The following is a 134,542-nucleotide window of genomic DNA, read 5'->3' on the forward strand; positions in this document are numbered from 1 at the left end:
GACCAAGGAGAATAGTGTGTTTGTCTCTCCACCAGAAGGACTACCACCCCTTTGCTTGGCCCTTAGTGCTACTTTTCCTGCAAGCCATTATCTCAAGGGAACATCTGGTTTTCTTCCCACTTTGCAGTTCAGTTCAATATGACTAAGAGCTGTTTCTGTGGATGCGAACTGAAACATGCCCCAAAGAAGCCCACAACTTCCTGTGTTATACTGATAACATAGGATTGATTACATATAATTAGGAAGTCAAGACACACCAAAAGAAATGTGTCAAGGAATATCTTTTGTCTTTCACACAAGCATCCATTAATTCACTGTGAAAATATTTAGCAGTTCTCTTCCTTACCATCCCCTCCAAACACTGTTATTTCTTTAAGATATACATACAAGAATAAACATATATATATATATATATATATATATATATATATATATTTAACATACCATATGCCTTTGTACTCTAACATCAAATAATGTAACACATCCAAACTCTACCAAAAGAAGGTGGAAAGCAGTCAGCATCTCACTGACTTGCAGGCAGCATTCAGAAGAAGAATGTGGATATTGTTTTCCCCAGCCCTTTGAAATGTTACCAACCGAAATGGTCCAAACTTTATTTTACATTAAATTAAGCTCAAGAGCAGAATGTAAATCACATGCTCACCAAGTCTTCTTCCGACAAGCCTTTGTTACCATGGAAACAATTTTTTTCCACAAGCATCAATCAATGAGCTAGTGGAAAACAAAAGATTACAGTGCACCAATTACACTTCAGCCAAATTAGAGAGGAGAAAGCTGATAGAAAAGAAGATAGGAAGAACAAAATGTAACAGGAACTTTGTAGAGGAAAGGAAAGCTTCATAAACAACCTACAACATTAATTTTAAAACCTAGAATTTTGGAGATACACACACACATATGGAAGCAGTTAAACATATTTGGTAAGAACATAAAAATATATCAAAGACTGAACAAAATAGCACTGCTGAAAATGCCCTGTAGCTTCCTACCTACATCCCAAAATGACACTTATTGGTTCAATTTATTTTTAAAGGAAATTATTTTGGGGAAATTCCTAAATCTCCTTATTTAAGCTTTGCCATTTATAAGATAATTATACTTCTATGCCTGAAAGAGAGCCCTGTGTTGAATATTAAAATGGGTGAGATGCTTTATGCTGATGCCTTGGAATGACTGTCAGTCTTTGAGGAGCTGCAGTGTGACAAACAAGTTAAGACCAAGCTTAATGTAAGACTATGAGCCTTTAAAAAGGAAAATACATCCTGCCTGTCAAGACAGCCTGACTGGGTATTCAGCAAAACAGTCCAGACAGTGACCCTGAGCAGCACACAGTGGGGGTCATGATTACATGCCCCTTTGCTTGGAGTCATAGCTTCAGGCCAACAATAGACATGGTTCACACTCCATTGTTCAATAGCATTTGAAACATTCTATGGGGGAAAAAATCTGTGTTAACACACAGCTGGAACATTCCGCTATTCTTTCAGGAAATTAATAATATCAACTTTTTATATCCTCCTTTCCTCAATAATGCAACTTGGTACATTTTATCCCCAGAATAACTATGTTCTCCAGGATAGGCTAAGATATGATGAATAGATTGTTTTTTTTGCATGTTGATTCCAGATTTTTCCTGATCAAAATTGACCACAATATCTGCAAAAATAAGTTGGTAATTCTTATGAATACCTTTATTATATTTGTTCTTTTCTGTTCTAACAAGCTTTCCAGCAAGAGCATTTGGTATCAATTCAACATTTATAACTGGAGTGGTCTAATAGGATGCTGCTGGGTGTAATAGACTTCTATATGCCTTCTTTGGAGTACGCCAGTGTTCCTGCCATTAATGAAGCTTTGAAGATTACTACAATATATAGTAATATATATTGTCTTTCTAGCTAGCTATCTGCCTGCCTGCCTATCTACACACACACACATACACACACACTTGGAAAACTGGCATATTAGTAAACAACTTTCCAGCCTTTAGCCCTGTCGTTGTTTCCAGGAATGCATTTGAGCTCTAGAAGTATTTTAGAAAGTAGAAGTGGTGGGTAATTATAGTCTAGGTGTTTGTTTTGAAGTGGCCCAGAAACATGGGGGAACAGAAGCAAAGTACATTGGAATGTTAGAAACTTCCTTCTTAGTTAGTACTGGAGGTGGAGCATGACCTCAGGAACTAGGAAGGGTGGTAGGTGCTTTACACATGTAGTAGGTTGTCTGATTGGTTTTGTCATGGTCTGGGGGTGGGGGGTACATCGTTTGGAAGTTTATATGTGCAAAGATATATCTGCCAATATTTCAGAAGCAGAAACAGGAATATGGCTAGTTTGAAAGTTAAGCAAGCATCGAGCCTGTTTAGTAGTTGGATGGGAGATTATCAAGGAACAATAGGATGGAGGGTAGATTGAAAAGTCAGAGAACATGGCAGAAGAACTCAGCAATGGCAAACCACTTCCATACAGTAACCAGGAAAACTGCATGATCGAGTTTATGTACCTTAAACTATGATTTATACAACAAAAAACAATATTTAGAATTTATTTGACTCCATTACATTGGCATAGAAAAGGATTGTCTTAAGACAACAACCTGTTGTCTTTGTAATAAGGACAATGCTTCTTTAAAACACATGTTTTTACAATGCCCTAGACTTACTAAGTTTGGGGAGAAAGCAGTAGACCATACAAATCAGACTGTGTGACAAAAGCTAAAATTTTCAGAGGATAATATTCTTTTGAATTATATACCTATTGCATTGAACTTGACAACTGGACAGTGTAAATGGATTTTCTGTGCCCTTACTCTGGCTAAAAGAAAGACTGTATGGCCCCATTTACTCAATGGATTGAGGACCTGACTGCACTTGCCACTTATGAGTGGATTGCCTATAAATGTAGACTTTGAATAGAGAAGTATAGTTAAATATGGGACTCATTTATACAAATTACAGTAGGTTAAAAAATGATAGTCATACAAATGTATTAGAAATATATACGTCTTTGAATAATATTTCTGTTAGATAAGTAAATAGAGAATTGTAACTGGTTACTGCTGTAATGTAATATACTATGTTCTTTTTTTCTTTTTTTATTGCACTTTTTCCACTTTTTTGTAAAGCACTGTTTATGTATTTTTCTTCTTCATGACAATGTATGTGTCTCCAACTATATTATCGTGTTTTGTTTTGTTTTCTTTTGTAATGAATGAATGAATGAATGAATGAATGAATGAATGAATGATTGGGTTTGTGTAATCCACAAGAAGTTTAGCTCAGCCCCAGGATGTTTTACTTTTTATTACCATTCATTCCATGTCCCTGCATAATATATATAGGCCTGAACTAAAAACATCAGAATTTCTTTAGGTATATTTCATTTGGCTTACACCTGGATAAAGAAACTTTTACAGCTCAATTATTGGAATGTAAATTGAGGTTTACATTCCAGTTCTGATGAGGTCACCATGGAAGCAAATTAAAAACAATGCTTCTAAAATAAAGAAAGGCATGAATTGCATAAAGGTTTTCCCTGCATGTAGAAGTAAATAAAGGCTCTGCTGGAAAAAAAAATCTGCTCTTCTGCAGGCTTACTCAAAAGTCAGTCTTAATAGAATTGGTGCAGCATATTCCTAGATATTTGTATAAAATTAAAGTTCCTTTCAGAGAACTACACAATGAACTTGTCACACATATAACTCAGCAATGGGTTCCTCTACCCCCTTTATTTATTTTTTATTTATTTCCTATCCTGCCTTTATTATTTTTATTAATAACTCAAGGCAGCAGACATACCTAATACTCCTTCCTCCTCCTATTTTCCCCACAACAACATCCCCGTGAGGTGAGTTGGGCTGAGGCAGAGTGACTGGCCCAAGGTTACCCTGTTAATGTTTTCTACTACAGATTAAGGTTACTATGGTAACTAATCATTTTGGCCAGGTGAAGAGGTTGAATTCAACTGTCCCCCTTTCGAATGTTAATTTTTGCACCTGGGGGGAACAACTTGCCTGGACTTGTTTTAGTTTCTGTTTCCCTTCTGTGTAGGCATGTAGCTGCTCTCACTGAGAGCCTGCAAGAATGCAGAAGCTTTTAAATATGTTTTGCTTTCTGCAAATAAAATTATTTTTATAGAAATGCCTGGTGTGTGACTTTTCTGATCTCTCCTGGGCCAAAGGCTTTCCCAGCAATCTGCCAACACACCCAGCCGGCTTTCATGCCTAAGGCGGGTCTAGAACTCTCAGTCTCCCGGTTTCTAGCCCATTGCCTTCTACTAAACTATCTATGGAAGCACTTCTTTTATTCCTTACAACCCTCTGGAATGTTGGAAAGGAGGCCAGTAGGATAACACTAAAAAGTGAAAAGAACAGGTCCACATTTGGTGGGGCAGAAGAATCCAACAAAAAAAGAGATCAAGTATGAAAATGGGTAGGATTCAGAGAGGGTGGAGGAGAAAAAAAAACCCCCACAACATCACAATGGGCAAAGCAGTTGGGAATGGCTCAGAATGCTGCTAACTGCTTCATTCATTCAAATATGAGTCCACTGAGAACCAAAACAGCAAATGAATTTCTCAGCGCAATTATATATTTTGAAGCTGAAACCTTACTTTTGTTTTGCATTTAGGCTTTGAAAGGTTGTTGTTGTTGTTGTTCCCCCTGGGAAATGAGTGAACTCCTGTTAGTTGTTAGGCCCGCTAACCGTGGCCATCATCATAAAGTATTTCTCTAAAGATAAAGTATTTCTAATAGGTGGAATGGATTCAAAGCAATCTTTCATAACACACTTTCTGTGTATTTGATACACTGCTAGAGAAATGAGGTTATTGGGTGAATGTAATGAATTTGAACAAAATAAGTGCTGAGAAATTGAGTTTTGTTATACCATCTGGGAAATCTCTTTCGCTCGGTAGTTATAAAGGCCCCAGATTTCTAGTATTCCTCAAAAGCTACTGTTCTGGTTTTGTTTTCTTTTTAAAAGTGAAGAATATTTTAAAATATTGGCCCCAAACCATATTTTTCATTTCACTTCTTTAAAAGTTTGGATCTAAGGCTTTTGCTAGAGTTGCACTCCAGAAGTGGGCATTACCCAAATTCAGGGCCAGTTAGAGTGATTTATAACAGATTTTATTTACTCAGAATAGTAAGGATTTAAATGGCACAATCCATTTCAAAATCATCATCTTGTTCTATTGATTCAATGCATTGCAAATGCAGTTACCTTGAATACTATTCAGTAAGAGAAAAAAAGTCTTCTTTTATTAATGTAAAATGCCAGGGTAAGGAGGGACAGAGGTGAGTATTAATTTTAGTGACTGACAGTTCTGAATTTATTTATGTATTTATGTATTTATTTATTGCTCACATTAAGACAACTCACACAAGATGACTCTGGGCGGCGTACAACCATTAATAAAAACCGCAAATAAATACAGAACAATCATAAAAAGATAAAAGTTATTATTAAAAAAGAATATTATAAAAAAATTAAAATATACCAACCCCGCGGAGAGAGGAAGAATGTCAATCCTAGTAGAGCCATCTAAGAATGTCTCCCATTCAATTTATAGTGACTGTGAGATCAGAGCACCAAACATTCTTTGAATTCAGTGTCTTTGGAGGAGTAGGGGCACTGAAAGTGATTTATACAGCCTGCAGAGGAGGCCAGCGATCTGGCACATTCCACGGCCCACAAATGAGAATCAGATCAGGGATGTCCGGGGGTTGGGAAGGGGAAGGGTATCACAATAGTCAAGAGGACAGCAGCAGCCATGTGTCTGAAGCCTCATCCGTTGTTTACAAATGACACAGATGTAAAAATGGTTGAGAATTAATCATATGGTCTTAGCCACCATCTTGACTTTTTGGTTCCCCCACCCCCCAACATCACTGCTCAGATGGCTCCAGATTCAAACTGCATAATTTCGGAATGCCTGTGTCCCACCGTCTCCTGCTGCTCAGTTAGCCCTGCCCCGACCTACTCCAGACTTGGTGGATGTTGCTTAATTTAGACACCATCTCTAGCTATGCCTCATTGTTGGGATAGGATAGGATAGGATAGGATAGGATAGGATAGGATTAATTTTTTCTCCTGCTGTCAAAACCTGCCCTCCCTGTCCCAAAAATCAGGGTCATCACAATAGAGCATCACCCTTTCTCTTGTACAAAACCCTTTTAATCTGTGAAATATGCCACACATATTCTTCACTAGAGGACCTCTTTTTGCTGTATATTTCATAATATTTTTCCTCAAAACAACCAAAAAAAAATATGTGGGGGTTTAAAATATTTGTGAAGAGAATGCAGCTTGAGAAACCTTGCATAGATTTCTATGAAATTGCTCATATTTCATCCCTTAATAATACTTTAGATTTCCTGTAAACATTATCCCATTATAGTAGGAAAAATATGGGTACTTAAAAAGAGATTTATACAGCCTCGTGTGGCGCAGAGAGGTAGGCAGCAGTATTGCAACTGAAACTCTCCCCACAACCTGAGTTCAATCCCAGTGGAAGCTGGATTCTCGGGTAGCTGACTCAGGTCGACTCAGCCTTCCATCCTTCTGAGGTCAGTAAAATGAGTACCCAGCTTGCTGGGGAAGGTGGCGACTGGGGAAGGCAATGGCAAACCACCCCGATAGAATCTGACAAGAAAACATCATGAAATTGGCATCCCCCCAAAGGGTCAGCCATGACTTCGTGCTTGCACAGGGGACCTTTCACCTTTCACCAAAAAGAGATTTAGCTTAATACCTGTTTTGGCAAAAATTGACACATTTTTTTCATTTGTGATTCATTTTTGCAATTTATTCATTTATTTATTTATTATTTATTTGTTTTCTATCTCACCTATCCTTCAGCAAAGGATCGTTACCTTGTCGTGGTGCTGGAGCTTGAGCACCTCAATGATGCCATGAGCTAAACCGTGAAGGGCCACCCAAGACGGGAAGGTCATGACAGAGAGGTCAGACTAAATGCGATCCCTGGGGAAGGTAATGGCAACCCACCCCAGTATTCTTGCCGTGAAAACTAAATGGATCAGTACAACCAGAGATATGTCGGTATACCATCGGAAGATGAGACCCCCAGGTCGGAAGATGGTCAAAATGCTACTGGGGAGGAACAGAGGATGAGCTCAACTAGCCCCAGACGTGATGACGCAGCTAGCTCAAAGCCGAAAGGACGGCTAGCGGCCGACGGTGCTGGTGGTGAACGGCGAATCCGATGTTCTAAGGATCAACACACCATCGGAACCTGGAATGTAAGATCTATGAGCCAGGGCAAATTGGATGTGGTTATTGGTGAGATGTCAAGATTAAAGATAGACATTCTGGGCGTCAGTGAACTGAAATGGACTGGAATGGGCCACTTCACATCAAATGACCACCAGATCTACTACTGCGGACAAGAGGACCACAGAAGAAATGGAGTAGCCTTCATAATTAATAGTAAAGTGGCTAAAGCAGTGCTTGGATACAACCCAAAAAATGATAGAATGATCTCAATTCGAATTCAGGGCAAGCCATCTAACATCACAGTGATCCAAATATACGCCCCAACCACAAATGCTGAAGAAGCTGAAGTAGAGCAGTTCTATGAGGATCTGCAGCACCTACTGGACAACACGCCTAAAAGAGATGTTATTTTCATCACAGGAGACTGGAATGCTAAGGTGGGCAGTCAAATGACACCTCGAATTACAGGTAAGTATGGCCTGGGAGAACAAAACGAAGCAGGACACAGGCTGATAGAATTTTGCCAAGACAATTCACTCTGCATAACAAACACTCTCTTCCAACAACCTAAGAGACGGCTTTATACATGGACTTCACCAGATGGACAACACCGAAATCAGATTGATTACATCCTTTGCAGCCAAAGGTGGCGGACATCTATACAGTCGGTAAAAACAAGACCTGGAGCTGACTGTAGTTCAGATCACGAACTTCTTCTTGCACAATTTAGGATCAGACTAGAGATTAGGGAAGACCCACAGATCAGCTAGATATGAGCTCACTAATATTCCTAAGGAATATGCAGTGGAGGTGAAGAACAGATTTAAGGGACTGGACTTAGTAGATAGGGTCCCAGAAGAACTCTGGACAGAAGTTGGCAGCATTGTTCAGGAGGCGGCAACAAAATACATCCCAAAGAAAGAGAAAACCAAGAAGGCAAAATGGCTGTCTGCTGAGACACTAGAAGTAGCCCAAGAAAGAAGGAAAGCAAAAGGCAACAGTGATAGGGGGAGATATGCCCAATTAAATGCAAAATTCCAGAGGTTAGCCAGAAGAGATAAGGAATTATTTTTAAACAAGCAATGCGCGGAAGTGGAAGAAGACAATAGAATAGGAAGGACAAGAGACCTCTTCCAGAAAATTAGAAACATTGGAGGTAAATTCCAGGCAAAAATGGGTATGATCAAAAACAAAGATGGCAAGGACCTAACAGAAGAAGAAGAGATCAAGAAAAGGTGGCAAGAATATACAGAAGACCTGTATAGGAAGGATAACAATATCGGGGATAGCTTTGACAGTGTGGTCGGTGAGCTAGAGCCAGACATCCTGAAGAGTGAGGTTGAGTGGGCCTTAAGAAGCATTGCTAATAACAAGGCAACAGGAGACGACGGCATCCCAGCTGAACTGTTCAAAATCTTGCAAGATGATGCTGTCAAGGTAATGCATGCTATATGCCAGCAAATTTGGAAAACACAAGAATGGCCATCAGACTGGAAAAAATCAACTTATATCCCCATACCAAAAAAGGGAAACACTAAAGAATGTTCAAACTATCGAACAGTGGCACTCATTTCACATGCCAGTAAGGTAATGCTCAAGATCCTGCAAGGTAGACTTCAGCAGTTCATGGAGCGAGAATTGCCAGACGTACAAGCTGGGTTTAGAAAAGGCAGAGGAACTAGAGACCAAATTGCCAATATCCGCTGGATAATGGAAAAAGCCAGGGAGTTTCAGAAAAAACATCAATTTCTGTTTTATTGACTATTCTAAAGCCTTTGACTGTGTGGACCATAACAAATTGTGCCAAGTTCTTAGTGGTATGGGGATACCAAGTCATCTTGTATGCCTCCTGAAGAATCTGTATAACGACCAAGTAGCAACAGTAAGAACAGACCACAGAACAACAGACTGGTTTAAGATTGGGAAAGGAGTACGGCAGGGCTGTATACTCTCACCCTACCTATTCAACTTGTATGCAGAACACATCATGCGACAAGCTGGGCTTGAGGAATCCAAGGCTGGAGTTAAAATTGCTGGAAGAAACATTAACAATCTCAGATATGCAGATGATACCACTTTGATGGCTAAAAGTGAAGAGGAACTGAGGAGCCTTATGATGAAGGTGAAAGAAGAAAGTGCAAAAGCTGGTTTGCAGCTAAACCTCAAAAAAACCAAGATTATGGCAACCAGCTTGATTGATAACTGGCAAATAGAGGGAGAAAATGTAGAAGCAGTGAAAGACTTTGTATTCCTAGGTGCAAAGATTACTGCAGATGCTGACTGCAGTCAGGAAATCAGAAGACGCTTAATCCTTGGAAGAAGAGCAATGACAAATCTCGATAAAATAGTTAAGAGCAGAGACATCACACTGACAACAAAGGCCCGCATAGTTAAAGCAATGGTGTTCCCTGTAGTAACATATGGCTGCGAGAGCTGGACCATAAGGAAGGCTGAGCGAAGGAAGATCGATGCTTTTGAACTGTGGTGTTGGAGGAAAATTCTGAGAGTGCCTTGGACTGCAAGAAGATCCAACCAGTCCATCCTCCAGGAAATAAAGCCAGACTGCTCACTTGAGGGAATGATATTAAAGGCAAAACTGAAATACTTTGGCCACATAATGAGAAGACAGGACACCCTGGAGAAGATGCTGATGCTAGGGAGAGTGGAAGGCAAAAGGAAGAGGGGCCGACCAAGGGCAAGATGGATGGATGATATTCTAGAGGTGACGGACTCGTCCCTGGGGGAGCTGGGGGTGTTGACGACCGACAGGAAGCTCTGGCGTGGGCTGGTCCATGAAGTCACGAAGAGTCGGAAGCGACTAAACGAATAAACAACAACATCTCACCTATCTGTAGGTTGAGTCATGGCAACTGGATTGCTTTATTTTTGGCTGAAATGTTTCGCTGCTTGTCCAAGCAGCTTCTTCAATCTGGGCAAAGGTTGGTAAGGGGACCCCATATATGTCTTCCAAGGTAGCTGTGTTGTCCCTACATCTGAATGGCTTGTTAACTGGGCTGTGGAAGTGGGGATTGTCTTTGGGATGTCTTACTCCTAAAATCCCTCATTCATCACCAAGTGGATCGTTAGGTGTGGCCTTCCTGGTGAACTTGTGAAGTGGTCTTAATTTTCCTGGGGACTAACACCTAATACTCCTTCCTCCTCCTCTTTTCCCCACAACAACAACCCTGTGAGGTGAGTTGGGCTGAGAAAGAGTGACTGGCCCAAGGTCACCCAACTGGTTTTCATGCCTAAGGCAGGACTAGAACTCTCAATCTCCTGGTTTCTAGCCTGTCGCCTTAAACACCAGACCAAACTGGCTCTCTTCATTCTGTTATGATAAAAAGAAACAAAATCACTGAAGCCATTTATGCTTTTCCCCTAGTAAATAATAGGAGGGCAAAAATTCTGATCCTGGAAACAAATCAGATCATGTATTTCTGGAAGGAAATAGAGTGGATTGGGTCACTTGCAGAACCCTTGGAAAAGATCAGTTTGGTCTCTGCATGATCTTACAATACGCATAATTTAAGGCCATGAGGTTTGACATCATTTGAAGAACCCATTAGCATATTTAAATAAATAGTGCAGCTTTGAGCACATTTAAGGTTTTTGTGGGGAGTGGGGTCCAATCGGAGGAGGAGGATGTATAATGGGTGTAGTCATGTTGTATTGATAGGCAGGACTGAGTTTCATTTTTTTTTTCATTTTTCTTGACAAGAAATAAGATTGGGTAGTTTATTTTACCATGTTAAGCCTGCTTTGCAACATAGCAATCATTTTGTGTGTTTTCTGTGTCAAAATAGCAATTAGGTAAAGGTAAAGGTTTCCCTTGACATTAAGTCCAGTCGTGTCCGACTCTAGGGGGCGGTGCTCATCTCCGTTTCTAAGCCTTGGAGCCAGCGTTGTCATAGACACTTCCGGGTCACGTGGCCAGCATGACGACTCGGAACGCCGTTACCTTCCTGCCGAAGCGGTACCTATTGATCTACTCACATTTGCATGTTTTCGAACTGCTAGGTTGACAGGAGCTGGGACTAGCAACGGGAGCTCACCCCGTCACACGGATTTGAACCACCGACCTTCTGATCAGCAAGCTCAGCAGCTCAGCGGTTTAACCCGCAGCGCCACCGCGTCCCTTTTTAAAATAGCAATTGTTCTGGTAAAATTCCTTAGTGTCACTGGATCACAAACGAGGGAGAGACTTGGCCCAGGGGCTACAGATCCTCTATCCCAGGTGGTGATGATTAGAAAAAAAGGCAGAATAACCACAATAAGAAAAAAGATAATGCACTTCACCCAACTATTTCATATTAAGGTGTGATTTTGCTTTCGGATACTATATAGCAAACTATGTCTCCATATGAGCATTATATAGCTGGCCATCCTTTCCGTTCAGTATATACCCACAGGTCATACACCAATATATATTCACAATTTGTGGCCATTAGACACAGTGTCAACACGCCTCAGTGGCTATTATTTCACATTTCCCATATGTTTCCTGTCATCATTGGGAATGTAAAATGGCAACCTGTAGCTATTCACTACCCAGAGAGAAGCTCAGAGCAGAAATTAGAGATTAGGTATGTTCGCTGCCTTGAGTTTTTTATAAAAATAACAAAGGCAGGACAAAAAATCTAAAAAATGAAATCCCTGCAGATCCTCTCATCAGTTGACCAGTAAAAGCAAGATCCATGGCATCAAAGCTATCATCCCCATTTCCCCCTAAATATAGTGGAATCATATTACATCACTAAATTTACCAGTAATCTAAGGTTTGTTGCTCTTTCACATAGCAAGAAAAACAAAAATAAATATAACAATACCGATGGCCTATGCCTCATTATAAACATTCAGAAATTAAATCTGAATTAGTAGCTTGCTTTATCCTATTGATTTGCTACACTAAAAACAAAGGAATCCAGAGAAAGTTGGAAAAGTCAGGCAGTTTTTCCCTTAACATTGGCTTTCACACTAATGGGATTTTATGGACTTTTATGTTACAGTAGAGTTGAACTGCTTGCAATCCTTGTTTGTTCATGCTGAACTTCTCTTGAACAAGACAGCTTATTCATATTACAGCTATAAAATAGCTTTTTATGATATTGATCCAATGTTAACTAAGACAAGAGCAGCCTTATAGAAGCTTTTTTTATATACCAAGAATAAAAAAGTTAATTGAATCCATCCTATACCTGCCAGTGCTTGTTTCAGTGGGTGGGGTGCTTAGGCATTCCTTCTTTCTGACAAGAAGTCCTCAACAGCTGTGACTTGTAAACATTTTTTTCTCCCAGCAGAATTTCCTCTGTGGCTTCAACCCTCACACAAATAACTGTTTTGCTGGCATATTATGAGATAAATGTTTTTTTTTTTCCTTTAGACAGAGAGAAGGCCATGAGATGTCATGTTGATCTGCTGAGATATGGTTCAGTACCCCAAATTTGTTCTTTTTAAAATGAAATAGTCTTTGCTTCAAAACTATGATTGATTTCTGCTAGCTTGTGTTAAAAAGTATTTTAGTACATCACTTATTTCATTCCAAGCAACTTCTTATGAATAAATCTTTTTGAAAACATAGGTGAGATGAAAATTTTTTTAGAAAATTCAACAATTTCTTATAATTTGTTCTAATCAATGTATTTTATGAATGTGTCTCTCCCACCTACTCTAGTTTTTTTTTTCCATTTGTCACCTTATATTAAGTTTATACATGCAAGGTTTCTGCCTGCACAAAATTTCCCCAAAACATCCTGAAATGTCACAGAAATCCGTAGAGCTGTTCTGTAATAGATGTTTTTCCCTCACTAAATCAATTCAGGGGCTAATTGGGGTGGAAGGTGACTATCTCTAGTGGTTATAAATACATTTGCATTGCTATCAATCTTTTTACACAGCCAACATTTAACCAGGCGGAAGGAGAAAGGACCCTCAAGTTTAACTACATAGGCAATGCTGCCATCAAGTGGCAAAATTATTAGTTGGAACCACCGTGAAATCTGTTCAGGGGACAAGGAAGAAAGGAAGTCAGATCTTACTTAGAATGCTGCTGGAATGGACTGAAGCATTTAAGCTGTAGCACTGCTTGTGGTTCACTCTGGTACCCTCCAGATTTGACTATTAGAACATATTTTTGTTAAGGCGGCTTTGAAAAACTGTCAAGCCCCTCCACTCCTGTTGCCAGTTCTTGATCAGGGCATGGGCTGTTGGTCCTCTTTGGGATTGCTATATAAAAAATATCCATACGTAACTTTTAATGACTTGAAAGCATCAGGCGCTCAGGTATTAAGAAGTCTGCTGCCTGACTGTATCTAAACCTTTCATGTCCTGTTTAAGACTGAGGGGCAGCTGAATCCTGACCCACCAAGCCTCCCACACGTTTTTCTTTCTGCAAAATAGCCCATGTGATCAGGCAGCCTTAGAAATTGAAGGTAAGAGATAGGCAGTTGCTCCATCTCCAAAGGCTCTAATTAGGCAGATAGTAACTAGAAAGTAAGATTTTTAACTGTAGCAATGGATGAAATAAAAGATTGCTATTGCATCAAATCTAATGTCTGCCCAGTGTCAGAATAATTTTTTCATATCCACAGGTTTTTCAGCATGCCAGATAGCTCATTCAAACTAGGTGGGCTCTTACCATTTCAATTGATTTTATTGTTTCATTTGTTTGATAGCACTGTTGCTACTTGCATTTTTAAAAAAATTATATTGGAGTATTGGTCTGTGATTGTAGAGCTGCCCTGATAATTCATGTAAATTTAAGGGTGGTGTCATGAGCACTGATGGTGAGCAGGAGGGGGCCCCTATCCAGGGGGGAAAACGCATGCGTAGTAGTGAGGAGTTGAGCAGCCATTCAAAGAGACACAGAACAGACCTGCCTTGACTTTTGAGGTTTATCTGTGTGGGTTTTCCCACGCTTCTTCGGTTTGTTAGGATTTTCTGTCTAATGTAGCAGTAATAAACACTAGAGACCTATTCCTCGTCTCAGCATGGTTCCTGACTGTTAGGACAGGTGGCATCCTAAAATCAGCATGCACCATTTTGCGATCTCAAAGCCACATGCACATCCTCAAAGTCTGGGCTTTAATCTCTTTTTCAATATATTTTCTTTTATCCCACCTTTATTATTTTTATAAATAACTCAAGGCGGCGAACATACCTAATACTCCTTCCTCCTCCTATTTTCCCCATAACAACAACTCTGTGAGGTGAGGGGCTGAGAGAGAGAGAGACCAGCCCAAGGTCACCCAGCTGGCTTTCATGCCTAAGGCAGGACTATGTACACACTGCCTACGTAGTTAATCCGAGGGTTCTTTCTCCTTCTTCCTGGTTAAATGTTGGTTGCGTAAAAAGACTGATAGCAATGCAAATGTATTTATAACCACTAGAGACAGTCATCTTCCACCCCAATTAGCCTGGATTCATTTGAAGAATTGCCACAGAATTATGTTTAAAGTGATGGGACAAATCATTACAAACATGGGATTATAATCACATTCATTGTATTTAATTTTAATTACATCTATGTTTTAATTATTTTTTTTTCCTTTTGGGCCTACCCTGGGCAATAGCCATTCTCACTTGTATTTAATGAGATCTATCCAGTGATGTCCAGGTGAATTTCCATTCATATAATGGGGGCCTTTCCTTCCAATCTCCCAGCATCACCTCCAGTCAAGATGGCTTAAGTCTATAATTTTGTAAGCCACCCAGTCACCATATGTGAGTTGGGTGGCCATATAAATTTGTTTAATAAATAAATAAAGTTCCACAGTGCAGGATAAAGAGTAGCTGTCTTAAGTTACAAGAAAACAGATTCTGATTGAGTACAGTAATAGGCTTTCCTAACAAAACCGAACCAAACTGAACAGTACAACAGTGCAATTTATCAAGCTAGTGAAGGAATTGGGTAGAGTCCTGTTCTTCAGCTGTGTTCAAGCAAAGGCTAGGCTACCATTTTTCAAATATGCTTTCATTTGGATATCTGCAACAATAAGGGTTTAACTTGGATGAATGGTCCTTGCCAACTTTATGATTCTACTTTAAGCTCTTTGTATTATTGTTCATTAAGTAATAATTCGCTAAGTGAATATATTAGAAAAACAGAAAAGTAGATTCATGAACCATTCAGGCTTTGTTACACTTAATTTTGCCCTTCAGGTCCAATGTGTGACTTATTTAATAAATGACTCCACTCATGGGAATAGTCTTGTTAGTTTTAAGTATCAAATTTATTATACACTTGCACCTCTGGATTACTTGAAAAGATTCGTTCCATCATTCTAAATAAAAGTTTTGCATGTGTCATTCAAAATAAAAGTGAAGAGTTTCTGAAGAACACACAGTTTTAAAGAGGCACACACAATAGATGGCATACAAACATGTGAAAGATGTACCATATGAAAAAAGTATTGGCTTATTAGAACCAAGCAACACTATCAAAAGATAAAGCTGGTACAAATTTGAATGCTTTCTCAGAGGCAAAAGGCACAAATGCCTCCCACCGCATACCAAATTGTTACAAAGCCTAGGCTGTTTATTTAAAATATTTCTATCTGATGTAGTCAGTTTATAACATCAGTAAGAACTCAGAAATAAAAACATAAAAACAGCAAAGAATTGCTAACGCAGCAACTGGAATATTAAAAGAGCAGTTTGATTTTTAAAAAACTATACATTGAACACCCTCTAAAAAGGAAGGTCTTCTTCACTGGAAGTCTGTTAGCAGCAAAATGAGATGGATTGGAAGAATCCTGCTCCTAGACCAGTATTCCTCAAACTTGGCAAATTCTTCCCCATGCTGGCTGGGGAATTCTGGGAATTGAAGTCCACACATCTTAAAGTTGCTGAGGTTGAGAAACACTGTCCTAGATGAGGGAGGGAGGGAGGTGTAACAGTTAAGAAGCAACACTAGGAGCCCGGAGACCCAGATTAAGCCCTGAGCATATTTATTCTTAAGTAAATATGCTTCCAACAACTCTTTCTAGGTAGAGTTAACTCTTCCTCTCACTCCATTCTATTGTTTTCCTTCCTTGCCATTTTTCCTTGCCATTTTTCCTGAAAGCAAGTGGAGGGATACAGATCTGCGCATGTATCTAGTACATCTATGTGAGATAAAATGGTCTGTTAAATACCGTAAGTGCAAATGGATTTATTTAAAAACCATAAATTTTAATTAAATATTACTGATTATTTTGTTTGGAGGTACTAGCAGGGGAGTGCAGCTATTGTATACCCTTGACCGAAGATCAGTACACTCCTTCTATCTGGGATGGTCGTCCTCTTCCACTGAGCATGCAGCTTCGGGAGGGATGCACATGGAGCGGTGAGGGAGGAAGGGGACACCCGCCAAGCCAGCCAGATCAGCCGAATCAACCCTGGTGATCAATGGGGTGACAGATGTCACAGCCAGATCGCCTTCACATGTAATGTAATGTAATCAAATTTAATCAAATTACATGTAATCAAATTTTTCAATGAGTATCGCTCTTTATTTGTTACTTTCATGATATGTTAATGCCTTCTGTATTTTATTGCTTTTATAATGCCAATAAAGGTTTGATTGATACTGATTATTTGGGGGCATATTCCTTCTATTTTGTGCATGTATACACACACACCTTCAGCAAAGGATCATTACCTTGTCATGGTGCTGGAGCTTGAGCACCTCAATGATGCCATGAGCTAAACCGTGAAGGGCCACCCAAGATGGGAAAGTCATGACAGAGAGGTCAGACTAAATGCAATCCCTGGGGATAGTAATGGCAACCCACCCCAGTATTCTTGCCGTGAAAACTGAATGGATCAGTACAATCAGAGATATGTCGGTATACCATCGGAAGATGAGACTCCCAAGTTGGAAGATGGTCAAAATGCTACTGGGGAGGAACAGGGGATGAGTTCAACTAGCCCCAGACGTGATGACGCAGCTAGCTCAAAGCCGAAAGGATGGCTAGTGACTGACGGTGCTGGTGGTGAACGGAGAATCCAATGTTCTAAGGAGCAACACAATATTGGAACCTGGAATGTAAGATCTATGAGCCAGGGCAAATTGGATGTGGTTATTGGTGAGATGTCAAGATTAAAGATAGACATTTTGGGCGTCAGTGAACTGAAATGGACTGGAATGGGCCACTTCACATCAAATGACCACCAGATCTACTACTGTGGACAAGAGGAACACAGAAGAAATGGAGTAGCCTTCATAATTAATAGTAAAGTGGCTAAAGCAGTGCTTGGATACAATCCAAAAAACGATAGAATGATCTCAATTCGAATTCAGGGCAAGCCATCTAACATCAGTGATCCAAATATATGCCCCAACCACAGATGCTGAAGAAGCTGAAGTAGAGCAGTTCTATGAGGATCTGCAGCACCGACTGGACAATACGCCTAAAAGAGACGTTGTTCTCATCACAGGAGACTGGAATGCTAAGGTGGGCAGTCAAATGACACCTGGAATTACAGGTAAGCATGGCCTGGGAGAACAAAATGAAGCAGGACATAGGCTGATAGAATTTTGCCAAGACAACTCACTCTGCATAACAAACACTCTCTTCCAACAACCTAAGAGACGGCTTTATACATGGACTTCACCAGATGGACAACACCGAAACAGATTGATTACATCCTTTGCAGCCAAAGGTGGCGGACATCTATACAGTCGGTAAAAACAAGACCTGGAGCTGACTGTAGTTCAGATCACGAACTTCTTATTGCACAATTTAGGATCAGACTAAAGAGATTAGGGAAGACCCACGGACCAGCTAGAAATGAGCTCACTAATATTCCTAAGGAATATGCAGTGGAAGTGCAAAATAGATTTAAGGGACTGGACTTAGTAGATAGGGTCCCGGAAGAACTATGGACAGAAGTTTGCAACATTGTTCAAGAGGTGGCAACAAAATACATCCCAAAGAAAGAGAAAACCAAGAAGGCAAAATGGCTGTCTGCTGAGACACTAGAAGTCGCCCAAGAAAGAAGGAAAGCAAAAGGCAACAGTGATAGGGGGAGATATGCTCAATTAAATGCAAAATTCCAGAGGTTAGCCAGAAGAGATAAGGAATTATTTATAAACAAGCAATGTGCGGAAGTGGAAGAAGACAATAGAATAGGAAGGACAAGAGACCTCTTCCAGAAAAGTAGAAACATTGGAGGTAAATTCCAGGCAAAAATGGGTATGATCAAAAACAAAGATGGCAAGGACCTAACAGAAGAAGAAGAGATCAAGAAAAGGTGGCAAGAATATACAGAAGACCTGTATAGGAAGGATAACAATATCAGGGATAGCTTTGACGGTGTGGTCAGGGAGCTAGAGCCAGACATCCTGAAGGGTGAGGTTGAATGGGCCTTAAGAAGCATTGGTAACAACAAGGCAGGAGACGACGGTATCCCAGCTGAACTGTTCAAAACCTTGCAGGATGATGCTGTCAAGGTAATGCATGCTATATGCCAGCAAATTTGTAAAACACAAGAATGGCCATCAGATTGGAAAAAATCAACTTATATCCCCATCCCAAAAAAGGGGAACACTAAAGAATGTTCAAACTATCGAACAGTGGCACTCATTTCACATGCCAGTAAGGTAATGCTCAAGATCCTGCAAGGTAGACTTCAGCAATTCATGCAGCGAGAATTGTCAGATGTACAAGCTGGGTTTAGAAAAGGCAGAGGAACTCGGGACCAAATTGCCAATATCTGCTGGATAATGGAAAAAGCCAGGGAGTTTCAGAAAAAACATCAATTTCTGTTTTATTGACTAATCTAAAGCCTTTGATTGCGTGGACCATAACAAATTGTGGCAAGTTCTTAGTGGTATGGGGATACCAAGTCATCTTGTCTGTCTCCTGAGGAATCTGTATAACGACCAAATAGCAACAGTTAAGAACAGACCGCAGAACAATGGACTGGTTTAAGATTGGGAAAGGAGTATGGCAGGGTTGTATGCTCTCACCCTACCTGTTCAATTTGTACACGGAACACATCATGTGACGTGCTGGGCTTGAGGAATCCAAGGCTGGAGTTAAAATTGCTGGAAGAAACATTAACAATCTCAGATATGCAGATGATACCACTTTGATGGCCGAAAGCGAAGAGGAACTGAGGAGCCTTATGATGAAGGTGAAAGAAGGAAGTGCAAAAGCTGGCTTGCAGCTAAACCTCAAAATAACCAAGATTATGGTCACCAGCTTGATTGATAGCTGGCAAATAGAGGGAGAAACGTAGAAGCAGTAAAAGACTTTGTATTCCTAGGTGCAAAGATTACTGCAGATGCTGACTGCAGTCAGGAAATCAGAAGATGATTAATCCTTGGGAGAAGAGCAATGACAAATCTCAATAAAATAGTTAAGAGCAGAGACATCACACTGACAACAAAGGTCCGCATAGTTAAAACAATGGTATTCCCAGTAGTAACATATGGCTGCGAGAGCAGGACCATAAGGAAGGCTGAGAGAAGGAAGATCGATGCTTTGGAACTGTGGTGTTGGAGGAAAATTCTGAGAGTGCCTTGGACTGCAAGAAGATCCAACCAGTCCATCCTCCAGGAAATAAAGCCAGACTGCTCACTTGAGGGAATGATATTAAAGGCAAAACTGAAATACTTTGGCCACATAATGAGAAGACAGGACACCCTGGAGAAGATGCTGATGCTAGGGAGAGTGGAGGGCAAAAGGAAGAAGGGCCGACCAAGGGCAAGGTGGATGGATGGTATTCTAGAGGTGACGGACTCGTCCCTGGGGGAGCTGGGGGTGTTGACGACCGACAGGAAGCTCTGGTGTGGGCTGGTCCATGAGGTCACGAAGAGTCGGAAGCGACTAAACGAATAAACAACAAAAATATACAAATGGAACAATGGGACAATATGTGGATGAAAGGATTGAAATTTACATTGTGTTATCATCTTAAAGAGATTTTTTATAAAATGATGTATGGTTGATATTTGTCACCAGATAAATTATCTAAAATCTATAAAGGTACTTCGAATGTATGTTGGAAATATGAAATATGGATAGATGATGTTCTAGAGGTGACGGACGCGTCCCTGGGGGAGCTGGGGGTGTTTATGACCGACAGGAAGCTCTGGCATGGGCTGGTCCATGAAGTCACGAAGAGTCGGAAGCAACTGAACGAATAAACAACAAACAAAAATGTGTGCAGAGAGGGCAAAAGCCAGGAATCTTGTCAAAAAGATCCCTTGGAGAAGTAGATGAGGAGGAACCAAGTTGGATCCAAGGAGAAATGCCACCTGCAGACAAAGGGGGCCAGGTGCTGATCACACAGAAACCTCACCCCCCCCCCCCCAACAGCAACTACCAGACTTGTGAATCCACAAAGCAAGGTCTTTGGAGGATAAAGGGGTTCTGAAGTGCACCCACTCTGAGTCATCCTGGATGCAGACTTGGCAGCTTCCACCCTTCTAGCTAGTGCCTGGCAGCCTAGCTGAAAAGGATGTGGTAAGTGGGGATGAGTGTATTTGAGACAGCGAGCGCAAATGTACGTTGTAAAGTTTTACTGCCACTTTGAATTCATTGGTTCTATGTTCAATTGAAAATGATTTGCGTGTGCTCCTAATTATTTCCTGGTTGTATGTCTTGTCTGCTCTAACTGCACCTATCTGGAAAACCCAGGTCAGGAGCAAGTGCAGCTGAGAGATCCACCTGCCTTGACAGGCTGTGTGTCCGTGAGCGACCATATGCAGTCTGTGCAACATAGGCATAATATATGAAGGATGTTACTGTGTTATTATTTATGATTGTAAACTACCATGAGTTATATTGATTCAGTACTATACAGGTGATCCTCATTTAATGACCATTCATCCAGCAACCATTTAAACTTGTGATCAGTCCTCAATGTTGCAACCAGCACAGTGCTCCTGCAGTCACATGATCGCAATCTGGGAGCTCTGAAACCAGCCTGGATCTACAAATGTCACAGCGACCCATGGTCCCATGATCGCAAGTTGCAACCTTCCCTGACAGCATCCCCAAGCAAAGTCAATGGGGTAGCGGCAGGAAGTCGTGATCACGTGACATCCTTGCTTAACAATGGTAACCGGGGATGGCTGTCACTAACCAGCGTGGTCACGTCGCACTTTGCTTATCAGTGGAAATTCTGGTCCCAATTACTGTCGTTTATAGAGAATTGCCTGTACAAGTAGAATAAATAAGTACAAGCAAATAAATAATTTCACTTTGTTTCATTCACCATAGAAAATACATGCAAAGCTAAAAAAATAACACATTGATCTGTAGAGGAGTATAACACATATGCATTTAATCAAATAAATTCTGTAAAAAGTATGGAATTTGCCCAAATACAGTTTGTCTTTATAAAATTGAATACTTCAATGTTAATGATCCGACAAAAATAACTTTTGCTACAAACTGTATCTTGCGTGATTCTTTCTACAATCAGTTTTTTTCTGTCTCAAATATGCTTTGAGAACATCTAGCAGGTAAGAGGAGGAGGAAGAGTATTAATATTTACTTGTAAATAAAACAAATATTATTTTTAGTAAGAGTTAAGCACAGGTATTAAGAGTTTTTTGAGCAATTCCACCCCCGGTTGGAATATTCCCTCAGAAATTTTGAATTTGTGCCCCAGTGAGGAAGTAAACAACACATGAATATTGTTTCAAGCTCATCCACTTAAAACGGTATCTTGAGCTTCATACATTTTACACACCACTAATCTAAAGTGCGCTGGTGATACTTTATCTCCACACCTCACCACCACTCCCTCCCTCCCTGGATTCTTTGTTCCCAAGCCCCTTCCATCCCAGTGCTTGCAAAAAGATGGTCTACAATTCTCCTAGATCAAGGGTATGACAGATTACTTTGATTCTTGCAGATCTACTGTCCCTCTGGCCCACTCCCTACCATTTTTTTCTCATTTCCAGAATTTCAAACCAGTTTAGGATGGTATTTTTAACACTAGATTCATACCTTCCCACACATTTCTACTTCCCAATTATTCCAGACATTAGAAAGTATATAACATTAGGAAGCATATAATAAAGTTGAATTGTATGGTATCTGACATAGTGTTTAAATGAAAACACCAATAAACGAAACTGATTGCAAGCATCCACTTTCTTATCACTTAGATTCATTAGTTCAGTGCTACCAAGAATGAAAAACACAGCTTAAAAAAAACTACCTTTATTTTTTCTTCTTCATCCATTACATATTTTTAAACAGGGATGTGTTTTATTATTCATACATTCAGGCAATGTTGATTTTATTAGTTTAGACAGGGGGAAAAGCATATAAATGCAGACATCGTTGATTTAACCTGAACACAACTGTGTAACTTTCTACTGACCAAGTCATGTGTTGTGAGGACATTTTCCTTAGCATTAAAATAGTGTACTTAAAATATTGCTAAACAGCAATGTCTAGATTCCAGTCTTTGCAGTAAACAAACAAGCTTTACATTGATTTAATCTTCATTGTAACTGGATTAATATACACAGTGTTATGTGTAAGGAATTCAGATCATATAAACACTGTACAGGGCAAAGAAATCCTTGAAAATGAAACTGCTAGGTGTATGATAAGAAAGATATCGCATGTATTTACAAATATAATAGAGAAAAGAAATTTGGTCAAATACTGCAAAGAAGGTGTTCTCAAGGATGGCCAAGTTAATCATCTACCTTCTTTCAAATAATAATAATAATAAAAAAAGATCAGTCTCTTTGAGTGCTTAAAGTATAATCAACTCAAATGGTCAAGTGGAAACTCTGCCAAAGCATCTAGTTTACGCTTTTATTGGTCAGATCAAGTTCATAGATTAAGGATTTATTACAATTATTAACAGCAACAGTGATTAACAATGACCAGATCTGCACAAAGTGTTCATTATGTGCGCCTAATTCAAGACAAAACACTGCAGTTTGGCAGTTAAGAAAAATAAATTATAAAACAATCCCTGTAAATGCAATAATGAATTCAACTGGTGTGCATTTATCAATTAATACACATTTTGAATGTTACCATAAGATATTAAAAATAAATAATTATGCCCAAAGGCATGCACTGATAGACAAAAATTAGCTCTAGGAAACCCTTTTTAAAAGAAGACACATAATTGGAGTTTTGGTCAACAAATCTGTCTAGCCACTTTACCTCCTTTACTCAGATCCTTACGATACTGGCAGCTTAACATGACAAACACACACCTCTGTCATTATGGGTTTAAACAAAGCAAACTGAGGGGGGGAGGAGGAGGAGAAATGACTGCCTTTTGTAGTGAACTGTTATTTCATAATACAGGCACTTTAGGGAGTTATCGGGAAAGTACCTAATCAATCCAATCAACTGTATTTTAGTGATGCAGTATTTTGTTGAAATGTAAGAATATTCTAGAAACCCCCAGCGGCAATCATAAACCACAAGCTAACATTCATTAAAGGAAGTATTATGTTCAACCCACTTCCATTTCTCTTCTCAAATCAATAATATACAGACCTCATTTTATTACTTGGCACATCCAGACCTTTGTTTTTAAATTGTCGTTCAACAATAACTTTTGATTAACAATTTTGTGATTTCCCACTCCACCTGTTTGCAGTTATTTCCTAGTAGTGTGGTTTTATAACCCTTAAGCAACTTTCAGTTGATGTTTCAGCACTGATGTCGTACATAACTGGAAGCACAACTTGTATTATACGAATATTTGCATTTCGGTACGAACACTACTGCCACTTTAACTACACTGCATCTCAATTAGAGGTACAACAAAAGCAGATTGTAAAGCCCAGATTTTACAAACACTGATACGCTTCCTCCCTTAGAAACCACAGCATTTAGGCTTTGTCTTCAGATGATTCATCTAGCTTCTGTCTTAGTACCACCAGGCAGTGATTCTATGATATTTGTAATAATATTAAATGGTAAGTTTGCAAATGTAGTACCACCAGAGGGACAACTGGAAAAAATAACCATTACTGAAAAAAGAAATCTTAATGCAAGACATTTTAAATGCTTGGACAATTATAGCTTCATTTCCAATGTTCGTTCTCTGTCTCTCTCTTTCTCTTTCTCTCTCTTGCTTTCCGTATGGCATCCCTCAAATCTCAGCAAATACCAGGTTTATAAAATATCTGGTCTTCAGCTAATCACTGCTAATGTTTTCTAAGTCAATTTTTCTGAGGAAAAAGCATTTTCTGTATCTAAGTGGTCAAAAAGGTACTTATGTTGACACAGCTTTAAAGCTTCCAGAAGAGATGATCCAAATTAAAAATATGTTGAACCACCAAATCAAAGCAAGTATGAGAACCTTGCACTTAAAGATGATGCTGGAAAAACATGTGGTTACTAGAGAGATGACTTCTCACGATATAGCAGATGAGTAAGTAAGCAATTCCCCACCGTCTGCCTTCCTCCAAAGTCATTTGTGACGTTGAATAGTTTTCCTTTTTCTTCGCTTGAAGAAACAGCAGCACCTAAAATTGTGTCACAAAAACAATCTCATATAAACAGAAAAAGTAAAGCATGCTTGATGAAAGTTACTTCATAAATATTGATGCAGTTTTGAAATTGAAGCCATTCAAAGAATATTAAAATGCATTGTATTACAGCAAACAAAAATGTATAATAATGAAGGCATATAATACAGGTCATTGTATTACGTATCTAAAGAGATGGTGTGATGAGATAGTGCAGTCATAGCAGAACATCAAAATAAGCACAACGCAGGCATTTTCTTATAAATTTGGTTTTATCAGGTATGGAGAAACAATATATTATTTATGATTGCTATGTCCTGTTATTACAATTAGCATTCTAATTATTTTAATGGAGTGGACAGATTTTGTGGGCACTGTGGGGAGGCCTTCTTTAAAAAAAAAATTGATTTTTTCCCCTGGACAATTAAGAGAGAAGCATGTGTAACTAAAATTAGGAATGGTGTGTAGAAATAGCTCTTCATAATTCTAGGATTTCTAAAAAGCCTTTAGGTCATTAATATTTGTTTAATTTATTTTGTTGTTTAATGTTAAATATAGTATTAGGGAAAGCTAATGCTCGTAGTTACACTGTGGGAATAAGACTGGCCAATCAAGGAAGGTACAGGTAATTCTTGACTTACAACAATTGAGACCGGAATTTCCACTGTAAGTCATTACGGTTGTAAGTTGACTCACCATGTGACCAAACCCAATTTTGCAACCATTTTTATGATGGCTGTTATGTGAAACACAGGTCATTAAGCAAATCACTGCAGTCATTAAGTGAAGCCAGCTTCCCCCAATGGGTGTTTTTTGGCTAGGAAATGGCAAAAAAGTAGCAAAATGCGATCACATGACCACGGGACGCTGCAACTTGTCATAAATGCAAGCCAGCCGCCAAGCACCCGAAATGCAATCATGTGATTGCGGGGGGGAGGGGTGGTGCGACATTTCGCAATGCTTGGAAGGCCATAAAGCACCCATTCCGAGGCCATTGTAACTACGGACCATTGTTAAACGACTGGTGTAAGGCAAGGACTACCTGCAGTGAATGTGCGTACCAGTGTATCAGTAGGAGCGCATTCTACACTGCCTGTGCTGTATTTGTAACATCGCATGGAGTATATTTGAAATATAAATAAATAAATATTATAAAAGACAATTGAATACAGTTAACTACATCATGAAACAAAATTGCCTAAGATCCTGCCAAAGTAAAAAAAAAAAAGACAAAAAAAGCTGTTTACTAAAAACTTGCAGAGCAGCTGAACTCTAGAAGACTCTACCAGGTTTGCCTAGCGAAGACAGATGCCCAAGTCCTTCTGCCACCACATGGTCCACATCTATCATCCATTCTATCTTACTGTACTTTCTGTGAATTTGATGACAATTGCCCCCAAAATAAGAATTTGAAACTTTTGTTTGATTATCACAATTCCCTAGGACCTATATTTATTATTATTTATGTATTATTATTATTATTATTATTATGTATTTATTATTCTGAAAATGATCAAGTTTCTTAGATATTAGCATATCTATAAATTGCTGGGAAGGTCATTTCCCTCCTTATATTTTGTTTCTACAGGCAAAACAAAAACCAAATGTTAAACTTAGTCTTAAGTAGCTATGGCTTTCTTTGCCAAGTATCATTTTAAAACGGCTGTGAACAAAATATGGGAATAATTCAAAACTTTTTTGGAAATCCCTAAATTGTAAAGGCTACTTTTATACCCACATTTCAGACTTATTCATCTGAAACTTAACATTTTGCATCCTCTTGGTGGGGTCAGTATTGCCTATAAAATCCATTCATGTTCCAAGAAATATTAAACAAATAACAAAAGTGTAAAGATACTTGGCTCCAAATATAAATATAAATATAATCCAATTATTATATATATTATCAAATAATCAAGTATATACTGTATATTATACACACACACACACACACACTGTGTATGTGTGTGTACACATACATACATACACACACATACATACATACAACCTCAAATATTTCTTCAAATTTTGGCATTTTCATCTTACAAAGAGCTATTATTTCTGCAATGTACATTCAATTTCAGTGAAAATGAAATCTTTGCTTGAGTAAACAGTTAATGAGAAACTCAGAAATTCAACTTTATGAATCAAGATTTAAACTTGGACCTCCAAGCTCATTTATGATAAAATCAGGGATTTAAAAAAAATATATTCTACCCGGGATTGAACCAAACCTTGCTGTAGAACAAACCCTATGGGATGAGCAGAGTGTGACCCCTTAGCAGAACGCATTCCCTAGCCTTTAGAACCATGATTAAGGAAAATCAAACATGTAATGTCTCATCAGAAGGCTGTAAATTTCTGTTCTCCCAAATATTCTTTTTTTAAAATTAATCTTAAGGGATGACATATCAATGTGCTTCACTGTAGAACTGAAGAAAATGAGAACAGTAGCATTTCTTAATTTCTAATATCATCTTTGTTTCTTTGGGCACATGGACATTCTATAAAATTTCAGCTGCATTAAAAGTATTTAAACACAACCAAAGAACATCAACTGCAGTGAAATGTGTGCTCTTACCTAAATGGTCACAAGAGGGCCTCACTTTCATATGTAAAGACACTTGTTATTTCCAAGGGCTCTACTACGTATATTCCTTATGGGCAGAAATTTCATGTTTCTGAAGGCAGCATACATACTAAAACTGTTATTAAAATTATATTTAGTCAATACTAACTTATTCTGCGATGTATTCAATGCTCTAAAATGTTTCAGACCTAAATGATACATGAAAAAGAAATGAACCGTACCAGAAATTTGCTGAGAAACATTTTTCAGAGAAAATACATCAGAAATTGCAAACATATGTTAATCTATTAGCATGAATACAGTGGTTAATGGATCTTAAATGGGATTACTCAACCAGCCCTACTTAGGATTGTGAAACATCTTTCAAAGAAACCATCTTGGTTTGCCTTGTGGTACTGTCTCCACTGCATCTTTCTGCAGTGCTCTCTGGGAGAAAGGTACTTTCAGTTATGGACAAAACTCCATCTGTGGTAATATGAAAATGAAACTAGTGGGAGAAAGAAACAGAAGCATATTCTCTAAAAAGGTTATCTTGGGAATGCTGATAGTCAAAACATGTTTGGAAGATACTGACAGGAAGAATTTCTTTGGCTTCATTTCTTGCTATTAATGTGGCAGAAAAGAGGAGCTGGAATAGTTTTCCAATTTCTGAAAGCATGGTCTTGGTTGCTGGTACAGATACTGTGGTATATTCTAACCAATACAGCAAATATGTTGTGTAGTTCCTGTACTCCAACTGAAGCGTCATTGGTCGCAAACTAAAGGAACTCAAATTTTAAGTGCTTGATTCTAGCCTTGGACTCAGGGGAAGACTACAATCACACATGACAGAGCAAAGCAACATAATAACATCAGAACTTTTGATCCCAAGTCAATATGTCTTATGGGACTGTATTACCTCTTTAAAAAGGCTCTTCTGAACAAACTGAAGTACATACAAAGCACCTCTTTTCAAACTGTTCAGACTTGTCATTTTACATGACACCATGGCCGCTTTGAAAATTGACCCTGTCTCAGATGATACAGTAAGCATTTAGTTACTTACTTGGAATACACAATTAATAAAATTTAGCTACTTTTAACTTCTAAGAAATAAGGGTAAAAAATGGTATCTTTAACCTACCAGACTTGTTACCTGGCTACGCAAACCTGATAATTTGCCATCTGTGTATTTTCCAAAGGGGGAAATTTTCCAGCCAAAGCCATCCCATTTTTTTTTTCTTTTTATCCTCAGGGGACAGTAAACTGGGGCTACTAATGATGCTGGGTCCCAGCCACTTCAACTCTAATTGAATCTGGCAGAATATGTTTAATAAGGAAAAAGCCATCTTTATCATGAATTTGATAAAGTATGAGTATTTAGATGCCAATGGTGTGGAGGACAATTTGTTTCCGAAGTCTTGAGCAGTTTTTAGATAGAAATACTAGCAACATGTATATTGCCACAGGAAGAATGGCATCCAACTGCACCACATCAAAAATAATTTTCTAAAAGCTGTTCTTTCTGTCATGCAGCGCATATGCTCAATGTAAGTATCTGCTCTATGACAATCCTTTGGATACTACTATAGAGACTTTAGTGCAGAGGTACAGTAACAGGATTTTGACAAGGCACTGTACTGTCCTCTTCCTCTTGAGGTTGCAGTGGGAGTGCTAGTGATGGTGATGTTTTTGTCCTTTACATTTACTTTTGAATTTGACTTATGCTATCCACCAGGTATTTAGAAAGTTTTTGTGCTTGCTTTGGTATTGAGCAAGTTTTCCAAAATCAGAAGAAACTGTATCTCATGGTCCAGACACAGCTGGAGCCACAGATTCAGGCACTAGATCTTGTCTTGGGATGGAAGTCAAGTCTGGTGTCAAATTGCTCTGGCAGAGCATGCAGCTCCTTCACTTACTGAGCCACTGCAGATGCATAAAATCAAAGCTGAAGGCATAATTTAAGCGTATCAGGTCTTCTCTCAGAACCCACTTTATAAACAGGAGGAAGAAAGGCAATGTTTTACTATATGCTCCTCTTTAAAACAAACTAAAAGGGTGTCTATGGGAAGAAGTCTACTACCACATTTCAAACATTTCCAAAACAGTCACTTCAGGGCTATAAAACTAAAACTGTCAATGGTGGATGTGCACCAATGAAGAAATAACTCTGAAGAAAATGCAAATGCAAAATGGGATAGAAGAGAATGAAGAGGACAGAAAGAAAGGACAAAATAGGATAAAAGAAGAACAGAATAATAATATATGGCATGGGGTGAGAGAGCAAACACAGAAACCTTCCTGAAATGTTATTGCTGCATTGATCAAGACTGAGGAGAATGAGTAGGGCTCCTCTGAGTTAAGGTATCCCAGCTTCTCTTTCTGTCCATATGTATAGTGACTGGTGACTGGTTTATATATTGTTAAGAGCACGTTCCCAATATTATTCTTCCATTCCCTCCTGGTAAGAAGGTAATATTTAAAAACTGGTATCACAGTTCATACTTAATGTTATCCCAAGCAAACAACAAAAGGGACTAAAAGTAGATGGCAGTCAAACATAATCTGCACCTCCAACTGAGGGGAGTAAGTTCCCTTTCCATGTTTTCTCTTCTGTCCATATGACAATGAAATATCCAAATGTCCAACTTCCTATTTATCTCTTTAGTGGATGGTAGAAAACATAGTACAGTGACTGACATACAGAAGAGATGGCCCAGTGATGACCTGCCACTTGATGATCCTGTTGGACCTGAGGAAGTGGACAGGATCCTACGGACAGTAAATGCCACCACATGCCATCTAGACCCGTGTCCCTCCTGGCTAGTAAAAGCAGGCCGGGAGGTCACATGTGGTTGGGTCCATGCGATGGCTAATACATCCTTGGGAGAGGGGGTGTTTCCAGCGGCCTTTAAAGAGGCGTTGGTACACCCCCTCCTCAAGAAGCCATCGCTGGACCCTACTGCTCTGGACAATTTTCATCCAGTCTCCTTTCAGTCAGGTTTCAGGCCCGATTATGGGATGGAAACGGCATTGGTCGCACTTATGGATCTCTGGCGGGAGCGGGATGGAGGCAGTGCATCCATCCTCGCTCTCCTTGATCTCTCAGCGGCTTTCGATACCATCGACTATGGTATCCTTTTGGGGCAGCTCAGGGAGTTGGGGGTGGGCGGCGTAGCCTTATGCTGGTTCACCTCCTTCCTCCAGGGCCGATCCCAGTCAGTCTTGATAGGGGAGGAGAGATTGGCCCCACAGCCCCTTCTTTGTGAGGTGCCACAGGGATCAGTACTCTCCCCTCTCCTTTTTAACATCTACATGAAACCGCTGGGTGAGATCATCCGTCACCATGGGATGAGGTATCATCAGTATGCTGATGATACTCAATTGTATATCTCCATCCCGGGTGATATAAGTGATACCGTGACCACCCTCTCCGAGTGTCTGGGGGCTGTGGGGGCCTGGATGGGGAACAACAGGCTTCAACTGAACCCTGGTAAGACCGAGTGGCTGTGGGTTAATGATTCTTCTGTATCCGGGACATTAACATCTCTGGTTCTGGATGGGGTTGCACTGCCCCAGACAGACCCAGTGCATAACTTGGGGGTCCTCCTGGACTCACAGCTCCTGCTCGAAGAGCAGGTGGCAGCCGTGGCCAGGAGAGCCTTTGTGCAGCTACGTGCTGTGCACCAGTTACACCACATCCCGGACCAGGAGGCCCTTCGAACAGTCACTCATGCCCTTGTTATCTCTCAGATAGACTACTGCAATGCACTCTACATGGGGCTACCCTTGGAAAGTATCCGGAAGCTTCAGCTGGTCCAGAATGCAGCTGCGCAAGCTGTTTTTGGTGCCCCCAGAAGGGCACATGTAACACCACTGCTGTGCGAGCTGCATTGGGTACCAGTTTGCTTCCGGGTCCAATTCAAGGTGTTGGTTATCACCTTTAAAGCCCTACATGGCATGGGAACAGGTTACCTGAGGGACCGCCTCTTCCCCATTACATCAACCCGTCCCACCCGATCGTGCAGAGAGGGCATGCTACGGACCCCGTCTGTAAAAGAATTTCATCTGGCGGGGTCCAGGAAGCAGGCCTTCTCCACAGTAGCTCCTGCCCTGTGGAACATGCTGCCCCCGGAGGTGAGATTGGCCCCATCACTCCTGGCCTTTCAGCGGAGTCTGAAGACCTGGTTCTGCCGCCTCGCTTGGGGTGGAGAGGGGAATAGAGTTACATGGGGATGGTTGTTATAGACCACTCCTCCCACACTTGGACTGTTCTAGATGTTTCATCTCTTGGATTTTTTATTCTTTATTTTTATTTCTATTTATAGTATTTTTATTGTATTTTATTTTTTGTATTATTCTGATGGTTTTAATCACTTGTTGTAAACCGCCCAGAGACCTCCGATGGGAGGAGATGGGCAGGGATAAATTAGATAGATAGATAGATAGATAGATAGATAGATAGATAGATAGATAGATAGATAGATAGATAAACAAACAAACAAACAAACAAACAAACAAACTTGCTGTGCAACTGGGAGTCTCTGCCCTTGAGCAATCAACATGGAACTCTGATTCTGATGGAAGGCTGCATCATTGCAATTGGCCCCAAGACTTGAACAGTGGAAGAGAATCACGGAAGACCAGTACATTCAACTGCCAATGCAAACCCATTATAGTTTCCTGGGGGTGGAACCAACTACCACTCCTAATGTGAAGAAGACCAAGAAAAATTATATTGGGTGACTAGGTTGTTGTGTAAACTAGCCAAGCAGACTGTCTCAGCAGCAGCAAAAAGAGATTCAGATCTTCTTATCAACTGAATTACCTCCCTCACAATTCTCACTTGTTCCATTTCAGCTATGTGAGTGTCCATCTATTTTAGTTTCCAGGTTTAATGTAAGGTGCTGGTTTTTACCTATAAAGCCCTACATGGCTTAGTACCCGGATACCTTCAGGACCACCTTCTCAGCCAACTTCAGACTGACCAATTAGATATAGTCAGGAGAAACTTCTGCAAATCCTACATTTCTGGAGGTTTGGGGGGTTGAGGCAAGGAGGCACTTTTTTTCTATTGTAATGGCAACATTGTGGCATAGCCCCTCCCTGTGGAGATCAGGCTGGCTCCCTCTTTGCTGGTTTGCCACAAGCTCCTCAAGACCAAGACAGCCTTCCCCTGATTGGATTGTTGCTGCCATCCTTAATTTCCTTCCTGTTCTTCTAGTGCTGTTGTGTTTTTATTTCTGCATGGGGTTGTTTTATTTTTATTTCTATCTAAGCTGCCAAGAGTCATTTTTGATTGCAGCAAATAAATAAATAAAACTAGCACTAACTTCAGCATGCATACTCTTTCCACTAAAATCTGCAACGAAGAGAACATTATTTTTGTGGTAAATTTCTGCATTACTTTGTTCTTCCTATACTTTTAACTCCCTGGTAACTCACCAAGAAAAAAATCACTTCACAAATTTAGTTAATTTTGTAAATCATAATAGTTTGTGTGAACGGATATGATGGAAGAGACAATATTATGCTAACTACGATACTGATAATGTAAGGACTGAATAGTATGGTAACACAGAAAATCAAATATACTTCACTATATAAAAAATATATGATATAAATTCAAAATAATAATGCTGTCTGTAAAACACATACAAAACAAATACTATACCCTAAGTATATTTATAGGGTCTGTACTGGTATTTCTGCATCCACATAAATATACTTCCATGTTTTTTTAAACATTATGTGAATAATCTGTCATAGCTACAGCAATTAAAAATTAATTACAGGCATGTAAAACAGGCTATAAGGGACCAACTGACAGAAGATTTAGATAAAATCTACTGTATTATATTATTTAATATATACTCCTAAGTACAGATATCCTAGGATATATTATCACTGTCTCTCTAGGACCCTCCTTCAAAATTGAAGTGTATTAACTTATTAGAAGGAGTAGTAGCTTTGTTTGACATGACTGCCACAGAAAGTGCTTTCTGCAGCTTTTCTGCAACACTTTTATACATTATTCTATTTGAAGTTATGGTTTTTATAATATATTTCTGTTAGTTTTATGTCATTATGATCAGGGGCTAGTAATTAGTTTCTTAAACCCCTATTCCCTCTTGTATTTTTCCTGTTTATATCATGTTATTTAAGATTGAAAACCGGAGGAAATACACTTTTAATAAGTTTTGATGAGAAGTTATGGGGAGAAGGGCTGAAGAGGGGGGTAATTTTTTACAAATCAATGAATATGGTTTATTTCATTAATCATATCCAAATATTAGATTACTTAAAACATAAAAGAACTTATAAAGATATAAGTGAATATAGTTTTCAACTGTCTGATGCAATTATCAGCATTAGGAAATTAGATAAAACCAATCACCATTTTAGAAAATTTATCATTCTATCCAAAACTAAAACTTGCCAATAATAAATGAAAGGTGAAAATATTTAGAGACTGCATTTTGAGATGAGTACAATCACTGAAATGTGGAAATGCACTAAAGTACAAATTTGAGAGGAATAATTATTCCCTGAGTTATCAGTTAGCAATTTATTTATTTATTTATTCAATTTGTCCCCACCCGTCTCCTCCCATTGGAGGAGATTACCAATAACTAACAATTCAGTAAATGTAGGTGAAAACATCTACTGTAATTTAGTGGCAATTAAAATATTTTAATTATTTATGATGTTAAGGTATTACTGTGGAAGTTAAAATACCTGAAATTGTTGTTTTCCCTTTAAAATGACAAATCGATGGGCAAAACAACTGTATTAAAGCATAAATTGAAATTAAAGCATAAATTCAGAAGTATTAGATAAAAATACATCAAGACTGTATCACTTCAAAACAAGCAAGAGTTGAAGCAGGCAAAAGTGCTCCTCAATAAGCTAGCAAGTTTCTCACATTAAAGAAGACCAATATTAAAAACCATTACAATTATTTTGGTTTGTTTTTTCCAATTGTACTTTTGTTTTTAAATGCTCTGGAGCTATTTCTGCCTGCCTGTGCTTTAGAACTCACCACATGTTCAACACTTTCTGGCAGCTAATATGAGGAAAATACAAGGAAGGAGAAAAAATCAGAATGAGGTATACTGTAAAAAAAATTACATCTGAATATATAATTGCATACTGAAGTAATAAGACAGTAAGATCAGTGAAATTAATGTAGACCAAACTAAGCAAACCACAGTCACTGAAAACATTAAAGTACTTCTATTTCATATTTCGGCTTGTAGCTTGTAGCTTAAGCATTTCAGATAGTTTATGGTACAAAAAATGTGCATGTCTTGCTTACTTGTTTGTTTCATAGATCATAATTCTTTCTGGGTGTTTTAATATGGGATAGAACTTCACATCCAGAGGCTGAGATATTCTCAGTTAAATCCAATTGTGTCTGTCACTAACGCCATCCTTTTTTACATGGTGAACTTGACTCATTTGCAGTGCAGAAAGGAAAGCTAATGTGTACACAAACTTCCCATTCCCTACAGAGTTTTGGTGTATAGCAGGAGGATGGAAATGAACTATTTTGAACAGCCTTTGCAAGTATAAAAGCTGCACCCTTTGCTGAGAAACATCTGTACTGTGAGTGGGATTTTTTTGTACATTATTTTAAAAAGTTCAGAGAAATGCTACTTCTTCCCTGCTTATCACTGAATAGAGTGCTGTTGTAGACAGCAGCAAGCTACAGAATGGCATAAACCCATCCATCAGGTTATTATACTAGCATTCTGTCTGAAATACATTGTGGGGAAATTGTACTGCCTGGAAAAACTAATAGTTTCAACTAAGAAACCATTTTATGGACAAGTAAATGAAATTTCTCTCACACACACTTCCTCTGTCTCTTAGAAGTAAAAAAACAAAACAACCAAACCTTAAGTTTAAGGGCTTCATGAATTACTTGTTACAGCTAAGAACTAATTATCATGGGAATCTCAACTGGAAAACTCAATCTCACAAAATGTGGTGTCATCAAAGAGATTATTTCAAGGCAATACATACTTGGTTTCATCCATAACTTCTACTTCGGTAGGGGCTGTGATGGGTGCATTTGAACGGCCAGCAGTAGGATCATCAGTGTTGAGTTCGCCATTTGTTGAGCTTACAACCTGCAGTGGCAAGCAGTTTCAAAAATTATGCAATAATAATTGCCCACATTTACTACACTGGTTTATCATGACAGCAAAGAGTTGTAATTAGTGTATCAACGTATTATTTCATTGGTGGTAGTCATTTTTTTTCTATTCAAGCATCATGCATTTCTATTACTAATCAGTCTCCAATTGCTTGTAGAAAAAGCCATCTACAAAAAAGGTGCTAATAGTACAAAAGACTGCAATCCTCATATAGTTACCTTAGACTAAATTCCTGAGTATAGCTATCCTGGAATAAATTCAATGAATTGCACTTAGTTCTGCATAGATATACATAAGATTGATTGACTGATAACAGCCACACTTTGAACTAATAAACAGTAACATCTGCTCTTATTGGGAAAGTAATCCTGTTGCACAGAAAGATGGGTATCCATTTTTCAACTGTATATAATAAACTGCCATTGAAATCAGCTTAATAAACAAACCAGAAAAAATGTCTATGAAGCAGGGTGCAACTTTAAGTAACAACATTCTGTCATAGTTGTCTGCATAATCAGTAATATGAACATCCTGGGTAAGATAATGTGAATAAAGACATGTACCCAGGAAAAGTAAAACTCAGAGGGGAGGCAAGAAAATTAGGCAACAACAGTGCCAAGCATTTCATTACTCTTTAGTTTTTATTCCTCTTAAGCTTTTCACTACATCAAAATCTTGGCTGTACTTGTTATATTCCCTCCCAAACTCTAAAAGATCTGGACAGAGCTCATAATACATGTATAATAAATGTGACTTTTCCTTTTAAGAACTTCACCTGGTACATCATTCATTCATTGATTTGTTTGGTGCCTGCAAGTCAATTTTTGACTCCTAGCAACTGCCTGGATTAGTCCTTGCAATTTTCTTGGAAGTGATTTGAAATTGCCTTCTTCCTAGGGCTGACAGAGAGTGACTGTCCTAAAGTCACCCAGCTGGTTTTGTGCCAAGGCAGGACTTGAACTCATGGTCTCCAGGTTTCTCTCTGATCCTTAACTACTACACCAAACTGGCTCTTCATAATTTATTAGCAGTACCAAAATCCTCATTATCATTACAGTAAACTCAACCTGAATATTGTCTAAAAATATATAATATTCTCTCAATTTCTGAAACAAAGCTTTGCACTAACATGTTTATTTCAAATGTTAAAGCTATTTGGCATAGTTAGCTGTTAAATAAACTATCACTAATTCTTAGCATTTCTACACAACAATTTACGTATTCTACTGTTTCAGTTCCATGCAAAGTTAATCTGAATCTAAAAACTGGCACCCAAGTCTAAAATATTATTTTAAAAAAACACAGGGAGCCGGAAATAGCCTTGTACAAAAATCACCCAGACTTTCAGATAATTCTGCTAAAAGGAAAATATTTTTAAAAATACAATTTAAATAGTTTTTTCACAAATGTTTCAAGTTGCTGCAAATGTAAAAAAGACAGCTCAGTTGCTATTCAGTTGACATTTTCAGGAACTAAGACAAATGGTTACAGAACATAGATGTAGGAGGCTAGGTAGTGACTGCTAACAACAAATGACATGTTGCTTGCAGGAACTAACAATCTCTTCAACAGTTTATGGTACAATGATAAAATACTGCTGCAGAGTTGCTGCAAGATGGGTGTCTATATAAATTATATAAATAAATAAAACAAATGCACATGTGTTGCTTGTTTGTTGCACTGATCAAACTTCTTTGGGGTGTTTTTAATATGGGATCAAGCCTATAGCATAGCACTTCAAACTCAGGCAAGAAAGAAGAATGGAGAAACAGTAATATATAGTTTTAATCGACAAATCAAAATATTCTTAGAATCCACCTAATTTCTGTCTATAATATCAATCATATTTTTTTAGTGGAAATGGAAAATACAGAATAAAACCAAAGACAGAGTTCCAAAACTACCTAATTGCAAATCTGAGCAACTTAAAACAATAATCACCACCAGCAGATTGTTTCAATTTGTTTGTACCTACTAAAGCCAGAAGACAGAGAATTTTGATTCCAAAAAATCTTCTATTTAAAGATGCTGTTAATTGCTTTATCACTGCCAAACTTAGTAATGTAGACTAATATCATAAATGCTAGGAAAGTATTTTAAAGAAAAAAATGCATAATGTCCATTCATTACCAGGAACAAAATGCACCAAAAATAAACACCGTTTTGCATACATGAAATTTTTCTTCTCTCATCACTGACCATCTGTCATGTTCGCCGTTTCAATGTCTTTGATGCATCGTAACGTTTCGCATGTCATTAATTGGATGCGTGTTTCATCTTTCTGGGGAGGATGGGAACGGTTATCTTTTGGCTTTGCTTTGGAATGTATTTGTATTATCTATTGCGCTCAAGGTTACTTTCCCAGGCTAGCAACTCTGACGTTTGCTAGCACCTGTGCCGGGCGGGGCTGTTACGAGGGAGGCCGGATACGTTTGCACCAAGGGTTTAAGTTTGTATTTGGCGCGCTTTTGCTCATTCTCAGCTTTCTCTGTATTTGTCTTTAGTACTCTAATAAATCAGATTTCATTTAGCAGCCTCTTGTGAGTCTGAGTATTTGGGGCTAGGGCAATCATTACATAAAGCTGAGAATCTAAGTTCCTAACTCCGCTGGCCCCTGTCCAGGAAAGACCAGCGTCTAACCCTGTGAGGGAGAGAGCCCGCGATGACTGAACCCGACATCATGATGATGGAGGAAGGGGAACCGGACTCGACCGTGAGGCAGTCCGGCCGACCGTCCCAAGGTGGGGAGCTCTCAGCCATCCGAGAGGAGGCGAGCTTCGAGTTGGAGAGTGAAGCCGGGGGGCTGAAAACGGCCCCAGAGACCACCGTAAATTCTCCGGGCGAGCTGCTCACCTGGGATGAGACCCAAGGAGATGCCACGGCAGCGGGGGGTCCCTCCTGGAGGCAGAGATACCCATTATCCCCCAACGTGGTGCAAGTGCAGCCAACGGAGGGCTCACCCACTCCGGATTGGATCCGAGTGTTGGAGTCCAAAATGGATTCGTTGGAGGCTATATTGAAACAGCTGAGCTTGGATGTGACCTCGTTGCGAGAGGTCCGGGAAGAATCAAGCCAGAGGCATTCAACCCCCTCTTCCCAGGGGCTGTCCCCGGAACGGCGACGGGTGGTGCGGAGGCGCGAAGGGGACCAGTCGGTCCAGATGGAAATCGCAGCATCGCCAGGGCGATCGCCCCGGGGCCCCGTGCCGCCCCGAGCCAGGGAAACACAAGCCGCGGCAGCACCGGTGGTGGGGCGCAGCGCGGCGGGAGGCGGCATGCGAGACTTCCCTGTCAAGTTTGATGGGGACCCGACCAAACTCTCGTTCTTCCTGACGAACGCGAAAGCCTATATGGAAGAATGGGGGGCGTTTTTCCAATCGGAAAAGGCAAGGATCATCACCATTGCCACCAAACTGAAGGGGAGGGCGGCAGACTGGTATGTCCAGATGTGCCAGTCGGAAGCGCCTGAACTGGAAAGTCTCGAGGAGTTCCTCGGGGCGTTGAAGCAACACTTCGAGGACCCCTTAGCAAAAGAGAGAGCAAAGCGAGCCCTGAAGGAACTCAAGCAGGGGTTCAGATCAGTGGCCGATTATGCTTTGGAGTTTAAAGCGCTAGCTGGGAAGGTGGATGACTGGTCCCAAGCAACCATTATCGAGCTCTTCAAGGATGGCTTGAATACAGAAGTGCTACGCTGGTCCCTGGGGAGGGACGACCCATACACGCTGTATGAGTGGATCCTGCTGGCGGGGAGGGCTGAACATGCCCAGGAGATCTTTGCCCAGCGAAAGACCGCCAAGTCGGGGCGGGAGGTGAAGCCCAGCCGCCCATCGACCACCGGGGGGAAACCGGGACAACGACCCTGGGACGAGGAGCGGGAGAAGCGGTACGCAAAAGGCTTGTGTCTGAGATGTGGTAAGGAGGGGCATCGAGTGGCAGCATGCCCGAAGGCGAAGGTAGAGGAACGACCCGGAAAACCGCCAGCAAAGTCCCCTGCATTGCCGAGGAAACAGAAAGCTGCGGTGGCTGAAACCGAGGGAGACGATGTGATGTTCTACGAAATTGAGGGGGAGACCGAAATCCCGCAGCCGGCGGGAAACGCCAGCCACCTGCTCTAAAGGGCGCCGCTGGGCAGGTGGTAGAGGACGGGCGCGAGCCTCCATCGGTGAGTGGCACTTACCGCATACTCATGGTGAAATTGAAATTGGGCTCCCAATCCAAGACCGTGGAAGTATGGGCCATGATTGATTCGGGGTGTTCCCGGTGTCTTATGCACCCCGACGTGGTGGCGGCTTTGGAGCTCCCCACGTTCCCTTTACAGCGACCCATCGCTTTTACTCAATTGGATGGGTCCGTGGCAGGGGGCAAACCGGTCACCCATTTTACAGGGCGTGTAGCCTTGCAACTGGGCAGTCACCAGGAAGGGTTGTCTTTTGTCGTGGCTCCTGTTGGGGGACCATTAGTGGTGTTGGGGGTACCCTGGTTGGTGCAGCAAAACCCCCAAATAAACTGGGTCTACCGAACTATCACGTTTAGGGATGGGTTTTATCAAGCGGCTGAGGGGAAGGGTGCCCCAGAGGAGATGGTGGGGGTTGCGGCAGCTGCGACTCCGCCTTACCCGGCCTCCCCTCTGGAAGGCTTGCCGGCCGAGTACTGGATGTTTGCTGATGTATTCGGTGAAAAGGAAGCCGATCAGTTGCCCCCCCATCGAAAGACGGACTGTGCCATAGAACTGTTGCCCAACACCCAATTGCCTAAACCAAAAATTTATTCCATGACGCAGAAGGAACTGACTCTGTTGAGGGAATTTGTGGACAAAAATCTGGCGCGCGGATTTATTGAGCCGGCGAATTCACCCGTGGGGGCGCCGGTTCTTTTTCGCCCAAAAAAGGACGGGACATTGAGACTTTGTACGGATTTCCGCGGATTAAATGCCGTCTCAATTTCCAACAAATATCCCTTGCCATTGATAAAGGACATGTTGTCACATCTGGCCAAGGGAAAGATCTTCTCTAAGCTTGATTTAAGAGAAGCCTACTATCGTGTACGAATCAAGGAGGGGGATGAGTGGAAAACTGCATTCAATTGCCCGTTGGGAGCTTTCCAGTATAAGGTGTTGCCGTTTGGGTTGGCTGGGGCCCCTGGGGTATTTATGCAACTAATCAATGAAGTTTTGCATGAACATCTGTTCAAAGGTGTACTAGTATATTTGGATGATGTGTTGATTTATACTGAAACCATGAAAGAGCATGTAGCTCTGGTAAAGCAAGTATTGTGTAAACTCAGATCTGCTGAATTGTATGCCAAGCTGTCGAAATGTGCCTTTCATCAGACCCAAATTGACTACTTGGGGTATAGGATTTCAGCTAAAGGCATAGAAATGGACCCTGCCAAGGTGCAGGCTATCATGGACTGGGAGAGTCCCCACACCCGCAGGCAACTTCAAAGTTTCCTGGGGTTCAGCAACTACTACAGATTGTTCATAAGGGGGTTCGCTGAGATTGCCTTGCCCCTAACTGAGCTGCTGCGAACCAAAGGGGTGGGAGATACTAGGAGAGTCAAGAATCCCGGAGCGCTGTTGAGGTGGACGCCTGCTTGTCAGACGGCGTTTGAGCAGCTGAAAGCAGCTTTCGTCAAAGAGCCCATTTTACAGCATCCTGATCCCTCAAAGCCGTTTGTGGTACAGGCAGATGCCTCCGATTATTCTATTGGGGCATTGTTGATGCAAAAGGACGAGGCAGGATGCCTCAAGCCCTGTGCCTACTTATCCCGCAAATTTTCCGAGACTGAGAGGCGTTGGCATGTTTGGGAGAAGGAGGCATTTGCCGTAAAAGCTGCATTGGAAGCTTGGCGGCATCTGTTGGAAGGGGCAAATCATCCCTTTGAAGTATGGACTGACCATAAAAACTTGGAGGCTCTTAGTACCCCTCGAAAACTGAGCCCCAAACAGGTTCGTTGGGCTCAATTTTTCAATCGATTCAATTTTCAGTTCAAATTTATTCCAGGGAAAAAGAACTTCTTGGCTGATGCCTTGTCAAGGCAACCTCAGGACTCTGGGGCAGCGCCAGATGTGGTAAGCACCCTATGGACGGCGCCGCAATTGGGCATGCAGGCTGTGACGCGAAGCCAAACGCGCGCGCAGCAGCCGCCCACCACAAGCGCTGTTCAGCCAAGTGCTTTGTCAATTCCCTCCCAGTTGCAACAAAAGTTTCTCAAAGAACTAAAAATGGATACTTGGTTGCTTGCGAATAAGGACAATGTTACTTTTGACAGAGGCTTCGCTTGGAAATCCGACCGCCTCTACGTTCCTGAAAGCCTCAGAAAAGATGTGTTACTACGTTCACACGATGACAAACTCGCAGGTCATTTCGGGTTTGTAAAAACCTTGCACCTCGTTCGGAGGCAATTCTGGTGGCCCACATTACGTAAAGATGTCAAGGACTACATTGCCTCCTGCACTGTTTGTGCAATGTCCAAGCGCAAGGCGGGCAAGCCCCAAGGACTGCTGCAACCAGTGGCAGCCCCTTCTTCCCCTTGGGAGGAAATCTCCATGGACTTTATTGTCGAGCTACCGCCCAGCCAACGCAAAACGGTCATTTGGGTGGTCAAAGACTATTTCTCCAAACAGGCTCACTTCATCCCTTGCGTGTCCATTCCGTCGGCACGTCAATTGGCTCGCCTATTCCTTGTACACGTGTACAGATTACACGGATGTCCCTCCCGCTTGATTTCGGACAGAGGTACACAATTTACCTCGCAATTTTGGCGGGCGTTTCTCAAGCTGTTGGGCACGAAGCAAGCCCTGTCCACGGCTTGGCATCCTCAGACGGACGGGGCCACTGAGGCGGTTAACTCTACTTTAGAGCAGTACCTTCGAGCTTTTGTGAATTATCAACAGGACAATTGGGTAGACCTCCTACCGTTTGCTGAAGTGGCTTACAACAATGCAGTGCATCAAAGCACTGGCCAAACCCCATTTCGGGTAGCTCAGGGTAAAGACTTTGTACCTATCTCTGATCTACCGCAACCTCCAACAACTGCAGTCACTCCAGATGATTGGACAACACAACTGGCTGACTCCTGGCCAATGATTCAAAAGGCATTGGCTGATGCTCAAGCGGATTATAAATTGTATGCTGATCGGAAGCGGGCCCCCCAACCTGCATTCCAAGTTGGGGACTCGGTGTACCTTTCTACCAAGTTTATCAAGTCATCACAACCTTCAAAGAAACTTGCGCCTAAGTTTGTGGGTCCTTTCCCGATTATCGCTCAGATTAACCCTGTGACTTTTAAACTTGACTTGCCTCATAACCTTAAACGCTTACACCCTGTTTTTCATTGCAGCTTACTCAAACCGACTATTCCTTCTGACCGCTGGCATCGTCAACCTCCACCTCCCACCCCCATCATGATTGATGGTCAGCAACACTTCGAAGTTAAAGAAATTCTCGACTCTAGACGCCTTCGCAATACTTTGCAATATTTAGTTCGTTGGAAACATTTCCCTCATCCAGAGTGGGTCGCTGCACCAGATGTAGCTTCCCCTGTTTTGGTGGCCCGCTTCCACTCTGCTTATCCCACAAAACCGGGTCCCTAAGTGTATTTTTAGGGAGGCGGTATGTCATGTTCGCCGTTTCAATGTCTTTGATGCATCGTAACGTTTCGCATGTCATTAATTGGATGCGTGTTTCATCTTTCTGGGGAGGATGGGAACGGTTATCTTTTGGCTTTGCTTTGGAATGTATTTGTATTATCTATTGCGCTCAAGGTTACTTTCCCAGGCTAGCAACTCTGACGTTTGCTAGCACCTGTGCCGGGCGGGGCTGTTACGAGGGAGGCGGGATACGTTTGCACCAAGGGTTTAAGTTTGTATTTGGCGCGCTTTTGCTCATTCTCAGCTTTCTCTGTATTTGTCTTTAGTACTCTAATAAATCAGATTTCATTTAGCAGCCTCTTGTGAGTCTGAGTATTTGGGGCTAGGGCAATCATTACACCATCTTTAGTAGAATATGCAATAAATAGCTTATGTTTATCAGTGTACAGCTCCATGTTCTTGATAACATAGGATAGGTCCTGGTAACTGCACTAGATTCCCACTCACAATGCAGAATGACAATTATTCTCTATACCTATTATGAAAGGTTGAGAAAGCGATTATGGAAGGTTGAGAAAAACCTAAAAGTGAAATCAAATAATCTTTTTGGCATGCTTTTAATGTGTATTAAGGAATCTTGAAACATGTTTTCCAAAAACTGTAGTAAAGAACTCAAAAAACAATTTAACTGATTGGAAACATTTTTAAAAGACTATGAGCTGAAGACTACAATCTAAAAGATACCATACAGGAACAAAATAAAGAACAATAAAGAACAGAAATAATATATTTCCATGAAGATAATGTTACACAATGCATATACCTTTCTTACCTTGGAATTACAGGCAGGTTAAAAAAAATGAAGCAGCCTTAATTTTCTTTCAACAAAGTACGTATCATACAGAAAAGCACTATTATCTTTGTGGCTTAACTCTAAATCACTAATCCTGTCTCAGATGCAAATTAAAATAATTTAATATAGGATATTAGATTATTATCAAATATGAGAGACAACAGCAGACTAGCCAATCTTGACTACAGCTAGACAAATGATTCTCCAAATATATATTTTGGGGGGGGGCGGTCTGGGTGATTTGAAATTGTTACATAGCCATTCAAAAATATACAAGAAATATATTTAATTAGCTATGGAGGGATATTAGTAGCAACAAATGAAATAAGCCTTTTGGCAAAAGCAAAAGGAAAGGACATCAAAGACTAAGACAACTGCTGGGAAAGCAGCAGGAAATTATCCAGATGCTGATTTTAAACAGAGGAGGAGGAGTGGGGTACAGGGAACTTCCCATCGGCTTCTTCCTTTTGCACAAATTTATATAAGCATAGATACACGAGCCCTTTTTACATTATATAGGCTTGCAAAAAATTTTACTAGATTTAGTAAACTTGTTTTTCAATTACTCTTTTTGGAGGGATGAATAGCTACACAGGCATAATATATCTGAGATGCATTATACAGTAATTAAGCAATTATAAAGTTCACAAACTGCAGAGATGATGTAGGGGGATGTGACTATACTTCCAACAGATTATTGTGACAACAGGAATATCAGTATCATTTTCAATCATAAGCATAAAGGCACAGTAAGTATGGTCTAGAAATCGTTACTGTAAAGGGTGATTCATATGACCAAAGTATTACTAGTAGTCAGCAATCATCTGAAGCTCTAATGGCACTGCCATTTCCACTACACATCACTCAATGACAATTTTATTGCCTAGGAGTCATCCAGATATGTTTTCTTCAAGATCCAGATGGCTATTCTTCTACAAGCACTTGTAGAAACAAAATCAAATGTTGTCTGTCTTTTTGTTATGGCTTTTATAACAGAAGACATATAGTTATGAATAATTAGAAGTGAATTTTCAGTGGAAACTAGACACATGCCGTGCCTGTCCAAGGAGATTAAGATGTAGAAATAGTCATGCAAAGAACAAAAAATACCTGTACCGAGCCACCATGTCTGTCAGCTGCCAGGTGAGCTCTCAAGTGATGGGGATTGGCCTGATGGGGGTCCCAAGCTGCCCTGTGGTCTGTTGACTGCCAGTAATATAATGCATTAAGCATGTATACAAGAGGAGGAAAAAGAACCCAAAATATATTAGATACATTAGGCAGCTAATAATTGTATTTTGTTTTAAAGGAAGAGCACAAAAATGCATAGAAGCCTATGCATGTATAATAAAATATGTACACACACATCCAAATGCAGAAAAAATGTTTAAAGTCCCCTTTTAAAAAAACTTGCATAACATTTGGGTGGAATTGTTTAACAAAACTTCAAACATGGAATTCCATGCAGAATAAAGCATATTTGGGGCTCTGATTTTGGAAAGGATTGTTTCCTTAGAAAAATACTGAATAATTAGGAATGTGCAAAATGATTCCAATGGGAACCATTTTATGAAACAGCTGATCAAACAATATGTTCCTGAAATAAATGATCTGAGAGAATTTTGAGAGTTTAATTTGAAAATGGAACAAAACTCAGCTTTTTCGATCAGCACTGTTTCAAATATTGTTCCAAGCAACTTGAGTGTTTCTTGCACCCTGTGATTGGGATTTTATTTTCTTAGTTTAATATTAATTTTAATATTGGCTTGGGTGATGGGGGTAGAAGTGCTGGAGCAAAGCAGTGGGAAGGCAATGAAGCACCACATGTCTAAATCACCAGCCATTCCAGATCCAACATCTCTTGATGAAAGACCATGAAAGGAAGATCAGGAGTGCTGTGAGGGACCTGTGATTATACTGGAGTCACTATAGCTGATGCTTGTGCTGCTGAGTATATATTTTGTCTGTGTGCCCTCTAAAGCAAGCCCTGTTTGGTGTTCTATTTTTTAATCTTGATTTTAGAGCAGTATAGTTGTTGTCTGATCTTTAACTATTTTGCTTGTTGATGTGGAATTAACAGAGTATATTTAAAGGGAAGAAAAGATCCTGTGCTGTTGAAGTTAACCTTCTGAGGCTTTTTGTGTACAGTCTGTGCATCATCTTGCGCCCACAAATAAGAAACTTTAAAAAGCAAAGATGAATCTATGTTGATTTCATTTGCTTGCTGAGGTTTTTTTCATTTCTATGCACTCCTGTGCTTTCTTGAAGTTGAACTTCAGGATCCCTTTCAGAAACTGAAAATATTCCAGAACAAAAAATGTCAGCTGTATTTTATTCTACAGAAAGATGGGTTTGGATTGATTGCAATAAGTAGATACAACAATAACCCTTGGTTTTGTATTTGAGCTGTAAATGTGGGTATTGCTGTTGGCAGAATCTGGCAAAATAGTAATAGTGGGAGTGGGTGGTGTTCATTAACCCAAAAACACTTTTCTGCGGTTACTATAGCTATACAGTTACTCTTATGCAATGCTCATCATCATCATCATCATCATCTCTTAATTTGTGCCTGATGCAGTGCCTATTTAATTGAGAACATTTATATTTGGAGCTGCAGGTACTAATTGCTAATTGAAGAATGCTGATATGTCACATCTGTTGGGAACAATGCCTCATGATGAAAAAAAAAAGTTCAAACTTTTTGCATAAAAATTCTTCTGGTGATATATACACATATAGGAGAAGGATGTAAGAATGGACTGCCACTCTATTTTTAAATCCTCGGTTGATGAAAAACAAAGGAGCAAGGAACTTGTTCTGAGTTCCCATTGTTTCCTATGACCACGTTACTTGAAATGTTTTTAGTTTTGTTCCATTAAAACATGGAATACCTGAACACAACCAACTCAGAATATTCTAACAGAATGTTTTAGATGGGCTGTTCTGTTCAAAACTCTGTTTGTGTCCCATTTCATGAACACCTCAAGAATATTCAGAGAAGCACAAAACAATAAAATGAGAACTTCAGTATTTCCGTGGCATGTACACTTAACTAATACATATTGTATTATAGTCAGATTTAATGCTTAAATACTAAAAATATAGTATGTCCATAGTGGAGTCTGAGGAAAAAGACCTTCTCTGTGGTGGCTTCCTCCCTTTGGAACATCATTCCCCCTGAGATAAGATTGGCCTTGCTTCTTTTCCGGAAGGCCCTGAAGACATGGTTTTGTTAGCAGGCCTGGGGACCGCAGGTCACTATGGAGCCAATCAAGTGGTTAATTTGAGTGTTTGTTGCCACCGTGGGGTGTGTGTGCTTTGTTTTATGGATTTTAATTCTGTAAGCCGCCCAGACTCACCATTTTTGAGTTGGGCAGCCATATAAATTTGTCTAATAATAATAATAATATTAGACAATAAATATTTGTCTAATAACAACAACAAATAGTCTGTCTTACTATATTACTTTTAAAGTAATAACATTTAAAGATAATGTCAAGATGACAAAATTAAAATTCATTTTAATCGATACTGTGGCCTTGTCCAACAGTAATTAGAAGGCAAGGGTTTCCAACCTTAGCTATAATATATATTACTTATCCTTCCCTTGACACTTGGGTAAAGCAACACAAGCCTATCTATTTTATAAGCTTAAATGGACTCTAGGTTTAGTTTTAGACATTTTATAATACCCTAGTGGACTATGCCCTTGCCAACTTGGACATGGGAAAGTATCTACTAAGGAAAACCAAAAGTGGGTGAAATTAATAGCTTTGGTCTAAATAGCCAACCACTGTGGGAATGCCAGCTATTGCTAATATTCTATATTTTCTTCCATTGCTATAGTTTTTTCAAACTTTTTCAAGCCACAGAACCTATTAGTTAAAAACTAAAAAATCCATGAACCCTTCATCAAAAGGCAAAGGTCTAGCGATAGAAAACCCACTGTGTTCAATTAAAAAAAAATGTCCTATCATCATTTTTCATTCAATGAGAACTCCATCAAGTTCTCATTGAACCTAGAGTTCCATGAAACATAGCTGAAAAAACTGGATATATACAAATACAAAAACTAAGATATAGTATAGTACTTTATCAGTCATTGTTGCCAACAAAAATTATTTTCCAGGTGGTTATTTTTTATTTCCAAAACATTCTAAGAAAAGCCAAATTAGTTACAGGAATTAAAATAATATTAAAATCTCTGCTTACATTTAAAGTTCATGGTTAGTTTTTAAAATAAAAAAAATAGATTCAGAAGAGAGGCAAGCAATAAACAACTGCAACAATAATAAATAGATCAAATGAAAGCCATAGGATCACTTCTACAGAGTGAATTTCCCCTTTCTTAGACTGAATAAATTAGTTTATAAAGCATCGATACTACCCCCAAAAACAAACAGAATTAACTAATAAAAAAGATTTAAAATATGAGTTTGAAACTGGCTTCAAATCCTGACCTAAAAAGAATGTTGATTATACATAACTCTAATTACTTCCCACGATAATATGTTTAGCCTCTGCAGAGACAGGTGGAGAAATTCCCTTTGAAGACAGAGATGGGATAATCTCAAATCCACTATTAAATTTTCAAATGTCTTTTAATTATGCCTGCACTAACAATAATAGCTTTTTAACATTGTATTGTACAACACAGCATTATACAATGACTGTTTAAAACCTAGAGTCAAAACACTGATATTAATAAATGTTTCATCAAAGAAGCAAGTGATATACAACTTGAGTCACAAACTATTACACAGCCACTGCAGTACGAAGCTGGCATATAATATTGCTGGACAGCATACCTGATTTTTGGACTGCTGCATCTTATCTCTGTGCGGATGTGCTTCTCTATTGGAAGTTATCGCAGGATCTGAATGGATGGAACCCACTGGAGTAGGCTGCAAAGAATACATTATGGTTACATGATAAGAAAACTGGGAAAACAGTAACCATTATTTTATTTTGAGAAATAATGAAAGATTAGTTTTAGTTTCCATGATAACTTGACTTTTACCTGCAAGCCTTTCGTATTGGCATATGTGGACAGAAGGGAATAATTCTGTTGGTTTATTATAAGATTAACTTCGTCTTAAGTAAATTGTATCTTAAAATAATTTATTAGTTTCACAGTTGTATGGAAAATCATAATCCAGGAATGCTCATCAATGTTTCCTCATCAAATTGGAGCAAAGTATTGAATGGAGTTCAGTGAGGCTCTCTGCTTGTCAGCATTTTTATCAATCACTTGCATGAGGAAATGGAAGAAATGTTCCTATAAAATTTACAGGTTCACAAAACTATCCTAACAATATCCTAAAACAATATCCTAGTCAGGCAATGAAATGTCTGCAAGAAACCAACCAAGGTCAGAGAGCACCAAGGACTCCACAATATCCTAAAAGACAGGCATAATACTCAAAATTATCTTCCTAGGTTAGAAAAAGGGGCTGAACATAAAAAACCAAGGAAATTTAAATGAGGCAAGTGAAAAGTTCTTCAATTAAGAAACAAAAGTCAAATTCACAGAAATACAGTGAAATATATTATGGGACATCGGAATAATATTGATTGCAAACTGAATATGGGGCAATGATGTGATGTGGTTCATAGACACACACACAATGCAATTTTCAGCTAAATCACAGGAAGTAATTTTTCTACTTCATTTGTACTAGTTAAACCCCACCTTGAGTACTATTTCAAGTTATGGTCATCACATTAGCACCACTCAAACATCTGAAATATGTCACATAAAAGAAGGCCAAGGTTTGTATGATCTCTGAATATGGAATAGTTTTTACTTATAGGAGTCAAATTCCAGTTAAAAGCTAGGAAAAACTTTCTAATATTAAGAGCAATTGAACAGTTGAACCAAGTACTTTTAGAAGTGGGGATCTCCCCTTCACTGGATATATTCAAGCCCAATAGAGGAGAAGAGACCTAAAAATAGAAGATGAAATTATGGTTTCATTCAATGTCACAGCACTGTTCACATCCAAAGATCCAGAATTAGTGAAAGAATCCATGGCAGCAATACTACACAACGCACCCAACCTAGCCAAATACACTAAGATTGAAATACCAGACTCATGGAACTCATCAACCTCTGCCTCACTACCTACTTTCAGTTTGATGGACAGATATAACAACAAATCAGAGGAACACCCATGGGATCGCCACTATTAGGACTCATAGCACAGACCGTAATGCAGCATCTAGAAACTATAGCACTTCCAACCAAAAGTATGGATCAGGAATGCAAACTTTTGTCATAATAAAAAAGCAACAACTAGAGAATACACATGAAACAATCAACATATTCAATGGAATAAAATTCACAAAGGAAGAAGGAAAAGACAACACACTACCCTTCCTGGAGCAGAGGCAAATTAGAAACACAAGTCTATCAAAAAAGAAGCCACACTAACCAAGTGTTCCATTACCAAAGTAACAACCCAACCTCCCACAAGAGGAGCTGTGCGAGAACATTATTCAGATGAGCACAAACTCACTGCAGCAACACAGAACACTAAAAAAAGGAAACAGACTGCCTATACAACACCTTCCAACAAAATGAATACCTACGCAACTTTATCAAAAAGTACCTGGCCACTCAACCCACTGCAGCACAACCAACACAAGCTTTGAAAAGGATAACACTGCCATACACCAAAAACATATCAGAAACAACCAACAGACTATGACAACCATATGGCATCACCATAGCACCTAAACAACTAAAGCCCTCCAAAACATCTTAAATAAACCAAAAGTCCCAGTAGCCCAAGAAGAAAAAACAGGAGTCATTTACAAAATACAGTGTAAGAACTTTAATAGCCACTATGTAGGACAGACAGGCAGAAAACTAGCAGAGCACATCCATGAACACCACCTAGCAGTCAGAAGACAGTCACAGCCAACACCCAGATAAGCACGGATTAGCATCAGATGAACAATCACGAAGAAAACAATACCCTAATCAAGGAAGTACCAAGGAGAAAACCACACCCCCACCAACACTGGCAGGGCAAGCTACTGTATATAAACAGGGAGCAAACCCCACACTCACTAGTACTGATGATGTTACCTAGTTGGGTGATGAAATGTCTGCAAGCAAACAACCAAGGTCAGAGAGCACTGATTCCACCTATTCAAGCCCAGCTGAATAGTCATCTGTGCTGGATACTTTAATTTGGATTTCTGCATGGAGCAGATGGTTATATTCAGCATGTAAATGGCTCCTTCCAACTCAATCAATTCTATTAACTATTTTGTTATATCCTTCAAGATTCTGTTCAAATCCACATAATAATTATTTCACTAAACTTGTCTGAAAATAAAACAGAAGGTTCTATCGCTTCATTTAATGATCTAAATTCAGAAGACCAAAAGTCACATTACCAGTAGTCAATCAATCAAAGTTTATTGATTAGCCCTTAGGCCATATCAAAACATTACCAGGAGTCCTCACTTACCAATGGTAATTGGAACCAGAATTTCCACTGCTAAGCAATATGGTTGTAAAGCGTGATGGCATGTAACTGTGCCACTTAGCGACAGAAATTCCAGCACTTCCATTGGTAAGCAAATCACCTTGGGTCGTTAAGTGAGGACATCATGTAGACGCCATTTGTGACCTCCTGTAGCCTTCTCCATTGACTTTGCTTGTAGAAAGCAGCAAAAGAAGGTTGTAAATGGTGATCATGTGACCACAGGGCGCTGCAACCATTGTAATACAAAGATTGGCTGTAAGTACCACTCGTTCAGCACTGTTGTAAGTTTGAACAGTCACTGAACAAGTGGTCATTAAGTGAGGACCACCTGTATTGCAGCAATTGGCATCTGGTAACAAGTTTAATTTGCCATTTAAATTTCACCTAGCATACAGAACTGATTTATTATGCTGTGACTTCATTAAGAGTTTAAACAAAAATTTAAAATCTGTCAACTATAGTCAGAGGTGGCCTGGGGCCACAGGAAAAAGGTCCAGGGACATTAAATCAAATAAAAAACCTTGATTATGACCAAAAGCCAGCAAAAGATTCAGGGACCTCATTTGGCCTGTGACCTCATGTTGCCCACCTCTGATTTGAACTCTCTCCTGTTTTGCTCAGAAACTAATGCATATTCCTTTCAGGAATATGCACTAAATCCTTCATTTTAATGCATCAACATCTTCCTCTGTAGCAGGGCCCTTCCAATTTGAATTAGTTTTAACAGTGGACTCAATGTTTTTTACAAAATTTTAACTATGACTTTCTATAGCCACTTTGTGTCAATGTGCAGAAAGCTAGGATAATGATTATTATCATAAGCTTATCGCAAAGCATGGCGCTATAAAGTATTATTTAAGCAATACAAGACCATTCAATGTAAGCTAAATAAAAACTACTGCATTTCAATACTGTTAGAATTCAATTTTTCAAGAATATAAAAAATACTTATTGAACTATACTTACCAGTTGTTTACCAATCCAGTCATATTCATAATCAAACATATAACCTTTCCGATCAAACAAGTCCGTAAAGAGCTTTCTTAAGTAGTCATAATCTGGTTTTTCAAAGAAATCTAGCCTTCTCACATAACGAAGATATGTAGCCATTTCTTCTACATGAATAAAGAAGCATTTATAATATTAACTGGTAGAAAAAATAGTTTCTAATTACTGTAAGCCTCAGCTTTTTAGTATAAAAAGAGAAAGTACCTTTATCAATTAGTATTTAATACACATAATTTCAATGTTGTCAATTATATTTATTATTTTGTATTTCTCTTTCTAATAAATTTGTGATCAAAACATCTGGAGGGAGGAGGGAATAAAAAAAACGTGTATACCCAGCTTTTCCACTTTTTTCCTATCAGGTTATTCTTCCACTGAGAAAAAAATGAAAAGCCACTAATAAAATATGTAATGTGTATGTCATTAATGAAATATTTATTAAAATATTACTATAAAACAATGTTACAGCTAGTTCAACTTCAAAATTAATGGATAAAAATTAGTGATAGTAATATTGCTTTCACAGGGGAAGGGGTTACAGTAGATGAAATTCTGAGAGCTTGAATGACATCATTTTTAGTAAAACAGCATACTGTCACTATTCCAAAGCAGACGATCAGCCAATATTGCTTTTGCAAAATGCTGAAGACCTGCTATTCCCATGATTTTTATTTGCCTCATGCTCCTCCATCTTCTTTATTAAGTGAAAAAACCTCATAAATTCTTAAAGAGATACATCTAAACACAAGCAAGAAACAACTAATATATAAAGTTGAAAAACTTCTCAATTTCTGAAAAAAAGTCTAAATTTCCTAAGTCCCTCAAAGGCAAATGAGAATATTCAGACTAGATAACAAAATTGAAGTTTTAAAATACATTTTTATCAAAAGAATCAGGATATAAATTCAGAATAGTGTATTTTCTCATAGTTACAGGGAATCATTAGGAACTGCTACTGCGCATGGTAACGTCAGTGAACTTATTTAAGACTTAGTCCTAACAAATGGTACATACAACGGTAGCCTGAATGTCCAAGATAATAAATGGTTATTGCCTTTTATTTTTATTTTATTTTTTAAATGTAATTCTTTAAATTAAGTAGAAGAACATGTCTTATATAAAGAGTTTATCTGATTTTTTGCAGGACAATATGAAAACCAATGTTTATAATCACAAATACTAAAGTTCTTTTATGACTGTATCAATGGATTATTTCCTATTTTCCAACCTGAAAAAAGATAAAGTTTGAGGAATCAAACCACGTCAGCTTGAAGTTCCAGCTATAATACTGATTGTATTTTTAATGATTGTTTGGCTAAAACTAACACAATTTTTTCCTAATTTCATTAGCATACCAAAATATAGGAAAGTAATGATCAAGCAAGCACATTTTACCAATTGTGTGTGTCACCCAGATTGTAATGCATCAAATTATTTGTACAGACCTAATACAAGTAACAGAAAATAATAAAAACCTAGTTCAATCTCTTGCTCAGTACAGGAACCCAAATTAAAGCACTTCTGACAGATGACTGTCCAGCCTCCACTTGAACACATTCAGTACAGGGGAGGCCACCATTAATATTATCTAATCCATACAAGTTATAATAGCTACATCATTTGACTATGTCATTTTGATCTAGCCTTTATGTAACCAATGCACTGCTATGTTCTTCCTACAGTATCATTTTGTTTAAACATATTGAGATTTTTCTACAGCATTAGCATCTTCTCTGAATGGAACTGAAATATCTATCTGCACAGATTCATGCTACAAAAAAATGATAATCTCAAAACCACTTGGGCATGTACATATAATTTTCAATGGAGAAACTGTTGTAAAAATTCACTTCAGTTTCTGAAAATAAAATTTATCAAGCGTTTTCTGTAGAATGCCAGATTTCCTAGATAAATTCTTCTTGTAATTTGCAATCATAATATATTTCAATTCCATGCCATGAACATCACAATACAGATTACAAAAGAAAATTTTTTGTAATATTTTTATATTAACTTTCTGTGTTCTTACATACAATTTTTGAACTGTTCTACCAGTTATACTGGAATGTTCAGACCTTAGTAATTTTATTGGTATGCTTTCACACTATTAGCCAAGAACTAAAGATTCTAAATAATTTAATTTCCAATTCAGCAGTGATGTTTAAATTTATTGACTTACTCCAGCAATAGAAAGAAACATCCCATGAGTTTGTGTGCGTGCATAGAGATTTATTTTATGTTGACACCATGTTTTATATATGTTATTTTGACATGATTTATATACTGTTTTGATTTTAATTTTTATCTTGCTTTGGCTATGTGGTTATTTATTGTTCTATACTTTCAATTTTTTATTATGTTTAATTAACTTTATTGATTGCAATTTACTGAATAATACAAACTGCTTTGAGATGGCATTATACAGTTTTATACAATTCCAGGTTCCTCTAGCATAAACACTGAATGTTTCTTTCGTTGTAAAGGAAAGACTTTTTTTTTCAGTTATCCTGGGAAGCTCTAATATCTATGCCAAGATTGTCCATTTGTCCTGTTCAGTAGTTCTCTGAACATCTTGACCACCATGGGAACAAACAGGTATGCAGGGTTTATTTAAATCTGGCTTTTAGGGCAGGATGGATTGGAAGTGGCAACCAGTGGCTGATTAGGGTGGATGGGTGATTTCCTGGTAATAATCAAGCTAGCAGGGACTGATATCCCCCACCCCTCAGAATGTGTGGGAATATTTTCAGTTACTGCAATATGAAGGAGTGGATAAAATGCTGGAGGAGATCAAGCAGGCCATCTACCATTTTTCTAGATCCTTATTTATCTTGGCTGGTAAGATCCAACACAGTTTGACTAGATGGCTCCAGGAGGCAGTTAATGCCTCTTGCGAGTGAATTATGACCTTTCTTACAGTTCCTCCTGGAAATCTAAGTTCCTCCTGGAAATCTAACTGCTCCAAATCTCTCTTGGTCTAAAATGATGAGTAAGAGGGTTGGCCAATTACTAAACGACATGGAAGAAGAAAGCCAGTTTGGTGTATTGGTTAAGGTGCTGGCCTAGAAACAAGAAGACTGAATTCTAGACTTGCCTTATTAGGCATGAGAGGCAGCTGAGTGACTTTGGGCCAGTCACTCTCTCAGCCCAATTCACCTCACAGGGCTGTTGTTGTGGGGAAAATAAGAGACAAGAACATTAGGTGTTTGCCACCTTGAATTATATATTAAAAAGGTAAATTATAATAATAATAATAATAATGCCTACACACAGGTAGTCCTTGCTTAACGACCACAATTGGGACTGGAATTTTAGTTGCTAAGTGAAGCAGTCATTAAGTGAAGCTTACCAGATTTTACAACCTTTTCGCGGCGATGTTAAGTGAATCACCGCAAGTGTTAAGCAAACCATGAGGTTGTTAAGAGAATCACACGGCTCCCCATTTATTTTGCTTGTCAGAAGCCGGCCGGGAGAGTTGAAAATGGTGATCACATGATGCTGTAACAGTCATAAATGTGAACCGATTGCCAAGCACCCAAATACTGATCATGTGACCGCAGGGACACTGTGATGGTCCTAAGAGTGAGGACTGGTTGCAAGTCAGTTTTTCCCAGCACCGTTGTAAGTCTGAACTGTCACCAAATGAATGGCTGCTAAGCGAGGACTACCTGTATAGCATCAGAAACCCAGGCTACTCCAACTGATTACATTTACAATATGACTTACAAAATTTAGGTGAGGTTAGCTTACAAAAAAAAATCTTTTTCATGCTTATTGGATACCTCAAAAGGTACTAGAGATAAAATAAATGTGCAGGATGTTTAACACAGTTGATTTGGACCTGCTCTTTGGTAGTTCTGTTCTGGTTTAGGATTTGTATTTTAATAAATATAGTACCCAAAATAGAATTGATATAAGTTAATTCTTAAACATAAGTTGCATATGTATTGTTGAATTATGTACTGAAAACTTGGAATTTGTTGAGTTATAAGAACTGGGTATATCAGCATTAGGATGTAGCAAACAAGATATTGTGCCGTTGGAAAAAAAATACAACGTCAAATGTCAAATCCTGGATGGAAGAAATGTGTTCGCTTTCAACCTGTGAACTGGCTCTTTATAAATGTAATGGAAAGATTGACCAATTAGGTTCATGAGAACAAAGTTTAATCTGTTTAAAAAAGAAATGGAATGGTAGTTTATGCACTCACTGTAATGAATTTTTTACAGCAATAAAATAATTTTTAAAAATTAAAAATGAGCTTAAATTGTTGAAACATTTTTGCAGCCCTAAGTGTAACTACCTTATCTTCATGTTTCAAATTAATGTCATTAAATTTCTGAAATATTCCAGCCAAGTAAATAATATATTTTCACACTTCATTATTACTGCAGAAATCCATTTTCTTTTCCTTACGACAGAATTCAAACATAATTTTGAGTAATTCCACAATATGTGTCAAATAGTTGCCTTTAGAAATCCATCAAATATCCATGTTTAAAAACAAAAGAACAAACTGCTGTTAATTATCTTGACAAAGTTGTTGAAATAACTTATCCTTTTGGAATTGATTTTAATCTTATTTATTTCATTTACCACACTATTTAGAGAGTTGTATAAGTCTGGACATAAAATGTTCAGCAGTGTGATTTCTGTGAAGTATACAATGAATACAAAAAACATCTGGGACTGCTTCTTCAAAAATGCCATAAATCTGCAATATTTTCCTTCCACAGAACTCTATCAATTACACAAGCAATAATGTTTGTTAATGGAATATTGGCATTTTCTAAGTATGCTTTTAATGCAGCAAAATTGATTTGCTACAGCTATAAGACTTTTTGCAAACTGCATATCTTCTTATAGGATAAAGTTATCTTCAAAATGTAGAACACAGTCCATTAATAAAGCTTTGCTGTCCACAGCTTCATCCAACTGTAGGGAGGATTTTATTGTTTTCAACATCATTACCCATTTCATCAATGCTCCTTTGTACTGCTGTATTACTATTTAGTAAAGAGTTTCAATATTTCAGTTGGTTCTTGATGCATTATTATAGAAATAACTTCCTGCAAACATGGCATTATCAATGCCATGTTAGCAATAATCTCTGAAATACAGTAAAATGAGTAAGTCTGTGTTTGGCCTTCTTAGAACATTTTTTGAAAAAAATATTTCGAGGATTGCTTAATAATAAACAAAACAAATCATGAAGATTTCTGAAATATTCCAAGTCTTTATCCTTTTTGTCTGGGTGCTTTTCATGAAGATGATCACAGAGTTGAGACAGTTTCATTGCATCATTTGAAAATGTTTGCTGAAATAGTAAACACATCAGAAGACTGGCTAGAAGAGGACTTAATCTATATGCCAAGTTGTTTGATAAATAATGATGACAGTAATTCGTATTTGGAGGCATGGTTTCAAAACTAGGGACAATTCGATAACTTCTTACATTTTTCATGGCATGTTAACAAATATACAAGAATTCAGTTAGACTGACAACCAATTTTAACTTTTCAGTAACAACAGTTGCACATGGGCATAGAGCATGAGCTTTGAAATTATTGATATTGCTCCTGAGTCATAGATGGAACTAACTCAGGATGCCAAGAACAAATAAATGACAACATGTTCTGACAAACACATAAACAAGGAAAACTGCACAATTCTGAAAAAATCAGCCAGATGAGCAACTTCATTACTTCATTCTTTTTTGTAGTGCTCATTAAAAATCAATAAACACTCATGTGGGAGGGCGGAGGGTGGGATAAACTCTCAGATTAAAGAGCAGTATGTTCAAGAAACAGGTTAAAAGTAGCAGAATTAGCTGTAACAGAGACAAGTGCAAAATCCTTCACTCGGGAAACAAAAATCAAATGCATACATATAGGATTAAAGATACAGTACTTGGCTTAGTAAAGGCACTTGTAAAAAAGATCTTTGAATAATAGTTGATTGCAAATTGAATATAGCCAGCAGTGTGATGTGGCTATAAAAAAGACAAAAGCAACTTTAGACTACATCAACAAAACAAATCATGGCAAGTAATTACTTTATTCTGCTTTGTTAGGATACCGTATCAAATACTAGACCAGTTCTAGACATCAAATTTTAAGGATTCAGTGAAAATGAAACAGGTTCAGAAAAGAACAATAAGGATGACCAGGATACTAGAAATATTAGAGGAGTCAGCCTTCTTCAAAATGCTCATTAAGTATGTCACACAAAAAATAGGTCAAAACTTGGTATCTCTTATTGCAGACTTAAGATAGAAAACAGTGAATCTAAGTTACAGGAATGCAGATTCTGGCAAAACTTCCTAACAATAAGAGCAGCTTCATATTGGAGTTAATTAACCAGAGAAGTGATGTGCTCCTCATGGTTTGCAGTGTTCAAGGGAAGTCTAGGCAGGTTTAATTTCAATTCCTGAACTGTGCAGGAAGATATTTGGTGGCCTAAATGGCCTTTCCAACTCTATGACTCTAATTATTGCAGCATTGATTGTGCTGCCTGACACTATAATATATAGTATAACTGGCAATATAGCCACTTCATAGCCTACTCAATAGCAGAACTCTTTACCTGGAAAGTTTTCACATAGTACTTCTATAGGAGTTGCTCTCTTTGTATCTCCAATTTTCTGATACCGTTCTTTCAATGTATCTGCCTAAGTTTGAAAAAGCATCAAGTTAACTGCTTCAGAAACATTCTATGAAACTTTGGTAATATCATAAGAAACAAGACAAATCTAAAGAATTCATACACTACCTTTAAGCCTTGCCAGGGAAGGCTGCCTCTTAAAAAATACATGAACATATGACCTAAAGCTTCCAAATCATCTCTTCTACTTTGTTCTGAAAAAATAAATTGAAAATATGAAAGCTAGATTTCTGGACTGATATATAAAATTAATGGCAAATATGTACAAATATGAAACTGTATAAAATAATGTAAGCTTTTTGAAAATTATAGATAAGTACGAACAGCAAATTTCCAGTTAACAACTCCATCAAGTCAACCTGCCAAATCCCATTAAATGTAAAAGCATTAATTGGCTGCATAGACTCATCCATAAACTAATCAGAACATTATGATTCCAAGGTTTCTCTTTTTCCCCCCCATATCTTTTGACTACAGATTTCCAAGGGGAAGGAGAGAGGAGATACAGAACACTAAGGCATTAGTGTACATTGAAATATTCAATTTCAAACTTGGAAAAATGGCTTATTTTCATTTGGCATTCCACATGCAGCTGTTGCATGAAGTTGAAATACAAGGGTATATCTGTTTCCCCTCAAAAATAATACATCATATATTATTTAATATTGCTGCAGTGTTAAAAACAGTTGTCTAAATTTACTTTCTAAATTAATTACACACCATAGTTATGGTGCAATTTACACTATTTATATTAAACAGCTTTTTCTGCAACATTTTAACAAGTTTTCTCAGCAATTTACAAACTAAAGTTTCAATTCTAACTTCCTTACAAGTTAGAACTCCTGACCAAATTAGCAGAAGAGAGAATTGTAAGCCTTCTTTTAAAGGTAAAGATTTCCCTTGACGTTAAGTCCAGTTGTGTCCGACTCTAGGGGGCGGTGCTCATCTCCATTTCAAAGCCGAAGAGCTGGCGTTTGTCTATAGACACTTCCATGGTCATGTGGCCAGCATGACTAAACGGAAAGCCATTACCTGCCCGCCGAAGCGGTACCTATTAATCTACTCATATTTGCATGTTTTCGAACTGCTAGGTTGGCAGGAGCTGGGACTAGCAATGGGAGCTCATCCCGTCATGCGGATTCAAACCACCGACCTTCTAATCGGCAAGCTCAGTGGTTTAACCCGCAGCGCCATCACGTCCCAAAGCCTTCTTTAGATCTACATAAACCCTCACTATGAAGATATGGAAGAACTGACACAGTGCTATTTCTCAGGTGTAGGGTCAGGAGGGGGTTGAGCCCATGAGTTGAATGAATTGGTTGTTCATTAGTTTCTCCTTGATAGCAGTTCTCTTCTGTTTTCTGATGTGTTTTATTTTCTGCATTTTGTTACTGATGTTGTAATTGTGTTACCACCCGGAGCTGTTATATGTGACGTGGGTGGCTCAATATAAATATAAATATAAATATAAATATAAATATAAATATAAATATAAATATAAATATAAATATAAATATAGAAAGAAAGAAAGAAAGAAAGAAAGAAAGAAAGAAAGAAAGAAAGAGAAAGAAAGAAAGAAAGAAAGAAAGAAAGAAAGAAAGAAAGAAAGAAAGAAAGCTGACTTATTTAAGTAGGTAAATAACTGGCCTGTCTACTGGATCTAGTGGCACTGAGAGACAAGAAATCCTAGTTTTAAACCCAGTTGTGCAATAAAGGAAAACTGAAGAGTTGTAAAAGCTGTTCAGAACTAATCATTCATTAGGAAGGGTATAACTGAACTCAACAGTTCATTAAAAACTTTTTTTTAAAAATTAGGATTTTGCCATGCACTGACAACATTAAAGAATCACATCCATACTCTTACACATATGTTTTAATAAAATAGCTTGAGTTTTTAAAAAAAAATGATTATAACATACAAGCTGGTCACAAAAATCTAGTGAAGCTGCTATGTTCATGCTCTTAAAAAATACCTACCTTTTCCTAAATGTGTATTTATACTCATGTATCTAGCAGTTCCTGTAAGGCTTTTGTGTTCTCGATATGGTATGTGCTTCTTTGTTTCTGGATCTATGTACTCTTTTGCCAAACCAAAATCTATAATATGAATAATTTGTTGAGTTTTGTTTCCTGGTCGTCCTATTAAGAAGTTTTCAGGTTTTACATCTCTGTATATTAAGTTCTTTGAATGAACATATTCCATTCGGGAAATCTATCAAATAGAATGAAAGAAAGTTTTTAAAAATAAAAATAATTATAACTTTAGTAGCAAAACAAATGAAGATATTGTTCTGTTTTCCTGTCTTGAAATCCAAGGTTTGCCACAAACTGTCATGAGTAAGGATGGTGAGCAGGGGGCTCCCATCCAGACTGTCAAGCGCATGCGTAGCACTGATGAATTGTTCAGCCATTCAAAGAGACACAGATCGGGACCGCCTTAACCCTTGGGGGTTATATGTCTGGGTTTTCCCACGCTTCTTCAGTTTGTTAGGATTCCTGTTAAGTACTAGCAATAAATATTAGAGACCAGTTCCTTGTCTCAGTGTGTTTCCTGGTTGTTAGGACACAAACCAAATTAAAAATGAAAACTTTCCTAAGATTAATTTTATTTTGTTTCATAATATAAATGCAGGTGGTGATATATATATCTATCCATTAAAGACAGTACCTTTTAAAAAATGTCCCTTCATTAAATTATACAATGGTTGCCATTATGTGTTGTCAATGATAGTTCATAGTTCATACCACAAAGGCATTTCTAAGTTTTGAAACCCTGAAGAAAAAATGGACGAAGATGAAAAAACTGCTTATTTCAAATGTCTTGTAAATTAACTGGCTACCAGATATCCATAGATTTAAGAATATTCTGCTACACTTATGTGTAGAAAAGGATACTGCCTGCAGAATCATACTATAATTCATAGTAAACTTTCTAGTCCTTTTGATTTATAGTAGAGCTATCCTTTTTAAGGATTGTGTAATTATTGGCTACATGGATAGACACTAGTGTAACATGGAACCAATCACTATATAACCTTCAAAACTCATGAAAAGTATAACTCTACCATATATCAAACATCTCTGAAATGACCAACAAATTATGACAACTCCTAGGCATCATGGTAGCCCAGAAAACAACAAAATTTATCCAAAACCACCTAAACAAAACCCAAAGACCAATACCCAAGGAGCCATTTACAATATATAATGCAAGAACTGTGAAATCCATTACGTCAGCCAGAGATTTGAGAGAAAGCATCCATGAACATCAATTGGCAGTCAGAAGCATGATAAAAACTCCTTAATTTCACAACAGACTGACAAGTTCAACCCACTATTTCAATTGGGAAACTGTAGACATCTTAGACCAAGTCAGGTCCAAAAGTGGAAGAGAATTCCTAAAGGCATTGCACCCTGACAAATCAGCCATTAAAAGATATATTGAATTAAGCTCCATCTACAACCATTTAAGAAAGGAAGCAACCAAAGGTAATGGTAAAAGGCAAACACATCATTCCTCATCATACATATATTAACCAACACCGAGATAAGCAGGAACCAGCACCAGTTAAACAGAAACTACAAAACCCCACCCTATTTATTTAAAAAAAAATGTAAACAATCCCAAAGGCAAAGCTCTCTGGGTAGTTTACAATAGTAAAACCCCAAAATCAATCAAGGAAAAAATAATGCCCAAATCAAGGCTGGTAAGACAACCTACCACATATAAACAGCCAGCAAACTCCACTCTCCCATGCACTGATGATGTTACCTAGACTGGTAATGAAACGTCTGCAGGAAGAGAAGCAAGCTCAGAAAACACCAGGAACCCAATAATGATACATTCTTTGTGCATTCATGATATTTTCATTATTATTTAAGTATAAGGTACAGAAGACAATTTAAAGAGGAGTTATACTCACCAATTGTATGGCTATCATAAGTACAGTTTTCAAGGAAAATGTCCTATCACACAAGTCAAATAAATCTTCCAAACTAGGTCCCAGTAGTTCCAGCACCATGGCATTATATTTGCCACAAGGGCCAAAATAATAAACCTGAGGTATTCCATCTAAAAAGTGAAAATAAATAGCATCATTTATCTATCTATCTATCTATCTATCTATCTATCTATCTATCTATCTATCTATCTTTATATTTATATTTATATTTATATTTATATTTCAAATTTCCATCACTGCCTATCTCCCCCGAAAGGGGGACTCTGGGTGGTTCACATTTGAACTCATGGACTCTGGACTCATTTGGACTCTGGACTCATCACATTTGATTGCATTCAATTCCTAAACACCGGAAGATTCAGAAATAGCCTCTAGCTCCTTTTTATCTTAGCTATAGTATTTGCAAATGAAAACGTACCATCTTGCCTAGCTGTAATCATTAAATCAATTGAAAATACAAAAGTCAATAATGTCCCTTTGTGGAAATTCACTACAACTGTCTCAGCCTATTATTTAACAATTTCCCTATAAACAGTATCAAGTAAAAAGCTTACATAAATGGAAGAACATGATATTCAGTACAAGATATTTAGTAGTTTATTACCTATACAGTCTACCAATTTCACATTTTTAATGCTTTTAATACTAGGATTTATGCATCCTTAGGTTTTAGGCAAGATGATTCATAAGCAATCCAGATAATGAATCCACATACAATCTGAACATATAAGTTATTATTTCTCCTGAAAATCACTGTATCTCCTTCAAATTTCATTGTAACAAAATTCCTATTTCATTACAGATAAAAATTTTAATAAGACTAGCCAAACAGAAATGAAGGAAAGAACTAATACTTTTTGCTGCAAGCCTCACTGGTAGCATTCTTAATTTAAAAGCTTTGAGAAACTTCAAACTACGTCAAGACAGTTGTCAGTCTCTCTAGTATTTCCAAATCAAAATATTTTCATCTTTCATTAGTATCTAAAATAGCAAACAGGTAAATTTTGAAAATCAGTGATGTCTTAATTTATTATAAATTGCTCTGTAAAAGCTTGTCCCGTGATGATTTTTACAATGCTAGTCATGGGAAATGCATGTATAAAATGCTTGTAAATTTATATCTAGCTCTGTCCATGAGAAATAGAACATCGTATTTGAATAGCAGATGCCTTATCAAAGGTTACTGTACCTTTTTTAAAATTAAACATTGACCTTGTATGAGTACTATCAAACTTATAGCCACATATGATTAAAGCACATTAACTCCTTTTCAATTACAAGGCAGGTTGAAAAGAATGAATTATGAGGAAGAAGGTATTTTGATGCGTGGCTTTATCTGTGAATGGCTTATCAGGCAAATGCTAGATGTGTCTGCAGTGAGATGTGCCATTTGTTATGTATCAATTATACATATCAAGTCCATGGAATGTTTCAGTGTCTAGTACAACATAAATATTCCTGTCAATAAGCATTTATAATCCAAATGGTAAGTTCCCAACTTTCTACGAAAAACAATTCTTAAGCAGACACTGTATCGTAAAATATTGATTAAAAAATAAAGTTTATATTTAAATAATTAAAATGTATTGAAAACAAAACAATTAGAAACAAATAACTAACCAGATTATTTAGATTCAAGCAGCAAGTTGACTTAAGGGCAAAAGGCCTGAGTAAGAACTGATCAAATCTTGCCTGCCAATGAAAGGACAAAAACTAGCCTGACTCCCTCATCAGATTCAGAGTCTGAGGAGACTTATTGAGAAAACTCTTTCTCATATTTCTGCCAAAGATACAGTCAGCAGCACAAACCAATACAGGCATATATACTCATAAATGTTTGTTTCATTAACAATTTCCATTCCACTATAAATCATACTTACCTCCAGACCCTAGCTGCTTGTAGAATCTGTATTCCAAGTGCAGTTGTGGTGCTCTTGACTTCATTGGCTCCTGGAGAAACCAAAAATTTCCATTTTGAAAGCCAAGATCTACAGTAATATAACACTGACAATAAAAAGTGGTAGGCAGAAATAGATTTATATGCAGATATGTAACTCATTTGCTGCACTAGTAATTGCCCCAGTCTTTACTGCTGTGTTGATCTTCTTCCATGGCAGAAAGAATGCCTGAGCACTCTTTAATGTATGAGATACATGCCCAAATAAGTACAGAATATATAGTATGCACCCAGTGTTTCTCAATCTCAGCAACTTGTGTGGACTTCAACCCCCAGAATTCCCCAGCCAGCATGTAGCATATTCCTATTCTAGATGATACCATATACTCTCCTACAGAACAAGTATACTGTATTGTTTGGAAATGCTCACAGACTCATCGATCTTACTGGAGGATCAAGTGACCTCTGTGGCCATAAGCATTTATTACCAGCTCTGACTGGTAAATCTGTTTATTGTTTCCTGGAAAAGAATAGGCTGGCCACCATCATCCACACTTAAATTACTGCAATACAATTTACATGGGTCAACCCAAGTCCCTGATACTGAAGTTGCAGTGAGGCACTAGACATGCCCATACTGAGCCAGGTTCAAAGCTTTGCTTTCAGGCCTAAACAACCTCAGATCAGAATCCCTTGTAAATTGCCTTTCCAGATACAGACTGGGCAGTAGCTAAGATCATCAGATGAAGTCATGTGATTTCTGCCACAACTTGCAGATAGACTTTCTCTGTAATGGTACCTATTTTCTGGAATGCTTTGTATTGTGATATTTAGGAGGTGCCTACTACTATACAGTTTAGGCATTTATTAAAGACTCATCTGTTCAACAGGCCTACCCTATCTAAATGTTTATGATTTTGTTCTGTTACAAGTATTTAAATCTATCAGAATTTTTATTCTCTGTATACTTCAAGATATATTAACATTGAAATTCAAGACATAAATTTATTAAAGAAATACTTATTTTATTCCATTCTTTGATCCTCTGAAAGAAAACAATACAGAAGAGACTAGCTTTTCTTAAAATTTCCACTATCCCTTCTTTAGTAAATGGGGCAGGGCGGAAACAAAGGGTTTTCTTAACAACACAATGCTCCACATCTTCTCCCTAAGCTCAGAGAGCACTAAGAACTCCACAATTCAACCATGAGCTACATACATTCTCTTCTATTGTTTCATATAATAAGCAATATAGGCATTTGTTATTGTAGCCTGAATTTCTCCCTACCTATTTTGTGAGTCTTGTGTTTCAGATTGTGGTAGTGTTGGGTAGAAGAAATACGAATGAGGGATGCCCCAAATCCCCATACTGAGGACCAAGACTCAATGTGTCAAAGATACTTAACACTGATGATCAACCCTACAGTAAAGTTTATGAAAAAATAAACAAATAGTAAAAATATTGCAAGATAGAAAGCAGACAGCACTTTATTTTTATTTAATAAAATATTATATGGAAAATTGCATTCTCCCTGTCACATACAGCACTTTGGAAAAACACTACCACAAACTGAAACACAAGACTCACAAAATAGGTAGGGAGAAATTCAGGCTACAATAACAAATGCCTATATTGCTTATTATATGAAACCACAGAAGAGAATATATGTAGCTCAGGGTTGAGTTGTGGAGTTCTTGGTGCTCTCTGAGCTTGGTTGTTTGCTTGCAGACGTTTCATTACTCAGCTAATAACATCATCAGCGCACTGTTGGACAACGAAACATCTATAGGAAACAAGGCTATAGTCACAAACTTTAAACATATATTTTTCTCTTCCTGCCCATAATAGAAAAACAGTTTTGTTCACTTCTAGCTCTTGGACTGTTTTCTTATACTGAAAGGACAACATTCATTCATTCATTTGATTTCTATAGCCGCCCATCTCAACAAGTGACTCTGGGCAGCTAATTACGTATTATACACCAAGAATGGGACTTAGAATGATATCCAGAGCTGAATGAGAAGTCCATTCACGCAGCCAACATTTATTCTTGTTTCTCCCCAGATTGCCCCACAACCTCCCAAAATCTGTTCCAGAGAATTCTACAACTTTCCAGAGCAGACTCTAACAACATCTAGGGCCATGCAAAAGGAGATAAAATTGGCTATGGCAGAGTCAACAGAAGAAAACAAATTGGGGGGGGGGGTGGAGTTTGAAATACATGCAATACTTTTTTTTAGTACTCTTACAGTTATGTTTGTTATGCAGTATATAACTAGGTTTATCTGTAAAATTATATTTGGTGATGAAACTTTTATTGGCTGAATTTATTTTTTGTTGCAAATGGACTTACAGACTGTTATACTTTAAGAAATGCAGTACTGTGTAGCAGATTACAGTCCAGGAATTTCCTCTTCAGAATCAGTCCTGAAATCTATTTTATTTACCCTTAATACTCTTCCTTTGTGTGCCTGATTCATGATTTGGGTTTTCGGTATCATTGTAATCTAACTGATGTTCCTTTTAGCAATCTGAACTATAAAAGTTAATTTCTTTTATGAATTGAGTAGTCTGCATCCATTGATTACTGTATTTGCTAACTTCTGCTAGGCTTCTTATCAGTGTGAGAAATTAATTCTCACCCAGTGCTGGTAACTCAGATCTATTAGTCTTTTGAAGTCTTTGATGATGACACATAGTCAGCTATATTGAAATGTCTTATTAACATTTCATCTTCAGTGTCCTTTCATCACCTCACTGTATAAGGATAAGATGGAGATTAATGTGTTTCGGCCTGACAGTCCTTCTCATCCTCTATTGTGTTTCCCTTCAATTTGTCTGCAGGATTCCCAGATTATTCCTGTTTCCTCCACCAGAGCTCAGGGTTTTGACTGATATTCAGTTGACTCTTGCAATTTATGAGAAAGTTGGCACATTTTTATTTCATAAGTATTCATAGATCAGGGAGTTTCTGATGGAGAAAATTGGTGTTTTATCTAGTTGTTTCTGTCATGAGTACTGATGGTGAGCAGGAGGGGCCTCTGTCCAGGGGGGAAAACGCATGCGTAGTACTGAGGAGTTAAGCAGCCATTCAAAGAGACACAGATCGGATCCGCCTTAACTCTTAGGGTTTATCTGTCTGGGCTTTCCCACGCTTCTTCAGTTTGTTAGGATTCTGTCTTGTGTAGCAATAATAAACACTAGAGACCTACTCCTCGTCTCAGCGTGATTCCTGATTTTCCAAAGACATTTTCCAAATGTCTCTCCTTTATTTTTTTTTTGTTCCTCCCTCTTTCAATGGGAGTAGCAGTTTGTTAGGATTGATGTCCTAACAGTCAGGAAGCACGCTGAGACGAGGAGTAAGTCTCTAGTGTTTATTACTGCTACACAAGACAGAATCCTAACAAACTGAAGAAGCGTGGGAAAAACCCAGACAGATAAACCCCAAAAGTTAAGGCGGATCCGATCTGTGTCTCTTTGAATGGCTGCTTAACTCCTCAGTACTACACATGCATTTTCCCCCCTGGACAGAGGCCCCCTCCTGCTCGCCATCAGTACTCATGACAGTTTCCCTTGGTTATTTCGTACTCAAATTAGTGCAGTCATCTTCTGGCAGATGATCCTAACTTCTCTCTCCATCCTTTGAGTCCAGAACAGTACATTTGGACTTTTCTAAACCTTCCATGCTATTTTCATGTCTCATTACATTGCAAGACTCTTCACTGATTCCCTGTTCAAGCCAGACCCAGTTTAAACTACTGGTACTTATGTTTAAGAGCCCTCTGGCCACAAACCCACTAGCATCTGCCTGCTTCTATCTTTCTCTATAATCACTCTCTACGTTCACATGGGCAAGGTCTTTTTTTCTGTAGACTAGAGATTCTCTAGAGATGTGGCTTCCAAATTCCAGGTTCCCAGGGACCTGGCCCCATGATATTGGAATTAGCAATATATTAATACTAAAAGCAGAAGATAGTAACATTGTAGGGAAAAAAAGAGTGCATTTTGTCCTTTACCAAACAAACAGAAATACATTAATTTTCAGGGGGGAAAAAAACAAGGCAAAGTGAAACAAGATTCAGAATTTTACAAATTCATTTTCTGATTTAATGTACAATCTGCAGTTTAGATTTGTTCTTACCCTCCATTTTCAGTATTTTCTTATTTTCAAAGACTTGTGAAAATTTAATTTTTGCCTCATCTTTTTATATCTCTATTTGTTGACTTAGTGTATTTTCAAACACACACTAGTTTGTTTCACATCTCAATAATCTAATTCATTATTTAAAACATAACATTTTAGTAAAATGTATCCATCTTTTTCTTTCAATTTCAACACAGCAAAAAAAAAGTGTTAAGGGAAAAAAACATACTTTTATTTTATGCCTTCACATCTCTACTCTTTTCCCATTTCATTAAAAGAAGCACTTTATTCAGCAAGTCATCCATAAATTCCACCCTTATTCAATAACAATTTTACCCCTAAAGAAAGCAAAGTCACTACTGCTTAAATGGCATAAAGAAGTTAAAATAATGTCTTTATTGACTGGAAGTAATTTGGGCTTACTTTATAGCAATGATGGAGGCACAAGGCTATTTGAAGTATTTAGCATAACAGTAAAGATTCCAACATCTCAGAAGCTTCTGGAAGATATAATTAAACTTGAACATACACAGGAAAAGAGATTCCTCTTTCTGGCAAAGTACTTTAGTCCAAAGACTGGATTATTATAAACACTGGAAGATTTCACTTTCCATCTAAGTAGGTAGCCTAGGTGACTGCCAATATATTATAAGAGGAAACACAGAAAAATAGATATATTCTAAAAGTGCAAGTTACAGAAAGGATTAATAAAGAATGAAAAAAGATATGGAAAAAAAGATATGGAAAAATTACCTTCAGCTGGATAGAATACAGCCTAACATATACATTTGATAAATCCAAACAGAGCTAGAAGCTTAACAGAAAATTACTGAAATGAGACTGAAAGGCATGATATATCAAAATTGGCTCAAAACTTAACCAAGATACGCCCAAGATGTGAATCTTTATCACAAGAGCATGTGGGCACTAAATCACAAAGTCTGTGAGCCTAAAATGTTAGGCTGGTGGGCACCGACCACAAGGGATTAATGTATGTATGTATATATCTGACTCCTAAATCCAAATGAAAATAGCCCAAAAGGGACAGAGAAAGCAGACAAAAGCCAAACCACAAGGGAAAAAAGGGTATAAACTTTTTAGAGACAAAAGATACCAAAAAAGAAATCAAAGCACATAGCAAAGATGGAAGACTTTAAGTTAAGCTAATGAACCAAACTCAAAGCGGGATCATAGAGTTATATTAAACTGCCCAGCAACAGGGGCATTATAAGTATTGTCTCATGAGAGGCCAAAGTTGAGGCAAGTGAAAAACTTACCCAAGCTCATCTGAAAGTGGATTATAACCTAGATCTCTAAGTCCAGGAGTTTCCAATCACTCAATCTGAAGACTTTATCTTTATTCTATAGTGTTTATAATTTATTCATTTTTAAATTAATTGGTTGCCCAAGACCAGTGGACTCTGGGTGGTGTACAAAACTAGAAAAAATCTAAAAATGGCTAAAAACATTAAATCAAACAGATAGCCCAGAGTAAAACAACAATAAACAAAATCAACAAAACAAAACAAAAAAGGGGCCATTAAACAAATAAACATCAACCCCAAGCTTGGGACCAAAGCCAAGTTTTCAAAGCTTTCCAGAATCCTAGGAGAGATGGCCCATCCTTCTATCTGGGGGGATGCTGTTCCACAGGGTAATAGCTACAACAGAGAAGGCTTCCTGGGTTCCACAAGATGGCAATGTTTAATGGAAGGGACCTAGAGCACACCCACTCTGCTGGAATGGAAGGGGTGGGCAGAAATGACTGGAGATAAGTGGTCTCTCAGATATCTAGGCCCTATGCCATACAGGGCTTTATAGGTAATAATCAGCATCTTGAATTGCGCTTGGAAGCTGACTGGAAGCCAAAGCAGCTCACGTAGGAGTAGTGACACATGGGCACACCAAGAGGCACCCATTACTTCTTGCGCAGCTGAATTTTTAACCAGCTGTAGATTCCCGTGGCCAAGGGCAGCCCCATGTAGAGCACATTGCAATAATCCAATTGTGAGATGATCAGAGTATAAGTGACTCTCTGTAGGGCCTCCAGATGGATGAAAGGACGCAACTGGCACACAAGATGAACCTGTGCAAAGGCTTTCCTGGCCACAGCTGCCACCTGCTCTTCGAACAGTAGCTGCAACTCCAGAAGGACCCCCAAGTTATGCACCAGTCTTGAATGGGGAAGTGCAGCCCCATCCAAGACCAAGGATGATAACAATGCCAACCCAGGGGGTCCAAACAGCCACAGCCACTCAGTCTTGATAGGACTGAGCTGAAGTCTGTTCTGCCCCATCCAGACCTAAACAGCTTCCAGACACTTGGCCAATACATCAACAGCTTCCCCTGTGCTGCTTGGGGTAGAGATGTAGAGCTAGGTATCATCAGCATAGTGATGACACCACACCCTGAACTGGTGGATGACCTCACTCAGTGGTTTCATGTAGATGTTGAACAGGACAGGGAGAGCATTGAGACCTGAGGCACCCTGCACATGAGGGGCTGTGGATGTGATCTCTCCCCCACTGTCAACATCAGCTGGAACTGACCGCTGAGGAAGGAGGTGAACCACTGAAGTACAGTGCCTTCAACTCCTAACCCCTGCAGCCGGTCCAGAAGGATACTGTGGTTGACATTATCAGTTACAATTGCATGCAAAGAGGTGCAAAAACTGTAATAATGGTACATTTAATTGCTAGAAATTGCTTGGAGAAATGCTGGAATGTTGGGAAGCTGCCAATATTTCAGTGTTGAGCCAACTATCATGGTAAACTTGAAAATACTATGCTCTAAACAATATCAATACATACATACATACATACAATGAAATTCAGATAATATTCTATCCAACTTATCATTTGGGTTTGTTTTAAGAAATTTGCTTTCATTTATTTAAGAAAACAGAAGAAAGAGAAAAAATAAAACAGTAGAGAAAAAGAAAGCAAGAACAATGTATGTGTGTATGGGCTTCCCATAAATGCATGTATGTGACATAATACTTAAAAAAAAGTTTCAACAATGTAAACATTGCAGTAAGGTAAAGGTAAAGGTTTCCCTTGACGTAAAGTCCAGTCGTGTCCGACTCTAGGGGGCGGTGCTCATCTCCGTTTCAAAGCCTTGGAGCCGGCGTTGTCCATAGGACACTTCCGGGTCATGTGGCCAGCATGACTCACGGAACGCGGTTACCTTCCCGCCGAAGCGGTACCAATTAATCTACTCACATTTGCATGTTTTCGAACTGCTTGGTGTGCAGAAGCTGGGACGAGCAACGGGAGCTCACCCCGCCGCGCGGTTTCGGACCGCCGACCTTCCGATCGGCAGCTCAGCGGTTTAACCCGCAGCGCCGCGTCCCTAAACATTGCAGTATTCTAGCTATTAACAAACTGTGTTTGTGTGTGTGTGTATGGGCTTCTCATAAATACATGTGTGTGACATAATACTTAAAAATAGTTTCAGCAATGTAAACGTTGCAATATTCTAACTTGCCATTTATGATGGCTACATGAAAAAATTGTGAGATAAAATGTGAGGTATCATGAGATCCTATCAAGATTTTAGAAAGCAATTTCAATCACTGAGATGAGAGCTTGTTATGTGAGGTTTTATCTATATACCACAGGACCAAGCGTGAATATTTTTAAAAGTATTCTGTCCAAAAACATCAGATATAGAGGTGCTTTTCAAATTATTATGTAAACGTTAGTACTGATACTTTGAGTAGGAAGTGATATTACATCTGTGCAATGAAAAGCTGGAAGCAGTTGCTATAAGAATTATCAAAACTATCTAATACATACATACATACATACATACATAGATGCATACATATATACGTCTTTTTGTTTCATCAAAGAAGGTAAAGTATTGGGTACTTCCAATAATAAGCAATGACCTCACTCCTCTCCCCACATCTTCAGAAACTTTTCTATACTGGTCAACTGTCCCTTGTATAGATATCACTCTTTTTGTACAGTATAAACAGATGAATGCGGATGCAGGCCAAAGCTGTGCAAAACCTTCATGCTTCAATCTCAAAATGCTTCATTTGAAGTTCAGAGCACTGCCTTTGAACTTGAAGCAAGTTACACTGAGCATTCCCGAAGTGCTTTGAGTTTGAGCTGAAACATCCTTTTTGAGCTCTAAATATTTCCAGCAAGGTCAGAACATCCTGTTGTTGAGTCAAAGTATTTGGGGTTTGAAATATTTTGTGCATGCCTAATATAAGCATGCATATTCAAACATTTTACCACTCAGTATCCATTCTCTTCTTTATCCAGTCAGAGGTTACAGCTTAGGCTACAGCTGCAATTCTGAAAACGTTTACAATTTCTGCATTGCAAGTTGTGTCAAAGTATCCTTAATCCTTCTCTAGCATAATGATACTACCTATTTATAGACAGACAAATATGGGATGAAGGCAATCTATATTTCCTATACTGAAAAGTGGGGTGCCAACTTCAGTCTAACTATTAACTATTAATCATTCAAGAGGTTGAAAAACAGAATATTGTTCTTGAATATTGGGGGTTTTTTTTACTTTACCTACAGAACTTAAAAGAAAATCAAGCTATGAAAGTATAAGGGGAAACTCACTTTATAAGAAAATACGCCCACTTTTTAAAACAACACAAATACCTAGACATTTCTTTCAACCTTGTTAACAGATAAGATATTCAGGTATGAAGAATGAAATTATATTGCTTTCAGAATTATTTCATGAGGCCAATCTCTTAGTCCATGACATAGTATAACAGCCAGGCACATGACTTCTTTATTATGACTTTCATGATAAAGAGTATAATTTGAGTGGGGGTTTTTTTCTTACAATTTTTGCAATTTAATATCTAGAAGATTTTAATTTTTTCTAACTTTCAGACTTGGAATACTGTGGGGGGCAGGGATATCCAAATAAAAGGAGGGATCCGGTGTCCCACTGAAATTATCTGAATGAGTTCAATGATTGTTTATCTTCTTGAAAATGACATCTTATTAAAATCTTGAGTATTTTTATCTCAAATAATAACTAATGTTAACTTACCAGTTTAATTGCCACATATTCATTAGTATACAAATTTTTTCCTTAAAAAAATGAAAAAACAGGAATGTTAGAATTTATACCTCTATTTATAAAAAAGTAAATTCATCCTATTAATCAAACTATTGTCAATGAAAGTACAGCAAAAAACTTAAAACAGTTTAGCAAAACTGACATGCATTAGTTTACAGATCAAAAAACACTAGTGTAACTCTTAGTTTATCTTATTATTTCAATGTCTGAATATTATTTTAATATTATTTTACCTGTGCTCATAGTAGCTAACAATTCAATACATTCAAATGTTACCCCACACTTAAAAAAATAACAATGCATATCTTAAAAAATTGTTTTTGATTCTCACTTTTCATCCATTATTCACAAAGGACCTTCCCTCCCCCTTCTTTCCAGAGTCATGTGGGAGCTTGAAAGTCTGAAGATTAGGGACTTGTAGGGATGAGTGAAGGGGGCCACAAATGAAAAGTGTTCCTGTTATATTAATGGAAGAACAAGCCACAGTAGGTACATTATCAGTATGTATATTTTGTTGTTGCCTCATGATTGTTTACGTAAACACAGGAATCATGAATAAGGCACTGATGGCAACTTGTTCATCTGAATTTCCAACTCTGATTCTGATTGTATCAACAGTTAGAAATAGTTATTTCTGTCTCATAGATAAGAGGTTGTAATTACTGAGCGGATTAAAAATACTGTCTTTTAATTGTCCAAACTCTCTTCCCACTTAGCTTCACTAAATGATTGTGTTATAATTATGACAGAAAAGAAAACGTGATCCAAAAAAGCCTTTTTTCTTATTGATAATAATTTTATAGAACTCTATGTCAGTATTTGACTCACCTTTGCTTCCCTAAGCTATGAAGTCCTGAATTCACCTAGGAGTTGTTGCAGGCCACAATATTTGAGATTACCCACTGCTTCTTTAAATAATGTACAGGTAGTCCTCGACTTACCATCACAATTTGGACCAGCATTTCGGTCACTAAGCAATGTGGTCATAGAGTGAGATGTCACATTACCACATCGCTTAGTGACTGCAATCCCAGCAATTCCCCTTGTGTTGTTAAGCAAATTTTACTCGTCATTAGTCAAGCATCCACCCCAATCCAAGCCATTCCAGGCTTGGTCCCTCCCAGTCCCAAGGTTCAGTAAGGTAAGGGACTGCCTCCAACTCCCTCCTCCCACCCACTTATCTCCCACCCATCTCTGCCATTTTGGCTGCCCTGTTCCCTGCCTTGGGGGGCAGAAAGCAGCACCAGAGCCGCACAGATCTGGGGCTGCTTGCTATGCCCTGGGAACCTGCAGCCACCCCAGCCCAGCCTCAGTCGCCCTTGCCACCTTGCACTCTGAGACCCCTGCCCCCGTGCTCCACCACCCCAGCTGACCTTCACCGTCTTCTTGCTCCTGCTGCTGACGAGGCGTGCCCAGCCTGGCTGCTGGGTCAGGCTGGGCTGGCCTTCAGCTGCAAAATAACAGCCCAAAGCAGCCCCTTTGCAAAAAGTTCCTGGAGCTCAGCACACCAAAAAGCCCACCCGCCCAGGAGCTGTTTGCAAAGGGATTGCTTTGGGCTTTTTGGGGGGCCAAGCCTCATCAGCAGCAGGAGCAAGAGAATGGCAAGGTCAGCTGGGGTGGTGGGAGGAAACCAAATGGCACAGATGGGAGGTTAGATAGGCAGGTGGGGGGAGTTAAAGCACCCCTGCAGTCCTAAGTGTAGGTGAGCTGCCAAGCGCCCAAATTCTGATTACGTGACCACAGGGGCACTACAACAGCTGTAACTTTGGGCACCAGTTGCAAGTCATTTTTTTCAGCGTGTTCATAACTTCTAATGGTCACTAAACAAATGGTCGTAAGTCAACGACTACCTGTACAGTAATACAAGTTAGCGATCTATTTCCTTGTTTGTGAACTGCTCATTCATATGTTCAAAAGCCTGAGGAAACTTGGAACTACAGATCTTTAAGAAGCAGAGGTTTTTTTTTATTTAAGTTTGTCACAGAATGTATTAAAGGCATTAACCTGAAGGCAAGAATACACATTGCATTAAACCATAATGTTTTAACATAATTTGTTCAATAAGTCACAACAGCAAGATTCATTCATATCTATGAAATGAATGGAACTGAACCATGTCACACAAACAGGCATCACAGGAAAACAAAAAAATCTGATTTTTTTTTTTTGAGGGAAAGGAAAAGATTTTTGTTTATGCTAATAGCACTTTTCGTGTATCTTCCATAAAAATGACCCAAAATTTAAATTCAAAATGCATTTTGAGGGTTGGCAAGAGAGGTAACATTTACTATGACCATGAGGACCCCAGCAGCCAGGGAGGTAGCAGCAGCAAGGCATGGTGGTGAGCATGCATGCATGATCCCTGGCTAGTGGTGGGCTGAGACTTCTGAAGCGAGGCCTGCGGCAGAGAAGGATGTGCTTAATAAAAAAACGTGTTAATTCCTTGCTCCAAATTTCTTAATAAACAAAACTTTGTATTCGTGGCTGCCTTCCTTCTTTAGCAAGACAAATCCTTCTGGTCTGGTATGAAAAAAGTACCAACAATGAATTAACTGTTCCGGGACATCCAGGAGAGGAAGGGATAATATGATACAAATGTTATGCTCACTCTCAATAGATTTCACTGATGGCCAAGCAGGATATGGGTAGTCCTCACTTAACAACCCTAACTGGGACTGGAATTTCCATCGCTAAGTAAAGTGAAAAGGCAAAACATCACGTGACTGCAGCGCTTAGTGACAGCAGTTCCGGTAGTCCCAATTGTAGTCATTAGGTAAGGACTACACTGTTGTTAGGAGAGGATCTCATGCTTCTCCTGCTCTGCTGTGTTTGCCTCCGCTTCAACTCCCCCACCCACCTATCTCTCCCCATCTCTGCTCTTTCAGGCGTCCTGCACTCTGCCACTGCTTGCCCCCCACCCCACTCACCTTTACTGTATTCTTCCTTCAACTGCTGAGGTGTACCTGGCTGAGGCGCACCTGACCCTTTCCAGAGTGTTGCAAAGGACCAGCAGCTGCTTCAGCCAGTGCACCTCGTCAGCAGCGGGAGGAGGAAGAAGGTGCAGGTCAGCAGGGGGAGGCAGGGGGTGGCAGAGGCAGGGAGCCAAAAGGGCAGAGATGGGGGGGAGATAAGCAGGTTGGGGGAGTTGATAGGGACTCTGCAGCTGTAAATGCCAGTGGGCTGCCAAGCGCCCAAATTTTGACCATGTGACCGAAAGGGGTGCTGCAACAGCCATAATTTTGAGGGCCAGTCGTAACTATCATTTGTTCAGTGCTGTTGTAACTTCAAATAGTTGCTGAACGAATGGTCATTAAGTGAGGACTAACTATATAGAACTAACTATATAGACTAACTATACATAGCAGAAACAGAAGCAGAGCTGTGTAACACTTCAGATTGACATCTCTTTGAAGTGCAAGGGAGAGAGAGAATGAGAGCTAGACAGCCAATGCGGTGTAGTGGTTAAAGTATCAGACAAACAAAGGGGAGACCCTGGTTCGAGTCTGTCCTCAGTCACAGAAGTTCACCGGGTGACTTTGGGCTCTCAGCTCAACCTACATCACAAGGTTGTTATGGAGAAATGTAGGTCTGTGCTTTGTTTAGATAAAAGTGCATACCAAATAAAAATACTAAATATCACATGTCTATGACTCCTTAAAGCAGCTTCATCTTTTCCAGGGATCATGAAACTACCCTTTGCAATTGCAACACCAACCCAGGAAAAAAAATACATTTGGTTCAGGAAGTTGCAGATGGGTGCTATGTTCAAATCTGCATATACTCTATAGCACCTTTGTGCCTTCAAATCCAAAGTACCACACAGTCCTAAAATAGAGAGAAAAATCCCTCCAAAGGGCAATAAAGAATGGTTCCATAGTATTCTATGCAGACCAGCCATCTGCAAACATGGTGGGGCTTGCAAACTTCTTTCATTAAGAATCCAAGAAGAACCTTTACAGTAAGATTCCAATATCCCAGACTTTGTTTAACTGAGATGACATACCAGCAATGGCCATAGATATGCAAAAACAATTAAATACTAGATGAGAACAAAAGTGGCTGAGGCTATAAGGGGTGAATCATACAGCAAAGCATCTATTTCCTAAAGTCTGCCTCTGCAGCAGTAAGTGTGCTTAATTCATAATGTCTGAAGGAAATGGTAAAATCAACTCTATGGCAGTCCAACATACTTGGCTGCTTGTCAGGTAGAAAGAGCTACTGTCAAGGGCTGCTTATCAAATAGAATATGCAGTTTGTATTGAGTTTTGTGTGCTGTGAAGCTTTGTTTGTTGAATCATCATGGCAATAAAACCTTTCCACCAAGGACTCAATGAATCCAGATGCATTAAAAATGCAGAAAGGCATAAACAAACCCTTGCTTGTTCTGTTGCTTATATCCAGTTTATATCATTCTTGCTCATTGGGTTGATAAGATTTGAAAAAATGAAAGTAACAACACCTGGTTCTTGGGCATAGATTGGGATGTAAACAGGTCATGGCCCTGCCCTACCCATAGAAGCAAGACTTGATGGAAAGCTGGAAAAGGCCAGAGGATTTGATTGCTATTTTCCCTGAAGACATAAGTCAAACCATCTTACACTGCATGTTTGAAGGTCTCCTTTATTGCCTTTATGATTTTTCATGCTTTTGTCATTACGGGAGGAACACAATATAACTTGTTATCTATGTTATACAACCTTTCTTTTTATGTAGAAATAATCAATTTGTACACTAAATCCAATCAAACAGGACTATCAGTCATTCTATTGGTTTCAGTATTACATGTTCTAGTCTGAGGTACTTGGCTCCCTTCAGTTTAAAAAAATGATAATGCACTGATACATGTGACATGGCAATTTAATTTGTACCCATGAAGTTGGGAAATGGTACTAGCCAGTCTTTGCCCAGCACAGAAGCATATTGTACTTCCACTTCAAGTAATTTCTTCTATGTCTATGGGATTTCTTATATTCCATCCAGGGTTAGGGTTAATATTGTGTGGGTTCTTCAATCCGTTCAACTGATTATTTAAACAGAAGGGCCAATGGGTAGCCACTGAATAATGTTCTGTAGAACTCTTTGTATCTGTAACACTTAAGCCCTAATGAAACCTCTACAGGTAGGACCAATTTGAGGGTCTGCCTCAGGAACCTGATGAATCCAGAGGATTCTCAGAGGACATTTGTGGAGCTTCCCAGTGATCTGACAGGCTGTCCTATCAATTGCCTGGTTAGCCATTGATAACAGGTGGCTCAACAAAATTCCCCCAAACAGCCTTATTCTATGCACTGACCCCAGGGTGTACCTTGGTCCTCTGAGGAGCTCTGAGAGATGAAGCATCAGAAATGATGTCTTGAGTACAAGTAGAAAAAGACCAAAGTGAACATGATGAGCAAAGGTACAAGCTCAAATCTGACCCAGCATTGTAGACTAAGGAAGGCGAAGCCATCATTACTTCTATTCCATTATTGCATAGGTAGACTGTTACCAAGCAGCCTTGCTTAGCAAAGTAGGAGGCCTCCGACAGGAGGAGATGGGCGGGATAAATTAGATAAACAAACAAATAAATAAATACTTTTCTCAGGAGGGATGGGAAGAAAGATCCCCAGTCTTGCTGCTGTGACCATTTTGATTAGTGTTTTGCCCCCCCCCCCAAAAAAACCCCAACAGATTCACCAAAGCCTTGACTCCCCTTGGGTATGTGCTGGCTGGGATACCATCTAGTTCTGTCACCTGGATCTCCATTTGGCCTATACACTCTGAAGAAGTGGATAGGGCTTGATTACGTCTTTTCTGCCACTGGTGAAGGTTGTTACGTGCATGATGGGAATCCACTTCCAAGGCATCCTAAAGGAAACAGATTATCTGGATGCTTTTCAGGCAGATCCAGGCATGGGTCAACATAGCTGCTTTAGTGGATAACCTTTGTCAGGACCCTGATGGGGGAAAATGCACCTCTCTTGATCCTCTCAGTGGCTTTTGATACCACTGATCATGGTATTCTTCTGGACTGAGGAATTAAGGATCAGCCAATGGCAGCAGGGAGGAAAGCTTGGCCCAGTGACTACCCTTCTGGGAGTGCCACAGTAATTTATTTTTGCTACTTGCTGTTTAACATCTATATGGAGCTCTGGGAAAAACCACCAGCAGTTTGGGATGCAATACCATTAATATGCTGATGATACCCAGCAATCTATTTCCAGTCTGGCCCAACTAGATGTTAAGTCTAAAGCTGACTTCAAGCAAGATAGCATTACTGTTTATTCACTGCAGTTCTCTGTCAACTCCAAAGTTGTGGCACATGACCGCTACTGTTGGATGGGTAGGTACCCAGGAGGGCTTCTGCCCATCTTTGTCCGATGGCCACTTGTGACACTTCCTGGTGTGGAAGGATTTAGCTAGTGTGACTCATGCCCCCAGGTTAGACTTCTGCAATGGACTCTGAAGGGGACTATTTTTGAAGACTGCTCAAAAACTACAGTCAGGACCAGAAATATATTTATTTATAATAGAGCTGTTGCTGCAATTATTATTATTATTATTATTATTATTATTATTATTATTATTATTATTTAAATTTGTATGCTGCCAAACTATTCCAACTGCTGGTGGCTTACAAGATAAAATACAATAAAACATCCATGGGAAAAAAAATCTATATATAATAAAAGATCCACAATAAGAAAATAGTTAAATAAATTCAGCCCATTGCCCTAATAACACAAAAACCCTCAAAACCGTAAAATCAAAACCAACAGTAACAATAAAAAGACAAAATCATAATTGTGGTGAGCAATCACTTCCCCAAAGCCCTCTGGAACAGCTCAGCCTTCATTAGCTTCTGGAAGGCCATTATCAAGGGGAGCTGTCTAATTTCTGAAGGGAGGCTATTCCAAAGTATAAGTGCCCTAGTTGAAAAACTACACTTTCTAGTCTCAGCTTCCTTCACCTCGAAAAATGGGATACCATCAGCATATTCTCCTGAGAGGACTCCTTGGACAGTGAACACTGAGTATTTCTTGGGTGCCAAACCGATATAGGGCTTTATAAATAAGAATTAGCACTTCGAATTGCACCTAGAAACCTATTTGTAACTAATGTAGGGCCTGCAACATACGTGCAGTATAATCGTAGCAATTACCACCATTCAATAATTGTACAGTCAGGACCAGAAATATTGGAACAAGGATAACTGTTTTGGCATTTGGCCTCTGTACACCACCACATTGAAATTGAAAGGAAATACACCCAGATGGGAGTGAAGTTAGGACTTTCAGCTGTAATTCAAGGCGGTTGACAAAAGTGGGGCACTAACCATTCAGGAAGTACAGCCAGTGGCATCCACACACACCCATCGTTGGTGGCTCATAAGTAATGGAACAAACCAACATCATTACAAACATAAGGATTGCCTTTAATACCTGGATGAAAATCCTTTGCAGTCAATGACTGCCTGAAGTCTGGAACACATGGATGTGACCAAATGCTGAGTTTCCTCCCTTGAGATGCTTTGCCAGGCCTTTACTGCAGCTGCCTTCAGCTGCTGCTTGTTTGTGGGTCTTTCTGCTTTCTGTCTTGTCTTCAGTAAGTGAAAAGCATGCTCTATTGGGTTGAGATCAGGTGACTGACTTGGCCATTGAAGAACATCCCACTTCTTTGCCTTGAGAAACTCTTGGGTAGCTGTTGCTGAATGTTTTGGGTCATTATCCATCTGCAATATGAAGCAGCATCCTATTGGTTTGGCAGCATTTTGCTGAATCTGAGCAGAAAGTATAGCCGTATACACTTCAGAATTCATCCTGCTGCTTTCATCAGCAGTCAGGTCATCAAGAAACACCACTGACCTGGTTCCATTGGCAGCTATACATGCCCATGCCATAACACTGCCTCCACTATGTTTGACAGATGATGTGGTATGCTTTGAATCATGAGCTGTTCCTTCCCTTCTCCATACTTTTCTTTTCCCATCATTCTGGTGCAAGTTAATCTTGGTTTCATCAGTCCAAAGAATCTTATTCCAGAACTGAGCAGGCTTTTTTAGGTGTTTACTGACAAAATCTAATCTGGTCTTTCTGTTCTTGAGTGTTGCTGCAAAGCCTCTGTATTTACATTCATAAAGCCATCTCTTGACTGTAGATGTTGACAATGACATGCCTACCTCCTCAAGAGCGTTCCTGACCTGACTAGATGTTGTGAAAGGGATCCTTTTCACCATGAGCAGAATTCTGCAGTCATCCACTTTAGTTGTCTTCTGTGGTCTTCCAGGCCTTTTGCTGTTGCTGAGCTTGCCAGTTAATTCCTTCTTTTTCAGGATGTTCCAAACTGTTGTATTAGCCACTCCCAATGTTTTTGCTATCTGATGGGTTTATTTTGTTTTCTCAGCCTAATGATGGCCTCCTTCACTCATATGGACACCTCTTTGGACCTCACATTGAGAGTTCCAGTGAACACCTACCAAATGCAAACATAACACTCAGAACCACCTCCAGGCCTTTTATCTGCTTGATCGGTCATGGGGTACCCAGGAAATAGGCCACACCTGGACATGCGGCTGCTTGTCAACCATTCGTTCCATTACTTATGAGCCACCAACGATGGGGGTGTGTGGATGCCACTGGCTGTACTTCCTGAATGGTTAGTGCCCCACTTTTGTCAACCGCCTTGAATTACAGCTGAAAGTCCTAACTTCACTCCCATCTGGGTGTATTTCCTTTCAATTTCAATGTGGTGGTGTACAGAGGCCAAATGCCAAAACAGTTATCCTTGTTCCAATATTTCTGGTCCTGACTGTACAATTATTGAATGGTGGTAATTGCTACGATTATACTGCACCTATGTTGCAGGCCCTACATTAGTTACAAATAGGTTTCTAGGTGCAATTCGAAGTGCTAATTCTTATTTATAAAGCCCTATATCGGTTTGGCACCCAAGAAGTACTCAGTGTTCACTGTCCAAGGAGTCCTCTCAGGAGAATATGCTGATGGTATCCCATTTTTCTGAGGTGAAGGAAGCTGAGACTAGAAAGTGTAGTTTTTCAACTAGGGCACTTATACTTTGGAATAGCCTCCCTTCAGAAGTTAGACAGCTCCCCTTGATAATGGCCTTCCAGAAGCTAATGAAGGCTGAGCTGTTCCAGAGGGCTTGAGGAAGTGATTGCTCACCACAATTATGATTTTGTCTTTTTATTGTTACTGTTGGTTTTGATTTTACGGTTTTGAGGTTTTTTGTGTTATTAGGGCAATGGGCTGAATTTATTTAACTATTTTCTTATTGTGGATCTTTTATTATACATAGATTTTTTTTTTCCCATGGATGTTTTATTGTATTTTATCTTGTGAGCCACCAGCAGTTGGAATAGTTTGGCAGCATACAAATTTAAATAATAATAATAATAATTGCAGCAACAGCTTTATTATAAATAAATAAATAAATATATACATCACAGGTAAGGAATCTTTTCTGCACTATATCTTCCTACATTCCTCATCGTTCCCAACCTGGTTAGGGTACCATTAGGAACACCTGGAGTCTCTGTTGGAGTTTCTGCTAGGATGTTCATATGAAAAGAATACAAGACTACTCTCCAGAAGAATTCTGTAAGCAGTTCTAACAGAATACTATTTAGTTCACACCAGCTGAACATGTATCCCCTCATTTTAATCCTATAACAACCCTGCAAAGTAGGGTGGGCTGGAGACTAAAGCTCACTTGATGTCAACAAGTGATCTCCAAGTTTATCTGCAGGACTTTGGATCAAATGAAAGTCCAATAAATTATTACACTACAATGACTCTTTGCTGTTTAGTACAAATTTGTTTTCTCATTAGAGACACAAGAAATAAGGAGAGCCATAGGACAACAAAAGATAAAAAAGAAAACAGGAACAAAAAGTTGAAAATGAATAGGAAGAGAAATTTGCTTGGAAATAATTAAGTAAATAAATTGCTAAATCAAGAGTTTGATGCACAAGTAAAACTCTCTCCTGCAAAACGACATAAATACTGCAAAAATCTACATGTCTTTAGGAGCCTTGACCAACTAGCTAACTATTTCCATGAAACAAATAATAGTAACATGTTTTCTAAACCTAAGCTCTATCTATCTATCTATCTATCTATCTATCTATCTATCTTCCATTCAATCAGGTCTGATTCTTGGAGTCTGTCTGGACAAATCCCTGAAGTTTTCTTGGCAAGGTTTTTTGGAAGTGGTTTGCCATTGCCTCCTTCCTAGGGCTGAGAGAGTGACAGGTCCATGGTCACCCAGCTGGCTTTGTGCCTAAGGTGGGACAAGAACTCTAGGTCTCCCAGTTTCTAACCGAGTGCCTTACAAACTGGCTCTCATTAACCTTATATAATCTATTAGTTATTTAGAACATCTGGTATTATTTGGCAGGTTCTAATTATATTTCATTAATATACATATACAAATTTATGGGTTTTTTTTCATTGCCTATTTTCATTGAGCTGGAACCAATTACAATATTTTTCATAGAAATATATAGTTTGAATACTGCAAATTTGAATAATGCAACCATTCTGTGTGATTCATTAACCACACTAACCAAGACCTCCTTGCATTTATATTAACATGGTTGACAACAAATAATGAGATCCAGCAACATGCCTCTTCCCAGCATCCCCTTTTACTACCATGTACCCTGCACACAGATTAAACACATCATCTGAATCCATGTCGTGGTACCAACTCTATCTTTCTATGTTGTTAGATGAGTAACTGATTTGCAGCTGCTTTCATTACCAGCTTTAAAGCACTACTCCACTATTCAAATTCAAAATTTTAGTAGTAACATTTTAAATCCAAACATGAATGTTATTATGAAGGACAGCATCAGATCAAAACAATATTACTATACATGAACTAGCAAACAAGAAAATATAGGGAAAAAACATGAATAAAAATATGAAGAGCTGCCAACTTCTTTCTTATTGTTCCTCACTCAGTCTCAGGATCTAGGTCTATTGGCATGCACCCTTCTTTTTCTGTTCATTCTGCTTAGTTATTTTAGTTCTACCCAGCACTTCCTGTCCTTTCTATCTTCCAGCTGAGCTCCTCCTTACTAAACTTTGGTGAATCCAAAGGCAGTTTTTGACAAGGGGCACTTTTGTGTCCAACTAGCCATATAATACTTTGTTTACATGGCAGCTATTTTGATCCCACTGCTCCCCGCTGTAGAATATTAGGTTGCATTTTTAACCTTCCTAAATTGTCTTTTTAATCATCCAAAACAGTACTTTTGATTATCTGTTCCTCATGCTACAATTTCTTTTTTTTTTTTTGGTGGGGGGGTATGATCGTGTTGAGTAAATCAATTCACTGTGTTCTGTAAACATGGTCATAGCTTAGCATCATAGGTAAACCAATTATTTATTAAATAAGTTGTAGTTAAAAAACACATGGCTTAGTGCAATGTATGAAACCATGCAAATCACCACTCTGAAACTGCTCTCTCAGAAGTCTCTACTCTATCTTTGGCTCAGTCGTGGGATCCAAAATTACATTTAGTTGCAAAAGTATTTTTCTGAGTATTAGGATTAAACTACTGGCAGATCCTAACTCCACATCACAATCCAATTGAATTCATCATTTTCTGAATACATTACAAGGTTATCATGAGCCTGAGTCATCTAATATGTATTTCTTCAAATAGGCTACAATTAAATATCACTGCTAGTGAAAATTGTTTGGGAATTCTAGTTTAATAGTAAACAATCAGTATTCTAACGCAAGTTGCCTGATCATTTCAGTTTTCCAGTGGAAACAGCCAAAAAAAATTGATTCCATCATTTTTTTTAGCATTATACCCAATAAACTTTGTCTCATTATGATGTGTGAACCAACTGACTATGGTGGTTCGACAGATCGCAGTTCAAAATCCCAAGTGAGCATTATGTGTGAATATACCCAAAGTCCTAAACTGTTTTTATATTATTTCCTGTTCAAACATAATACTAAGCGAAGTATTGCCAAAGCTGTCATAAAGAAACAAGTGAATGTGCTAGTGGATGCTTTTCAATTAAATTATTCTTTGGACACATGAGCAATGTCTTTAACAGTTTTTACTGGGATGTTTAGATGAAGAAAGGCTTACCTAATCGTAGCTCTCCAAAATTGCCACAACCAATTTTCTTTCCAACTCTGAAGTTAGGTCCAACCATTAACACACCAGAGTTTGATGAGCTGCTACCTCGTAGATTGTGACTTGAGCGTCCACTAGGCCTTGCCATTCTATCATCCAGTTTGTCTTTGTCTTTTTTTTTATCCATATCAAGTTTATGGTACTCCACTTTGAACTTCTTCCCCCAATCAAAACAAGCAAAGTCAAATGGGGTAAAGTAGAAATGAAAACATCCTTAGTTAAGTGCTCCACTTAGTTACTATGAGTTATGAAGCTGCTGCAGGCAGTCACTCTTTGCGTATTCATCCCATTCGCAAAGTGTTTTTCACAGGTAACTCTTAGAGCAAAATCTCCGTAGATCTTCTATCAGCACCATTTACTGTTTAAAGTGCCTCTGTAACAAAAGTAACCATTGATTAAATAAACATGTTATATACAGCACAAAATTAAAATTTGTTAAACCAATAAACATTTAATAAAAGCTACTCACAGGCTACTACATCACAATAACTGCAGTGAAAAATAGCAAGACGGGATACCTCAAATAATTATTCAGAATAATGCACACCAAATTTCAATCAATAATTTGCTGAAATCCACATGAGTACAGATCAAAACAACTATACATTAAAACGTTTGCTCAACCCTAAATTTAATTTCAACCCACCTTAGTCCATATACAATAATGAAGCTAATCTATCACTAACACAAGAGTTTTCTTGACTACATGGAATGCTTGGGAAAAGACAAACCATAAAACAGTTACAGGTAATTAAGTTATGATGACAATTGGGACTGGAATTTCCATTGCTAAGCAATGGGGTCATAAAATGCAACGTCATGTGACTGCATCGCTTAATGACAGCAATCCCCATTGCTGTTGTTAACCAAATCCTACTGGTAGTTAGCTGAGGACCCACCCCGATCCAAGCCATTCCTGGCTTGGTCCCTCCCAGCCTAGAGTCTCGATGTAAGGCACTACCTCCTCTTCAACTCCCCCCACCTGCCTATTTCTCCGCCATCTCTCCCCTTTTGGCCACCCGCCTACCCACCACCAGCCCAGCCTGCTGCTACCACACCTACTACACCACACGCCACTACTGTACTGGCCGGGGCCTTCTTTGCTCTGCCTTCTTTCATGTTGGTGCTGCTGGGGCTTCTCTCACATCCTGGCCAGGGCCTCCATTCGCGCACCAAAAGGCAATCATAAATACGAGTGGGCCCCAATTTTGTTCATGTGGCTGTGGGGGCGCTGCAATGGCTGGAACTTTGAGGATTGGTCATAAGTTCCTTCATTCAGGGCCATCGTAATTTCGAATGTTCGCTGAATGAATAGACGTTAAGCAAGGACTACCTGTACTTTTAAATATCTGAACAGCCTTCTGACAGTCATCAGTAATCCTATTCTTCCATCTCACTTTTTTCAGAAAAAAAATTGCAATGTCTCAATTTACAAGGCTCCAGTTCTAGCTATTCCCCACGTCCTTAGCTACCAAAGTAAAGGTAATGTTGCTCAACCTATCAACAATGCCCCTTATCTCCTCTACAAAGTAAATTCTTTGAAAGTTCTTCAAAACTTATAGAAACTGTCAAATGCCTTAAGTATGAATTTCAGACCAAATTTTAATGCAAAGATTAACTCTTACCCAAAGATTTTTTACAGCTCCATTTTACTCCTTTGTCTTCTTTTACTTTTGGAGCAGATCTTTGGATATTTCCATTAATATACAGTATCTGTTACGAAGTACCAACTCCAATTAGAGCTAAACTCATAGACTAAACAAAGAGTAGCCAATCTGATAACAGGAGTATCAATATCTAAACTAATGACTCATCAAAAATACGAATGCAGGCCAAAGTATTCTAGCAGAGGAAAAAGGATTTTCAGGAATCAGAAATGCTAAACAAAACTGGCTTCTTCTTAGTGCTTTATGTTACCATTAGCAATTCGTTAATTAATACTCCTGCTGTTGTTGATTAGCCAGAAGACTAGCTCCTGAAAGTATTCACTTTAACTACCTTTTCTGAAGTACCTACAACTATGCTTAAAATCCAAGAGTCTTATCTTCAACTTTATGTAAATAAGATAATGTATAAATCATACTTACCCAAGGAAATGTTCCACTTTTTTCATATTTTCTCATCACAAGCTGTATACTGCTTTATTTGTGCATGGCATCTGAAAATAAAAATATACTTAACATTAGCAATAAACACAATTCAGTATTTTAATGCAGAAAAGACTGTACCATAAATATTTATTTCTTGGTGCAATTAACATTTTACAAGTAACCACCGCAAATATATTTGTAGGCATGTAGGCTGACACTGAAAAGTACACCAGTAATGTATTTTACCTGACAGTATAGAAAATCTTATTGTTAACGTACTTTAAGTTTCCTGATCTGCATGGACTTCTACTCCTGTATTACTCCACAATAATAAATTAAACAGTCCTGATTTTAGCCACTTTCCTGGCCACCTTTCTTATCACTAAAAATTGGCATTCATACCAGAGGACTGATAAGCAGCTAAAGTAACAGAGGTTCAAAAAGCAATAAAGGGGATGGAGATCCAGGAAATTACAGGCCAGTTAGCTTAACAAGAGTTGAACACCCTTAAAAGATAGCTGTCAACAGTCACATATCTTACTGATGAAGACTCAGTATAACTCTTGCAAAGGCAAGATCTATACCTTTTTAGGCTTTCAGAGCACCCTAGAAGTATGTGATCAAGCATATTTCATTCTTTCAAAAGTAATGTGACTTAAGACTTATCAATTCAACAGATTTTCTTATGAACTGAACACAGGGATTACTTCATGGAAAAACAGGATTCTGGGAAGACAGGGCGGTTTTAAATGTTTTCTATTTTTCTCTTGGTAATCTAAACTTTAAAAGTACTGTCTAAAGGCAGACATTATCAGCTGCTGTCCTACCAAGAATTCACCTAATCTACATTCAGTCAAGTTTCTAGATACCTTTAGAATATATAGCAGACTGAGGAACTTGTGCTCTAAGTGTTTTGCTTGCTTTATGTAGGCTCCAGGAAGAAAGTACTGGCATGTTTTTGAATCCTCACCAACAAACAGCTTTGCAGAATAAGCTGGTGCTGTATTTGTTAACTGATGAACAATATTATGTTTCTAGCTTTGTAACATACTCTACATGACCTGCTATAATTTGCATAGATATTGTATGCAACCGTTTTTAAAAATATTATTATAGTTCAATTTTACTTCGTGATGTCTCAGGACTACTTAAAATAAAATCTGAGTTGACTTGGTAACTTATTACACAATAATTAGAGCAAAAACAGACAGTGCTCCAAATGAAAGTTTTTTTTTAAAAAAAAATAATAGAGCTATACAAAGAGCAGTATTGGGACCAGTGCCTTTTAATATAAATGAAGTGGAGGTAGGACTGGGTTATCGCAGATAAAACTGTATCCAGTGATGAAACCAAAATGACTATAAAGAACTCAAATAGCTCTTTCAACTGAAGATAGGCAACCAAAGGTCAAACACAAATACAATTCAATATAAGTACAAAGAGATACACAAGAAGTAGGGGATAGGATAATCACGATGCCACACATACTATGGAAGTCCGAAAGTGGAATGCCTACTGCTATCCTATACTGCATGCACAGCTTAATTTCTGGACACTATTTAAAATCAGGAATTTCTTCCCCCTTTTGTGCAACTGGATACACATTTGGGATTCTAAGTAAGTCACATGTATATCATCAAAATGACTGCAATTGGAGGTGCCATTCATTTATAGTTAACATAGTATGTGGCCAGCCAGTCATGAATTATTTGTTTCACAGGAAGCAAAGAAACAGAAATATACTCCTTCAAGTTAATCCTCCTACTTCCTTAACACCTCCCACTGTTTTTTATAGCTCTTCGTTGTTCGGGAGTATAGAGGGGGGAGAGAGAATTATGGTAACTTTTATGAAGTTTTGACACTATGGCCAGCAATGCCTTCTCCCAGTTCAGGATGAACAAATTATATTCAACACAATTATACAAAGCTTAAACAGCTGCAACATTTTTTCAGATGGAGGTGGGGGAGAACATTAAATCTGACTGTTTAAACTTTTCAGTCACTGCTGTCTTTGTTACATTAGTTGCCATGCTTTCCAATGTTCATTTTAACAATGTGAACATTCTAAAGTAATGTATAACATTTACAGTACAATCCTATGCTTGTTTGCTCAAAAGTTAATTCCAAAGCTCTAAATTACTCATGACTATGAATGGACAGGGATGCATCTTATTTTAAATTACACATATCACCCAACAGTGATTTAAAACCTTTTTATAATCAAAAGAATGCACTACTAAGAGAAATGCAAATGTCAGAGGGTAAGATTTTTCAAAATAAGCTGGTTTTGAAAGGAAAAAATAAACTTCAAAAACTTTTTGAAAATCTTCCAGGAGATAACTATGTATTTTACTCTTAAAATTATATGCTTGTCAGGTGAAAAAAAATAATAGAATAGATCATATTAGTGTTTTCTAAATATACAACTAATCTCATTTTCTAGTGCTAAATAACCTATTAATTATTTCCAACATGACAATTCAACACTGTATTATAAAGCAACTCAAAATGTTATTCATTCTTTATACACTGGTGCTTAAGTTTCTGAACCCTTTTCATTCAAGCCAAAAAGTTCTATTTTGGTCTTATCCATCCACAGAACATTCTTCCAATAGCCTTCTGGCTTGTCCATGTGGTCTTCTGCAAACTGTAAATGGGCAGCAATGTTCCTTTTGGAGAGTAGTGGCTTTCTCCTCGCAACCCTACCATGCACACCATTGTTGTTCAACATTCTCTTGATCTCATGTACATTGACATCCGCCAATACAAGAGAGGCCTTTAGTTCCTTAAATGTTACCCTGGGGTTCTTTTAGACCTCCCAGAATATTACATGCCTTGGTCTAGGGTGATCTTGGTTGGTTGACCACTCTTGGGGAGGATAACAATGGTGTTAAATTGCCTCCATTTGTACACAATCAGCCTGACAGTGGACTGATGGAATTCAAACAGGGTGCATGTGTGTGTGTGTGTGTGTGCGCGTGTGCAATGGCAGGGAGGCCAGGGAAAGAAGGTGAGGGGTATGTGCGAGCAAAAGGGAGAAGGAGGATGCATGCAAGTGAAGAAAGGCCCAGGGAAAGGGTTTGGAGACTTACCAGAGCAACTTGCGACCTTCCTTGCAGGTTTCCCCATTGACTTTGCTTGTGGGAAGCCAGCAGGGAAGGTTGCAAATGGCGATCACGTGACCACAGGATGCTGCAACCAGTTGTAAGTGCAAGCTGGTTGCCAAGTGCCTAAATTTTGTTTACGTGACCACTAGGAGGTTTCAACAGCTGGAACTCTGAGTACCAGTCGTAAGTCCATTCAGTGCCATCATAACTTCGAACGGTTGCTGAACAAATGGTCATAATTTGGGGAGTACCTATATGTAGCTTTGGATAATTTTCCTCAATAAATAAATAGACAAATATGTTTTTGACTCATTCATTTAATTGGGTTCTCTATCTAGTTTTACAACATGTGGTAAACAGAATATGTTTTAGGTCATATTTATGCAGAAATATTGTAAATTCAAAAGGGTTCACAAACTTTTAAGCACCACTGTACATTGATGCCACTCTTGGCTGCAGAGTAGCCATTTTATATTAACTCTATAGGTTAATACAGAAGCAGAAGTGCCACAATTGTTATCTACATAATCTGGAACAAGTGCCAGTCAAACAAGTGACGGGAAGCTCTTATAATTTTAACACTCCTAGTGTGATGAACGCCTACCCAAGTTTCCAACCAGGCTCACACAAGAAGCTTATGGATATCTGATTACTGGATAGTATGCAAGTTCAAGAGCAAAGCTGAGACTGGCAAAAACACAGGTCTTTCAAACAATTAAAGCTTAGACAGTTCCAATCCCTGCCCCCAGAGTCAGTAAGAGTCCACTCCCTGCAGCCTGCAGGTGTTCCTAACGATTCCTGCCGGTCTTTGGGAATGTGTCCTTGAACAGGTGAGATAACCCAAATAGACATTCCAAAGTCTCTACATCAGTGCCTGGCACAAAAGAACAAGAGCAGCGCCCTCCCGAACAGTAACATGTGTCAGCACCAGCATAGCATGGGAACTGGTTACAATGTTCACAGGAACATTGGAACAGGAACCATGACACCTAGTCTTTATTATAACACTCCAGGAAATTTCCTTCCTCTGAAAATCTACAGAATTAACATTTAAATCTCAAAAGGTTTAATTATTATGTATATATGCAGCAAAATAGATAATGGTTCCTACTCATTTGTATATACAGTCCATACAATTCCTTCTATTTCCTTTAAGAAACATTTCAAATATCTGTAGAACCTTCCAGGACTTCTGTATACACTGAAAACAACACTCTGCCTACAGTTAAGTATGGTGGTGGCTCGGTGATGCTCTGGGGTTGCTTTGCATCCTCTGGCACTGGAAACCTGCAGCGTGTGGACTGCAAGGTGGATTCATTGAAGTATCAGGAAATCCTAGGAGAAAATGTCATGCCGCCTGTAAGGAAGCTGAAATTCGGGTGTCATTGGACCTTCCAACAGGACAATGATTCCAAACATATCTCAAATTCCACTAGGGCCTGGTTGCAGAAGAAGTCCTGGAAGATTCTACAGCGGCCATCACAGTCACCTGACTTGAACCCCATAGAAGATCTCTGGTGGGATTTGAAGAAGGTGGTTGCAGCACGCAAACCCAAGAATATTACTGAACTGGAGGCCACTGCTCATGAGGAATGCCCTAAGACTCCTCAGGAATGCTGCCAGAAGCTGGTGTCTAGCTATGCATCTTGTTTGCAGCAGGTCATAACAGCAAAAGGGTGCTCTATTAAGTACTGAAGATGTTTGCCATGAAGGGGTTGAATAATTTTGAGACTGGAGAAGTCATTGTAAGTTGCATTTTCTGTTGAAGTTGGGGACACCACTTGAAGCATTCATTGTGTTGAGCTATTTCAATTACTTTTGTTTGATTTGTTCATTGCAAACAGCTGAAAGTCTGTACGTTTTGACAATGGACCTCATTTGCAATGGGGGTTGAATAATTTCCATTACAACTGTAAATAGTCCCGCCACCACCACCAAATGTTAACGTCCTAACCAATCTTTTAACCTGGGGCACTTCCAGACAGATGGCTCTTAGAACTAGCAATCAGAATGTAAATGCATAGTCATTATGTCTTTTTCCTCAACTGATTTTTTTTTGCAGTACAAGAGATTAAAAAAGCAGTGAAAAACTCTGGACTCTAGGTAAAATTCTATGAATCAGGCAGGGCGACTTCACATAAAATAAATAAATATGGCCACTGAAGTAAAATTACTTCAGTTTAATAAAAGATATTTCAGTTCCTCTACAACACTTTCTTGCTGCTTACATTAACAGAGCTTATGTAAAGAAAAAAGGAGTAAATCTTCTTTAAAGCGTATTCCTTTTATTTGTTCCCTATAACAACTATGGAACAAATCACATAGCCGCCTCCAAGAACAGCTACTGTATTCAGAGACTGCATAACTTTTTTTTTTTTTTAGTTTGGGAGGTAATGATACTCTGAGATCTCCCAACAGCACATTAGTTGAACGTAACATTGATTTTTTTCCCTTACAAAACATATTAGTCATGCTACAGCAAGGTGCACAATCTTAAGACAGATACAACACTGCTATTTCAGGGATGAGAAAAATTTGGTAGCCAAAATGTAACATATCTGAGGTTGGTCTGAAAAACAGGATGGGGTTAAGTTTTGGGGAAAGGTTTAATGGATTTATTTAGAGTATACACTAGATTCCATGTGTTTCCACTTCAAAACAAGAAGAAACTTTATAATGACTTTTCATGGTTAGAGTAGCTCCAGGGGCAATAGGTTGTCATCCTGTTCTATTTGAACTATTGCAGCAACAAAAAACAGAGTGATTTGGGATGGCTTCAAAATCCTGCAACCACACAGCACTAAAGAATATGATCGTTTTTTTGAAATAGTTTTCCCGAATGTATTCATTTGTCTTATTTAAAAGATCACATACCACCACATAACATTTTATTTAAGGGAAAATCGAAACTAAGAAATAAACTATGTTGCGGTGCAACAGTTTAAGAGCCAAATTAAATTAATCAGGGTTTACAGATTAATCTTAACCTATCACTTAAATCACTTCAGCAAAGGATCGTTACCTTGTTGTGGTGCTGGAGCTTGAGCACCTCAATGATGCCATGAGCTAAACCGTGAAGGGCCACCCAAGACGGGAGGGTCATGACAGAGAGGTCAGACTAAATGCGATCCCTGGGGAAGGTAATGGCAACCCACCCCAGTATTCTTGCCGTGAAAACTAAATGGATCAGGACAACCAGAGATATGTCGGTATACCATCGGAAGATGAGACCCCCAGGTCGGAAGATGGTCAAAATGCTACTGGGGAGGAAAAGAGGATGAGTTCAACTAGCCCCAGACGTGATGACACAGCTAGCTCAAAGCCGAAAGGACGGCTAGCGGCCAACGGTGCTGGTGGTGAACGGCGAATCCGATGTTCTAAGGAGCAACACGCCATTGGAACCTGGAATGTAAGATCTATGAGCCAGGGCAAATTGGATGTGGTTATTGGTGAGATGTCAAGATTAAAGATAGACATTTTGGGTGTCAGTGAACTGAAATGGACCGGAATGGGCCACTTCACATCAAATGACCACCAGATCTACTACTGTGGACAAGAGAACCACAGAAGAAATGGAGTAGCCTTCATAATTAATAGTAAAGTGGCTAAAGCAGTGCTTGGATACAATCCAAAAAATGATAGAACGATCTCAGTTCGAATTCAGGGCAAGCCATCTAACATCACAGTGATCCAAATATATGCCCCAACCACAGATGCTGAAGAAGCTGAAGTAGAGCGGTTCTATGAGGATCTGCAGCACCTATTGGACAATACACCTAAAAGAGACATTGTTTTGTTCCAGGAGACTAGAATGCTAAGGTGGGCAGTCAAATGACACCTGGAATTACAGGTAACCATGGCCTGGGAGAACAAAATGAAGCAGGACATAGGCTGATAGAATTTTGCCAAGACAACTCACTCTGCATAACAAATACTCTCTTCCAACAACCTAAGAGACGGCTTTATACATGGACTTCACCAGATGGACAACACCGAAATCAGACTGACTACATCCCTTGCAGCAAAAGGTGGCAGACATCTATACAGTTGGTAAAAACAAGGCCTGGAGCTGACTGTAGTTCAGATCACGAACTTCTTCTTGCACAATTTAGGATCAGACTAAAGAGATTAGGGAAGACCCACAGATCAGCTAGATAGGAGCTCACTAATATCCCTAAGGAATATGCAGTGGAGGTGAAGAACAGATTTAAGGGACTGGACTTAGTAGATAGGGTCCCGGAAGAACTCTGGACAGAAGTTCGCAACATTGTTCAGGAGGCGGCAACAAAATACATCCCAAAGAAAGAGAAAACCAAGAAGGCAAAATGGCTGTCTGCTGAGACACTAGAAGTCACCCAAGAAAGAAGGAAAGCAAAAGGCAAGAGTGATAGGGGGAGATATGCCCACTTAAATGCAAAATTCCAGAGGTTAGCCAGAAGAGATAAGGAATTATTTTTAAACAAGCAATGCGCGGAAGTGGAAGAAGACAATAGAATAGGAAGGACAAGAGACCTCTTCCAGAAAATTAGAAACATCGGAGGTAAATTCCAGGCAAAAATGGGTATGATCAAAAACAAAGATGGCAAGGACGTAACAGAAGAAGAAGAGATCAAGAAAAAGTGGCAAGAATATACGGAAGACCTGTATAGGAAGGATAACAATATCGGGGATAGCTTTGACGGTGTGGTCAGGGAGCTAGAGCCAGACATCCTGAAGAGTGAGGTTGAATGGGCCTTAAGAAGCATCGCTAATAACAAGGCAGCAGGAGATGAAAGCATTCCAGCTGAACTGTTCAAAATCTTGCAAGATGATGCTGTCAAGGTAATGCATGCTATATGCCAGCAAATTTGGAAAACACAAGAATGGCCATCAGATTGGAAAAAATCAACTTATATCCCCATACCAAAAAAGGGAAACACTAAAGAATGTTCCAACTATCGAACCGTGGCACTCATTTCACATGCCAGTAAGGTGATGCTCAAGATCCTGCAAGGTAGACTTCAGCAATTCATGGAGCGAGAATTGCCAGATGTACAAGCTGGGTTTAGAAAAGGCAGAGGAACTAAGGATCAAATTGCCAATATCCGCTGGATAATGGAAAAAGCCAGGGAGTTTCAGAAAAACATCTATTTCTGTTTTATTGACTATTCTAAAGCCTTTGACTGTGTGGACCATAACAAATTGTGGCAAGTTCTTAGCAGTATGGGGATACCAAGTCATCTTGTCTGTCTCCTAAGGAATCTGTATAAAGATCAAGTAGCAACGGCAAGAACAGACCATGGAACAACGGACTGGTTTAAGATTGGGAAAGGAGTACGGCAGGGCTGTATACTCTCACCCTACCTATTCAACTTGTACGCAGAACAGATCATGCGACATGCTGGGCTTGAGGAATCCAAGGCTGGAGTTCAAATTGCTGGAAGAAATACTAACAATCTCAGATATGCAGATGATACCACTCTGATGGCTGAAAGCAAAGAGGAACTGAGGAGCCTTATGATGAAGGTGAAAGAAGAAAGTGCAAAAGCTGGCTTGCAGCTAAACCTCAGAAAAACCAAGAGTATGGCAACCAGCTTGATTGATAACTGGCAAATAGAGGGAGAAAACGTAGAGGCAGTGACAGGCTTTGTATTCCTAGGTGCAAAGATGACTGCAGATGCTGACTGAAGTCAGGAAATCAGAAGACGCTTAATCCTTGGGAGAAGAACAATGACAAATCTCGATAAAATAGTCAAGAGCAGAGACATCACACTGAGAACAAAGGTCCGCATAGTTAAAGCAATGGTATTCCCCGTAGTAACATATGGCTGCGAGAGCTGGACCATAAGGCTGAGAGAAGGAAGATAAATGCTTTTGAACTGTGGTGTTGGAGGAAAATTCTGAGAATGCCTTGGACTGCAAGAAGATCAAAGCAGTCCATTCTCCAGGAAATAAAGCCAGACTGCTCACTTGAGGGAACGATATTAAAGGCAAAACTGAAATACTTTGGCCACATAATGAGAAGACAGGACACCCTGGAGAAGATGCTGATGCTAGGGAAAGTGGAAGGCAAAAGGAAGAGGGGCCAACCAAGGGCAAGGTGGATGGATGATATTCTAGAGGTGACGGACTCGTCCCTGGGGGAGCTGGGGGTGTTGACGACCGATAGGAAGCTCTGGCATGGGCTGGTCCATGAAGTCACACAGAGTCGGAAGTGACTGAACGAATAAACAATCACTTAAATCAAGGATAGGCAACCTGGCATCTTCCAGATATTTTGGATTTCAACTCGCATGAACCCCAACTACAATAAATAGCAGGATTATGAGAATTCTAGTTCATGTTAGGGGGTCAACTTTATGACCAAGAAAAAGTGGTCTAAAGCATGTTGTTTGGATATTTCTAATTGTATTTTTGATTCTGTAACAACTGAATGTCTCTAATAGACAGTTCTGCAAAAGAAAAAAAGAGAGAGAGAGAGAGAGTTTCTTGAACATTTAGGATTTTTTAGATCAGAGATGTGGAATCAATATCCCTCCTAGACAATGCTAAGCTATAATTCACACCAGGAATGATGGGGGTTGGACTTTGGCACACCTGATAGCTCATGCTTTTCCCATTCTCATTCTACATTATGATGGACGTATTGAATTAGGATTGGTAATCTGGCCAGACTGGCAAATAGAAGTGTTGTGGCTCAGTTAAATGGAAAACATAGTATTATTATGTTTTGCTTAGGATAGTTATCTATTTTGTGAACATGAGCAACTGTGAATGTGTTTTGGCCATATTTATTTATTTATCGAATTTGTCACCGCCCATCTCCTCCGAGTGGAGGGACTCTGGGCGGTTTACAGCATAAAACAATAACTATGCAATAAAATTCCAATGAAAAATATATGATCAAATCAATTCATACACCTAAACTATGAAGCTCATCTGATATCCTTGGGTCAATTATTATTTCTCAGTCTAACTTCACACATTATTTACTTATTATCAAATTTATACCTTGGACATTTCTGGGAAGCCAGCCTATGACATACAAAATATAGAATCAGCCTATGACATACAAAATATAGAATCAGCCAACATTTTTTAACATGAATTCAAACAGCATCAGATAAAACAATACAAAGCATATAAAAATCCAAATCAGCCGTCATATGTCATAAACATGCTGGAAATTAAAAGGGGATGTTTATTTATACAAACAAGTTTTTAAGTTTTTCTTAAAATCATCCTGTAGGGGTGAAGTCTGCACTCATCAAGGCAGACAGTACCATACATAATACTGCTGCCACCACTGAAAAGGCCTGGACCTAACCACTTCTAGTGGGGCCTCCTTTCTCAGCTGCTCTTGCTATAAGCCCAGAGAAGATGAACAGAGATCCCAATTATTGACATAATGGGGAAGTTATTCCTTTAGGTAGACAAGGCAAATCTGTAAAGGGTTTTATATGTCAAAAGCAGCACTCAGGCAGCAATTGGAAGCCAGTGCAACTGAGCTAGGACAAGTGCTACATACTTCCAATGCAGAATGCAAGACAGAAATCTCACCACAGGATTCTGGAATCATTGCATTTTCTGGATTTTTTTCAAAGGCATCTCCCATGTAAAGTGCTTTACAACAAACTATTCATGAGATAATGAATGAGTCAGTTTAGCCCTAACCAAGAAATGTGAACACAGTAGAAAGAAGGAATCCCTCACCACCACATTCACCTGAACATTCAGAGACCACATGGAGTCAAGAAGTACACCTAGTCTGTGAGTCTGCTTTTTCAGCAACAGTGAAACCCCATATGCATTAAGACTGAATATGACTTATTTCATAGTATTTCATAGTAACTCAGTGCAAACAAATGGAATGAACTGAGCTATTATGGTTTATAAACCTTTAGTTATGTGTTAGCCTATTATATAGACCAAAGTCATACTACTTATTCAACAGATCAGATGAAAGTAAGTCATGATTTAATGCTATGTAAATCCTGCCCTATTGTAAATGTATATAATTTTCCAGCTACTTTGCTTCTTATCGTTTACTAGTCCATACACATAAAACAGCCACATGTATCTATCAAGGAACATCATAAGCTTTGACAATGCTATCATATTTAAGAAATGGGGCTGAATTCAGTTGCCATCTTTCCTGTCAAAACAGACGTATAACCTATTTTTGTGATGAAAGTCTTTTTTATATTTTTAAAATAGATCAAAAAGTGTTGTAACAAGACTAAATACAAATTTAATCAAGCATGGAAATTAGGTTTTTCAAACTCTGTTTATATTAGGCAATTTTCCACTGAGTTATCAGTTTCATTCTGAATTCCAGGTGCTATAAAGCAGGAAGACGTTGCTTTACTCTGCTTTAGCAGCCTTTACAAAAGTTCTAACTGGTTATTACAGGAAACAAGCTCATATATTCAAGAGTTTACCATCTTGTGCAGAAAATAGTCTTTGCTTATGCTAGACACTAACAATCTAAAAATACGGATTATCCTACCAAGATTGAATTGTATATTTTTCATACATGTTCTTCAAAATCATCCTATTCTTGAACAACTCAAGGATATTCCTTCCAATTTCCACCACCTGAAGCACATTTAAAATTAAAAACAAAATTCAGAACTCCATATAATACTTTGTTTAGCATTGTTGATGTAACCAAAGTTTTGTAAACAGCCAAAACCTTTGTTAAACTTTTTCATATGGTAATGAGCAAAGTATTAAGACATAAGCTGTCATACAATAACTTTCCAAGAACTGTAAAAGAATTTAGCAATAGATACAATGTAAGAACCTCTGAATTTATTTGGTACGAATATTTTAACAAAAGTTAATCAGAGTGTTATCCCAGATCTAGTGTACATATACATTTTTGAAACTCTTGACTTAATTTTCATAATCTAAGCATGGTGAAAATAGTGTTTTATGAATACAATTATGAGTCATCAATAAAAACATGAAAACAGCTTTAGAATGTATCATACACCCCAATCTTGAAAGAAATGCTATCAAATTATACAGATATAGACAAGCAAGAGAAGCCTAATGAAGAGCTATTATGAAAATAGTACTGTATGACCTTTCACTATTACACATTAATCCAAAATTTACAGTCTTAACACAATTCCTAATAGCTTTATGACAGAAAGCATAACTTTTCAAATCCACTTTTAATGGATTCTTTGAAGAGATCCAATTATTTCAAACTGAACTTGAACAGGCTAAAAATATGATACACACAAAGCCCTCTATAACAACTCACAAGTAAAAGTAATTATCAACTTTGAAAGCTAACTGTGTTCCTATGCATTATGTTATTTTGCCTTATTATACTTCTAATTTATTTGATACCTCAATATAACACAAAAATTGCAGGTAAGAATTCAGTAAAATGTATGCAGCATTTAAATACCTTCGCAAACCATTTGAAAGAAAATAAGAGTGTTCACTCTTAAGATAATTCAGTGCTCACTGTAAATACTTCTTCCCGGTTCAACAATTCATACAAGTCACCACAGCAGTTAATAAGCCCATTTTTGAAGGAGAAAAATAGAAGTAAGCTTTCCAAAAGAAACCTTTACAGTGTGATTTGCAAAGTTGGGATCAGTTCTTTTGAAGCTCTGAAGAACGTCTAACAATAACAAATCTTTACAGGAAGCTTATTTGGTTTTTAAACACAAGGATCAGGGATCCAAAGTGATCACCTTTGCTTTGTATCCGGGGAGACTGGGAAAGGGAGGAGTGATACAACCAGGCAAAAACACACACGCCTCTTACCGTGTTAATAAATCTTGTCTGCCGAGCCTGGTTCCTCATTGGAAAAGGATCATGCTGCCAATTCTCTTCTGCTTTGGGGCTGGAGGAGCAGCCAAACTGCGAAGCCTTTCCCTCACCTCCCCAATCTTCCCTTCGCATTAACACTCCTTCGCAAGGAACAGCAGATGCGTGCGCGTTGAGAGTTCAACCCTCATGTATTATGCACACATAATCCTTTCCACTGCACGCGCGCTGGAAAAAAAAAACGAAAGAAAAACCACGCATACACAACACACTCCCATCCAGAGCACAATAACAGAGGAATTCACAGCAACCTCACGTCTGTTCCGATCAGAAGCTCCGGTTTACCCTTCGCGACGCGGACCTCAAGCTTTCCCGCGAAACCCACGCACAAGGAACATAAACACCTACAATCCGCCGCAGGGTTACGACTCCTTTTCCACAAAAGCAGCAACACGCCTCACTACCAAGAGGCGGGCCCCGATCCTTCGCCTCTTCCGCCCAGAGCCCCTCTGCCACCTTCTCCATTGTACACCGTTCAAGGAGGGCCACCCCTCCCCGCCGCCTTCGCCTTTCTCCCCTCAGGAGCCCGCTCCATCCCCGCCAACGCCTCTCCACCTCTTGGCCGCGGCGCGCTCAGAGGCGACTCTACCTTGGAGGAGGAACTGCGGCCGACTCCGGCCTTGCCCTTCTCTAGCCGTGGCGGGGAGGTGCAGGTGCCTCTCGGGCTCGGGGGCAGCAGGAACCCGGGAAAGGAAGGAGGGAAGGTGGCGCTGCTGCTGCTGCTGCTGCGGTTACGGGGGAGGGTGGGAAAAAGAGGGAAGGGGAGGAGTCTGCGCTGCCTCCGGCCGGCGAGAGGAGGGGGAAGGCTTTCTGGACCGAGTCCGGGCGACTATGAGCAGCGCGGCCGTCGTCCTTCTGGTTCCCTCTCGTCCGTCCCTCCGGCCTGCGGAAAAAATTAGCCCAGCGAAACCTGGACAGAGCTTCCGATTCAGCAAGAAGCCGGCTGCGGAAGTTGTTCCGGGGCTGGCTGCGGCGATGAGATGCAACAGAGCTCCCTCGCTTGTTCCTCTCGCCCCGCCTCACTAGCCTCAGGAGCGGTAGGTATCCGGACCGCAGGCCTGAAATGGAGGGGCGGAGCCACTTGGAAGGGGTGGAGCCGCGCCCACGAGCGAGCCGACCATGAGGACTGTTTTTTGAAACGGATTCAATGGGCAACGTGGGCAGAGCTAGGAGTGGTGATGACTCACGCCAAGGGAAAGTGGGAGGAGCCTCGGGAACGTGCGGAGAAGGAGGGAGGTTGGTGGGAAAACGCGCCGGGGAGGGCTAGCCGCTCGTTAGAGGTTTGGGGAGCCCTCCTTCCTCTTCCCCTTAAAAGACAGAGATTCTGTCCAATCAGCAAGGAGGGGCATGCTGAGCAAAAGGGGGTGGGTCCCGTCTTTTGCCGGAGACGTTATTAGCTGCCCGGAAGAAGAGAATGTCCTGCGTGTTGGCGGTCTCCTTTCTTTTTAGCCGGTAATGATTGGCTTGGAGGCATGCTTGGCGGGTCAGTCCTATGTTTACCCGAAATAACTCACAGTCTTATGGGGCATTCCTGGTTGCATTGACTGCAGGAATCAGTTCCTCTGATTAAAATGGAGCTTACTCCGAAGTGAGGGGACGGAGGATTGCATCTGATGTAGTATAATGGCTTTTTTCCCCTGCAAATAATGCCTTCCCAGTGGATAGTTGAGAGATGTGCCAGATGGCTCTCTTCTGGAAGGACTGTTGTTTTCCCCAGCGGTAAGTGTTAAAATGATTAAGTCTTCAGTAATTCTGGGCATACTGATTTAATTTTTAGTTTTTTTATCTAGATCAAGGAGTTTAAACCCCGGATATTCCATTAATCAAGGCCAGAGTTGTTTGATGTGTCTGTTAGTCGAGGCTTTAAAGATAGAATTAAAATATTTATTTTATCTAATAGCAAGAGAAGAAAAAAGAATGAGTGTAGTCATATCCTTGATTTACATATATTGGGTGGAGACAGGCTTAGAATTGCTGCTAAAGTGTACCATGTCGGTATGGATACATATTTGAGTGGATGGGTTCTTCAAGCATAGGATTGGAAAAGTTGTAGGAATGGAGGAGAGGATCAGAGCTCAGACAGTATCCACTGTTGCTTAGTTATCAGGCTGGTACCCAGTAGCAGCACATTCACTATTCCCAACAACACTGTAAACAGAAACGATTATTTGAATCAAAAGCATTTAAGAAGTTTTAGTTAGACAGTTGAAATTGTTGAGCTATAGAGAATTGTTGAGCAATTTTTTTAATGTTGTGTTCTTACTACTGTTGTGAAAATAATTTTAAAGACCAAACCCATTCCTGTGTATTGCTGTCAGAACTTACTCTCCAACTAAATAGTGGTCAAATAAAAGTCATGATTACTTCAACTGTTTCTGTTTTTATTGTAATTGATAAAAATATGGGAATTTTGGATACCTGGATTCACATATTGCCATAAGCCAATAAGGCTTCTTTTTTTAGTTTTTGCTTAGAACATTGTGAAAATTCAGCCAATTGTGATTTATTGATCAAACTGGCTTAGCCTGATGTATGAACTTGGTAGGTTTTTATACCTGCTATTTTATTAGTCAGACCTTAATTATGCTTGTTCCTATATCATGTAATGGGACGTGGTGGTGATGCCATGACTGGTGCATGTAAGTGGAATTATTTTGGATCACTTGAATGTAGCTATGAGTTTTAGTATGTTATCTATTGTTTCTTTGTTTTCTGTTTTCCAGATTAAAGTGCATAGGAGTTAGAAAATTATATTAGCATTGTCCTGGGACAACAGTTGCTGGTGTAATATGAAACAGGCCTGTAAGCATCTAACCATAAGTAATTAAGCATACTATATGGGTGAAAAGGTAGCTGAGTTTATTTCTTTTGGATACTTTTGCTCTAATGTAAATCTAAAATTTCAAAAGATACCTTTTACGTTTATTTTTAAAACAAGTCATCTCATGTTCTAGTTTAGTAGCAAGTTCATTTTGTTTATTTTTTTTGTCTGCATTGACAGGTAATCAATACTGGATGAATGGGAATATTTTTTTAAAAAAAACCCTTCATAGCAATTCTGCTAATTACTTTATGGTATTTTTGAAAGCTTTATAAGTAACTCACTATAAAATATGTATTTTTGTATTAAAAATGTTAAAAATCCCTGTTAGCTTTGGGTTAGTATTGCACCTGAATTTTTGCTGAATTATTGTTTTGTAATGTCTGTGTACTTAAAACAGTCAATATTTAGCATGCAGTTCTGTTCCTTCCTGCTTACTCTGTTTCATCACATTTTTAGCTTTCCAGAATATCAGAAATTACTACTGAATTATGTAAGTCTGACAAACACAACTTAATTCACTAAGCGGTCATCCTTCTGAATAGTAAAATGGCACATTCACTCTTATATTAACCACATTTTATCACAAGGTTTAATTCTCACATTCTGCTTGTGCCCCAGTGGTTGTGATTCAGTTAATATATAATTGGAGGTAAATATTCTGTAGTGATAACATATCTTGAATATAGCAGGACATCTTTTTTTATATAAGTCAAGGTGTGTATGCATGTTTTAAGAGACAGTTTAATATGTAATTAATAAAAGTCATTTGGCTTCCTGGAAGAGAAGGAAAAATGCCTCTCCAGTCTTCCTCCCTGCTTTATTCCCAGCAGCAGTAGCATCTGAACTGCAGTTCAGTGCCCACCACTGATATTGTATGTAATAAACTAGTTGGAGCCAAATGGGTGACTGAACTGGAAGAGAGAGTGGTCATACAGTGCCCATGGCAGGACAAGGAGGAAAAACATGTAGGTAAGGTAAAAAGAGGTCAGTGCCAAAGCGGTGAGGAGGGTCAAAGGCCAGGACTCACTCAAGTAAAAGAAAGGTAGGTTTTTACTTCCACCCAAACTAGTTTAAACTATTTTGTTGGTTTTGTAGCTAACTCACACTACTTCAAAATTCCATTATAAATCTTTATAGTGTCCCTTGTATCAAAAATAATGTACTTTTTAAGAATTTCATGTCCATTTCAATTTCACTTTGTTAAGCCATCTGCTCACAAGCTCTGGAACCAAATCCCATTTGTTGAAGATGATTAGGAAATGGCCACCATCCAGTATACATTTAAGCACAGTTAACTCCCATTGTGTTCTTTTTATTTCAGTGGAACTTAAGCATACTTAATTGTACATTGGATTGTTACCTCTTCCTGGGCCCTGTTCAAAAAATGTAATAAACTCTCAATCTCCCTGGAGTATAAAATGGAGAGCAAATAGAGATCGTATTTTGCATATTCTTCAGTTAACACCATTTCTTTTGATGAATGTTTCATCCTAAATTCTGGGATCAGAATTAATCATAAAATTATGATGCTATAAACTGAGTTTGAATTATTATTCAATAACTGTAATTCAATAATTATTAAAGACACCACAATTTTTATGAGCAAGTAAAATTAGACACTTTGGATGAATTTTATAATTGTCCTTCCCTACAAAAATCTCTTCTTTGCATGACTACAGTGAAAAAATGTTCCACTTTTGGTTTAATCCCCTGAAGTTCAGAGAAACCAACTGTAAGTATGTACTGCAAACCCGGACTATACAAGGTTACCTCTGTTAAAAGAAATTCATGGCCCTGATACAGTTTGCTTGGTTGGAAAATGGAAAGCCTTTGCCAAAAGATACAAAACCACACACACACACAAAATCTTGCACGAACGCTCTGGAAAGACATCTGACTTAACCATGTTAAATACAGAACCCCAGTTAAGAGCAAAACAGCTTGGAACGCGGCAAAAATGCAGCAAAAAGATCCCAAGAACTTCAGAGTGCCTCCAACCAACCCCCCTGAGTTCAAATCTGATGCAGACTACAAATCCCACAAGGTAGCCTCCCCACCTTTGGAACTGTTGCACTGAATGTGCAACTTGCAGAGGCACAGGGTAAAGCGTCTGCAGAAAACCTGATTAGTACCTCAGTATTAATCCCACAAAGCCTGGAGAACCTCACCACAAAGCATGTAGAAGAATAAATAGGTTGCAGAAAGGTCAAAGTAGCTCATAAGGCCATGTTTTCCATATGGCCTTATCAGCTACTTTGAAAGCCAGCTGGGCGACCTTGGGCCAGTCACACACTCTCAGTGCAGCTCACCTCACAGGGTTGTTGTGGGGAAAATAGGAGGAGGAGTATTAGGTATGTTCGCTGCCTTGAGTTATTTATAAAAATAATAAAGGCAGAATAAAAAAAATAAAAATCTATATTTTGCCTTGAATCCACTGAAAATTGTCAGATAACAAATATCTGCAGTTCTTCCCAGCACAACGCTTATTTTATTCAGCTGGAATTCACGTCAGCTAAATTGATCAGATTGACCCAAATGGATTGGAAAATAGGTTATTTTTTAAAAAGCTCTTGAGGCTGCATTTCCACGCACTGTTACCTGAGTATAAGGCCCAGTAAGTTTTATTTTTAAGCAGATATGTGTATGATTACAGCATAAATGTTGCTATAGCAATATCACGTGCAAGCAGTATCTCAGTTTTATACTAGTCTACTGATATTTGCGCTTCATTTTCTTGTTACATATAAAACAGCATAGTTAGGATAAATTGTCCATCTGTCAAACTATCTGGTTTTCCACATTTCTGTTGAAATGTCTAGATAGCTTTAAAGAGCCTACTTTGTTTTTGAAAAAAATCCAAAGCTCTATTATCATCGGAGACCATGTGCTACATAAACCACTACTGCGCACAAGTCGTCTTCAAAACCCTTCTTAGTGAATTTCCTTCCTAGAAATGAACTGCTTCCAATTGTACATAATTTGGCATTTGCCATTTCTACTACTGCTGATTCCTAAAATGCCCCATAGAGAAAACTTCCTGACTGATATTTTAAAACATTCTGTCAGTAAATACTTTATTTTGGGGCCCTGTCGGACCATAAGGTTTTCCCCATCAGTATATTCCTCTTAGATAGTTGAATTTCATGCCCTGCAGTAAATCTCACAGAGAATAAAGAACCTACATAATTATTTATAGACAGGCTATTTTTTTCAGACTTCAGATAAAAGCGTAGCTCCTGATATGTGAAAATTCTTTGACCATGTCATGATTACTCAGTGAGCAATATGGCTGAGCAGGGGTTTGAACTAGTGTTTGCCCTGGTGCCACAATGCAAACATTACACCCATTCAAATGATTTAAAAATCAGAAATTTTTAAAATTCATTTATTAGATATGTATACTGCCCAGTTCCCCACAAGTAAATTTCCATAGAATACACATGATCTAGATCTGAAACGAAAGAAAGAACACAATATCAAGACGCGGAAATTAAGGCAGAAATAATGACATAGTTAGGCTGCTAAGCAAGAAGCACAGTTTTTCAAACTTATTATCATTATCATCCCAAATCAATCCACTGCAGGATGGTCCCTTCATTGAAGGTTATGAACCACACTTCCCTGTTCAGGGTTGAAAGAAAATGACTAGTCCAAAGTCACCCAGCCAGTTTCTGTGCCTAAGGCAAGACTAAAACCTGGGTGTCCTCATTCCTAGTCTCCACATCTAACCACTACACCACCCTGGCTCTCAGTCAGTCATTCTGTGTGTTACACATACACACTTCATTTCAGTTTCCAGTCAGACCTGGTAAACAATTTGTTTACATCATCTAAATTGAAAAGTACTGAACTTCACTATAATTTAATTTGCTCATGCTAGGGAAGACAAGGTTTTTTGCCCATTGTTCAACTGTCTTGAACAATGTAATTTCTAAAATTCTCAACTAGAGAAGACTACTGATACTTGTATGCTGTGATAAAGTTATTAATTTTTCATTGTTCATTTAAAATATCTTTTCTGGTGTCAATACATCTTTTGTAATATTTGGTAATAGAATATTGAGTGCATACTGTAGCACAGCCTTTCTTAATTTGGTGTCCTCCAGCATGATTGTTGCTTAAAGTTGCTAGGCATCCTGAGAGTTACAGTCTCTATACATTGGGACAGATTCCTGTAAGCAAATTTTAAACATATACTAGACAACCTTATGGCCCACTGGGTTATCCTTTGAGTGAAAGGTAGTGCAGTGTCACCCCTTCCAGATAAACCAGACAGGAAACATGACTAGATGTACTAATTCTACTTTATCATAAGGCTACATTAACAGAATCTTGCAAGTCTGAAAGTTCAGATCTCCCGCCCTCCCTATTTATCGCTTGAGTGTTCAGAGCAGGTCTTTCCTACGTTTCTTCTTTGGACCGTTACCCTCTCTCAGACTCCCTTTCCTTTTATCTGATCATTCCCTCGGCAGCATCTCTTCCCTCTGTTCCCCAAGGTCACACTCACATTCCATCACATGCAGTCTGATGTCACCAGAATGAATATTAAATTTTAGGCTGACCATATATTTTTACCCCAATGCTGGATGGTCCTATGATTATCTAAGAAGAGTATATATCATAAATAGAAAAGTAATTGTAGTGGCAAACAAACTTCAATAATATGTCAATATTTACTTACCTGAACAAATAAACAGAATGACAGTGGGTGGGCAAAAAAGCAGTGGGAGCGGAAGTGACCTCCCACTTCCTGCCGGCTTCTCCATTGACTTTGCTTGAGGGAAGCTGGCAGGGAGTGTCAGAAATCACAATCACGTGACAGCAGCTGCAGGGCCACTGCAGCGGCCACAATTTTGTGAATAAAACTGGTCGAACATTGTGGAAATTTCAATTCCACAGGAGTAATGGGTCCCAGATTTTTTACACATTCTTTAAGTTAGCAGATTTTAGGGACCTTGCTTCAAAACGTGTTGTGGTATAACGTACTGTTTGGGCCAACTTGAGTAGACAAATAGATAAACACAATCAAGGTTTTAGTAGTATACAGATAGGTTTATGAAGCACTATGATCTCAACTTAAAATTACTATTTCATTTTCTGTAACCTCTGTTTTTCATGAGTCTCTGTGCCTTTGTCCTGTATGAAGATTTCTGTTTGTGAGGTCAGCCTGGGTACACTGTACTGCAGTCACAGACTATCCATCATATCACTATCTCTTGAGGAGGAGGGGTGGGGTGGGAAAAAAGAAGAGATGCTGGTCTGGCTTAGATCCTTGCTTCAGGAAAGAATCAAATAAAGCTACAAAGGTCCTTAGTTGCTTACCTGGTTGTTGCTACTGCTTCTGCCCAAGTTCTTGGCTGATTCTGGTTGGACAACTTTCTTGCCAATACAGCCTGCCTTATCTTCATTCCTCCCCCATCCTGCTGAATTATTTCCAGCCTTGCTAATAGAGTAGGGAATCTAGCCAAATCTTGCCTTTTGTGTTGGCAGGCTATTACCAGGTACTATGGAAACCTTTATAACCTCCTCCCCTTTCTCAGCAATCCTTTCCCTGAGTGAAAAATACTTTACAAGGCTTGAGGAACAGTATGTTGCATCTATTGGTTTCTCCAACCTCATTTCTGCCCATTGATGGGGGCCTCAGTAACACAATCTTCTGCACCAAGTTGTTTTGTCCTCCCTTCTTGCAGATTACAGAGTCAATTCTTTTTCCATCATTCAGGACCTGTAACCTGCTCAACCCATCAATAAATACATGATTAGGCACACAAGGATGCCACAAAATTACTCACACTTTTTGTTTTATTTTTGGTGCTTTCAAGTCAGTGTTGACTCCTCGTGACTGCCTGTACAAGTCTCTGCAGTTTTCTTGGCATGGTTTTGGAGGTGGTTTGCACTTGCCTCCTTCCTAGGGCTGAGAGAGAACAACTGTCATCCAGCTGACTTTGTGCCTAAGGCAGGACTAGAACTCATGATCTCCCAGTTTCTAGCCTGGGGCATTAACCACTACACCAAGCTGACTCTCATTCATATATTACTGAACTAATAATATCCTCATTTCCACTGAAATCTCCTTTGAGTGTCAGTTATGACCCCAGTGGTTTTATATGTCAGAAAAGACTAAAAAATAATCTATCTTTCACACTGGTGCCCAAATAAACATAAGCAGAGGAGCCTCCTTCAAACAAATATGAATGTTCCTGTTCAGGGCATCAGCTAGCCATGTTCATTTTCAAGGTTCTGCATTCCACCACTTTCTAAGCAAACTTGATTGTGGAAATAGGGGTTTGCTTGATTTTTCTAAAATCCGCACCTAACACTGAGTACAGATGAGAGCCCTGGTTTTTAAAATCTGTATTTGTCCATAAAGTAACTGGGAAAGTTTTAATAAATGCAAAGCTGTTTGTTCACTGAGCTCTTCTGTAGAAAAATGATTTTCTTTTTTCATACGTGCATCAGAATAAATGCTTCATGTCTGAATAGTTCCTTCAGCAAAGGATCGTTACCTTGTCGTGGTGCTGGAGTTTGAGCACCTCAATGATGCCATGAGCTAAACCGTGAAGGGCCACCCAAGACAGGAAGGTCATGACAGAGAGGTCAGACTAAATGCGATCCCTGGGGAAGGTAATGGCAACCCACCCCAGTATTCTTGCCGTGAAAACTAAATGGATCAGTACAACCAGAGATATGTCGGTATACCATCGGAAGATGAGACCCCCAGGTCGGAAGATGGTCAAAATGCTACTGGGGAGGAACAGAGGATGAGCTCAACTAGCCCCAGACGTGATGACGCAGCTAGCTCAAAGCCGAAAGGACGGCTAGTGACTGACGGTGCTGGTGGTGAACGGCGAATCCGATGTTCTAAGGATCAACACACCATTGGAACCTGGAATGTAAGATCTATGAGCCAGGGCAAATTGGATGTGGTTATTGGTGAGATGTCAAGATTAAAGATAGACATTCTGGGCGTCAGTGAACTGAAATGGACTGGAATGGGCCACTTCACATCAAATGACCACCAGATCTACTACTGTGGACAAGAGGACCACAGAAGAAATGGAGTAGCCTTCATAATTAATCGTAAAGTGGCTAAAGCAGTGCTTGGATACAACCCAAAAAACGACAGAATGATCTCAATTCGAATTCAGGGCAAGCCATCTAACATCACAGTGATCCAAATATACGCCCCAACCACAAATGCTGAAGAAGCTGAAGTAGAGCAGTTCTATGAGGATCTGCAGCACCTACTGGACAACACGCCTAAAAGAGATGTTATTTTCATCACAGGAGACTGGAATGCTAAGGTGGGCAGTCAAATGACACCTGGAATTACAGGTAAGCATGGCCTGGGAGAACAAAATGAAGCAGGACATAGGCTGATAGAATTTTGCCAAGACAACTCAATGTGCATAACAAACACTCTCTTCCAACAACCTAAGAGACGGCTTTATACATGGACTTCACCAGATGGACAACACCGAAATCAGATTGATTACATCCTTTGCAGCCAAAGGTGGCGGACATCTGTACAGTCGGTAAAAACAAGGCCTGGAGCTGACTGTAGTTCAGATCACGAACTTCTTCTTGCACAATTTAGGATCAGACTAAAGAGATTAGGGAAGACCCACAGATCAGCTAGATATGAGCTCACTAATATTCCTAAGGAATATGCAGTGGAGGTGAAGAATCGATTTAAGGGACTGGACTTAGTAGATAGGGTCCCGGAAGAACTCTGGACAGAAGTTGGCAGCATTGTTCAGGAGGTGGCAACAAAATACATCCCAAAGAAAGAGAAAACCAAGAAGGCAAAATGGCTGTCTGCTGAGACACTAGAAGTAGCCCAAGAAAGAAGGAAAGCAAAAGGCAACAGTGATAGGGGGAGATATGCCCAATTAAATGCAAAATTCCAGAGGTTAGCCAGAAGAGATAAGGAATTATTTTTAAACAAGCAATGCGCGGAAGTGGAAGAAGACAATAGAATAGGAAGGACAAGAGACCTCTTCCAGAAAATTAGAAACATTGGAGGTAAATTCCAGGCAAAAATGCGTATGATCAAAAACAAAGATGGCAAGGACCTAACAGAAGAAGAAGAGATCAAGAAAAGGTGGCAAGAATATACAGAAGACCTGTATAGGAAGGATAACAATATCGGGGATAGCTTTGACAGTGTGGTCGGTGAGCTAGAGCCAGACATCCTGAAGAGTGAGGTTGAGTGGGCCTTAAGAAGCATTGCTAATAACAAGGCAGCAGGAGACGACGGCATCCCAGCTGAACTGTTCAAACTCTTGCAAGATGATGCTGTCAAGGTAATGCATGCTATATGCCAGCAAATTTGGAAAACACAAGAATGGCCATCAGATTGGAAAAAATCAACTTATATCCCCATACCAAAAAAGGGAAACACTAAAGAATGTTCAAACTATCGAACAGTGGCACTCATTTCACATGCCAGTAAGGTAATGCTCAAGATCCTGCAAGGTAGACTTCAGCAGTTCATGGAGTGAGAATTGCCAGATGTACAAGCTGGGTTTAGAAAAGGCAGAGGAACTAGAGACCAAATTGCCAATATCCACTAGATAATGGAAAAAGCCAGGGAGTTTCAGAAAAACATCTATTTCTGTTTTATTGACTATTCTAAAGCCTTTGACTGTGTGGAGCATAACAAATTGTGGCAAGTTCTTAGTGGTATGGGGATACCAAGTCATCTTGTATGCCTCCTGAAGAATCTGTATAACGACCAAGTAGCAACAGTAAGAACAGACCACGGAACAACGGACTGGTTTAAGATTGGGAAAGGAGTACGGCAGGGCTGTATACTCTCACCCTACCTATTCAACTTGTATGCAGAACACATCATGCGACAAGCTGGGCTTGAGGAATCCAAGGCTGGAGTTAAAATCTCTGGAAGAAACATTAACAATCTCAGATATGCAGATGATACCACTTTGATGGCTGAAAGCAAAGAGGAATTGAGGAGCCTTATGATGAAGGTGAAAGAAGAAAGTGCAAAAGCTGGTTTGCAGCTAAACCTCAAAAAAACCAAGATTATGGCAACCAGCTTGATTGATAACTGGCAAATAGAGGGAGAAAATGTAGAAGCAGTGAAAGACTTTGTATTCCTAGGTGCAAAGATTACTGCAGATGCTGACTGCAGTCAGGAAATCAGAAGACGCTTAATCCTTGGGAGAAGAACAATGACAAATCTCGATAAAATAGTTAAGAGCAGAGACATCACACTGACAATAAAGGCCCGCATAGTTAAAGCAATGGTGTTCCCTGTAGTAACATATGGCTGCGAGAGCTGGACCATAAGGAAGGCTGAGCGAAGGAAGATCGATGCTTTTGAACTGTGGTGTTGGAGGAAAATTCTGAGAGTGCCTTGGACTGCAAGAAGATCCAACCAGTCCATCCTCCAGGAAATAAAGCCAGACTGCTCACTTGAGGGAATGATATTAAAGGCAAAACTGAAATACTTTGGCCACATAATGAGAAGACAGGACACCCTGGAGAAGATGCTGATGCTAGGGAGAGTGGAAGGCAAAAGGAAGAGGGGCCGACCAAGGGCAAGATGGATGGATGACATTCTAGAGGTGACGGACTCGTCCCTGGGGGAGCTGGGGGTGTTGACGACCGACAGGAAGCTCTGGCGTGGGCTGGTCCATGAAGTCACGAAGAGTCGGAAGCGACTAAACGAATAAACAACAAACTGAATAGTTCTGTTAGTGAGTTCTTTTTTTAATTCAAAAGATAAGGAAGAGCAATATTAATTTTGTGCAACAAAATTTGATACAACTGTAATCACTACTGGATAATCAATTACTATCCTATCATCTATTATTACCTATTATATATTATAATATGGCTGCGAGAGCTGGGCCATAGGGAAGGCTGAGCAAAGGAAGTAGATGCTTTTGAACTGTGGTGTTGGAGGAAAATTCTGAGAGTGCCTTGGACTGCAAGAAGATCAAACCAGTCCGTTCTCCAGGAAATAAGGCCAGACTGCTCACTTGAGGGAATGATATTAAAGGCAAAACTGAAATACTTTGGCCACATAATGAGAAGACAGGACACCCTGGAGAAGATGCTGATGCTAGCGAGAGTGGAAGGCAAAAGGAAGAGGGGCCGACCAAGGGCAAGGTGGATGGATGATATTCTAGAGGTGACGGACTCGTCCCTGGGGGAGCTGGGGGTGTTGACGACCGACAGGAAGCTCTGGCGTGGGCTGGTCCATGAAGTCACAAAGAGTCGGAAGCGACTAAATGAATAAACAATAACATCAGGTAAATAATCAAGAATTGTTTATTCTTTCAAATAAACAATTAGAAAAAAATAAAAGCACAAGGGAATAAATATATGCCTTTACAACAGTGCAGGAATATTTTAATCTGCATTTATATTTATTTATTTATATTTCAAATCTTGTCACCGTCGAACTTGCTCGAAGCGACTCTGGACAGTTTACAATAAACTAAAAATAAATACAGATTAAAATACACTAAAAAATCATACTTCTTAAATACAAATATAAATATAAATTTATTTACTGGGTCTGTTTGGCTAAAAAAGGGAAAGACAAACATAATTTCAAATGTTCACTGAAAAATGATAGGATAGAAAAAATTCCCACACAATTAGTAACATTAAATCTCTAAGTAAACTCTGAGATCTTGATAGAAAAAACAGCATGTTATTCTACTGATAGTCAAGGTTTTCTGTGAGTCATGGTTTATAATTACAGCTACAAATACTGTGTTTATACAAGATACAAACACTGTGTTCAATAGATCTGAATCTGATGCCATTGTGTAGTAATTCATTAAAAACATCTGCAGGGATTGTTTCTAAAAATCAGGCAAAAAAAGTTTGATGTTTCTGAATGATGCAAAATCAGAAATAACATCCAAGAATGTTTTCACATACATGTTTAATGTTGAACATATTTCATATCTACAAATTCTTAAAAGCACTGCATGGGATCTAGCGTGTACTTGGAGTAGGCTTTAAAAAACAACCTCTGTTTTATATTTCAATAATTTAATTTCTCCACTTCTGCCTCCCTTATTTGATTATGTTTCTGTTTTCCATTCTTTTCTGAAACTTTTGATCAGGTTCGTTCGCACCTAGCTGTTCATATTTGAAAGGAACATTATCATCAATTCGTTTTGTTGAAAATTTCATTATAAACATCTAATAAATATGAAGTATCATGTCATACACTAATCCTACCTAAGGCCTCATGGTAGTCTTCAGCCTTCTTTAACATATCTTTCAAATGCAAAAACTTGCAATAAGTATGGAATTAAAAGCAATAATAGTCATCAAGATGTATACAGACACCCCTCTCTTAGATTTTGGTAATGCTCAATCTTAGAAGTGTGCATTGTCAAGCTTTTTGTATGTTTCTTTTATGAACATGTCTAAAATGAAAACAAACACGCTTGTCATACAGGAATGTGAAATAAGATGCATTAGTAAAGACCTCCCCAGGTCCTTGTTAGATGCCTTCACAAATTTAGCACTGATCAAATGTTTAGTCCAAATAATTGAACAGTTTACTCACACACATGATGGATGGCATCATGCTGTTAAGCATGCAATGTCAGAAACTAAAGGACATGACCTGCATGCACAGGAATACGTAAGGATCTGTATTTATTTAAAAGAAGAGCTGCAGTCTTTTGTCTACTATAAAAGGCAAAAAAACATGTTAGTGGACTTCCAAGTTTTCCTCTGACCAGTGTCCCCACCCCACCCAAATAATTTGTGCATGTTATAAAGATGTGTGGGACTATGAACTAAATGCTTGTTGTCCTTAATAATTTTCTTAGCTGAACATTTCACAGCATTGCTGGCATTTCCATGTATTAAACATTGGAACTTCTACCTAGAACCATTGGAACCAGGATTTGTGGGCTAGCGTTAGTCCATTAAGTCCATTAGAGTTAGTCCATCCATCAATTAGTCATTCTGGCACAACCATTTCACTTTAATATAGTTACATTTTGGCATGAGCTACACAATCAAAGACCTCTTTCTTAAATTCCTCATAGTGCCTTCCATGGTTGAGAAACTCAAATCCATCTTGGCAGCAAGATCAAAGTAGTCAGTTGTTTGTTTCCAGGATCCTGTTCTGTCATCTTATGCCATGACTAAAGGCATTGACAATCCAAGGCTTTCAACAAAATGACGAAAGCAGAGTCATGCCATCACAACACAAGTTCTTCCTCTTTTGTACTTGTGACTTAATGAGCATCCCAAAATGTTCAATCTTGCATAATGACAGCACAGTGCTACCGTTGTCATCTTTCCCACCCCTATTAGACTCCTCTGGCTATCACTTTAGAGAAAAGATCCTTATGCCATAAGTTCCTTCACCTTCCTGTGCCAAACCATCGTTTGCTTAAGAACTGAATAAATGTTAATCAGATGGGTTTATAAATTATAGTTTTCAAACTACAATGGCTGGGTTCATCTAACATGCTATGCCACAAGCAAGCAGATCATAATTTGTCTTAGCATATATTGTACAAACACAGACATATTCTTTTTAAAAGGTTAATTTTTTGCTGCATCAGACTATCTTCTGCGGGTGAGGTGAGGGAGAGAATTTGCTTAATCTCTCTATACCTTATGCCCACATCTTTACTCCAGTCCTTTCAAAACTGTACCTCGTGAGCCTAGATTTTAGAAAGCTTTCTGTGTATTTGTGATGCCACCCTGTCCCTCATTCTTAAAACAAACTTTTGTTGTTTATTCATTCAGTCATTTCCGACTCTTCATGACTTCATGGACCAGCCCATGCCAGAGCTTCCTGTTGGTCGTCACCACCCCCAGCTCCCCCAAGGATGAGTCCGTCATCTTTAGAATTAAATTGTAGGATATTTTAATAGTGTAAACGTAAATGGAAAAGTCTTTTTTAGGAGCTACCACCACTTTCTCTATTATTAATGTAAAAATGGCATCTGCCTAAAACATTCTGTAAGGGTAATTTTCTTATTTGACTATTAATTCTTTTTTAGCTTCAATACCTACTGAAATTTCAGACAAGTTGATCTCCATGTCCATTCTCTTTACCACATCTGACCTTTGTAATGGAACATCTAGCTGATTAAATTCAGAATTGAGTTTGAATGGTAGAAAAATGTAAAGACTAAATAAGGTGAGTTTCTAATACCTTTTTAACTTAATGCCACGACTAGAAAAGAGACATTATTTTATTCACAATTTTTAAGGAACTAGGAAAATTTACAGGATGGATTTCTTAAGAATATTTATCATGATTTTTAAAAGGCTTGCTTCTCTCAATGGTTGTGTTCACATAATATGCTTGTCCATTGTTAACCGAATCATGACTTATCCCATTCTCTAGGTTCATATAATACATTGAACAAATTAGTCACAAGGGCTGGGTTTATATAAGTTTAAAGTAAAATGTAGTTTGAGGTTCACTGTATTGGACAGACTAAACATCTTTAAGAGTCATCTTAGAACTCCCTGCTTTGATAACTAGCTTTAGCTGTTGTAATAACAAGCAGAGGTAGAAAACAAATTAACTGTATCTCTTTTGAATAACTAGCCTTTTAAAACCAGTTTTCTCCAGGCCCCAAACCTTCTGTTGATCCAGAATGATAGGTGTATAATCACAGAATTAGATCAGCTGCTGAGCTTATCCCATGAGTGACTGGAAAAAGCTTCCTATGGGGACTACTGGACTATTTCCATATAGCGGCCTGGCTCACGTAATACTCAAAGACGTATTGTGATTTGTTTTAGCTTCAGATGAATAGACCTAAGCAACGGTAACAATGCTTCATGTGACGTGTGCACTGTTATTCAAAACACAATGTAAAGTCTATTCTTATGTCTCAGGACATGAGCTCTAGCACAATGACTTTTTTCCAAGCGATTTATATTCTCTTGATTTCAGGAAGTCCCATCCTTAAACTGTGTGACAAACTAGTACATAATAACAAAATCATAGATTTAACTTAAAATATTTCCCAAGCAAATCCTTTTGCTAATTCCTATTAAGAACAGACATCTGTTGTCAGATGCCACTTTCATACACAGCTGAAAAGCTTTTGAAAGAGAATGCTGTTGGGCAGAAAGCCAGGAAAAAGCAACACCAGTTCTGCAAAATAGGAAAGTCAGAGCAATACACTTCCATCCATTGACAGAATGTCCCTCCTGGGAATTCTTGGCAAGTAGACTAAAATCCCTGGCTTATTCATAGCAGCAACGGAAGAAGCTCTTATTTCTTTTCATAAACAACCAAAGTCAGTTCCTAGGCTTTCTCAGGTGCATTTCAGGTATGAGGACAGTGACTCAGGTAAAAATAATCATTTATAATCACATAATAGAAATTCAGTCTGTGCTCATTGGTGGAAGTGTGACTTCTGTACTTTTTAAATTAGAAGAGAACCCAAGTTCATTTAATTTTCTCAACTACACTCTGCTTCACTTTTGCCCAGCCATGTCACCAAGAAAAAGATCATTGGGAATGTATGCTGATGTGTGAAAATGATGCATATTCTTCTGGGTTCTCTGTGCTGCTGCATTCTTTGTCATTGGGTGCCCTTCCTTTTATTACACCAATAGTCTGGGCTCACACGCCGCATTATGCCCCAAAGTGATTTGTTTTATGGTTTAACTTGCCATTTGAATCAAACCATTGTGCCTTATTCAACAAACCATGGTTAAAACAAGTATGTGAGGTGTAAGCCCAGTTTCTTGTATTCTTGTAGTTTCTTGAAGCCCAATTCAGGTATTCTTTAAATGTGTAACTCAGCATTATGAAAGGGAATAGGGCTGTGCCAAGTAGCCTCATGCTTGATATATCACACAGTGAAGTTCACATGTACAACATAAAGGGTGTAGAAGGAAAATATTCAAGCACAAAACTTTACATCAAGAAATTGCCAGACAGAGAGCAGTCCTATTATACTGGGTTCCTGTGAAAGCCATGATGTTGTTTCCCTGTTAAGTAGAAGTCTCTGCATATGTAATTAGGTGCAAACAACGTATATAATCTTTCCATAAGATGTGTGTATTATATGTGTGGACATCAATAAATGGAACTAAACGATGTGCACAACTGGTGTGGACAGAGCCACTCAGCCAGCTTCAGCCCCACCTAAGTGTTAAATTAACCATTTAAATATCTGAATCACCAAAATATTGATTAAGGAAGAATTTGTTACTCTATACCAATATAATTGTATTTGGAATACAACCAATTATATATAAAACTCCACTTCTTTTCTGGATACAGAATCTTAACATGCTCAACATTTTTCATGGAAACTTTGCTTTTTCATGATCGTATTTTTACTGCACCTCTTTTTTTTTTTGTAGTTGTTGCCAACTACATCCAATATATCAGGCTGTGTATGGATAAAAATCATATGTGGTCAGAAAAAAGCACCTTAAGCAGCAAGTCTAGATCAAAATGCATATATATGGCAAGTGCATGAAATCCTGGAATAAGAGTGAAATAAATACCCTAGTATAGAGACTTTCATCCCTTCTGTACCTGAATTCCTGCATCACATTCGCCTGGATTTTCACCAGTTACTTTTAACAGAATGGGACTCATTTTAATTCTCCTACCTCTTCTCTTTTGACACTTGTATCATATTTTGTGCGTAGATTTCCACCTTTTTCAGATTTATTTTTAATGTCAAACTGCAATATGAAATGTACTTCTCATTTCTTTTTTAACTACGTGAATTCATCCCTCATTTGCTCTATCTTTCTGTTTCATTACTTTGTTCTATTTCTTCTCCTATATAATTTTCCACAATAGGTGAATTCTGCTGTGACTCAGCTCATACTGAATTTGACCTAGGAATGAGTCATAAGTTTCAACCCAGCAGTTTAAGACAAATGTGTTAGACAAAGCAAAATTCTCCGATTAAGAAATAGCTCAGTCTGTCTTAAGAGCTGTCCCAGCTGTTTCTAATGTTTGCCATTTTATCTTGTACAAGTCCAAATTCTGGTCTTTTTTCTCATGGATGGATGGATGGATAGATAGCTAGATACTGGTATCTACATTCCTGCTTTGATTAGGCAACTGTATACCATCTCGGATAAATGGGCTGTATGGTTGCATAATTACCTCAGCTGGTACAGTAGGACACAACTTTATTACCCACTCCTTACTTCTGTGCACATGAAAAATTCCAAGAATTGTGTTTGGCTTTCTTTGGAGAACACTGTATTGGGGGTTTATAGGATTTTTTTGCAATAACTGCTATATTTACAAAAATGCAAGTAGGACATAAGATTACTAATTACATAAGCTGTCATACCAAACACTAGAACTGCTACCTTTCATTTCAAGAGAAAGGTATTCTGCTGTATCTAAAGATCCCTTTGCCTACCGCTCTTATTTCTTTCTCATTTTCTCTGCCTGTTTCCAAAGGTAGTCCTTGGGTAACATACACAGTATACGTGCACAGACACACATTTGCTGAGTGGGATGATATGTCACATACCCAGATCAACAACCACACCAGTGGGTTAGATTGGGAGATAACAACTGTCACATGATTACCCAAGAACTTCATGAACAAGGTCTTGAACATGGGTCTGTCCAGGCCCCATTCAGCACTCCAGTCACTATAACCCCTACCTCTTTAACTCTTTCAATTAGAAGTTAAATATATAGCTATTGTAATGGTTGCCTACTCCAATATACTCAGTCTCACAAGCCCGGGCTTTAAGATAACTGATTTATTAAAGGAATAGTGTGCAGATACAGACAAAGCTGAGAATAGGCAAAAGCGCGCAAAATATAAACTAAATACCCTCGCTTCAAACCCAATCCCGCCCCTCGCCCCACCATAGCAACCACCCCCTCCCAGGTGTTGGCAACCGTCACACATTGGCCTGGGAAAGTAACCTTGAAGACATGTCATAACCCAAACATACATTCCTGCAGAACAGCAAGGAGATTACAGCCCGGCACGGCTGAAATTCCCCTCCCCGCAAATGACAGACACGGAACAGGAAATTGACATGTGAAACGTTACGATGTATTCAAACCATTGGAACGATGAACATGACAGCTATCTAGGGTAACCCATGAGCATTAACAGATTCATTTGTTAGCTTGTTTTAAAGATTTATTCACTATAATCAGGCAAGACAGAAAATTCAAAACAGCATGTAGGAAGTAAAGAAGTGAGCAGTACTGGATTAAGAGATTTTTATTTTGTTTTTCAAAAGGAAAATAAGTAACTGTGTTAAAGGGTACCATCTTCATCTCTATGTATGCACAACCATACACACCAACACATGAAACATTTAATGAGATGGATGCAATTCCTGCACTTCATTGGCCAACTTACATTCTAAAGATCAAATTATACATCATGCCTGATATAAAGCATCAAGCTCTAAATAGAAGGTTGCTCTACTTAAATGGAAATTTAACTACATCAAGACCACATTCTCAGTGTAACAAGAATTTAAACTAGTTAGCTAATTGCTGCTGTTGGGAGGGCGCAGTTTAGATGGGAGAGGGAAGCTGTGATTATTTTGAAGTAAAACAAAACAAAACATAAAACTAATATATTCTTTGATACTGCGTTTCTGTGGAGAGAGACTTATTCTTAAAAGAAAAATAATTGTCAAGTGTATGGAAGTTTCTACATAAACAATAAAAACTAATATCCTATTCTTCTGTTAATTTGTGTGGGGAGGAACCAAGATGGTGACAAACTAGCAGCTCCTGAAGTGAGCTCCTGATGTGTAACTGGCCTCACCCCTTCTGGCTTAGCCCTGCAGCCCAAAACTGCCATCCTGAGGCAAGAAAAGAACCCAGACTGCCCCAGTAATGATACTGGGGCCCATAAATCCAACAAAGCAGAGAAACAGATGAGGATTGGCTCCTATCTTCCCATCACAGAGACAACAAAAAATGTGAGTAACACTTCTACAGCTTCAGGACTTCCTTCACTCCCAAAGAATTTGACAATAACAAGACTGGCCTCCTCCCCGACCCTAAAGTTTCAGCCCAAATCACTCCCTGAAGCAGGGAGGTAGCGGAGATAACTCTTGGAACAAGCCTCCTGCACTGTCCACAACTACATTATTCAACCTTTCCATGAGGTCTGTCTTTGGTCTGCAAAAACTCTGATCTTTATTCTGTTAATTTAATTTTATCTCATCAATTCTAATGCAGCTGTATTATCTAATATACCTTGCATTTGTTCTTGAGCTAGAAAATGTTGGGGAAAATTATTTTCCTCTCTCAACACAATGTAATCCTGACAGTTATATGCTATATAAATATATAGTAAGGAGAAAGGCTATTACAGTGTATTTCTGCAGAATTCAATAGCTAGGCTTCTCCAATACTGTGCTTGGGCTTAATAAAAGACAGCATTCATGTCTTCCTGTGGAGCTTCAGTAGATGGGAGTCATAACCACATCGCAGTTTGAATCACTGGAGGAGGAGAGATAAAAACATACCTTGAGTTCTTCAAAAGAAGGCATTGGTTTATTCCTGGAAAGGAAAAGAGAATGTCTGTAGAGCAAAGGCTGAAATCATCTGTGAGACAAGGCAGTAAGTCATTATCTAATACCATGTTTTGTGAAAAATGGGCACCTCCCAAAAAGTCAGTGACAAATCTTGAAACCAAATATATATTTATACAATCTTATTGTATGTCATGATTTGCCATATTGAAGCAATACCCTGCAGTATGAGTTTCAAATTAGAACTCAAATCCAGTTGTATCTTAAGAGTGTTAAGAAATATTAGGACTATAAATAGCCAAGATGATTGAGAAGGCAGAGATTTCTAACCTAGAGCATTTGAACACCACCAAACTGGGAGGTACTGGTCTGTGCTGATCCTTAGAAACCTACATAAAGGTCAGAAGGGAATACTCAAGTCAGACCAAGTGATCAGAGTGTCCATTGCAAGTAACAAGACTGCAGTTTAAATATGATTGCAGAAGGTAAGAATATGGTTTGTTTGTTTGTTTGTTTAACACATTTCTACCCTGCTGAAATCAAAATGACTTTTGGCAGCTTACAGAGAATATAATAGAAACAACTGAAAATGCCCATGGTAACATTTAAAACCATAGAAGAAATTGACATGTGACAACAATAAAAACAACAATCAAGCAAAACAGAGCACCAAAAGAGCAATACAAATGAAAAATAATAGATGGCGTCATAAAAAAACTCAGGGGAAAGACCTCCAAAACAATTCCATCCTTAAACTTTTCCCAAGTATCAGCAAGGAGGGGCTAGGCTGACCTCCCCAGGAAGCTGTTCCACAGCATCAGTGCTGCCACAGAAAAGCAGGACTTTCTCACTTCAACCCTCCTGAAAATGCCAGGTTTACAGCAATTATTCCCTAGCTGCTATACTATAACGCCATGAAGGGCTTTATAGATCAAAAACAGCATGATACTAAACCACAATGGGTTTTCTTTGTTTTCAATTTAGCTTGTTATATGAACCCAACTATTTTGGTTTATAAAGTAAAGTTCATGTGTAAACTCTGCTGCTGTGACTAATTTCAGAAACTATGGTTCAAGCAAGCTGAGTTTGGACACTAGAAGAGTAGGAATGGTCTCAGCAGGTGGTAGCACCTAGCTGGCCTCGTCTGACCTTGGAAGATAAACAAGGTTGGGCTTGGCTAGCACTTACATGGGAGGCCAGGAAAGAATAAAGAATAGCAGGTTGCAGACAACTCTGGAAAGTCAAAAAAAAGCATTCCAGGAGAAGGACATAGCCAGGACGTCGTTAAAAATTTAAGGTCTGTGATTGTGCTGCTTTTCCAATGAATTTTTCCTTCTGGAATATTTAAACTGTACTTCCATTATGGACAATATGCAAGCCTGTAAATAAAGACAAGTAATACAAACTTCAGAGGCAAAAACATTTGTGTCATGAGTGCCGTTGAGCTGAAGTCATCAGCGCAATGGCACACATGACAATAGCAAGGAAACAGGAGAAGGGGCTCAAGATAAGTAGCCATCAACTCACAACGACTAACGGCCAACAGACAATAACTAAACGGATCACGGAGCACACCCAAGCCATCAGCGCCAATACAACGGAGATCGCCCAGCTGACAGCAATCACCGGATGAATAGAAAACCCGATGATGGGCGATCCCGGAACGCCAGCGGGGCCCCACAACCCCTCACCCACCGGCAGGGCAACGTATTGGACAAAGGGGGGTGACGTGACCGCGAGTGAGGGGGCGCGGACCGGCGCGGGGTATTTAAACCCCGCACCGGCGCGCTCCTGTCACTCTCAGCTTTTTTCTTCCGACGCTGTAACTGCGCTGTGAATAAATCAGAGCCTGATCCATCGAACCAGTGTCTGAGCCTTATTCAGAGGCAGGCAGCGCATGACATTTGAGGATTAAAAGAACTATATTTGATAGCATTTTAATTTCCTCTGGATATGCTTCTCTTGCGTGTAATCTATAATAAGGTTTATAACAAGGTCTGAGCCAAGAATTCTGGTATTCAAGGAGAATAAGAGTTTAGTATCTCTTAAAAGATATAACACATTACTGCAATTGCCTCTGAAGGCAGGACAGTAGTCAGAATATGACCAGTCACCATAAGGCAAAGTTATGTAATTTGTTAAGAATTGGTTCATTCTGTGGGACAAGGATACCACAGGAGATCTATGATCAGGATTTTCTGTACATCTTTTGAGCTGTTGAGAAAATCCAACCCAGCAGCTGTGATACAGATCGAAGAACCTGCATCAGATTTAGAAGTCAAGGGGTTTTTTTTTTTTCATATATGGAGTTCCAATTTTAAATAACTCTTCCCCACCTTTTTGTACTTCAGGGAAAACTGTAGGTGAAAGTTAATTTTGCCTTCAGTCACATTTTGACCTCTCCAAGGCTGCTATTTTCTCTTAAAACCCAGAAATCACCAGGGCAATCTGTAGCCCCCAACTTTATTTTGGTGCTTTCTGTGATTTGCTGCTTGATTTCAACTGCACAAACACCAGGATTTGGTGGTGCAACTCTCCCACTTAAAAAAAAAAAAACTAAATAAAAATTAATCCATTCATTCCTACCACTCTCCTACCTTCCATCCCTACAATGGCCCATACTCTGGTCCTACCCAGATTAGGACACCAACAGACAGTCTATACTTAAGAAAAACAAGCAGGGAAACTACACATTATACAACTAACAACCTCTCTCCACAGCTTGAACCAGTTATGGGTTACTTAATGAAGGGTGAAATGGTGTGATCACTCCTCAGTAAATTGTCTCAATTGAAACCTCAGAAGTAAGCAATGTATTGGGGAGAAGTTGTATATGAAAAGTGAGAACCTGGAAAGCATCAAATAAAAGAAGAGAACTCTTATCTAAACCACCTTCCTCCGTGGTTATTCTCTATGTCTCCTGCTGTGCATTGCTAAGCCTGCATTCGAAACAAGTCTAGTGCTTCTTTCAAAAGAGTGCTAAGCCTATGTATATAAAAGCATCAGATGCCTATGTGGAAGCCAAGTGTCTGATCTCCCCTGCAGCCCAAGACAAAACAGCATTGGAGGGCTGCATCCAACGACCAGGGATGTGCACACAACAGCTTGAAGTGGCCAGTAAGAACTGGATAGATGCCAGCGCCTGACCACATCATCAGCCACATCATCGTGAAGGCATCACAGATCATATCTCCAGCCAAAGAAGAGGAAATAATGCTGTCATAAAATGAAAAAGTGCTTCAACAAAGTATTAGTTTAAGGCTGTGCACACTTATGCAACCACATTAGTCTAATTGTTGGGGTTTTTTGCCCTAAAAGATTTCAGTTTGTTTTTCAATTTAATTGTATAGCTTGTATGTCATATTAAAGGTAGAAAAAAATTCTGAAGTGATTTATCTTGGTCATATGTTTTTACACCTCAAAAACCTGGCATTTTAACGGGCATGTCAACTTTATATCCACTGTAGCCACAAATCAATGCAACCTACAATGAGGCAAGAAGGAAGATACAGATTCTTTTACTTTAAGTAGGGCTGAATAAAAGCAAATTCTCCTAAAGCATGGCATAAAATATGGATGCTGGAGAGGGGAATTAATGTATGGAAAGGCTGCTGAACAAGGAATAATAGTATCTAAAGGATATTTTCTTCAGCAAAGGATCGTTACCTTGTTGTGGTGCTGGAGCTTGAGCACCTCAGTGATGCCATGAGCTAAACCGTGAAGGCCCACCCAAGACGGGAAAGTCATGACAGAGAGGTCAGACTAAATGCGATCCCTGGGGAAGGTAATGGCAACCCACCCCAGTATTCTTGCCGTGAAAACTAAATGGATCAGTACAACCAGAGATATGTCGGTAAACCATCGGAAGATGAGACCCCCAGGTCGGAAGATGGTCAAAATGCTACTGGGGAGGAACAGAGGATGAGTTCAACTAGCCCCAGACGTGATGATGCAGCTAGCTCAAAGCCGAAAGGATGGCTAGCGGCCAACGGTGCTGGTGGTGAATGACGAATCTGATGTTCTAAGGATCAACACACCATTGGAACCTGGAATGTAAGATCTATGAGCCAGGGCAAATTGGATGTGGTTATTGGTGAGATGTCAAGATTAAAGATAGACATTTTGGGCGTCAGTGAACTGAAATGGACTGGAATCGGCCACTTCACATCACATGACCACCAGATCTACTACTGTGGACAAGAGGACCACAGAAGAAATGGAGTAGCCTTCATAATTAACCGTAAAGTGGCTAAAGCAGTGCTTGGATACAATCCAAAAAATGATAGACTGATCTCAATTCGAATTCAGGGCAAGCCATCTAACATCACAGTGATCCAAATATACGCCCCAACCACAGATGCTGAAGAAGCTGAAGTAGAGCAGTTCTATGAGGATCTGCAGCACCTACTGGACAACACGCCTACAAGAGATGTTATTTTCATCACGGGAGACTGGAATGCTAAGGTGGGCAGTCAAATGACACCTGGAATTACAGGTAAGCATGGCCTGGGAGAACAAAACGAAGCAGGACATAGGCTGATAGAATTTTGCCAAGACAACTCAATGTGCATAACAAACACTCTCTTCCAGCAACCTAAGAGACAGCTTTATACATGGACTTCACCAGATGGACAACACCGAAATCAGATTGACTACATCCTTTGCAGCCAAAGGTGGCGGACATCTATACAGTCGGTAAAAACAAGACCTGGAGCTGACTGTAGTTCCGATCGCGAACGTCTTATTGCACAATTTAGGATCAGACTAAAGAGATTAGGGAAGACCCACAGATCAGCTAGATATGAGCTCACTAATATTCCTAAGGAATATGCAGTGGAGGTGAAGAATCGATTTAAGGGACTGGACTTAGTAGATAGGGTCCCAGAAGAACTCTGGACAGAAGTTTGCAACATTGTTCAGGAGGTGGCAACAAAATACATCCCAAAGAAAGAGAAAACCAAGAAGGCAAAATGGCTGTCTGCTGAGACACTAGAAGTAGCCCAAGAAAGAAGGAAAGCAAAAGGCAACAGTGATAGGGGGAGATATGGCAAGGACCTAACAGAAGAAGAAGAGATCAAGAAAAGGTGGCAAGAATATACAGAAGACCTGTATAGGAAGGAGAACAATATCGGGGATAGCTTTGACGGTGTGGTCAGTGAGCTAGAGCCAGACATCCTGAAGAGTGAGGTTGAATAGGCCTTAAGATGCATTGCTAATAACAAGGCAGCAGGAGACGACGGCATCCCAGCTGAACTGTTCAAACTCTTGCAAGATGATGCTGTCAAGGTAATGCATGCTATATGCCAGCAAATTTGGAAAACACAAGAATGGCCATCAGACTGGAAAAAATCAACTTATATCCCCATACCAAAAAAGGGAAACACTAAAGAATATTAAAACTATCGAACAGTGGCACTTATTTCACATGCCAGTAAGGTAATGCTCAAGATCCTGCAAGGTAGACCTCAGCAATTCATGGAGCGAGAATTGCCAGATGTACAAGCTGGGTTTAGAAAAGGCAGAGGAACTAGGGACCAAATTGCCAATATCCGCTGGATCATGGAAAAAGCCAGGGAGTTTCAGAAAAACATCTATTTCTTTTTTATTGACTATTCTAAAGCCTTTGACAGTGTGGACCATAACAAATTGTGGCAAGTTCTTAGTGGTATGGGGATACCAAGTCATCTTGTATGCCTCCTGAAGAATCTGTATAACGACCAAATAGCAACAGTAAGAACAGACCATCGAAAAATGGACTGGTTTAAGATTGGGAAAGGAGTACGGCAGGGCTGTATACTCTCACCCTACCTATTCAACTTGTACACAGATCACATCATGCAACATGCTGGGCTTGAGGAATCCAAGGCTGGAGTTAAAATCGCTGGAAGAAACATTAACAATCTCAGATATGCAGATGATACCACTTTGATGGCTGAAAGCAAAGAGGAACTGAGGAGCCTTATGATGAAGGTGAAAGAAGAAAGTGGAAAAGCTGGCTTGCAGCTAAACCTCAAAAAAACCAGGTTTATGGCAACCACCTTGATTGATAACTGGCAAATAGAGGGAGAAAATGTAGAAGCAGTGAAAGACTTTGTATTTCTAGGTGCAAAGATTACTGCAGATGCTGACTGCAGTCAGGAAATCAGAAGACACTTAATCCTTGGGAGAAGAGCAATGACAAATCTCGATAAAATAGTTAAGAGCAGAGACATCACACTGACAAAGGTCCGCATAGTTAAAGCAATGGTGTTCCCCATAGTAACATATGGCTGCGAGAGCTGGACCATAAGCAAGGCTGAGAGAAGGAAGATAGATGCTTTTGAACTGTGGTGTTGGGGGAAAATTCTGAGAGTGCCTTGGACTGCAAGAAGGTCAAACCAGTCCATCCTCCAGGAAATAAAGCCAGACTGCTCACTTGAGGGAACGATATTAAAGGCAAAACCGAAGTACTTTGGCCACATAATGAGAAGACAGGTCACCTGGAGAAGATGCTGATGCGAGGGAGAGTGGACGGCAAAAGGAAGAGGGGCCGACCAAGGGCAAGGTGGATGGATGATATTCTAGAGGTGACGGACCCGTCCCTGGGGGAGCTGGGGGTGTTGACGACCGACAGGAAGCTCTGGCGTGGGCTGGTCCATGAAGTCACGAAGAGTCGGAAGCGACTTAACGAATAAACAACAACAAAGGATATTTTGCCCCTATGGATGTGATGAAATAAATGGGAGTGGGATGGGAATGCTAGGAACCTCTTTCCTGGTAAATGGAATCAAAAGCTACATGTTCATAATGAACTGAAATCTACAACTGTTAGTTATGAGCTATACTTAAAATCTAAAAAAATGAATTTATACTAAGTGGATGAAAATGCTCAAATCTATGCACATCCTATCCTTCAGGATATATCTGACAAAGTGTGCTTTACATTGTATTTCAGTTGGCAATGATCTCTTCACTATGTTATTATTAATGCCTTATATATATAAACATTTCCTTCTAAAGGACTCCACACCAATGTACAAAAGAATAAAAAGTAAAACCAACCAAAGCACAGCTTTTAATTGTCCAGTGTTACTTTTAGCTTTACAGAGTGCACAATTATTTAATTTATATCCCACCTTTCCTCCAGTAGTTCAAGATGATGGCCAACACGTGCATTAGCCAATGTTGGTTCTGATCCACTTGCCCAGTAGAGTGAGCCTCCTGCCAATCAGTCAATGCTGTTGCTGAGTGACCATCATCATGCCAAGTCTTTGAGGCTGCTGCCCAGTTTATTGCAAATTGGGAACTTAAATCTGCAAGCAGCAAATCTTGGTGGGAAAGCAGCTGTGTTTGGTGGGGATCCCTTGAACATTGATGAGGCTTGCTCAGAAATGATAAACAGAACAAAATATTTGACAGCAGGAGGATCATGCCAGCTTCCCAGCACAGCAAGCAGAAAAGCCAACAATATAATGCCTTTTACCATGTATTTATAGAAAGGGAGTTGTTGTTTTTCCTTCGTAGTGTGAAATTGAGGGGGGAGAACAATGTACTGGCCAGGGAAGCACTGATTACAGACATTACATGTCTTTTGACCAGGAATGGCAAGTTGTTACTGGCCATTGATTCTCTATGAGTGAAATAAACTCAGTGAAGAAAACAAGCCCACCTTGATTAGTATTTAAACAATCAGGACAGCTTGCTGAAGTCTTACTTCATTTCACAGGGCTGAGAAGACTGGCCCAAAGTCACCCAGTGAGCTTCAGGGGCTGAGGCTTGACTTGAACCTGAGTCTCCCTGGTTCCTAGCCTATCACCAACTCCTATGCCATAGTGACTCGGATTTTGTCTCATCTACCCTTGAACAAACGGGTACAAGATTTTAGCGATATTGTAATGTCATGGGTGGGTTGCTGAGCCTGAGATACATGGGCTAGTCAAAACCTTTCAATAACATTACAGATATCTCGGATATCTAAAGAGCCTGGAAAAGAGCACTTGGCTACTTTTCCAAGTGAGACACAAGAGAGTATGATATCAGTGCACTGGGGGAATGCACCAACCCTTGAAGAACCATAATACAGAGGATCAGCAGGAGTCCAATGAAGCCACTCTGTCTTCTGTTCTGCATTGTGCACAATGTCATTGTGTGAAAGAAATGAGTGAAACTGACTTCTACAGGAAGTGGTTCATACATACATTCAAGATTTCTGTGATAGATGGTACCAGGAAAATGGGTCAAGCAAACAAGTTAATAAAGAATTCCTAACAACTGTAGTTATCATGAGAGAAAAAAAGAGTACTCGGTAAATTAAAGTCTTTAATAACATGTCATGTGTAGTTTATGAATTTATGGCATAATTAATTCCACAAAGGAATGCATGATGTGTGCTTCACTCAGAACAAATTTTAAATATTTCATTTAATGTTTACTATTAAATGTATTCTTTATAATGCAACTGATAATTTGTATGTGAAAATTGTAAAACTCTTTTCTTTTTCAGCCTCTGTGATGAGTTAAGGGGAAATGAGGCTTGGAGCACAAGATGTACAAAATTATATGCTGCTGACAAATTTGATTTTTACATGATAAATGGATAGAGTTCCACTACTAAATGGCTAACTCATATTATTAATTTGTGCAGCATAAACACAAAAGCATTAAGTAACAAGATTTTTATGTTGTGTGGCAGACCTAATGATTCTTTGGAGGGAAAGAAGAGAATCACATGGAAATTGATTCACTGTTCATTTTCCTACCACCTGCTGCAAAATGAACAAAATTAATTATTTTAGTATTGTGAGTGTTATCACTGATTTGCAAAATATGCTACATATACAGTATTTTATGGCTCGTAAATGGATCATGATAGCCACTTAATCCAAAAGCTGTCTTCCCATTTATATGAAAATAGTTAAAACTACAGCATTTATTTATAAAGGAATAATAAATATTTCAATTTTGACAAAACTATGCTCTGAGGCTTTGTCACACAAATGAAATCTAAAATTAATCATGTTGCATAGAGAGCTGGCATTAACCTAAGTTGTTGGATGAAGATGAGGATGCCAAAATAACAGGCAAGCTCCCAAAGAAAGAAAACATTGTGTTACTGATGAAAATGATGGAGCAGCTAAAGCAACTTCATAAAGATCTGGCACTAAGGAGGATTCTTTCCAAGTGGATTTGTTTATTGTTCTGTCAAGATCTTCTGAAGGTAAAATATTCTGCAAGAGATCATACATGAGAGAGGAAACATGACATATCAAGAGTCTTTAGAAACATTACAAAGACAAGGTGTCTTTTGCCCCACATAGGGAAGTCCATAATGCAAAATTAGGTACAGATAGGAGCTTGGTTCAGTAGCATGTTGCACAGCTGTTCCCCAAGAAAAGCTACTTGTTGGCTGGACCCATAAATCACACTATGCCATAAACTAGTTTGATTTTACCTTACCTTAGCCAATATTATGATTTGTAAACCATAGTTTTATCCTTTTTTTTTTTCCTTTTCAGGCTTTTATTGCTATTTCTATTGTTTTTCTACTACTGTATTTAACTACTAAATAAAATACATACATACATACATACATGGCTTACAGATTGTTATAGCTGAACTGGCTACACTGATTTAATCAATAAATCATGATTAAAAATGGATCGCTTGTTTCTCTTATGGTTTCACACAACAAACATCATTAATGCCAACAAAATAGTGATGACCATTCCACGAAGAGCAACAGTACAATGTGTGAGATTCATCTTTAATACGGGAAGGAGAAATGATACTGCCCAAGTCCCATAAATAGCTGTGATTATCAGGTTTAAAGCAGCAGCAAATCAGTTGGGCGTATCTCAACATCAGCAAAGTCAGTCCAAGTTTCAGGCATGCTTAACAGACTCACCAGACAGAATATGTTTGGAGGAGGAACAAGAGAGAAAATCGGGGGTGGAGTGGTTAAATTTCCAGGAAGGTAAATGGCAGCTAGGAATTCCTTCCAAGGCAGGAATCAGTGAGGCTTTCACAGAACACTCTTGTTCCAACAGCCTTACTTATTCCAGGTTGTTATCTAAATTGCTGCTGCTGCTTATCCTGCCTGATCACAGTTGGCTCAGGCCTGGCTTCCTTCAGCAGTTTACCGCAGCAGAGCCTTGCCAGGTCTGTTTTATGCCGTCTCTTCAACACTGGCAGTCTTGGGGACTGGGAGGAGGAGGTGGTAGTTCCTGCCCTGGGTCAATTTCCGCTGAGTTCAGAGCCGGGATGGTGAAGCTAGTTGCTGGCTCAACGTTTGTGTGACCTGAATTTTCAAATTGAACGGAGTGGCAGGTGTCCCTGCTCCCCAAACAGCACATTCTGGGTCTACCTGCCTGTTATTATTCACAAGCGCCACTTCCTTTCTGTTTCTTTGGATGAAGCAGCAGTTAGAAATTCCTTTGAAGGGAGAGTTCAGGTGCTGCTTTTCCCCACACAGAAATGTGCATGGGACAGGGAAAAGCTGAGTTTGCCAAGGGAGGCAAAATGTCTACTGGAAATAAAATAGAAGCTTTATTTATTGATTTATTGTTCACATTTATATGGCTACCCATCTCACACAAGGCAACTCTGGGTGGCAATGAGACAAAAACAATGAATAAATCAGAATCATTATAAAAAATAAAATGATTAAAAATATTATCACAAAATTATAAGATCAGTGTAAAGTATACCATCCCCGCAGAGAGAGCAAGAATATCTGTCATAAAGGAGCCATCTAAGAATGTCTCAACTTCCCAAAGACCCCCACGCCTGACAACACAACCACATCTTGAGGGACTTCCTAAATGATAGCAGGGAAGGAGCAAGCCTAATTTCAGGGGGGAGAATGTTCCACAAGGAGGGAGCCACAACAGAGATGGCCCGCCTCCTGGGACCCGCTAAATCTGTATTAATCTATCAATCAATCTGTATTAATTAGACACTGAAACAAAAAGATGAAAATGTAGTTCTGTTTCCCTGTAAAATCAAAGATGTCTTGTGTGGGCAACAAATCGGCATCACACATATTTTTTGCTAAGAAGCATTAACATCTACTGTATAATAGCTAAAATTATTTAAACCAATGGGCAATTATCCCAATATTACTTAAGTATATATAGCTGGTATTTTACAAAGTCTTGGGTGACAAATGTCACAGAGTGACAATGCAGGGTGAAACAACTGGCACCCTTAGTCCCAATATTGACCCAACTCATGCACAATTGGAATATGCAGAATTCAGGTTTAATGAAGACAAGTACACAGAACAGAAGAAAGCTGTGATTAGAAGATTCCCATTGAAACTCATTCATTAAAACATTCTAACACCCAGCTCCCCCCTCCTGTCTCTCTCTCACCCAGCCTCTAACAGTCAGTCATACCAGCCACAGATGTCTCTGACAGTACGACCTTGACTCCCCCCTTACAGCCCAAACAGCGGTGATTCACAGTCTGCAATTCCTCTCTCCCATCTTCCTTCTTGACACGTGTTGACTCTTCATTGCAGACAAACACGATCAGATGGTTCAGCAATCATTTGACTGTGGAGTCTGACACAGGGCCTATTTTTGAGTTCTGCTTCTGCAAAGAAACAAACAATCATACAGACTTCAATAAAGGAATGCACAGATATATAACACTGAATATATCTCCCAATTAAATTACATGATGAAAATAGAGTTTGGGGTGTATATTATATAATGGATTAGAAGTTAAATCCACTGCTTTCCTTGTAGCATGAACACAATTTACCCTAGGAGTAACTAATAGAAGAAAGCTAGGAATAATATAAGAATAACCACTACAATACATATGTATGTATATGTATGTATTATATATGTAAGGTACATACACTGAAAAAGCCATTTGACTGGCTGGACTAAACAGATTTCTTGTCTACAAATCCTGTATATACATATGGTAACTATCTACT

At 39.1% G+C, this 134,542-nt stretch overlaps 1 protein-coding gene and 1 long non-coding RNA gene across 8 annotated transcripts; both read right to left on the reverse strand.

The window, feature by feature from the left end:
* Window positions 1–23,008: 23,008 nt before the first annotated feature.
* On the reverse strand, window positions 23,009–102,340 carry CSNK1G3 (casein kinase 1 gamma 3). 7 transcript variants are annotated; one of them, XM_063295289.1, is made up of 17 exons: window positions 101,899–102,340; window positions 101,247–101,477; window positions 88,369–88,439; window positions 86,234–86,654; window positions 74,092–74,132; window positions 64,892–65,015; window positions 62,973–63,121; window positions 61,027–61,261; window positions 59,158–59,243; window positions 58,972–59,056; window positions 52,344–52,492; window positions 48,687–48,782; window positions 44,995–45,084; window positions 35,302–35,408; window positions 34,012–34,060; window positions 24,628–24,701; window positions 23,009–24,184 (listed from the first exon to the last, which is right to left on the reverse strand). In XM_063295289.1, the coding sequence occupies exons 4-17, from the start codon at window positions 86,406–86,408 to the stop codon at window positions 24,085–24,087; spliced, it is 1,560 nt and encodes a 519-aa protein (XP_063151359.1). In that variant the 5' UTR covers window positions 86,409–86,654; window positions 88,369–88,439; window positions 101,247–101,477; window positions 101,899–102,340; the 3' UTR covers window positions 23,009–24,084. The 7 variants fall into 7 exon arrangements, with proteins under 7 accessions (XP_063151359.1, XP_063151360.1, XP_063151362.1 ...); XM_063295290.1 differs by having other exon boundaries at window positions 44,989–45,084; window positions 64,892–64,961; window positions 101,899–102,335; XM_063295296.1 differs by lacking the exons at window positions 23,009–24,184; window positions 24,628–24,701; window positions 34,012–34,060 and adding an exon at window positions 34,312–34,339 and having other exon boundaries at window positions 44,989–45,084; window positions 64,892–64,961; window positions 101,899–102,333.
* LOC134492570 (uncharacterized) lies at window positions 26,339–28,041 on the reverse strand. Its single transcript, XR_010067470.1, has 2 exons — window positions 26,698–28,041; window positions 26,339–26,561 (listed from the first exon to the last, which is right to left on the reverse strand). It is a non-coding gene; the product is annotated as an uncharacterized LOC134492570 (long non-coding RNA).
* Window positions 102,341–134,542: the final 32,202 nt, after the last annotated feature.

The sequence above is a fragment of the Candoia aspera genome, chromosome 2, assembly GCF_035149785.1.
Source record: "Candoia aspera isolate rCanAsp1 chromosome 2, rCanAsp1.hap2, whole genome shotgun sequence".
NCBI lineage: Eukaryota > Metazoa > Chordata > Lepidosauria > Squamata > Boidae > Candoia > Candoia aspera.

Excerpts from the sequence above, each read along its gene's own strand:
- CSNK1G3 (XM_063295289.1), bottom strand. The coding sequence starts at position 86,408 with ATGGATAAAAAAAAAGACAAAGACAAACTGGATGATAGAATGGCAAGG. Across the intron at positions 65,016-74,091 it reads AATATGTGGCAATTAAACTG|TGTTATATTACTGTAGATCT; the intron begins GTAAGTTAACAT and ends TTTTATTGTCAG. Across the intron at positions 34,061-35,301 it reads GAAGTTATGGATGAAACCAA|TTGTTTTGCCCATCGATTTG; the intron begins GTATGTATTGCC and ends GCTTTAATACAG.